Consider the following 125427-nt stretch of genomic DNA (forward strand, 5'->3'; position numbering starts at 1 on the left):
TATGATCTGAACAAGCCGTTGGTAGAATTTCCAGACGGAAAAGTTACTTATGTTCTTGGCATAGCTGGGCTACGTAAGCCATCGGGGCAGTACTCTAAATGGGCGGGGCATGTTACCAGGGCTCCTCCCGCCTTTGAGAGGCTTCTTCTTGTTTTCACTCAGGTGTTCCTCATCTCCTAATAACCTTTCTTTATTATTCAAAGGAGTTCTTGGACACAGAGTGGCAGAAGTATCATTATCAGGAGGATTCCCATTACCAAGTCAGTCTGTAAGTCAGGTAGTAGTACTTTCTTTCTTTGTTTCACCTTTTATGTTGGAGTATATTCTCAACTGAGCTTGTCCTTCTTCTCCCTCTGAATTTACATCACACATGACAAAATGAAAGGGTCACCAGGACTTGAACCCACAACCTATGAGTGATAAGACATAAATGAACTTGATTTAACCAAATGATCATACTTAAGTAAACGCATGCAAGCACTTACTGCCTAGATTGGACAGAGACCATGAAATTACACATTTATTTATTTCTGTTCTGTAATTTTACTTAAAAAAAAAAAGAAGAGTTTGAGAAAGTAATGGAAAACCAGTATCTTTATTGGAGTGTATTGGAAAGCAGGCTAACTATAGTTGTCTAAATTAAATACACTAAAAACACGAAGAAAATATCTGAATAAAATGATTTGGCTAATCATCACCATCATATCATTATTATTATTATTAGATAGATAGATCTTTTATTTTTCACTATTATTTCAAATATATATTGTGATCTACTATTATATTATTATTCATTAGGAGTGTGACAATATCTTGGTACGGCAATATATCACAATATTTTTTTCGCACGATCAATTATCGATATGCTCGCGCTAAGCATCTTTTTTTTTTTGATTTAAGATTTATTTTAATATTTTTAAAACTTTTTCTGCTTTTTCACTAAAATGTGCAGGAAGGTTTTCACAAAAATTTTGTCACTGTTTGTTGAAGGTGTTTACTGGAATATTGCACTATAATGGTGTCACTGGTAAGAAAGACCCTATTTTTTGTTTACAGAAAGCACTATTGGAGATACTTATTGTTTACATTGGTATGTTGACACTTATTTACAGAGATGTTGAACTACAATAGTGTCACTGTTCATAGGACACTTTTTCAACGTATTTTCTTTCAGAGATATAAAATAAAAATTGTATTTTTTCACTTAATCTTTTTTTTTCTTGTTATGTCATAGATTATCGTAGATTGATTTCTGACCAATATAATCACAGTATTGTCACATTTTTATAATCGTTATCATAAGCTTTGTATTGCGTATCGTATCGTATCGTGAGGTACCCAGAGGTTCCCACCCCTATTATTCATATTGCTAACCTTGTTGGATTAAGTTAATCAGACCCAGCGAAAAATGTTTTGTTGCCTCTTAGGATTTTATTTGGCTCAAACAATCTCAAGGAATTATTTGCTTAAAGCTCTTTGTTGTTGTTGATTTGTTGCTGGTATTTTTTGACGCTGCAAAAAAGGTTTTTAATTAATGTGGACGTTTCTCAGTCAAATCTTAGTTCATTCAAATTTTCCATTTATTTGTTGTATCAGCACTGCACACTATTGAAAGCCTAATCATATACTATGAGAGCATGCAAAATGAAATGAGCTATAGAGAAGATTGTGTAGTTTGTCACAAAGAAATGCCAAAGTTTCACCTTAGAAACAACTCTTCAGAATGTGCTTTTTATCCTAAAACTTGAGATGTTTTAAAATACAGTATATAGTGTAATGAATCAGATATGTATTTTAATGTATGTTCATTTACAAGTTGTTTTTTTGGTAGCTTGCATGTTGCTAAGGATTGAGTTAAAAAGGTGAAAAACAAAGCTAAACACACCTCCCCCAACGACCTCAAAAACAGAGAAAGAATCTGACCTGAATAAACCGATTAAAATCCTTGCTCAGGTTATCCTATGAGAAAAAGAGCCTTCATTACAGGAAAACATCTATTACGCTGAAAACAACTTCAATTTAATCACCAACCCATTGTTTTTTTTAGATACAAAGTGGTTATAGAAACCTTTAGGCAGTTTCTTGATATTGTTGTAAGAGTGGCTCACAGTCCTGCTGTCAGGTGATCATCACAAGACCTCAGACTTAATCCTTCCCTACAAAAGCCACAACAGAAATGAGAGGCTGTCTTAATGTGCATGAAGCTAAGTGGAACACAACATGATTTGGCTTTAAGTTGTTGTTTCCACCACTATCACTGAATCCAATTGGAAGATACACAGAAGGGGCCGTGACAGAGTTGGATTCCACACTTTTCTGCTGGAACTAATAGCGCTGGTTACAGCTGAGTGTTGATCTGTAAACTGATTTAAGCACCACTGACTGGAGGAGAGAAACAGGTGAAAGATGCTGACTCCTGTCTGTCTTAGTCTTCTTTGCCTATTCCTGTCTTATCCGGAGCCAGCCGATTCTCAGTTTCCACGAGTGTGCTGCACAGTGGAGGGGATCCTGTCCAAGCAGTGCTGTCCTGCTCTGGGACCGGACCCCTCCAATGTGTGTGGGTCTCAGTCAGGGAGAGGGGTCTGCACTCCGGTGAGAGTCGACACCAAACCGTGGGGAGGACCGTACCGGCTGAGAAATGTTGACGATAGAGAGCGTTGGCCCACCAAGTTCTTCAATCAGACCTGCAGATGTACTGGTGAGTGAGTGGTTCTAGTTGCTATATGCTTTTTTTCTAATTCTTCTTCTTCTTGTTCTTGTTCTTGTTCTTCTTCTTGTTCTTCTTCTTATTCTTATTCTTCTTCTTCTTCTTCTTCTTCTTCTTCTTCTTCTTCTTCTTCTTCTTCTTCTTCTTCTTCTTCTTCTTCTTCTTCTTCTTCTTCTTCTTCTTCTTCTTCTTCTTCTTCTTCTTCTTCTTCTTCTTCTTTTTTCTCTAATTCTGATTCAATTTTAAAACAAATGTCAACTTCTATGTCAACTTACATGTTTGCGTCATACATTACAGGGAATTTTGCAGGTTATAACTGTGGTCAGTGTAAGTTTGGTTGGACTGGGCCAAACTGTGACCAAAGAAAAGCCCCTGTGATACGGAGGGATATTCATTCCTTGAGCCCAACGGAGCTGCTGGACTTCCTGGATGCTCTGGAACTGGCAAAGACCACCATCCACCCGGATTATGTCATCGCTACCCAGCACTGGCTTGGACTTCTGGGACCAAATGGAACGGAGCCACAAGTTGCCAACATCTCCATCTATGACTTCTTTGTCTGGCAGCATTACTACTCAGTCAGAGACACCCTTCTTGGTAAATCATCTTCTTTGTCATCTTGGGGAAAATGTTTTTTTTGGAACGGCAAAAAAAAAAAAAGAAAGTAGAAAAATGACTTTTTATTCTCAGAATCTCTCTCAATTTACAAGGCTTAATTGATCTCTATATTTAAAACACAGTTGATGAAGCATTTACCTTTCCCACAGGTCCCGGTCGGCCATTTAAAGCTATTGACTTCTCACATAAAGGTCCAGCATTCATTACCTGGCACAGATACCATCTAATGAGCTTGGAAAGAGAGCTCCAGGTCAGTGCAGCTTCCTAATCACATGCCTTGTCTTATTAGTGTGTGTGTGTTTATGAACTGGAGGGTCAATGGGGGTAAAAGCTGTGACCATTATCTCTCAAATTAAAACAGAAGCTCTTTACATTGCAATACATTTCTTTTCAAACCCAGCATTTGTGTATTGTTTTCTTGGAACACTTTAGCCGTCATAAAATACAACACCTAAAAATAATACAACACTGATGGCTTCAGATGCTGATGAAAAAAAAGATAATATCATATGTAGCCTCAACTACCAAAATGATGTTATGTTTTATCTCAATCTAGTTATTTTGCAAAAGAATGTGATTATTTTTTAAGAGTGAAATTCAACACTTGATGAGGATCTGGTGATAAATGATGAGAAGAGAATCATGGTAAAAAAAACAAGGTAGTAAAGAAAATAAGGTTGTAAAGTGATTATCCAAAACAGACCGGAAGGAGTTTCATCTTAAAAATAGCATTTTTTTGTAAGCCTCAATAATTTGATTAACCAAAAAAACTTCTTGTGATAAATTAAAAACATGAAAGACAACAATAGACTGAATCAGATACAAACACCACACATTTTCATAAGTAATTGGTCATTTTTGTTTTGTTTCTGCAGCGACTGACCGGCAATGAGAATTTTGCTATTCCATACTGGAACTTTGCTACAGGTCAGAGTGAGTGTGATGTGTGTACCGACTCTATGCTGGGAGGCAGAAACCCAAACAACCCCTCCCTCATCAGTGACCAATCCAGGTTCTCCAGATGGGGAGTGGTGTGTAACAGGTCAGCAGACAACACTGATATAAATACATCAACTCTCCAAAAGCATAGAAAATATTTTTAGTAAAGCCGTTTCTTTCCGTTCTCTTTAATTTCAGCCTGGACGACTACAATCGCCTGGTGACTCTGTGTAACGGCACAAGTGAGGGTTTGATTCAGAGAGGTCAGATGGAGAGAGGAAACATGTCCCTGCCCACCATGACTGATGTCAGAAGCTGTCTGGGAATCAGGGAATTTGACAGTCCTCCCTTTTTCACCAACTCCTCCTTTAGCTTCAGGTAAAAAGTGAACAATTATTGTTTTTTTACACCTAATCTGATAACCTGCAGTTGTGTACTTTTGCTTGTAAGCCTCTGCTTTGCTGAATGTTGTGTTTTTTAACCACAGAAATGCCCTTGAAGGGTACGATAAGCCAGACGGAGAGTTGGATGAAACCGTTGATAACCTTCACAACCTTGTTCACTCCATGCTCAATGGGACCAGCTCTTTGTCTCACTCTGCAGCCAATGACCCAATTTTTGTGGTCAGAGTAATATCATACCCTCCTCTCACATGACACTGCACATGCTCACATTTGGTAAAATTTTCTGAGGCAACTGTATAACAAGCAATTTTACCATTAAGATATTCTGGATATTGATGTCTGTAATTTAGCTCTGCTTATTCAACCATGCAGATACTCTTTATAGGCAACATTACTGTATATCACTTTTCCCATTCATGTGTATTTTGGCTAGAACAGAAGGAATGTTAAAGATATCTAGAACAACGTCATTTTCCTTAGTTGAAGTTCTAATTAATCAAGTTTCTAAATCCATTTTGATTTTGCAAAACTTTAAACAGAGTAGAAGATATCTTGAACTTAAGTTTTGACAATGCAAAAGGATACTTTGAATACCTTTAACCTTCTCTTTTGCCTTGTCAAAAGGATGTTTGAGATATCTGGAATGATTTACCCCATAGACAAGAATGGGAAAAGTGATCAAATTTGGCCTATAGAGGGTTTTCACGGCACGTCATCCATCACGTCATCAACCCGGAAGTCACCATTTTGAAGATAAAGCAGCATGTCTACAAACAGCACGCAGACAAGAAAATCCCAAATTTCGAGACAAAATGGTGAACAATTGCCGTGTTTTTGGTTGTACCAATCGGTCAAATGGTGAGACACATTTGGAATTTTATAGATTACCAAAAATCATAACAAATCAGGGAGAACAATATCATAATTTATCAGAGGAAAGGAGGCGCTTGTGGCTATCAATGCTAAACCAGGATCTACAAGGCAACATCTGAATTTGTTCAGCCCATTTCTTGTCAGGTAAGTAAATTGATGTTTGCAGCAGCTCTTAACTAATTTTCTAGTGTGATGATAATATAATTCATATCAACGGCAAAACAACCCGTCATAAGAACACTTTCTTGCACAGGCTGTCACTCTAATGAACGCTAAACAGTCAAAAAGTGTCAGACCTGTTGCTGTGAAATAACCCTGGAACTAAATTGTAACTGTGAATGTACATACACGTATATTATTTAATTTAAATGTACATCTACGCTCACTCATTAATTTAAATACTGGAAAAGATAATCACATGTTTACTTCATCATTCTTTTGCACGACTCACCACTGCAGGTTACTTTTTACCCTACTGATGATGTGTTGTTGCAATATTCGGATGTTGTTCAGATTTTTGCCTTGTAGGACCTGGTTTAGCTTTGCTCGCCACAAGCGCCTCCTTTCCTCTGATAACTTGTGTGATTGTTCTCCCTGATTTGTTATGATTTTTGGCAATCTACAAAACTCCAAATGCGTCTCACTGTTTGACCGATTGGTACAGCCAAAAACATGGCAATAGTTCACCATTTCGTCTCGAATTTCTGGATTTTCATGCTGCGTAGACCTGCTGCTTTATCTCCAAAATGGCGACTTCCGGGTTGATGACGCGCCGTGGAAACCCTCTATTGGCAGAACGACGTAGTCAAAATCTGCAATGTTCATTTTCACTTGGCCGAAGTGTGTTGCATATATTTCTAACTAATGTTCAGGATAGCTATTTCATTTTAAACGTTTACCTTCCAGGTGCTGCACGCCTTCACTGATGCTATTTTCGACGAGTGGATGAGGAGGTTTGTTCCGACCAACGCCACCTTCCCTGATGAGATGGCACCTATTGGCCACAACAGAGACTACAACATGGTTCCTTTCTTCCCTCCAATTACTAACGAAGACATTTATGTCACTTCGGAGCAGCTGGGATATTCCTACGCAATTGCCCTTGATAGTGAGTGATTACAGAACATAATAGTAAAAAAAGTCAATGAACTGGCAAATTTAATTTATTATAATAATGCATCAATTTTATATACCGCTTTCTCATAGACACTCAAAGTCACTTCACAGAATGAAGGCATTATTCTTTCACTCCACACTTAGTGGTGGTAAACTACGACTGTAGCCGCAGCTGGCCTGGGGCAGACTGACGGAAGCGAGGCTGCCAGAGTGCGCCATCGGCCCCTCCGACCACCACCAATATTCACTCGCACACTGCATTCATACTAGGCAAAGTGGGTGAAGTGCCTTGCCCAAGGACACAATGACAGATACCACTGGCGTGACTGCCACCCCACTGTTTTCAAAGATTTGAGATTAAACCCTTTTAACACAGAACAGCTAATCATTTTTTAAATGGCACCATGCTTCCTGATACAGTGGCTGAATATCCCATATGCAATCAAATATTTAATAAACAGTCAGCATTTCACATCTATTGATAAGAAACAAGAGATATATACAACACCATGTATCAAAAATGAATTTTCTGTCCTTTATTTTCTTTTGAACAAATTTTTCTTATGTGTTGCCTTTAGCTGTGGATGGTGGTCCAACAGTCTTCGTGCTGGGCTCTACTCTGGGGGGAGTCTTCATCGGTCTCCTGGTGCTTCTCCTTATCTTTGTGCTCTACCTGCGTCAGCGGAGGAACAGAGGCTTTGAACCTCTGATAAAAGCAGATTTTACAAACAGAAAGTACACAGAGGACGCCTAGATATCACCTACGACGTGCTAGAGCGTGATTGAGCAGCGAGTCTACAAAGTGCTGGTCTCAACAGGGAAGCAAGAAGAAGATTTGAATCTTGTACCTGTGGAAAAAAAAACATGTCTATGCATGTTTATTAAATCATAACAAAAGAAAAGCCACATGAAAATGTAAAGTGATTAAATTGCACAAATAAAATTAACCACTTAATCAAGGTAATGTATAATTCAATTGTCTATTAGCATCATTCTATCTTTCTATTATAAGGCAATAGTAGGCTCTACAACTATTCTGATTTAATTCTCAAAAAACAATAACAATGTCCTAATTTTCTAGTTTGTCTCATTTGAATATTTTCAGAAAACTCCAAATGTTTCCAGCTTATATTTACACAGTATTTCAGATAATCACCAGACCACTTTTTTTTTTAAATGTTTTATTGAAAAAATATTAAAAGTTTAATGATACAAAAAATAAAAAGGGCATCCTGTGATAGTTGCAGTCGTGATAAAGAATCCATTTCAATGACTTATCTGACACACTCTGATTTGTATTTTAAATGTGTTGATGTGAAAGCAAATCCTGACTTCAATGAAAAAAGCTGAGGAAACATTGTTCGTTACAAGGTGATTTCAGTTGGTTGTAAAAGTGCAGGTTTAGCTCAGCTGCTGGTTATGGACCTGCTGGGCTCTCAGAGGACAGTGGATGTACCTAAATACTAGTTCTGTGTGTGTCCCCCTCACCCTTGCCAGGCCTCTCATATTCTTTATAAGTACGCTCTACTGAGAAGCTCCAGCGATGCATTCAGGCCTGTCCGACCTCCACAGATTCTCATTTCACAGGTGACTGTGGTTGGCTTCAAGCCTGTCTGTGCTGCAGACACATCCATTCAAGCTTTCCAGATAAATTTAAGGGACCTTTTCTTTGCATTTCCAGTGAGTAAGCAACTGGGTAGTAGGCGATGCTTCCATTCCTAATTATTCCTTTACATTTACATCTATGGTGTTTTGATGTGATGACTCCAACTTGTCTCTTTAACATAATGGTAATACTGCATTTTACTTTTGTGTTCAGTAAAGTGTTAGTTTGAGTGTATATGACATCCAAACAGTTAAGCTAGGCTTTGGCTATACAGTCACATGCAAAGGTTTGAAAGGCAGTTCCTTGTCCTGAAACATATATTTTTTAGACACAGTAGGAAAACATGAAAGGATCCAATTGTTTTGCAATTCATTATAGTGACAAAAAGACTTCCTTAAGCAAATATACAGTACATCCCTCTTGAGAAAATGCATAATCAGGTAAACATGATACATGAGGCACAGTTTCCAGCTACTTTGCAAGACTCCAGTATTTGATTTGTGTGAAGCCATATTCTCTGTGCTTTGTGTGTAGCTGTTTATTTAAAATAAACTTGCTGCAGGAAACAGAAGTCCTTCTTAACATGTTGTGATGAGTTTTCGCTTTTAATTTCAGTCATTTAAATGAATAGCTACACACTGCGTAGATTACAACCGAACCCTTCACCCAGGGCACATGCATTTAGCAAAACAACAGACTTTGAACTGATTACTAACATAAAGATAGGGATGTCCGATATTTGCTTTTTTTTCACCCCAACACTTAATTTTAAAATTTTGATATTAACCGATACTTACATATGTAGAATGTATTACTGTATTTGCCCCAAATTGACCCACAATCTAGGAATTATTTAATGTGATATTCCTTATGGGCAGAAATCACATTATTAAAATTTACCAAATCCGACATTGAATTGGTATGCAAATATAGAGCCAAATAGCCCTAATCCATTTTGATACAGAACATGAGAATAATGCTATCCCAGTCTTAAATCTGTAGTATCGCATATTGCCTTCATCTAAAATTCCTCATAAAATATTATTTTTTTATTGGATTCATTGAAGTTATTTTTCAGGTTTATTTCTCATTTATATTAAATCTATTTCATTCAATTGTAGAATAATTTCTATTTAAGATGACTATTTATGTAACCCTTTGGTTAACAATAAATGGGTCAGTTTTTCCTCATACCTATGGTTGCCAACTATTGTTCTCTGTTTGAGTAATATCACCTGATCAAACCATTTCAGACTACAAAATAAGTAATAAACCCAGGTATAATTTCTTTATAATATCGGATTGATATCAGCCAATACTAGAGGCTGCAATATCGGCATCGAATCGGAAGTGAAAAAGTTAAATCCGGACACCCCTACATGAAAAAATTGTTTTTTTTTTAATTTTTTTAAAAGTGATGTGATGAAAATTAGGTAAGCTAAAACTTGGCACATGAGGTAATGACAAGCATTCAAAAATGTTTAAGATGTTGTAATTTACTGCCATTTAAACAATTACTGTATTTCTTCCATTCTGCTCTATTCAAGAGCATCTAGTTATCACATTCTCAACATTTGAAAAACACATTTTGCATTAAAAAATAAAACAAAACAAAAAAAAAAAAATCAAAGTGCATGTTTACTCTCCTCACATGAAAACTTACAATATTAACCTGCCATATGTGCAAGATATATATTTGTTTAATCTCTGCAGCAGAGTCTGTTAGATCAGCCTCACTGTTAGGAGGTGAAGTAATGTTGTAAACTATCAAGTCTAAAGATGGCACTGCACAATCTTTGGAAAAGTTGGAAATCAAGACGCATTGCTGCTGTTTCTCTGAGCAGATTCCTTCAACCTCTCGGCTGCCTGCTGGACTGTAGCTTCAATCTGCCAGAATATAAAAACTGTGAAAAAGTAAATAAGTGACAAAGAAAACCCTCTGTTGTCCATGCTATGTGTAGCCTCTTCTTTCAGCATTATCTCCATACTAGATGAAGTGCCAGGACTGACAGGGACAGCAAGGTGGGCAGAACCGCTGTGTGGCCACAGGGCGGGGCTGAATTGTCCATAGGCCCGCTCCGATCGGCTTTCACCACGGGAGTCTCAGGAGTAGTGGTGCTCATGGATGTGGGACAGACATCTGTGCAGCCGCTGCCGCTGCCTGAACCGCTGCCTTCATCACCTGCAAAACCAGAACCGTTGTAATGACCAAAAGGTAATGAGCAAACCAGGGTGACGCTGGAAAACAACACAACCTGACCTCACATTTCCTTCTCCTGTTATAAAGTTGAAGGTTTCAGTCAAATGAAGACGAAACCTGCAATAACTAAACCATAAAACTACTTTTTTTCTGCTGAAAACAAATTGAGCGTTGCGTTAGTTCAAGCAGGTATGGAAGTCAGGTTAGTCCAGCTCCTTCATGTGTTAGTAGCTGTTAACTGACATTATTGATCCCCTAATTCAGTTAATCATCCAGCTGATCATGTTCCATGCTTCCCATTGGTTAAAGTTAGTGTCAGCGCTGCATTTAAACCACTGCAACGCACCTACTTTGGCACACTTCGTCCACTAACGCCTTGCAACCCACCACCACCCCAGCTCCTCCTTTTCTGTTTAATTAAACAGTGCATCTAATGTCTGTGATTCTGTTCCAGGGGGTCATGCTGACCGCTCTCTCTGCTTATGCCTCTCCATGCAGCTCAGGGAAGAGCGAGGGGTAGCTCCCTTCGCTTCAGGCTTTCCACGCAGCTGCTGGAAGGGCAGATAGGTCCCAGAACAGAGCCTTACCGCCAAATCTAAACTGCAAGCTAAATAAAACAATTTGACTAAAGTGATCCTGACTGAAATGTATTTGTGTATAGAGTATTGCTGTTGATTGATTCTTGTCCATTCTTGACATTTCAGTCAAAGTATTTATTATTGGTGTACTGTATTGTATTGTAAAAAAAAAAAAAAGTAAGAGTGACTGCCCTCTATGGGTTGAAACCCTGCTATTACAATACAATTATACTATTGGCTAAGAATGGAGACCAATAACTTTTTGGAGGCCTGCTTTCATCATGAACCACTACTGTTGGCTCCGCCCCTCCTGTTAAAACTAGCACCTGTCGAGTCTGCAATCTGTAGCAAGTAGGTTGGATTGTGAGAATTGCAAATAGAGTGGTATAGTAGGAATGGAGTAAGTAGTTAGCTAGTAGGCTACAGTTAGAAAGTGAGTGGGTGTGTCTTACCTGCTCCAGGAGCCCCGCCCATAAATGCGTCATTTTGTTAATGTAAATCTTCTGCCTAGACGCACGTCAGTCAAGAACTTCTGGGTTTAGCTACTCTTTACTTTTTTCCCATTAATACTGTACTTTTTCAAAGTGATACAATTTTCTTTCTTTTTTTTTTTTTTAAGTGATACAATTTTTAATTATACTCATACTTACAGAACAAACCAGTATCACTTCTTTTTTTTTTAAATGAAAATAAATAAAACAAATATAAAAAGAAAAAGCAATTATGATGACCTGAAAATACACCCCCCCCCCACAAAAAAAGAAAGAAAGAACAAAAAAAAAAAAACACAAAAAAAGAAGACACACAGGGCCTTTCAAAAACATACTGTAGCTTCTCTTAGAATTTAAGAGGTAGATATATCTATCTATCTATTGTACAAAACTGCAAGACATTTAAAAATTAGTTAGAAACATCAGAAACATGAATAATTACTGGCTAAATTGCTTCGTAATCTCACTAAAAATACAAATTTTGCCTTTTTCAAAAAAAAAAAATTCTTTTTACCTTTATGTATGAAACGAATGTTTTTTTTTATTTGAGTGGTTGGCCTCACTATTACAAATTATTTCTGGCAAAGTAAACAGCTTATCAAATGATGGACAAGCAGCTTAATTACGAGCCAGGCTAAACGACAGGCTCAGTATGAAGCAGCCTTCTATCACATACAGTGTGTGTTAGCACCAACTCACTTGTGTCTTGAAAGTAGATGTCATTGCCATTGTAAGCATTCTTCAACTTGTTGGTCATCACCCTCAAAGCCATGATCTGCTGGCGGATGAGGGTGTCTGGGCGAGTGATGTCGACGGACACTTCAGGGTTATTCACCTGGTTGGTCAGGCCGTCCTTTTGGACTTCAGGGAAATACCTTTAGGGGCATAACAAACATAAAATAAATAGTGTTTTTCAGCTATTTTCTTTAGCTGAAAGAACAAAGTGAAGACAGTTTTGTTTAAAATGTTATTTGTAATGAAGTGTGGGAATGGATATGGCTAAAGGATTGATTTAAAAAGTATTTAAAGTCTGTCAATTGCTACTATATTTCTCCTAGAGACTGTAATGACAGATAATTTATCCATGTTGGTTAAACGTATCTATAACTAGAGCTCTCAGAGAGCACAAATCTTTGCCAAGCGACAATTCTCTTCTTTGCAAGATAATGGCTATTATCTTGATCAGTGATCCTGATCAATGTACCATGATTATTCACACTTTAAAGGCTTGGAAAAAATGTATATCCCCATTAATAATGATACAGTAGGTTTATGTATGAGAAACCCTTTTTTTTTCTTATGAGCAAGATGTAAATTTTTTTTTAATTTTGCCAATGATAAGAGATGGGGATTTTTACACTTAATATCCTGATAAACATGTGAGGTATTTATTCAGTGAAAAAACGTTAGCTGAGGCTATACTTTCCTTTATAAAAACAAGCAGTAGCTTGTCATGTGAGAACATACCAGACATCATGTGACGCAACAGAGCTTTTTTCCTTGGGTCCTTTGTGATTTAAAAAATGTGGTGTCCTTATTTTACTATTCATCATATCATAATATTAATCTTAGCCACGACAAGTCGGAAACTGCATCAAGCACAAATTTATTGTTTGAAAACATTTTAATAGATCTATTAATGAAAAGTACAAAAAACTTCCAGTTTGACGATAGTACCAAAACAACAACAGTTATTACCTACTAATAAATTAGATTAACCCAGAAAAGAATGAATGACACAAATGCATCAAACAAAATAATAATAATATTTAGATGTCTGAAGGATGAACTGACAGCACATTTATCAGGTCACACCCACCAAAGTAAACGGATTCTGCTTTATGACTCACTAAAGTATACCAAGCTCTTGTAAAACAGAGTGAGTCAGTGAGTAATCCGATTCTTCATCCCTGGATTAAACTGCTTAACATCAGTCCAGAACAGACTTTAGAATTTGTAAGTAAGCTTTTGTGTTTGCTGCATTACCTGCAGGCTCTAGTGGCCTTACCTGCCCTTTGTGTGCCCGTTCCAGCACTCGTCATCACTGGCATTATTTGCAATCACTCTGTCCTCCACACACATCGCCTCAGGCAGGGTGGACCAAAATTTCTTGAACAGCTTCAGTTTTTCTTTTATGTCAATCACCTTTTAAAAAGAAAGAAGAGACAAATGTGTCACATGGGAGAACAAATAGAAAATGAACCAGATCTGTGCTGAACTCTGGCATTAATAATGCATGATCTGAATGCTACAATACAACATTGACTGGTTATTTAGTGATGTCGGTGGGTTCAGTAACACAGCCTTACACCATGCTCAAGGATTATATTCAGATTATATTCCGATAAGCAGTAGACCATGTGAAAAGTGAAAAGTAATGTAGAAAAGTGTATCCGTACATCAATTGTTGAACCCCCCCCCCCCCCCCCAAAAAAAGTTATATAGAGCAAATGTAATTCTATAATTTAGAAAAAAAAACATTACCTATGAAAACATTTTACGTGTGGTGTATTGAATTTACAAATTAAAACACTGGTAAAACACAGCTTTTTTTTTCTTTCAAAAAACTCGTTTTCTTCTGAAACTACATCTTACCATTCTTTCAAAGAATAAAATTGAATTTTCCCCCTTTATTTTATTTTTTCCAACTCATTTTCTAACTCAGCAGAAGTGAAATGTGTTAAATACAGTATATTATAAATATAATTTCAGTGACCATTTTGTCAGCTTATTTTGGAGTACGTAGTGTTTTTTTCTTCTTCCAGTTTTACATATTAAAAATAAAATAGTATTATTATAAATATGAATCATAATAATAATAAAAAATCTTACATAAAAAGCACCATTATAAAGAGATCATGTGGCAGTCAAACATTCAAGTCTATACATTGTTAAAATCATTATTCTGTACCTTAAAAAATACAATAATACTTATAATATAATAATTATTTCATTTCTGCATAAGCATCTGTTGCAATAAAAAGACAACAGTTCCTGTCAGTGTATGTGGCCTTTTTTTTTTAATTGTTTTGATGTCAATTTAACCACATGCTAACTTTCATATTTTTTTTTTTTTTTTTTTATTTACACAGGGTGCATCTCATTTTAATAATGATAAACATTTCATCAAAGGGATTAGCAATTAATAGGTTTGAAACCCTGGGAGCTTCTAATTAACTCCCGACTTCCCAGTAAACACAGTTTTGGTTGATTTTCCCTGTGTTTCCTATTAAAGTTTGCATCATAAAAACTATAAAGACGATGGAGGCTTGCAGCAATAATTTCATCTCTGAATGTCAGACAAAAAAAAAATGCTCGTATGCACCGCGGCCATGCATGTGACAGAGTCAGATATCATTTCCTCACTTGAGACTGTAGCGCTCCAATCTTTCATCAAAAACACAGAATTTGACATATTTCACTGAAGCTGAAGGAAAGCCTGATAGCAGCAGGTCGGCCCCATTATCTGCTCCTTTCTGACTTGCTGTTGGCTTAAGTGAAATTGTAGTGAACCTGAGCAGAACATGAAAGGTGGTGTACTGACGGTGTGACGCTGCTGTAGGCCCCGACTCTGCTTTTGATGTGTTAATCCTGTCACACTGATGCCAAAGCACTTCAGCGGCTCTGATACTGCCCAGAGGGTCGAGGCTCAGCCCAGGAGACAGACTGGGAATGTTTGACTACTAAGCCGAGCACATACATTAGATTAACAAGTCAAAGATTCCCTCATGATATAAATATTTCATTAGGACTTCCATTAACCATCTTTCAGGCACTCTTACCTGTAAGTTTAAATAGACAGTTAACTTTCTATATGTACTGAGCAGGGTTGGGGTCAAAACTAATTGTAATTGGGGGGCCTGGGGACACTATAATGGGTGCAAACTCATTTTGGCCTTTAACTTTCACATTTTAAATCACATCTTCATAAACTTTATATCCGCGTGATCCCTAAATACAGTTGGATCTTCTGACATAGGCCACACCCAATCCCACGGCATATTGATCTTTGTAAGTCACTACACACATCAAAAACCTACTTTCTTGAACTCCTAGTTTCTAAGCTCTATATGCACTACACTTTGCACATACAATCTCCAGACTTGCCTGATCGTCCCAAGCCCGTCATCCTTCGTGACATACTTCCATGGGCTCCTCAAAACCTGGGGGCTGAGTCACATGATAAGGCTTGGTTCCCTTTCATAACTGCTTGCAGTTCTAGTTATTATTATTATTCTTACAAAAAAGTGATTGCATTTTTGAGGGCCTAAACACAATACATATTAGGACTGACGAAAAATGTGATATTTAGGGAGAATTGGACAAGTGAATGACTCAATGGCACCACCTTAAAAATTGTATTTGCCCCCAACTGGCACTGATGACATCACTTTGGAACTTCTGCAAAATTCTGACATCATCACTGACAGGCAGACATTCCTTACTTTTATAGAGATAAGTCTTGCATCCGACACTGCACTGTTAAACTACTTCACACATTGATATTTTTAGTTTAAACATACATGTTTATTTGGTTGTGTTATAAAACAATCTTGACAATAAAGTTGAATCTTTATAGACTGAAATATTTCTCTTAGCAGCCTGTTCACTTGGATGATGTTCTACGTTTATGGAACTTATTAAGAGTCTGTAAAGCTAAGTAGATGCTATATAATTATAGCAGCTTTCATTTGTATGCCAAAAAATTAGTTATGGTTTACCCCAACCCATCATTCATATTCATAGCGCCACCTATTGGTAAAAGTGAATCATAGGCATCATATTTGGACAGACGATTGCAGGAAAGTTTGTGATATAATCCTTACAAATGGTCGGCTACGTCTCAACACTAAAATTTCTGCCACACCCCGACACGCAACACACCTCAACGTGCGCCACTTCCCGACATGCATGTGATTGCAAGGGCCCGTTCAGTATAATTGGAATATAAAAAAAAATTTGCTGTTGTAATTGAGTTCAAATAATTGACTTTGTAATTGTAATTGCATGAAAATTCTACAAAAATTGTAATAACAATTATTAATCAGTTTCATATCAAGCTTTCCCACATTTTACTAATTAAAAATAAACAAATCTTGGGGTATACAAAAACACAAAAAAGGCTCAGACACCCACACCAACTATGATAAAACCTATATTTTCATTGATTAAGAAACATAAGGAGGGAACCAATAAAGGGGAAAGAAATTAGATGATAGATATTTGCTTTAGTGTATTTTACAGCTGATTTAGGACCTGTTATCAAAAGAGGTACTAACAGGAAGCTAACACAAGAGGAAGATGAACTTTTATTAGGTTACGTATTAAAGGCTTTGTAATTGTGATTAATTGTAATTGTATTTTAGCAACGGAGAACGTAATTGTAAGTGACTTTTTGAGGATAAGAAACAATTGTAATTGGAAAAAATGCTGGTCACTGTAATCATAATTGAGTTGTAATTGAACACGGATAATTGAAAATTTAATTGTAACTGAAAAATGTAATTGACCCCAACCCTGGTGCTGAGTACAAGGTCCACATATTTATCTTTGGCAAAGCTTTGCTATTTCAGCCAATGCCCACAAGGAAATTAGCTAGAAATAATATAATAGTTTGAAGTAAATAACTTCTCATTGAGAGTAGTGTGACATTACGTGAGTCATTACATTAAAATTAAAAAAACAGAAATCCATCCATCCATTTTCAGACCCACTTGCTCCTTTTTAGGATAATATTTGATAATAAAATGATCAAATGTATGAATTAAATCCTCTCCAATACCTGTTCTGACCTGTGCTGGTGTTGAAGATTCAATGGAGTATTCATGTTTTTGTGCTGACAGAGGAAGCATGCAGAGAACATGCAAACTCCCTAAAGAAAAATCACCTGTAAAAATGAATATGTAAATAAATAAATAAACAACCTCACCAACCTATTGAAAAATTCGACTAAAACAAGAAAAGAAAGAAATAAAGTGTCCATGTAAAAATGAATATGTAAATACAAAAATGTAATTAAATTAAAACAAATAAATAAAAAAAAACAGCCTCACCAACCTATTGAAAAATTCATCTAAAACAAGAAATCAAACTCAACCTTTGGTTCAATATTACCATCATTATTTCTTATAACCATATTAAAATCAGCATTTGCTTCTAATGTGGCAAATTTGGGAACGACATGTTGATTTACTGCCTAATAAATGTCATCGATTGTAATGTAAGTTGTAATCTGATTACTTTACAAGTCAGTAGTGATAATATTTTGGCTAATTCACATTAAGGCACTCTTTTTCTCTACTGCATATGACTGAGAGGGAGATTTTTAATCATTTTATTGTTGATGTAATGTTTTTAGCGCTGATTTTAAATGTTTCTACTGCTGATTTTAATGTGCTTATTGATTTTTAAAGTGTCAAATGTTTTCTGTGGCACTTTTTAAATCATGTAATTGCCTTGTGTATGAAATGCATTATACAAATACATTTGCCTCGCCTTGCCTAAATAAAACAACAAAAATACTTGGGCTGTAACTGAGTATAAAAACCAGAAGATGGCAGTGTTACTACAGGAAATGAGACCAAAGGAAACATGGGTAAATTATACTGAATCTGGCACTAGCAGTGTTTGCTAAAGATGTTTCTTTAACGTCATAATTCATCTCCACGAGGTCTGAAACGTATCGAGTACATGACGGGGAAGCAGATGTAAGAAGGAAGCCTAATGAAGCCTATAACGCTCCACTATGATCAGAGCTGGTGAGGAAGGAGATTCTCTTTATAATCAGCTGCTGACAGCACTGACATTCTCATTAAACTCCCAACCAAGATCACAGACACCACCGCCTCCATCCTCTCCTCACACTAGACTATCACACACTGTATCTGTTTCCACTGACACTCCAACAAATGACTTCCATCATGTTTTGCAGGAGATACAGTTTTCCTGATCATATTCATGACTCCATTAGTGTTTACCTATGAAATACAGTATTAGATATCAGACAACTTGTCATCACACTTTTTATATCTCTTGTATGTCACTTTTTTTAAATCACTTTTTCATTATTATTTACATAATTTTTAAAGGTTGCTCTGGTTTAGACTCACTCATGGCATGTCCTCATTGCATCAATTCATATTATCATTTTGACAAATTTTCCAATGGTTTCTTCTTCCTTCAGGTAGGAACTGTATAGTGGCATTAAAATTCATGTAAAAACAAAAAAAAAACAAAACATCAGATTGATGGATTGAACAGGTCAGCCAAATATGAAAAGAATATAGATAGATTTAAAACTATACTCACGGTCCTGTTAGTTTGTTTGGGCTCAAATAATGCAGTTGTTTTTTTGAGGGTTTTTGCCCTACATAATAATAATAATAATAATAATAATAATAATAATAATAATAAAAAAAAAATAAAAAAAAATAAAATAATAATAATATAAAAATCCATTATTGTTTATAATAATAGTAATTATTATAAAAAATAATGTTTTTTTAATTTGTGTATATATACTTTTCTCTTTCTCACACACACTCAAACATACCGTGTATTGTAATATGTAAATGTTTAGTTGTCGTCAATCGGTGTATTGTTATTGTTTCTGTCTTTGTCTTGCATGTTGCAACAAAAAAAAAAACAAAAAAAGAAAAAAAAAAACAGAAAACTAAGATATTCCCATAGTAAAACAATGTTTTTAGATGCAACATTTTAGCAGAAGATTAGCTATCAAAATGAGGAAAAAGACACTTAAAGGACACTTTCCACCTATTAGACTTGTTGAAGAAAACTCTGGGTGACAATAAAACAAAATAAGGATGTTTTGGGGATAATTGCAAATCAACATAATCAATACATTTATAAATACACATTTGTTATTATGACTAAAACAATACATTTTGTAGTATTTTGTGAATGTGCCTGTACTTTCCTCTTGTCTGGGGTCGTGATGCAGCTACAACAGGTTTCAGCACCTCCTGCGACCCTGTACACTACACGAAAAAGAGTGTATAGAAACGCAATGTCACACTTGTGTGAATATTAAGATTTGTGCTGTCTTGCATGACGGGAGAAATTAAACATATCTCTTGTCTTTGAGAGGAAGGCTAATCCTGTCGTGCCGTATGTGGCCCTGCTCTCGTTCTGCTTAACGCATCATGTCATTTATATTCAGACACGATGTAAAACACAGCGTTTTTGTGATGTAGTCATAAAAAGAACTGTCAGGGAAGATTATGCATTACACTCAGGCTTGTGGAGGTTTTTAGTCACCTAGAATACCCTGCAACAGTCACTGTTGTTTTTAATCTGTTGTTTTTGACTCATTAAAAAAAAAAAAAGAAAGACAATATTTGTAACAAAAGGCTAAATTTAGGATTTGAGGTTCCTATTACTGGTGTTTATACAGCAATTGTCAATGAAAAAGCTAAATAATAGGCCTTGTACTGCCTTGGATATTTTTGATTTGTTTGTTTATTCCATCATAACCAAAAACCCTGACGGCTTTAGTCGCTGCGCTTGTAATATTTAGCTTTTATCACATGGTTTCTGAGAGCATAATAAATATCTTCTTATACATGATAATAAAATAAAGCTTGTAAATCTATACAAAAACAACAAAATCAAACACAGCAGCATGTGGGCAGGGTTTCTGGGTGAAGAGGGAAATTAATCCACATTTGGTGCATTAATGGTATTAGCAATAGCAGAATGAACTATGAGTGCATTTGCACTGAACACTGACCTTGTTTATCTTCATTAGTAAACATGTATAATGTGAATATGTGGCAGAACAGTGCAATTTCACCATTTTTTGATGAGAAGAACAGCATTTGGGAATCTGAAAGAGGGAGCTTGATAGGTTTTGGTGACACGTATTTTAGATTTTTCAACCGCAAGCCGTGTTTTATAACAGGAACAAAACCACGCCATTTCACTGCACTTTACTTTTAAAGGCTTCATTTGGAGGAGAATGAGGAGATACAATAACATATGCTCAGCAGCCACTCTCTACTTCACACACCTTTCCTCCTGTGCCATATTTCCTAGTCTGTACTCCAGCTTCCTGTCACAAGTCGTATATTTCTTCATTGTGTTTTTTTTTCTCTTTCTGCCGCCTTACAAATTTTTCTGCACGGTCTCTGTTCTCCCTCTTAGCCACTTCCTTGTTACTTTAGCCCAAAGCAGATGTGATGGTTTCACGGCTATAGCTGACCTCTAATCTCAGACAAGAACTCCCATTCTGGAGACTTTGGAGGTAAATCCTTTGGTATCTTTATGCTCAATCCACCTCTCTTTCACTCTTCCTGCATATACCACAGTATAAAGCTAGTGTAGGACATTACTGAAGGTTGCCCTTTGGTACAAAAAAACTCCAACTACAGTAAGTGTAACAAAATAATCCCATTTCCTTTTGATTTTGTCAGGTGACGGTATACCACACCATACTACGTAAATATGTATGTGTTTAGATCATTAAAAGCATACTCCCCAATAAGACAGTAAAACATAGTGTAGATCAGTATTTGAAGGTCTTGTTACAATTTATTTTTTGCAAATTTGACACGTAACCACATAAACTAGAGATGGGCAACTTTTATCACAGCGGGGCCCATAAAAATGTGATTGTCTGGTCCTCTGGCCACATAATCAACATTAATATTAGCATTTAATATGAATATTTTTTGGAGTCATTTCATGTATTTTCTAAGTCAATATGTCTGTTTTGGTTATTATTTGGGTTTTTTGTTGTAATTTTATGAGTTTTTGGAGTTATTTTGTGAATTATGTTGGGCTTCATAATCCTTTAAATTGGCGATTTGTTTTTGTGGGCCACACAAAATTAGTCTGATGGCCTCATGTGACCCCTGAGCCACCAGTTGCACATGCCTGGCATAGACTATAGTCAGTATGCAACACAAAATTGCATTTCAAATTTAATTTTTCCAAACCTGAAATTAAACTGGCTGCATAGGTCAGACATTGGTCACTATCTAGAAAACAGTAATGGGCTAGCATGAATAAACAGAAAAAAGAAACACAGTATTTACCTGTAGCTATAACTAATTAGCTTTAAAAAAAAAAAAAAAACCTTTGTATGAGGAGAAGATTTTTCAAACAATAATCACGTTTTTCTTGCATGCGGTGTGCACACTGACTGATATGGCCCGTTTCCCAATGTACGACAACGGTATGATTGTTCTTTGCCATCTCCGAGGTTACAGCAGGAATGTGAGTAGGTTGTACTCCTTGACCAGTGTTTTATTTTTTTCCTGCCCTGGCCACATTCAGATCAAAAGGTGATGAGTCATTGGCTTTGAAGTGGCTGTTAAACTCCTGGCAACGGCACAATGTCACGGCTCAGGTTCTTTATCTGATTGTGGCTTGATGCCGTTTCAATAAAAAAGAAATGTGTGGTCGATCTATCTTGTAATGACTACACACACACACACACACATGCACACACACACGCACGCACGGCTGAAGCTGACCACAGTGTTGAAAGATGCCCTTGCTGCTCTGTCAGCTCTGCCTGTCCCTCCTTCAGAGATGTAAAGAAAGGTTAACTCTGCTAAAATAACAATTCCTCTTCTTCAAGTTTACAACTGGCATTTCTGCTTGACATAGAACATGTCCCTCTGCACCACGTCTGAGCTAATTTTGTCCGTGTTCAGCTTAATCATAGACTCGGCAGCAGGTCCTACCGCTGAACCACAAGGGGCAGACAACTCCTCAACCAAATTGTTTTCCCAGACAACTGCTGCTGGGTTTAAATAGATTTCATTTGATACAAATGCTGTATTCTTTCCTACATCTCAATTACAGATGTCACAGAGTCAGTGCTGCCCATGCACCGTCTCTCCCTGTCCAAAGACCACTGCGAGGACAGACCGAATACACACCCTGGAAGGAACGTAGTAAGAATAACTCTGCTTTGCCATCACATTTCCAATCGAGGTATAACGTTGACCGAGTCCATTTGAAAATCTAGTGTATTCTCTTGAGGTAAAACTGCCAACAAATCAACTGCCTTGGTATCAGGTATCAGGGGAGTAAAGCCCCGTGGGTGTTTATCCTTGCACATGGTTATTAAAGCTGGTGTCCAGCATGTCATAACAGCTTCTTCATTCGAAAAAGTCGGAGCACAAACAGCAGGTTCACCCGACCAGGTCTCGCATTTTAAAAGACCTCCTCCCCTAATGAAAACTTAGACAGTTGAAATAACATTGTCTTAGATGTAGCACTAAACACAACGACCTCTAGGGTGATGTTTGGTGAAGCCGTTGTTTCTGCTCCGTCATGTCTCCTTTGCCCTTGTCTTGAAATAGTCACCTCTAAAGTGTGTGGCAGAGCAGCTTGGAGCAGGTAACAACCAGAGTGCATTTGAAAGAGGTTGTCTGTTTTTATCCAATCAATAACCATCAACAGAGGGCAAAAGGAAATATGTTTCCCCTGTTTGACTTCCTAACAGATGAGACCTGGAGATTCATCACAACAATGTGTACTTTGCACACAGATGGAAATAGTAATGCTTTTACTGAGAGTTCAAGAGTGGTTTCACTCCTCCAATAATAAACTACATCCTAAATTAGAGCGTAAAACCATTTTATCGATTACTTTCTTCCTTCCTTCCTCTTCCTGCTTCACTTAATTGTAACTCCTTGCCAGAGGTGAAAGTAACAGATTACAAGTACTGACGTTACTGTAATTGAGTTGCTTTTATGAATACTTATACTTTTTTTAAGTACATTTCTAAATCAGTAATTTTACTTGTTCGTAGGTACGTTTTAAAAGAAGTAAAGTAATTTGTTACATTTTTATTTTGAATTTAATTAATTGGTGTTATTTTATTCTAAAAAAAGAATTGTACATCATGACAAACCTTTTATTTTATACAGATGCCTTTGTGGAAAATCAATTATGTTCCCTTTGTGCAAGATTTAATTATTCCTTTTTAAGTTTATACATGAGAGGTTTACTGTACGCAATGGAACCGTGGCAATTTTTATTAACAAAAATAAACGTGGGGGGGTGAAAGTAACTAGTAACCTTTACTTTGAGTACTATTTAATTGAGTTACATTTTATTTGTAGTACTTACTTGTACTTGAGTATAATTTCAAGGTAACAGTACTTCTACTTGAGTAGGATATGTCAGTACTCTTTACACCTCTGCTCGTTGTGTCCCATGTCAAAGTTTCCCACCTACACAAGTGACACAGACAAGCTGTAACCAGAGCAGTGAATTTCTGTCACTTCGTGCCGTGGCAGAAATGTCGAATTAATCAGAATTAAATCCCAGTGGACAAACCATAACATGTTACGAGTCATTAAGGGTTTCCTCACTTTTGAAGGTTGCTAATTATTATGGTAAATCAGCGACTGTGAAATAAATGTAGCCCTAAAGATAAATGTACTTCGGGGTATGAACATAAACACGACTTAATATATTGGAATCACTGAAAAATAATGAGGCTTCAAGTTTTGTACTAATGTATACCAGCTGGGTTGTGATCAAGAAAAACAAACTAAGGGGGCAATTTATTAAAAATTATATTCAAAATCAGTGTAAAACGTAGGCATCGTCCACGGGGATGTATGTAAGAAAAAGAAAAACGTGTATATTTAATTTATTTGCTCATTTGAGCTTTGGGCTAAAAGTGCTTACTTTTTTAACATAATTCCTGAGACTCATTAGATTTTCTACTTTGAATATCCTTCATATCGCTTTTCAGCAAAACAACGAATCAAATCTTGAATCTGTGGTGAACGTGAAAACTGACGTACCTTGAAATCAGACATATTGGAAAGAAAAAAAACAAGCAAATATACAAAAACTGATCAATCTTATAAATCATCATTACTGTGGTTTTTACAATAATTTTTTAATAGTACTTTATATCTAATTTCATAAAGATCAGAGTTACTGGACTAACTATGAAGTGTGTTTTCATAAAACCTGATCTCATATGGGCCAATCAGATTTTAGCAAATGTTACAACTGGTGTCTCATATGTACAGCTAAAATGGTGTTGTGTCTGAAAAAACTGCAATACATTTGCATTTTGCTCAGTTCATTGCTTTCGATTTTTTATTTATTTTTTTAAAAATCCAGGGAAAAGTAAGGGTTAATAGATTTCAAACAACATTTTGGCTTTTTTTGTTGCACTTAAATTCGTCTTTCAAGTTGAAATATATTAATTAAATTAAAGCACTCATTTAGAATTCACTTTAAATCTTTATCATTTAAAGAGTTTTTCTCATGTTTTGTCAAAACAGCTGACAATTGATTTGTTGAAGAGTCACTAAAACACAGATCCTTCAAATCGTGAGTGTAGAATCAATAACACTTTCGTTTTATGTCAATATTTGTTATACAACGTTGTCCAACATAATTCAGTGAGAAATAGCACTCCATGACAAGTTAAGCCCCTGGAATTATTAGCTAATCATGTGATTAGGTAATCAATGATTGTATACTATCTGATGGGACATTAAATCGAAATACCTAGATCGGAGTAACATTACAAACTACATTACAAGAGCCTTATTTTGATGGAGCAAAACGTGATCGATTTTTCTTCTTTGGCGCCATGGACACTTAGATCATTTCTGTCTGAAGTTTGCATGTTCTCCCCATGCTTGATTGGGTTTTCCCCGGGTACCCTTTTTCGCTCCCACAATTCAAAAACATGTTTGTTAGGCATATGCTAGTTGGTGCTAATAACAAAAAACCAGATTCCGCCTTAAACACGATGCATTAACCTAATCTCTACCTTTGACCACAAACAAGTGCGCTCTTGGGCTTTCGGTGACATTACATAAAATCCATTCTTGTCAATAGAACTAGCCATGTTTCACAATAAAGGACAAGCATGTGTACTGGTGTGCCCTGTGATGTATCAATTTGCTGCAAATGAAAAGGAGCTTTAGTAGGTCACAGTTAGCGGCTCATTTTTTACATATTATTGCCTCAAACCATTTGCTAGTTCCCATGGTAACTCCGCAATTTGGCAAAATGGGGTATCGTGGTTAGCGAAATTTATCATACAGTGATCCAACAGAATATTGATGAAACGGTGGTGGGTTAGCGCATGTGATTTGCCCAAGGCTGCGACTGAAGTTTGAAAAAAGGTAGATGATTAAAGGGAAGCTATGCTGTGTGGAGAACAGAACAATCATTGGCAAGCCCGCTTTCCCCTGCTGCCCCGGTTCCCCTGAGAGGGGGGGAGCCCGGAGTGTAATAGGGCCAATGTGCCTCATTAATGTATTGACGCATATGAAAAGTATCAGAGCCATTACAGCATAGACATTAGTCCATGAGGAAGAGATGAATACACAAAGACTATATAAGAAATTACTTAAGTGGGCTGTTTTTTTTCCTGTGACTATACCTTGAAACAGAAAAAAACTGATTACTTGTATAACCCAAATTATACGCGTGTAAAACAACCCTCTACTCAGTCAAAAATGATTCCTGCAAGGTGTTTTAAATTTTACTGCTAGAAGCTTTGCTATAATTTGGTCATTTTGCTCAAATATTCCTTGCGACCCTGAAAAGGAACAAAACATTTTTGTTTAAAATATCCTTTTTTTTATTGATCTTAAGTAATTTTCTAATTTCCCGAGACACTGAATTTTGGGTTTTCATTATCTGTAAGCCAAAATCATCAAAATTTTAAGAAATAAAGGCTTGAAATATTTCCTATGTATCATGAGCCTATATCATTTATGGGTTTGACTTTCTGAAATGAGCGACAAAAAATATTGAACATTTTCATGATATTCTATTTTTTTTTTTTATTTGTACCTGTATGTATACATAATCTGACAGTTGAAGCCAATTGTCCATGAGCTTTATACATTTTGGAAGTCAAGGGCCTGTCAAGTTTTTTTTCTAACTTGCTTTTGAGTCATTTTGGCACACTTCATAGTTTTAAAATGTGATCCAAAATAAGTCAGATGTGTAAATCTGATGATTCATTTGGAGGAAATCTTAGTGAGTACCAAGAACAACCATTGGGAAGGTGGGAAGTACTTTCCTATTCATGGCATTAATCTGCTCTCCTTCTGCTATAATAATCTGTGAAGGTTTGCAGCCTCTCAAGTCGTAGTGAATGTGTTACACTTAGTCAAATGCAAGTGGACATACAGGGAAGTGCTCACAAGTTCCTCTGCTGTCCTCCTGACTTAGTTGAAGCCCCAAAGTACACTCAGCACAAGTCTTGTTTCTTTTGCTTAATGTCTAATGGTCATAAGCATTCTGTGTTAGTTGCCCCCCTTGACTGTCTTTCAGCAAGATCACAGGCACCTTCTTTGAGTTCTGTCAGCATAATTTTTTTTTTTTCCAACAGTTTGACATACGCCACTCTGGTGCATCTCCTTGCACAATGATCAGGAATGTAGAAACTGTTTAAAGAAAGGATTGCTTGATGGATATAGACTCCACTTCCATACTCATTTAACTCATTGAGTGCCATTCACGTGTATATACGAGAATTGGTTTAGTAACGTGAAGTGCCATTCCCGTATCTAAACGTGAATTGTGTTTTTCAGCTGGGGTTGCTAGGAGACATTGTGACGAAGCTCTCCGGTGAATATCTAACTTGTACTATGATGTAGTGACCAACTGGTGACATGTAGGTGGCAGCAGCGCACCTTTGGATAAGAGATCACCCATGATGAGCAGAGCTCAAACGGAGAGAAAAGGAGTTTACGAGACAGAAAATGGCGCTACGAGAGTTGATGCTGAAGTTCCCAGCAGCGCACACTCAACCAGAACATGCGTGGAACTAAGTGGACTATTGAGAGTGTGGTGATGGTGAAAGAAAACGTTCAAAAAAACGGGGCAAGCAGTGACACTCCGCATGTCCGGGAGGAGGAGACTGACGGGGGGAGAGACTTGGAGGAAGGCCAAAATACAGCAAACCATTCAACTTTGACATAGATAGCAAAATAATAATAATGTTGCCATCACACGCCCGGTCTCAGTGTTGTTTTTGTAGTTTTATAGTTGGAAGCCAATGTTAGGGTGTCCCTAAAGAAAAAAAATGCTTTAAAGTCACAAATAGGTTTTTTCAGAAAAAGCTGTTTTTCTCAGCTTTTTGTGACAAACTGGTGATTTGTGTGAAACTTGCCTCAATTCAACTGCTGATTACGGAAGAACAAAACAAGATAGAAACAAAATTATTTTTTCTGATGAAAGTAGAGTCAGATGTCAGATTGTCATAGTACAAAATATTCTGTGGGTTTAAAAATCTGTCAAAATGCTCTAAAACGGCTGGCATTAGAAATTTTTAAACTGGCTGGCACTGAATGAGTTAATGTACAACTCAATGTCATCCTGAAGGTAGTGATTTTTATCCAGGCAACCAGAGCTACACTCATTGACACCATGATAATCATGTTGAGCATTTTGACCTCGGTGAAAAACGTTATTTGCAGTTACCGTGACTACTGGTCACTTCAAGTGATTAACTGTACCTCTGTAAAAACATCTGGTTTGCTAGGAAGTGGGTAGTCTGATTCATACAACCACAATTAGCCTCAGAAAAACAATTATATTTCTTGAAAAATAATAACTGTTAAACAACAATTGTGCTGCACCATCGTCACACAGTAGGATGCATTCAGAGATGGTGTTATGCAAAAATAATTATAGCAAGCCAAGGCCACTGTGGGACGGCATGGTGATGCAGTGTTTAGCCCAGAAAACATTATTTGGACCTTTCTGTGTAGAGTTTCTATGTGCTTGCATTGGTTTTCTCCAAAACTCCAAAAGCAGGTATATCCAGTTAATTGGCGTAGCTAAAATTGCACATGGAGGAGTGAATGAGTAAACCACTGTGGTTATAGTTTATCCACATATTTCACTAAAAATAAATCTAACTAAATTAATCAAAACCTATTTTCTGTGATTTGATAATGTAAAGAAGTTATTTTTTTATTAAGCATGCTATAAGCAAGTGAGCGCCTCATAATAGAAATAACTTTGTGATGTTATGCAAAGAAAAAGTGTTTGTTTTGTAAATGCTATCACAGATGAAGGTTATTCACTTTTGAGAGTTTTATGTTACAGTATGTTAACATAGCATGTTATGCATTATGCACATAACATGCTAAACACTGGTGGTTCCTTCTCATAGCAATTATCAATAAAATACAAAAAAAACATCACCAGTTTTATTTAAAACGTACCACAAACATTTCCATGGTCAAAATGAAGTACCCGCCTTCAACCTTTTCCCACAGTATCTCCACCCAAGTTCATTGGTTTCCTGCCTGACAACAAGCACACAAAGCCCCAAGCTTAAAAATGCTGTTTTACAGACCTGTGGTCGTACCGTATAAGTAAATAATCCGTCTGCATGTGGGAAGTTTTGAATTACTCATCTAAAAGCCTGGAAAAGGAGCATATTGAGTAATGTCTCGGAGCACAGACATGCACGTACACCACTGGCTCTGGGTTGTTTAGCTTTTTTTTTTCATCGAGTTTTCATATTCGTAAGCACAACAAAAGATGATGCTCAAAAAAGAGACACACCAACAGTAAACACAGCTGGAAGATATAGATGGTGGTCTCTTGATTATGTCTACATTGGTAAGGACTTGTTTTGCTCTTTTGTTCTCGTCATAACAAAACACATACAACACTAAACACTTTTTTTTAAAAACCAACATTCCAAAAATGACAGGAAACTGATTTTATTTACTGGAAAAAATAATTCTGTTTGCAATGTACACAAAGTTGAAATAATTAATTTTTCTTTTCTAAAACTCTCTTGGAATACATTCCTATTTGCAACAGCTCATGTACAGGTGGTAAGTTTTAATGTTATTACTTTTATTTTTGCTTGTAACATGGGAACATTTCAATTTAAAGAAAACTATTTCCATGCCACATAAGCACAGTCCAATGGTTTCTTTTGTTTTTCTGTGTTGTCTTAGAAAATAGCATCAGCTATGCTAGAAATTGTGGAATCTCCATAATTGCACGGCTCGGTGAGTTAGAGGATGGTGCTGTGGATAGGCCCACTTGATTCCCATTAAACTACATCCAAAACTCTAAGGATTCAGTGGTTTTAACATGCTTTTGGACCGCTGAAATACTGTATAATCACAGAGGTCAAGACTGTTATTACCAAACTGAATATTGAAAATAGATAAGTTTTAACATATTCCAAAATACAAAAAGTACAAGCCATTTTCCATTTTTCACCATCTTCATTCACTTCTGATTAAGGCTGTCTTCATACAGTGCTTATTGGAGATATAGAGAGCCGGTGCCCACATATTGACAGGAAGATGAGACAGACCCTGAACACAACACTGATTTGCCACAAAGCAAACAAACAGACAATCACACAGCCAGTGCTAAGAGCTATTTATCGACCTCAGTGGTAAGAAAGTAGAGTTCCTGCAAACAAAACAAAAAAAATCACAAGTATGCAAGAAGACAAAAGTCAAGTGAAAGCCTTCCCTGCTGCTCGGCAAGGCTGCTAGAAGAATTGATCGTCCATGCTGCCATATTTTCTTTGTGAGAGAGAGCTCGCCGTGAGGACTACGCTGATTGCCTCTTTGTGACTTAACAGTCTCCCACCTATTGAACTCCACACGAGGACGATAAATAGCAATGCAGGAATGAGCTAAGAAAGTTCTGCCAGTATATACATATTTCTCAGAAGTCACAAGTCTGGCTTTTCTGGCAATAATCGACTGCAAATATTAACAGCCACCATTTGTTTTCACCTAAACTAAAGGGAGGTGAATGTATTTGTTAAAAAAGGTCTCAAAAATCTATAGTAGTGGCATTGTAATCACATTATTGATAGTTAATTACAATTATGGTGTAATTAAAATTGTAAAAAATCTGTTGCTGTTGTAATTGTAATGAAATTGTAATTGAGTTTAGATAATTGACTTTGTAGGTGCCATGAAAATTCTAACAAAACATGTCAATTATAATTTAAAGCAAAACTGGGGAACCATGTACAGTTCTACACAAGTTAACAATTATTCAATTACGTTTCATATCAAGCTTTCCTACATTTTACCATTTAAAAAAAATAAATTAATTGAAAACTAGGGGTATACTGACACAAAAAGGCTCAAAATAATAAAACCTATATTGTCATTGATTATGAAGCCTAACAAAGTATCCAAGAGATAGGACGAAACTTAGATGATAGATAATATTTTTAGTGTAAGCTAAAACAATAGGAATGTTAACTTTTATATTAGATTATTTATTTCAGGCTCAGTAATTGAACTTTAGTAATTGAGAACGCAATTGTAACTGGCTTTCTGAGGATAAAAAATAATTGTAATTTGAGAAAATGCTGCTCACTGTAATCGTAATCAAATTGTGATTGAACATGGGTCTTTGAAAACATAATTGTAACTGAAAAATGACTGGCTGACAATGCAGCTTATCCTCAGCTTTTAAGTTTAATGTGACAACAACTCAGGATGGAAATATGGAAACCATAACCTTGCTCTCTGCCATTGTGCTGACACAATGAGAACCAGTGCAACAACGTATTCAAATATGCTCGTAGTTTTATTATTGTTTATAACAGGCTTCCTTATCTACCGCTGACATCCTGAAGAACTCATTCTCTGTTTTACCACAATATATTTTCTTCTACAACTGACAGCTCTTGTGATAGTAGAACTGTCAGCTAAAAAAACACTGTCTGTCTAATAAATACAGGTCTCTGATGTGGGAAATCACCACATCCCAGATCCATGTAGCAATACTGAAGGTATGAGCTCTGTAAGGTTTCAGTGATCCTCCTGGGGACTTTGACAGGGTGTTAATCAAATACGTGAAAAAAAAAAATCCATGTAACATAAATCTGGCTTTGGAAAGAAAATCAATAAAAACTGTGAAACTTTTTCTTGACTCGGCAATGATTTATCAGATCTCCTCAACAAATTGATTTTTGTGGTGACTATCGCATTTTGGTGCAATATCCGACATAACTGAACCATAAACACAGTAATTTGCAATGATCAGCACTGTCTGTCTGCTTTGGCTGATGTTGAGTAGTGGAATACACAAAGAAAGTGACATAACTGAGAAAAACTTGGGTAAAAAATAACAACTACTGAATATAAGTGTTAACTGGTGTCTGACGTTTAAATGTTCTCATGTTTACTTGGAGGTTTAATATAACCCTACAAAAAAATATATTTTTAATGTCATAAAATAGTTTTTTGATAATCAATCAAATCATTTTAAACAAATTATTCCCTGCAGGGAAAGTCTGTGACCTTGATTTGCACCATTGTGCTATACAAATAAAAACGAAACCATGTCCTGCACAAGGAAGACACCAAGTAGCAATAAAACTACAGAAAATTGAACAGCACAAAACTTGTTACAAATGCCTGCTACCAATGCAAAATGAAAAGCCCCACTTCTTATCTTTAATGTGCCTAAGAGCCAGGCAGTCTGTTGTGCTTTTATTCCCTCTTTGGACTTTAAAATCTCCATTTCTCTCCAAGCATTGAGGGTGTGTGCTCTGACAGAATGTCAGGCAATTAAACAGTCATGCCTCATTGAGCTGGAGGTGGGCCTGCTCCTCCAGGCTGTTCGAAAGGCAACAGAAGAGAAGAACACACTCCCCCACATCACTTCTTGACTCTCAAGCAGTAAATTCATAACAAGAAGTTATCATCAATTGGCATTTCTCACTATTTTGACCAGGCTGACCAGGCTGACTGTTAGAGATAGTTTATCTGGCTATATTGCATGTAAGACTATTCCCGTTTGTCTTGGGTGTTGGCCAAACAAACATAAGCCGATTGGCTGACGTGCAAGGATCATCACTGAACTTGGCTCACCTGGTTTTAAAAGACGTGGAACATCTGTCGTTCTAGCCTAGCTCTTCACGCCATGTTTGAGGCTTGGATTGGGAATTTTAATAAATTGAGGGTAATGTTTTTTGGAAATTCTTGCGTGAGACATGGGGAATGGAAGAGCAAAATGTGTCTTCCAACACTAATCACAGTGCAGCAAGGGTTGGCAAGTTGGGAAATCCCTCAGTCAATTAGAAGGAAAGTACCTCCGCTAATAAGAGGACAAATACAAGTGGCCAGTCAAGTTTTGTGAATAAATGAACTGCTTTAAATAGCTACCTGACTTGAAACAAGATCTACTTGAAAAGATCTTTAGTTTTAGTGACATGTTAGATACCGCAGGATATAATACAGAAAAGTGTTAATTTCTCAAAAATGCATGAAACAGTGAATTGATACTTTGCCAAAGTATTTTAACTAACACCCAGAGAGCGCAAACCTCAGCCAAGCACCAAATATCCTCTTTGCCTCTATATGCAGTTATCTGGATTGTAAGCATTTGCTATCATCATTAATAACAATACAGTAGATCCAAATGTATGGGCACCCGCATCGGAAAATCACAATGAAATGCGTAATCCGGATCTGATCCGAATAAAACTCGGTGGGTTAATGGAAGAACCAACCTGACTTAACTGAGTCAAGAGTTGTGAATTTCTGAAATTTCACCAATGACATGATAGCAGTTTTTCAATTATTGAAACTGATCCAGAACTACTATATTGATCCAGATCCCCTCCAAGATTTAACAGAATCTTCAATGGCCAAAGCGGTTTATCTTTGGCTAAAATTCTGCCAAGCTCTGTTAAGCACTATTGATGTCATCCTGCCAACAGACAAACAAATACATAAATGTCGGTGAAAGAATGACCTCCGTAGCGGTGACTTTTTGGGATCAGACAGGGTTTAGCATGTTTAGCAGAGTTCTAGTCAATGGTTCAACAGTGACTGAAAACAAGAACAATGTGTGACGCTACCCTGGGTTGTATGAATGAGAGGTGTGCTCACAGTCTTGAAAATAAGACTGCAGAATACGACAACAGTAGCGATTCTTGACACGTACAAGAGTTGTTAGAAATTGAAAAAGTAAACACTTTAGCTTGGCCACGTACAGCCGCTGATGAGAATGGAACAGAACACCTACAGAGTATTTCAAAGAAAGGTAGAAGAACAAAAGCTCTCATGCAGAAAGTGGCTGTCAGTATGTCAAACTTTTCCACTCTTAAGGTTCTTACTAAATACCAGCATTAGTGATATTTTCAGAAGCAGAGTGGTTTATTTCAAGTCAAACCAACCCTTTCCTTCCTCGCAACATATAGCACCCAAATCCAGATGGAATAAAATACAGTGTAGCGGAGTATTTAGTAAATAAAATTCACTTCCAACACGTATGGAGACCAGCACAGAACTAAAATTGGGCTTGGGTCATAATTAAGTAACCACAAAGTTCCGCAGTTAAAACAAATGTTTAAAAAAGTGAATTTCACAACAGAAAATAAACATCTAAATCAGATGGTCAAGTCTCAGCTGACACTATGAGCTTGGGGCTCAACAAAGGTTAAATTTATGAGTTAAAAGAAAGAATTCTGGCAATACATAAATGTTGTCAAATGAGCAAACTCTCTTAGTGCCTGTGTGGGTGGCTTAAAAACGAGGTGGGCTCAGGCTTGTTAGTGCAGTGTTGCTTTGGCATTAGAGCAAGTGGTTAAAAAAAAGCAATTGAATCTGTGGTTTAAAACAGAGAATCAAGGCAAGCCAGTATGGGGGTACATTCAGCCTGCAGTCACAAACAGACATCTTCATACAAGTGTCGCTTTTGTTTTCCAATCTCAAAAAATAAAGTGTTAGCAGTAGCCAAACCTTTTCTCCACCCACTTCAGATAAAATGAGAATCTAGACTGGAAAAATTGGGGTGATTGTGGACAATTTGAGGAGAATGGTAATATGAAGGATATGCAGAAGTTTGAGGTAGTAACTAAGGCAATATGATAAAACAATCATTCATTTGATGATACGAGCATGCAAGTTGACAGAAATGAGGATGGAAGAGTGTATTTTCAGAATATGTGAATAATGTATAGTGTGTAGTGCAGTGTATAGTGTATAATCAAAACATTTTTGAAGCCAATCCACAGACAACAGTCAGAAATTCTAGTGTGTATATGTATATATTCTGTTTTATTGCTTTTTTTGTATATTCGTATATGTACATATTCTGTTTTATTGTTTCTGTTGTGCAATTTCCTTTCTTGCTATATGTCTTCCCTCTTTCCATCTGTACTGTGTACAGGCCCATATCTTCCTATTCATCTGCTGCTGATACTCTGCAAATTTCCCCTTTGTTGTTGAACAAATAAAGGTTAACTTTATCTTTAATAAAGTGCTAACCAACTGGAATTCAACATGCTGGTCATTTTCCCACATGGCGGCCATGCAACTTAAACTCAGAGCAGTTAGTATTGATTTCAAATTTTGTTTTTCTTTACCAAAGCATTCCTGAATTACATTTTATGAAGATTTCCAGGTTCCATGGTGGCCATTTTTTACAAGATGGCCACTGTCACGGAGGGAGCTGTGACTCTCACACTATGGGTAGTGAGCACAGTCAGCTAATGCTAGCAGCTAAACATCTGTTTACTTGTTGCTACTATCTGTCTGTTAAAGTTGCAAAAGGTGTGAAGACTGCCCTGTTAGAATTAGGGATTTAAGATTGGAAGCTCGAGTGGGAACGCAGGGTGGTCGAGAAAAGGAACATACACACAATATATACATTTTGGAGGCGTTAGTGGAAGAAGAGATTTGACATATTTGTAACCTGGAGGTATTTTAAATCCTATTATTGATTCAGAGTTTAGATTGTAGTTACTGGAAATATAATGTACAATACCTATCTTAGTTTCTATTCTAATAGGCCTAATGGTTAAAGGTAGGGTAGACGATTTTCGAAAGCTAGCATGATTTTGAATGTAGCCTCCCCCTTCCCCCTCCCCTCTGTGCTCCGTCTCACTCAGCGCCGCTGCTGTAGAAGCAGACCTCAGCTCGCCGCTGGTATTGTGTAGAAACTTTGTTGTCTCATGTCTCATTCAGCAGAAAGTAAACAATAAACTTTACCATTATATGTGTTAAAAAAACATGACCAAAAACTCTGTTTTAACTGTCAGCTGTGATGCGCTTTCAGTGTGAGCTTGTGCATGCGAGGGATCGAGAACGAGTAGGGAGACGTGATTGGTTTAAAAAAATGGTTCGTTTGTTTCCATTGGTCGAAGTTATTACAGGTTTACAGCCGTTACAGTTGATGGATTTTCTTCGTTCCTTTTTCAGAGCACATAAGATCTTGATTTCTATCAGGACATAAAGACAATTTCAAACAAAAACTTAAAAAGTACATCTGGACAAAATCACCTACCCTAGCTTTAATTATTCCCCCAACTGACCCAAAACAAAATTATGCAATGACAAGTAGATTAAATCAGACTGTGCAACAGAGAGAACATAGAAGCTGATGTTGAAATCTTTTTGCATGGTAATAAGATATCATCAGGTCAGATGCATGTATACCTTATTGGTTTCCAAGTAGAATAAATGATGGGCCACTGTGACTTTAGCTTCATCATTTTTATTCACTCCCTGACTCGGACCACACCCTTCACCGTACTTGCTCTGGCTGCCCTTTTGTCCATCATTGGTGCTCCATGTATTTAAGTGTGGTGTGGTGTGGTGTAGAAGGGATTGTTGGTCGGGTATGTTGTCGCATGACTGTCTAGCCTCTTGGGTTAGCCATAGAAGTCATAGTTTATGACTTAGTCACCGATATGTTTATAGGTTGTTTAGCCAGTCAGTTTGTTTTCTTGTGCCTGTATCTCTAAACCACATCTTGTTTCACCAAGAACAGCCTCGATAACCTCCTGTGCCCAGGAGCTTGGGATTCAAAGTTTTGCCTCTTTATTTAATATCCGTGTATGGTTCAGCAACTAAGTTAGTCTATCTGTTATGATGCTCTGTAACGGAGAGTAGGGAAAAAGGAGTCCGAATAATCAGTCAAATATGGTATGTCTTACAGATTTTGGAAAAAAAAAATCATACTTTACAGCTGTCTGAGGTAGGGTTGGGGTTCAATTATACAGTAATTGTAATTGTAAAATTGATAATTAAATAGTAATTCAATTGTAATTGACTTTAGATAACTTTGTAAAATTGTAATTGGCATGGATATTCTATACAAATATAATTTATAGCAAAACTGGGGAACCATGTTACAGTTCTATGTAAAGTTCTACGCATATGTAGTTAATTATTAAAAAATGTTTCATATCAAGCTTTCCCACATTTTACTATTTAAAAAAAAAAAAATCTAGGGCCATACAGACACCAAAAATATTAAACCTATATTTTCATTGATTAGGAAGCCAAATTGTAAATATTTGTAATTGAACTTCAGTAATTGAGAACCTAATTGTAATTGACTTTTTGAGGATAAAAAACAATGTATTCGTAATTGAACACTGATAATTTAAAAAGGTAATTGTATCTGAAAAATGTGGTCTGGGTAACACAATTTTCTATTTAAGCAAACTGGTTTAATCATATTCTGTAAAATATCTTTTTGTAACAAAAGGATTTTTTTTTTGTCAAGAAATGTCATTATTCCTGAGCTGTTTTAGTAAAAGCTATCGCTAACATTGGTCCACCAACACCTCCCAGCTTTCTCCTCTGTGAGCTCTGATGGGCTTGGGCTGATTGGCTTTGGTCCTTAAGGAGTTGACTCTATTAGCTACAGCAATGCGGGTCCTGGACTGAGATGTGTATCGAATAAATACGGTGTTTGACCAGATTTTATGTTGAATCTCGGGGAGGGATTCTGCCAAGCTGAGGACACAAAGGCACAGGTCTTGTTGAAAAGTGCAACTTGTGCACCATACAATCGAATAATTTCACTACATCAGTATTCTAGTGGGTTTCTATACAGAGTTTTAATGAGTGTGTCGGAGGTCAGAAATGATACCGTAACACCGAGCACCTCAGCAGCTATTTGTCTTGGATCGAGATGTCACAATGATGCTTCGAAAATAGTCCCACACAACATTAAAACACAATTTTCTCCCAGCCCTTGATGAACAACAAGTTGTGACAACACTTCCTGACAACAACAGGGGTGTAAAAAAAATTATTGAACCTTACACTGTGTTGCATTGCATTCCAAACAATCCTCTGGGTTGCAGCAGAAAGACAAGGAAACAGAAAATCTTCATTAATTCAGTGTTGGGGGAAGAAATAATTGGTGGACACAAAAAGCTAAGAAGCAACATGTTCTATACAACACATCAAAAATACATTAGGAATAAAATAGGATTTGCAATAGTGCAATTAGTATCAAATACAACAAATAGCCCACTTGTTGGTTGGGGATTTTAACAGCTATGAGGGAAGAATATAGCCTAATAATAACAAACATAAAGCATCATATTTTAAAACACAGTGGGGGAGGCTGTTTGTGTTTAACTCATCTTATCATTCCAACATTCAAGGAGTCAACAACATAAAAAAAAGGACATAAATAGTGATGAATAAAAAAAAAAGTACAGTTTCAAACTGAAAAGATTCACTAGTAAAAGAAGTGAAGAGAGAAGGGCAGAGTAGCTGCAAAGGTATAATCCATGATGAGAACTGTCTCTCAGCTGAATTGGACTGTCAGCCTCATGTTAACCTTTACCCCACTGCTGCATTTTAGGTTTCAAGGTTGTTTGAGATGGAAATCCATGTGTCAAGATCGTATTGAGCAAACATACAGATAATCAGACAGAAAATAAAGGTGTGCTTTAGAGCAACAATTGATATGGTGAGCCGCACAAAATCCATCCACCCCCTTTCATCCTTCTCTTTTCTGTTTGCCAAATACACAGAGAAGAGAAGGGCAGTGCACACACCTTACTTTGGCCTCATGGGCTAAAGCCGTTTGATTCGTTAACAAACACAAATCGATAGAGGGGCCTGAACGGTGGACAAGTACAAAGAATTAATTTCCGGCTCCAGGGGCTTACGATGGCAAATCACCAGCTTTAATCAACAGTGTCAAGTCAGAAAGACAAATGATGTTTACACTGAAGCACGGTGTCTTGCCTGAAAACAGCAGCATTGGCTTTTGTCCTCTTACCAGTCTGTCGAGGCTCGTGCCAGCTGCTGTGGTTGGCCGCTCCTCTGGGCTGTACGGCCTGAAGCGGGCGTTGAACACATCCGAAACCCCACGAGCAGACCTTATGATTTCTGCGGGTTTCGGCTGGCCGCAACCTTGGAAAACCTGCAATTAGAAAAACATGGACACCCCACCGTCAGTGATTTAAAAGATTTTAGATGCAGAAAATAGGAAAAAAAACAACAACACAGTTTTAAAAGGTCCTGTGAATCATTCTTCGTACAGTTATGCAGTGACAGCGCCTTACTGAAAGTGGAGGTCACCACGTTGATGGGTGATTCAACTAGGAGCTGTTGACCAAAGTTATTTAGGATGGCAGTGTTAAGATTTTACGGGCTTGGGGGAAACAAAACATACATTTAAACCTTCAACACAACTGCATCTGTTGCCTTTGAAAGCCAACTGAGCATTTTGCTTGGAATAGAACCTGGCATCCAAATCCACGTAGGCTGAGAGAAATTCTTTAGCACCGCCACCAATATTTTTGTTGCCGAGTGCAATTTTGTGGGCAAAGAAAAATGCCAAAACAGAACGGAAATACGTCAAAAATACTGTTAGCTAAACATTCACATGTCCCAAAGTGGGATATAATTACAAAATGTCATTCTACACACGTATGCCACAGATCTATCTGATCTCCATCAAGCTCTCGTTGTTGACTTGTGAAAACGACAGATTGTTCAGCATAATTGACGTACCCTATAGGAGACCTGGACACTGTTATCTTGCATATTCATGATAGCCTCTGATATCTTGACATCAATGGGCTCCATGACAGATTCAATGTTGAAAGGACCTTCCAGCCTTTGTGCTACCAGCAGCAGGGCATCTGTCAAAACCGTATAGGGGAGAAAAGGAAGATAAAAGTCACAAACACAAACAAAAACAACAACAACAAAAAAAAAACAGCCGTCATTTTGGAAGTGAATACAACCAGGAAATCATACAGAAACATTCTGAGAGGAAACTGATCAATATGACATCTCACAAGAAATCATGTGATATTTGTAGTTAGCTTGTACTCTTAGAGAGTACAAGAGTAAAATCACTCTGCTGCAACTATGAGCATGAATAATAAATAGTTAATGAGTTTAAAGGTTGATTACAAAGGTAGAAATTCACATAAACATTTACACCAGAAAGAACTCCATAAATAAGATGTGGTATATGATGCTTTTTTGACCTACAAGAGGCTAATTCAAGGAAAAAGGTGGTGTACATCCTGGACAGGAGATCTATCTACAGTATGTCACATATAGATATTTTAACTTGCCATCTTATTGCTGTAAAGCAGCAACTTCATGCTTTCTATTTTGTGCATACGTATATAAGATTTCAGTGCATTGCATGCATGCGTTTTAATATGCTGTGTTTAGTATACAGCAAATACTGCTGCTACCTAACTGCACTGTCAGCTTGCACAAAAAAGTAGCGAGAGCAAGATGGTATACAGTACACTTGCATATTTGTATTTATTTAACAACTACTGCAGCTAGAAAGACTTTTTTTTACTATTATTAATACATTTTATTTTTTTAATTATTTATTATCATAATACTGTCATTAATTATTTTGAATAATTTCTAATATTTTAAACACATTTACACATTCAATGAATTTAACAAAAACAATAATGTAAAAAAATGATGATATAATAGTTTTTGTTGCAAATGTAACTGTTTATCAAGCTCAGATTTCGCGCCACATGTTCCTCCTTGTCATCATATTCCACAGACATTCATGAATTCTCCTCGCGTGACGCGTCAAATCCAATTTTTAATGTAGATCGACGCATCCAAGCCCGCAGAATTTTGTTATGCCGCGTGCAGCCAAGCCAACTACTGATGAGTCATTGATTAGATATAACTTTTGAAAGCCAAGCACTTCTTTACATTCACTGCAGGAAAGGTCAATAGCTCATTAATACTGTGTGGACACAAGCCAGAGGGCTTTGTTGAACATCACAAACTTTACGTCTCCACCTTGACTTGATTTGTGTACAAACGGCGGTAAAATAAAACCCTTATTGAAGCTCCAAATAATTATTATGTACCACCGGGAGGCGTATAAATCTGCAGTAAACTAATTAGGCTACCAAAACTGCTGTTGTCACATTTCCATAAGACAGTGGTAAACTGCTATTAGGCCCACAGGGTTTTCATATTCATGTGCTGACATTTCTATCACAGATGGTCTGATTTTGAGTGCCATGCTAGAGGAAACTGGACATTACAAAATAGGATGAGTCAGTCCCAGGGCCAGAGACAGAACTTAATACTTTTTCAGATGTACCCTGATGTAGTTTAATGATGTTTGTCTCCTTCCATATTAATATACTGTATATATATATATATATATATATATATATTTTTTTTTTTTTTTGTAAATATGGAGTTGAAAAGGTCACTATTTAACAGTAAAATATACGTGGTTGGTGAGTGTGTGTTTACACCTGGGCTTTATATGATTGTCATACTGCCATTGGGACACAACACAGGTACAGGAAGGATGATCTCTATGCACATTGGGTAACAGATACATCAAAATTGTCCAATTCTAGGCCCGGGGGCCAAATCCAGCCCTTTAAAGTATAAAATTCGGCCTGTGGGAGACTGCAGGCATTTTTAATCTCAAATTTCTCAGAAAATTGCCAAAAATTACACAACATTTTATGAATTTGGAAGTGAAGATCCTGCAGGGACTGATATATGTTGTTGTTGTTGAAATGCTTCTTTTCTCTACCAAAAATCTGTGGCCCACGTGAGATAAAATTGATCCTATAGTTAGCCCCTGAACTAAAATGAGTTTGACACCTCTGATCTATGACCCCCAATGAATAAATACACTTCTTTTTTTTAGATCGTCAAATAATTAGCAATATAGTCAAAATACTTAAAAATAATACATACAAATAACCAACTGAAATTGAAGGAAGAAAGAAAAGAAGAATAAAGGTAGTGGACAAAGTTAGAGAAATGGTTGCTATCATCCCAAACAAATGAACAGTGCAAATTACTATAATTAATTCAGCAACAGATCAAGAAAGCAAAAGGGCATGAACTCAGCTTCATTAGTTTTCCATTGATGGCACACTCTCCTTGTATTGGTTGCCAAGTTCCTATATTTAGATCATGACAGTAACACAAACGTTCATCAGCAACAATTAAATTGGTGCAACTGTCAAGTCTATAAAAGTGGTTGAAACTTAAAGCAGATTCTGCCGTTTATCTAACCTATTGGTTCATATCCAATTGGTTATTCTGTATATACTGTACATTCAGCTGCTTTGGTTATGTCTGCAAACAAAATCTAAGTCCAAACATGAGCTCAACCGCTGTCAAATTGTCAGAAGTTAATTTGGGTCAAACGATCCAACTGGGAAAGACGTTTATTAAAAGAAAATAAAAAGGCTTGTTTCTACCATCAGACACAAAGATAATATTTCCTAACTGTATATAGACTTATCAGGGCTCAGCAAACCAAACAAGACTGGGATTTTTTTTCCCCTTTATATTGAAAAGAACAACAGAGAGGAAGATGATAGCAGGTGGAGTGCTGCTGATTGAGTTGAGTGAGGCCAAGGTTTGGCTTTGTCCCAGAGGAAGAGAGGCTCCAGCACTGCATGTGGAAACCTCTACCTACATGGAGAATTAATGACTCTCATTTATGAGAGGTGCATGGTGTCTCGTCCGCTGTGGTACCGCTGCAACACTGAGATATATATTTCTTCTTCTTCTTCCTGTAACACTTTTGTATGACTAAGATAAGCCAGTGGGCAGCCAGAGAAAATCTTGTTATCATCATGCCACAGCGATGGAAATAGAGGCTTCTTATTCTGAGCAGTGGTTTCCAAAAAAAAAAAAAAAAAAAAAAAAAAAAAAACCAACTGATTTATTCTAGATACAGACATGGAAAAGACAAAAAAAAGATGTGCAGTAAGAATACAGATTTAACTAATTACCCAAAATATTATACTGCACACACAGGGCAGTGTTACTCTAAGCTTTGCCTCTTTATCAAGATTGATGTCCAATTTAAAATCAGGCGATGTCAGCCAGCGGCAACCTCTAGCAGACAAGGACAAATAAGAATAGTGAACAGGCCCATCTATTGCTGTTTGCCTGTGAAGATTTCCACCAGATGAAAAATGGCTCTGTTGTAATTTAGATTCAGTAAAGCATAGCTCATCTATGGTTCAGTCAACCAACTAATAGGGCAATGAAATGGTATAAATATAGAAAGGCGGGTGGTGGGGGGGGGGGGTTGTCATGTTGTCCAATGGATGTATTTTGTCCTGATCAAAACAGAAGTCCTTGAACATACACATAAGTGCACAATTGCACTTTATTCAAAAACATCACATTTTTTTGACAAAGCATAAACTAATTTGATCTTATTTTATTTTTTGTCAAAATTCTAACTAAAATAAAACTAAAATTACAATGCTTTTTTCTTTTTTTTTTTAATGAATTACAAGTTAAACATACAAAAATATCTAAGCAGCATATTAGCAGTCTGTGTTTTTGCGAAATCATTAAATATAAGATAACAATTATGAGATTGTGATAAGCCAAAAAGTAACCATGGGTTGCTCAGTCTCAGTCACATGCATCCAAGTCATTTACCTGTAATTCATTTCCTAAAACATTTCAAATAACATTTGTATTTAATTAACCCACATTGTGCTTTTTAATGCTACATCCTGGGCACTAATCTGGATGTTGTCCCCTTATTAACGGCAGCTTTTCTTCTTTATGGAATCTGTGCTGTTTCTCTTCTCATAAAACACATGAACGAGCACCAGCAGACAACACCCACCTGCTGGAAACAGACTGTATGGTTAAAACTTGAAGAGGATTTTTATCTTACCTTTTTTTCTTCTTTGCCTTACACACATTGTTTTATTACCAGAAGTGACAAGTAACAAAGTACAAATACTTCGTTACTGTACTTAAGTAGTTTTTTCTGGTATCTGTACTTAACTTGGGTATTTATTTTTTTGGCATCTTTTTACTTTTACTCCTTACATTTTAAAAATTAGCTCGTTACTTTTATAACCTTCGAACATGACGCCGCGACGTAAAAACACATTTTGGTAGTTTGAGAATTTTTCTGTTAGACAGGTCCCTTAGTTTTATGGTTAACATTTTAAAGTTTTTTTTAAATGTTAAACTCAAAGCTGCTCTGCAGTTTTATTGAACATTTGCACAAATTTTATTCATTATGAAGGCTAAATTCTTCATGTGTTCATGGAAACAGATTTATTTTATTTCCACTAGTGCAATGCCCGTAGGAAGTATGTATTACTATTGAAAAGTGGGAGGTTAAGTAGCTTTTTCATGGATAGCCAAATGAGGTTGTGTTTGAAGGTGGTACGTAAGGTACACTTGGGTTTGTTGGGAAATGTGTAGAGTGATAACTATTGTGTTTTCATATATTTTAATGAATAAATTGGGAAAATGCAACGCACCAGCATGAAGTTATGCCTGGAGAAACACTTTGAGACACTCACATTTACATGGCAACTTTAATTCCTCTTTAATTCAGAATAAAAGTTAAATCATCTTTAAACTGACCTTGTAAACACTTAATTCCTAATGCAATTACACACACACGCGGTTCACCCAAAGCAAGCAAAAAGTGAACCGGAGTGTTGTCGCCACAGGGTGGCCTGCCACACGGTAACGGTATTATTGCAGTTCAAACAAATCCGACGTTGCACACCTTTGAACTAAGCAGCAGCCATGTTGAAAGTCTCAGGTCAATCTGAGCCTGATCCGCAGAGATATTTGAGCCACAGACAGACAGACACACAGACAGACAGAAATCCCTTGCTTTATAGATAGATGTATCAATTTTCTACAAGTTCTAAAAAAAAAATAATACAAGAAATGGAATTTGCTGGTTTAAAAACTTTGTCTTATTATTGAAGGGACATTTGTTTTATTTTTTCTTAAGTACATTTAGTAACATTTACTTTTTTACTTTTACTCACGTAAGGGAACAAGTTCAATACTTTGACTTTTATCAGAGTCATTTTTATTTCAAGTATCTATACTTTTACTTGAGTACTGAAGACTAGTACTTATGTTTATTACACAAATGTGCCTCCAAGACTGCAAAAAACCCAAACATCTTTACTCATGACAATATGTTTCTGTTAGCATAGCACAAAGAGGTGCTAGCCGAGGATGGTCAAAGGTTAAAAAGTTGTATTGTGTATTAGTTAGCTTACATATTGTGTAAAGTTTATATTACCAAAAATCTGATAAATATGGCCATTATCTTAAAGCTAGTTAGCATTGTTATTGTAAACTAAACATACAGTACTACTGCTGGTATTTAGGTCAATCTACAGCTGGGGCTACACTTAATACAGATATTGTGGGATTATTAGATAAAGCTGACATGCACGTCCTTGATCGTTTTCTTATCAAACAGGAAAGACCATGTAGCTTAAGGGTGGGCAGACACTGTGTGGTTTTTTTTCAATCGTTGTACTCGGCTCCAGCTCAAACTGTGCGACTCAATTGAAGAGCCTGAATGTGCACAGCTCACGATTCATGTTCTCACACTATACGGACAGACACTCTGACACGATCGGACTGCTCAAACTGCACGTCCATACATGACACGTCTGGGTCTTGTTTCCTGAAATGCAACGTACAAATTAGAAGAAGAAGAATACAAAAGCTTATTATTGTAACGTTACATTAGGTGAACTGTTATTGCAATGTATATTATAATCATGTAATTTGGAAAATAAATTACCATTCACCATGAAGAAGATTGACCTGTCTGTCCTTTCTTTGTGGCATTGGAACCTCTCCTGTCTCGTACATTGAGCAGTTGTACATTTTTCCCCAAGAAAAGGAGCCATTCAGCACTCGTCAAATAACATTAGCTTTGAAATTGAATTTTCAATCTCAGCACGGCGGAAGTAGCAAAACTCACAGCGGAACTAGGAAAAATTCATTTTCCGGCAGTGCGCATGCTCATTATCGGTCTCAGTACGAGGTAAACTCAGACCGTGACACCGGAAGTGGCGAGAGACTCGCAAATCTCAGCAAAAAGAGCTCCATAAAATCTCAAAAAGATGACAAAAATACAAAAATTTGGCTCACAACACACAAAACAACAAACGAAATGAAAGGAAAATATGATAAATGTCTTCAAAACACACATAAAACAACAAGAAAGTCAAGAGTGCAAAATGAGAAAAACATTACACAAAAAACAAAACAATAAATTACACAAATTACACTAAAAACATGTGAAATAATGTTGTTCATTATTCTAAATGTTGACATAAATGTTGATTAAAAAAAAATAAAAAAATGTTGATAATGTGGCCCTCCAGAAAATCACTTTTTTGTGAAAGTTGCCTATCTCTGGGTTAAGCTACTGTATGTTGTTGTTGTCAAGGCACTTAAAACCCGTTTTTACTCAAATATGTTTGAAAAACTTTGTTTGTATCCTTGTTTGCACTTTGTTAAAGTCTTATAGGAACACATCACAACCACAAAGCCCAGAAGCGATCTGGACGGACTCACTAGCCAAGCAGCTTTGAGCCAAGACAATGATAAGCTTCGCTGCTTATAAGCACACCAGAGAATATTTTCTTCTTCTTCTTCTTCTTCTCTCTTTACAAAAGTCCTGCTTGCTGCAGATTCATAAATACACAGGTGGAAAGAGAATATCTAATTAGCTCCACTCAACCACATCTTTGTGTAACTGTGAGTGATTACGCGGGAAAATAACTATAAAAAACAGAATGGAAATTAGTGTTTGTCGCGACAGATGCCATCGCACAAACCCTCAGATGTTCACCTACTGCTGCCATGAGTGGAGCACAGTATGTTCTACAATATTTGTCTGAGTTCTGCAGACAGAAAATGAAAAAGATAGGTTCACATTGTGTCAATATACTGTCTGTGCAAACTCAGGAGAGTCAATGATGTTTTTATAACATTTATAGTTTAGTTTGAAAGTTTAAATCCAAACTTCTTCAAGAACATTTCTGAAGGATTGCTATTGCTGTTAAAAAAAAAAAAGCACATCTATGTTTACAGAAATAATAACAGTTATTAATAATATGATTCATTTACATTTTCTGCAAATAATTTGTTTAAATTCTGCATGATAAAAAGCAGCAACACTCTCTTGCAATAGTGATCGTGAAAAACTTCCTTTGGCAATAAACAACCAATTAATTATTACATATGTAGCTTGATAGCAATACAGATAAAAGTTAGGAAAATGTACATTTTATAGCAATTTCACAGTTTGAATTTCTAAGCACATTACCTAAAGCTATTTATATATTATATTGATATAATAAAAGCAACATTGTGTTTTGCTATAAACTGGGAGAATATAAGGACATGAACCATCATTCTTTCTGTCTATCGTATACATCAGCTTAATACTGCAGGTTTACTTTACAGGATGCTGAAGCCCATCTAGGCTGACATTGGGAGAGACCTGTACTGGTCACCAGTCCATCACAGCCCTCACACACAGACTGACAACGTCTACTCACACATTCACACCTACAGCCAACTTGGAGACAGCAGCAGATCAACACATGGGAGGAAGTCAAAGTAAAAAGAAGTCAGAATATTATCTTGCTATATTTGAAATCTATATTTTGTTGCTTTGAGGTACCAGTTTAAACACTTCACTGGGAAAAAAACAACAACAAAGACTCGCAAACCAAGGTCATAATGAATAAATAACTAGCTAATAGGCAAAATATTTTCCCCCTAATAGTGTAATCATTTTATTATATTATAGAGTACGTCAATGATTTATGGTTTAAAGTGCTTATTGCTTCAATGTAGAGAGTAGTATACACAAATGCGTATATGTGTGAATATGTGTGTGTGTAGTGTTATTGTTATTATTATTATTATTATTATTATTATTATTATTATTAATAATAAAGTATTTTGGAGAACCTTAACATTTTTGGCTAAAAAAAAAAAGATTCATACCTTCATATATATAATGCAAAATGTTTTGGCATTTTGGTCTCAGTATCTTGTTACAATTTTGACCAGTTGTAACATTTTGGGTTTTATGAAAACATTTTTTAAAACATTTCGGGTTTTATTACTTTTTTTTAAAAAATTTTTTATTGCGTTTCGGTTCGTTGTTACATATTAGCCTGTTTGCTAAAACATTAAAAGTTATAATCTCCGGAGACACATCATGTTGTGTTCAGTGATATATATATTTATATATATATATATATATATATATATATATATATATGAAGAAAACCCTCGCCTGCATACTGCACACACTAATCTGCTCTTTGACGCTGCCTTTCTCAGAACGATACGCTGGTTTGGACAACATGTGCTCAGAAAGCAACACGCTAAAAATGAATTCCCCTGAGTGAAGGAAAACATCTGCTCTCTACAAAGAGGAACATCTGAACGATAAGCCCTTGGTCTTAAGTGTGGCCACCAAAGACGACTGAATAGTTCTGGTAATTCATAACAATTTGAGTGCTTTATTAGTGTTCTGAACATTTGCAGGTGAAAGCATCTTTTTTTTTTTTTTTAAACCAAAGACATTTTAAGGACACAAACCTTTTTTAGATTACTGGATTTTAAACAAAGCACCTGGTCCATTCACGGTATATTACATTTTTTAGGTCAATATTTTATTTATGATAAAAAAAAATCTCCCAAATAAAGTATTATTATCTTGGATGGCATATTGGGAAAAAAAAAAATCTGTGCTGGCTTAGCTAACCAAGTGAAACAAATCACATAATTAAACAGAAATGAGCACATAGAATTGATGCAGATCATTTCCAGTGCGGCACAATGTCTCTACAGAGAGAAGAATATCATCTTTAAACAATAAAGAAACAAAAATGCAAAACAACAACGACAAAAATCTGGCACAGTTCACTTGAGAACGACTAGTTTGATGGAAACGGTTTATGACTATTGGGAAGGGGAACAATGAAATACGCTTATGAGCTTTTTAACACACGCACACACACACACACACTAGACTGATTAGAATGAGCAATATGCCTGCTTAAAAGCAGCACTGTTAAGATCATTATTTGTAATAAAAAAAACAAAAAAAACAAAACAAAACAAATTCAAACAAACTAAATGACAAGCAGACTGACAACATGATTGTCCAAAACTGGCTTTTTCAAAAAACACAATAACCCATGTATCCCAGGGGACTATGCTAACAGATTATTGTCAGCCTTTCTCTCAGGTGAAGTAAACAGACAGACAGCTGTTCATCAGTGTCTCCATGCTTCAGCTAATTCATGTAATTAAATCTAATTCCATTGTTGATCTCATTAAATACCACACAGGCTTTATTTTTTCAAACACATGTTTACACAGCACGGTGTAAGAAGGTTGAAACATCTGCCACCAAATTATTCCTGATCAAGCTTTGTAATAAATTTGTAGCAAGAATTTACATTACAAATTGTCATTACTGGAAGGATGCACATTTGTTTTTTTTAGTGGAAAAATAAAAGGTTACCAAGGATTGATATCAATTCATTTTAGAACTGGCAACTTAGCAGAATGGAGTTAATATAAAATACTGTAAGACCTGGTGGGAATTTATAGAACAAAAATTATCTTATATTTTATTTAAGGCTAGTTGACCAAACATTTGTTTCTGTAAGGTGTGTAAGACCTGACTGAGGACATCCATGATGGACAGCAGGAAAACAAAGACATCAAGCATTTCTCCACCATTGAGCCACATGCATTTACTTATATTTTCTTCTATCGTCTCACTCTCCTTTTCTTTCTATCCTTAACTCCAGGTGTGCTTTAGAGCCAACACTTCCTGGACTGGAATTCTCAGTCCGACCAGTGATGTTCTGACTGATGTTATATTGGCTCAAGTACCCTCTTTCTCTTGCTTTTGAATGCAAGTACCCCCCTTAATGAACTGTATGTCCGACTACTACATTTCGCTCAGAAATCTGTAAAAAAACAACTACAGAACATAAGGATGGAATGATTGAGTGAAAACACACATTTTAAAGAATCTCAATTTGTAAATAAGTTAAATGAAACAGTATTTAGTAATAGATTTATTTCTATATTTTTTTTAATAATTTACAGTCATCTCCCTCCTGATGTGGGACCAAGACTGATCCTTATATTTTCAGTTCATGTTCTAATCAAAATCATTTCTTTCAGAAGATCATTTTGTGTGTTTTTTGAGTCAATTTCTGTATTTTGACGTGTGCTATTATTATTCAGTATACTTTTAAATTATTCTACCACAGTGTGTGTGTTTTTAGTGTCGTTATTTTTGTGTATTTTGTTGTGATCTTGTGTATTTTTCTCTCATTTAGTGCGTCTGTTGTCGTTTTTTTTGCTCAGTGTGTGTGTTTTTGGTGTCATTTTGTGTATTTTGTTGTTGTTTGTTGTTTTTATTAATCAGGATATTTTCTCTTATTTTGCGTGTTTTTGTTGTTGTTTTGTAATTTGTTGGTAACATTTAGTGTGATTGTCATTTTTAACTAAAATAAACATTATAAAACCCCGTATTTTTAATCTCTCTCTCTCTCTCTCTCCTCTCTCTCTCTCTCTCTCTCTCTCTCTCTCTCTCTCTCTCTCTCTCTCTCTCTCTCTCTCTCTCTCTCTCTCTCTCTCTCTCTCTCTCTCTCTCTCTCTCTCTCTCTCTCTCTCTCTCTCTCTCTCTCTCTCTCTCTCTCTCTCTCTCTCTCTCTCTCACCCCTAAGGGTGGCATCACGTATACCCATTTGAGTAACCCAGTTTTAAATGACACACACATTGAATCTAGACAGCATGGAGATGTTAGTAACTTCTTTTAACACTAATTTATTGGCTTAATAAGTGAAAAACTGATATTCTTGCATCGACTCTAATTGTTCACATGAAAGTAAAATTCAAATTGCTGTGAATTTTTATTATTTTTTTAATTCTCATATTTTCCAAATATCATCCATGACTCCAACATTTTGTAATTTTCTAAAGAACATTTGGCCCAGGCCAAAAAGAAGAAGAGAGCGAGATGTCTCACCAGACAACCCTTCCTGCTGGGCCAGGTGCCGTCCGCCTCCGCTACTTACAGTATAGTAGGTGAGACTACCTGTGGCGGACGGCCACGTTTCACCAGCCAATCAGGATTGGCGTAATGAGATAGTGACTTCTGAGGTCTACAGCAAAGTGTGCATCCCATAGAGAGACATCTCACTCATATTACTCAAAGAACCGGGGTTATGTAAATAACCAAAAGTTTCTTGCCATCCTCAAAACTGTTCAGCTCTGATCATGAATTGCCAGAATCCAAACAGGAACACATGGATTTCATTGGATGTTACAAATCCTCAATCCAGCATTTTAGAATCTTCAAAATTCTAATAAACTTCTGTCATGCCTTATTCCCTCTAATAAAATCAGTGCTTTTGAGCTATAAAGTTCAGATTACCATACTGCTCACTCATCGTACTTTGCTATTAGACTAATTTTGCTGTCTGTGAAGATTTTCCTGACAATTTAAATCCATGAGCCAAGTCAATACGTTTTTTGTGGTTAGACTTCAAGCTAATTGAAAATCTTTCATTCTATAATGGGCATGAAATGTCAGAGGCAAAAGATATAGACCTGGCATTTAATTTGCACCAGGGAGCAATAATCCAATTGACAAGGGCTCAGATGAGGACAGCATGAACTGTGCTACTGGGATAAAAGAAGAACTGCGCAATTGTCTGCTTCTCATAGACAAGGTCCGCATTTAAAACTTTTTTTTTCCAGTGGAGTCTATAACTTTCCTCAATAGATTGGTGCTGTTGAAATGAATTTAGAACCAAGCCACTTTCCCTCTTTCTGAATTGTGCACTCCCTTGTTTTCCTTGTTTCTCCTCATCAGCATCACCATGATCATTCCAATCCCTATCATCATCCTAACGTTCGTCATTTTAATCACAATCGCCACGACTATTATCATGGTCTCCATAAACATCAACAAGATTTGTGTTATCAACCAACAGAAGCGTCATCATGAGCACAATCAACAACATTCCTCATCAGATATTCAATATCGTCATCAACATCATCATAATCATCACCATAGCCACAATTAATATATTACCAATCTTCGCAACTTTACGATCAGTTCCTTGATTTTCTGCCTCGTCGTCATTGTCATTAGAAATATCATCGGCTTAATGACAACAAACATCATCATCGTCATCATCATCATCATGATCTAGGGCTGGGCGATATATCGAGATTCAAGATTTATCAAGTTTTCTATTTTGGTGATATAGAAAATTACAATATTGCCTATATATATATATATATATATATATATATATATATATATATATATATATATAGTTAGATGGATTGCTGAGTGCGTCCTAACCCAGAACTTCATCTAAACAAGCCACACTGAAGAACTCACTCACACATGCTGTCCCTTATAAGAGAGAAAGCCAAAAGTGGCACATATTGTGCAAATATTTGTTAATAAATGAGCCTGTGTCGCATTTTGTATCAGTACATTTGACCCTGAATTGTCTTTCTGGTCAGACTTCATTTGAAATAAAATTATTGAGATATATATCGTATATGAGTTTTGGTCCATATCGCCTAGCCCGATATGATCATCATCATAATAATCAATGTTGTCGTCACCATCATTATCATCACATGAATACATGCTGCACTTTTAGGGCCTATGTTACAAAGCGCGATGGCCTCTTATCTGACTAACTTCCAGGATTTAATCAGTGTGGACTACAAAGCTGGCTAACGTCTTACGGAGCTAAATCACCATGGTAACTTATGCTGAACGACTCGTCTGGTGGGGAGTAGGTTTTGTTCTGGTTAGGATCTTAGCGAGTGCTAAAGTCCCGCCTCCTGACCAATCAGCTCTCTTAGAAAGCGAGCTGTCCAATAAAAGTTGATGTGTGAACATGTCACTGTGTGGATCTGATCTGATAGCTGATGGAAGAGAGAATATTTAGACATCAATGCAATCCTTTCATTTACCGATGACATCCCTTAGGAAAGATATAGATTTATATATAGATGAATTGATCTATAGTCAGCTGATAAAGCCTGTGTCTTCGTATGCGTGGATTGGTGAAGTCATTAATTAATTATTTCATTCATACGCTATAGTGAAGCTGACCACATCAGCAGGAACATACTACAGACTGTGAAACAATGTGCTCTCATCCCAGTGTGTGTGATAAATAGGTCTACTTGAATTGAAAAACATGTGTGCTGTAATAAAGTAAAACTGAGCACTGTCTGTTTATCAATCAATGGATTAAAATCATAAATAATCTCACACTTTTAAGTATTAACAGTGTCAACAGCTTCCTTTCTGGGTTCTTTTATTACAGCCTTTTCTGTAACAACGGTGTTGTTTTTGGTCTGAAATATGGATTTTAATTATTCATAATTTTAAATTTAAGCAACACCTAACCAGGTCGGGACCAATTTACGAAGTGGATCAGATCTTGGCAAATATAAAAGCTCCGCCTCCTGGTGCGTGCTGCACAAACAGTGTTGCTCTTTGCTGTCATCATGGATTTATATTCATGATATTTGTTGAAGATCATAAGCAGTTCCTCCATTGTAAAGACGCTCGCTCTGCCAGTTTTCTGGTCAGACACTGCAATTTCATCCCCTTTCATGTGAACGCGCACGTACCGACACGTAATTAGCGTGTTGTGATCGACCGTCGTAAGACAGCTTCTCTCTGACAGGGAATGTTTGGTTAGTTGAAGCCCACTAATGGAGATTAATCTAGGAAATAATTATCTAGATTTGTAGCATAGGCCCTTAAGAGTATAGTGATACTTGCTTAAATCAGATATATTGTGAAACAGCTCTGTTTAGCAAAATAGTTTGTAGCTCATGTTAAATAATTTTTTATTGATAAAAAAGGGGAGTCACTGAGTAATAAATAATTATCAAAAAGATGAAAAGAAAACATCTAGTCGTCAGTAATAATTAATGATGTAACGATTAATCGTAAGGCAGTTAAAAATCGATTCATAGGTATCACGGTTCACATGGATACTCACATGGGTACTTTTTTTTAAACAGCAGAGGACTATATATTTATCCTTCTCGTCCAAAAGTGTAGGCGGCGGGCGGAATCTGCTACTACTTTCTTTCTGGCCGCCTTCTACTCTTAAACATGTTCATAAATGATTCCTTACCCCTTTAGCACCGAAAGAATATCTGTAATATTACGTGAATATCCGTAAAAGTCACATTTTTCTATTAGCTCTGTCTGCTATGCATAGCATCTCTTCTTCACTGCAAGAATATCTGCATGCCAACTGGGTTACCAGCGCCCTTTGCTGGTCCAAACAAATATCTGACGAAAATACAGTGCCATGACTGTTTTTTTTAAACGTCCAATTGTTAAGGCACAAAATAAATTTTCAGTTGCACTTTTAAGAAGAAAAATAACTATTATGCAGTTTTGCATTGTTTACTATAGAACCAGAATTTAACTTAAAAGGCTTCTTCTATATTTGTATTATTCCTTTATTTATTTCATTTAAGATTTATTTTTAGTTAAATTGCATTGTTTTGAATAGTTTATCAAGGGATTCTTTTGACAATGAAAAATGAAAGGAAAATAGTGCAGTATTTTCTACATAACTACTGTTATGTTCCCAGAGAATAATGATTCGATACCAAATGTGTAGTGATAACATATGAGGCAGGTGAAGAAGACAGAAATATAAGGTGTTAATTAAGTGCGAAGACGAGAAATTTGATGAACATATGATGGCACGTCACACGTCACAACACTATCGTAAAACAAGAAAAAAAAAGTTTGTCATGTAACATTATTTATTGTATCATTGTCATGTATAATAATTAATTATTGTTGTTTTATCAACACCTATGAGTGCATAAGTGTTGGATTTTCACTGTCAAAACATTTGCAGAATTTTGGTTAATATCAAATTTTATATCTAATTTTTGGTGAAGCATTACAAGTTCATGAGATATGAAATCACTGACATCAAATCAGATGGTTTCCACATTATAAGACCAGTTTGTATTGCACAAACAAGGTCCTGCCTTGGTAAATGTACTGTAGATATACTTTAAAGTGTAACTAAACCCCAACTGAAACAAAATGTCTTTGGTATGAAGTAGTGTTGATAATTGATTCTTGTCCAACTCTCAACATTTTTCTCAAAGTATTTAATTTTGGAATATTTTGTTGTAAAAATCTAATAGTGACTGCCTTCAGTGTTGAATTACAATTTGATTTCGCTATTGGCTGAGAATGGTAGTTTGTGATGTTTTGTTGGCTTTTTACGTGACAAAAACCAATGTTGCTCCGCCCCTTCTATAAAAAGCACTTGTGGGCTCTGCAATTAGTGAAGAGTAGGTTGGATTGAGAGGAATTTGATTAGATAGTGAGAATTGAGTAGCTAGTTAGCATAGCATAAATTGTTCTTTGGAGATTTTAGGGCGTGTCTTAACTGATCCAGAAGTCTCCCAGAGCAGCTGTGGCTACAATAGTAGCTTACCACCACTAAGTGTGGAGTGAAAGAATAATGGCATGTAAAGCGCTTTGAGTCACCAAAATAAGGCGCTCTATAAATTAAATGCATTTTTATAATCAAGGATTATTTTTTTTTAATTTCCAGCCTTAGAGGACGAATAATATTAGACTAAACTTTAGGAACAAATCTTCTGTTTGTACTTTCAATATTTAGTGATAAACTTTTTCTGTCTCCTGTTGTTTGAGAAGTTTAGACTTCCACCCAGCAGTATACTGCCAACAAGAGATCCTCTCTAACCTCAAACATACAAAGTTTGTGTTTGAGTAAACAACTTTTTTCACTCCAGCGACTTCTGCAGCAGATACTACGGCACACAGTCCGGATTTCAACATCACCAAGTCTAGTATTACATAATGAAACAGAAACTACTGAGACAACTTGATCTTTATCTACAAAACAACAAAAGAAGCTCTCCAAAAATTTGAGACAACTAACACATCCAGTGGTCCGATGCTTCAAAAACAGACTGTTTACTGAACTACATAACAATGCATTTCGCAGGAAACAATTATTCCTCCCACCCCTTTGAAAAGACATCTCACTTTTTCTGTAGGTGTTAAACTGGCTCTATATTTCTAATGGGATTTGTCCTAGTTATTTGAAAGGATTTGGTCAAATATTGCTGTTTAAATGCATGGGTTTTTTTTTTTTTTTAAAGGCAAGCTGATTTCCTTTCCGTGCTCTATTTACTTTCATAAGACTGGGAGTTTACATTTGCACTGAAGGCTGTGGCCACTTGACAACAAGTCAAAGAATGTTTGTGTTTGCCAAAAAGCGATCAATAAATATTTAAAGTTCAAGCAAACAAACCCGAGTCTAAACATATCCTCATGGACAAAGTATGGAGTTGATTATTAAAGAAGTTTTATAAACAAAAAAAATCAATAAATGAATTAAAGTTGGTATAGGCACAGTAATATTTGATTGTTTGTGGGGTTTTTAAGTATATAGGTCTTTTCAGGTCATTAGCAACATTTTTTTTGTTAAAAGGATTTTTCAAGTAAATTAAACACATTGCCACACACTGGTTTTATACTTCGGTTAATTTATTGCTGTCTACAATCATCAAAATGAGTCTTTTATGAAAAAACCTTCTCGATCCGAGCTGATAAAACATCACAGTTGGCATTGATATTGCTCTATGAATCCACTAGGGGCACTCCGAGTTGCCATGGCAACCAATTCAAGGACCTAATGGTCCGAGAATGAAAATGTGGTGACTGTAGATGAGATAGTAATAAATGTACCACAAATAACAGTGTTACATTTTTTCCAGAAATACCTGAAATTGTAAAGTTAGAGCAACTACTGTATTCGTGCAGAAATAGGAAATAGAATAAGACAGTGTAAAAAGGGGAGGATCTGTCAGTATTCATATTTAACATTGAGCATAAATAAGCCTTAAGTCTGATATATGGTTCTGCGTAAAATCAACGCCGTAGACGCACGTAGCGTGCTACGTAGGCGTAGACCCCCTCCCAAAAATCCTGACTACACTACCTTTTCCAGTCAACATCGCCATGTTTCAACTTTTCGTGGAGCGATACGAGAGATTTTTCTAGAATGGATTGAGTCAAAGAGAGAACCGAGATGGACTAAGAGTGCCAGAGTTTTATTATTTCTATTCATGGTTGTAGAGGGTCCCCTCACCCCCAACGTGACTGTTGACTGGAGCAGTCGACAGTGCGCTCAATACACTTTTATACTTTGTTTACGTGTTGCATATGTTTATAATGAACAATAAAGCACACGTTTTGAAACCATTGTTTTCATGTTTGTGTCCAACAATAATACACACATGTTTAGGTACAGTAGGTAAGTAATAATCCAGAAATAAATCACATTTTAAGATGCTAAAAAAACAGTAAAACATTGTTTTCTGTGACATAGACTGCAAAAAGAATGGACAAGACAAGCTGACCGCTGGAGTGAAGCTTTTATTTTTAGAGCTCCCCCTGCTGACTGGCTGCAGTATAGGTAATAAACCCCGCCTCCTCAATGATAATAGATGGGATGTGGGTCAAACTGTAAAAGTTAAAATACTCGTCACACAATTTTTCCCCAATTATCAGCCTAGATTGTGTTGAAGTGCTCATTTTTCAGTGAAGTTTGTTTTAAATTAGTGATCGACCGATACAACGGCCGGTTTTTGCGTTTTGAGAGCAGAAATATTTTTTTCTTTTTCTTGTCCTACATCACCTGTTTCTTATATTTGTTAAATATTTTTTACTTGTTGTCGTTCTACCTCACCTTTGTTCATTTCAATAAATGTTGCTTTTAAAAAAAAGAGACTCGTACCATTTGTTATCATTGTGTAATTTTTATAATGTAAATTGAGGGAGCAAAATTAGTGTCGCACCAAATATCGTTTCAAGAAAATCGGCAGTCCGTATAGGTTGATGGGAAAAAAAATCGGTATCAGCATCAGCCCTAAAAAATCTATATCGGTCTATCCCTATTTCAAATACGTTATGATGATGATTGACAGCCGTGGATCTTGCGTAGCTCTCTTTGTGAATAGCAGTTACATTGTGAAGGAAAGCCGAGACGCCAATAAACTAGATATTTGAGTTGAAATATATCGTGGTTTTGTACTAACCTCTATGATCTGAACAAGCCGTTGGTAGAATTTCCAGACAGGAAAGATGCGCAGGTCATCAGGGCAGTATGCTAAATGGGTGGGGCGTGTTACAAAGGCTCCTTCCACTGGACCCTACTGCACAGACTTTAGCTCCAAATGACATCAAATTTGCAAGATGGAAGCGCCCCTAAGCGCCGTATTTTGGCTTCAAGAACGTTGAGTTCTGTGACCGGAAGATAAACAAGGGCTTTTTAATGCTCCTCTGTAACCACACACACACACACACACACAACCCCCTAGCGATATGGTGGCCAATCGCATAGTGATGCGTTCCCTCAACGCAGAACTACAGTTGGCCAACCTCTGCGTCACGTTGGCGGCGTAAGTTCTGGCGTAGAAGTATATACCAGGCTTTAATCTAAAAGTGTAGGAAACGAGTGCGAGGAAAAGGTACTGCTTACTATTAACTTCAACGATCACTGTGAATAAAGTAAAAAAATCAGGAAGCCTTTGAAATTAGCGAGCAAAATCCTTCTTAGTGAAATTTTAAAATGATGTGACTTTATATACTTTAATTTAAGTAACCAAAGCTGGTTTGTAATTAAAAGTTTTTTTCGTTTAAATGACCACAAATTACTCTTAAAATAAGAAAAGTCATAATATGTACTGACATGAACTGAAACCGATGATCCAGGTGTTCAATTACACTTTGGTAAAAATTTAAAAATGTGTTTGATCAAGAAAGCTAGCAGACACCAATCATAGTTTTCCTAACTTTATTTTGATCCAGTTTTTATCATCAGCTGGAATCTGTTTTTGTAGTGACAGATAAACAATCTGTAGATTCCTTTCATGTTTCTGTGCATTCTGGCGTAACTGAACAACTTTTTAACTCAACTCGTCCCTTCAAAACACAAAGCTCCCTGTGGTGCACTTCTGCTAGAAAAATGAGTCAGTGTTTAGCCCAGCAGGAAAGCAGAATCATCCAGTAAAAAAAAAAGGAGTTCTTAAAATGAAATGATGATAGAAAAAAAAATGAAAAATGGCACCTTCTTATCTAGTCTGTCAATAAAATTGATGTTGTTGAAATATGAAAACAACACAGAACAAGTGGCAACCTCTCCTGAAGAGGCAAATGATATTTTTTAACAAAATTCTCTGCAATGTGCCAATTTCTTGCACATTATTTTCATTTGTTATGCAACTCAATATTAAGGAAACAGTGTCAGCATTTGTCAATGTGTTCAAATGCATAATATAACCATGACAAAGTACTAACTTCATTTTTATATTCTTAATATAAAATCCAATGTAATCTAAGAATTTGTTCTGCAAGAAACCTAACTTACAGAATCAAAGAGTGACTTTCATTTAAAAGGAAGACAATTTTTTTGAACCCATTATTGTTACTTTGTTGTTTTTGGAACAAGTACAGTAATGTTCTGGTTTTTCAACTGAGTTCAACAATGTAAAGTGCCAAAATATTTGCATTGATGGTGCATCCTGCATCTAAATCCTGCACGTTTTAGATGCATCTCTGCTTCAACACACCACATTCTAAAGTGAAGATTATCACGAGGCATTCTGCAGCATTACATGATGACACCATTAGATTTTGGTGTATTAGGGCTGGGAAAAATATCAAACTCACAGGATTGGACAGTAAAATAATTAAATTATGCACATTGTATGAATAATTATAGCCCACATCCCTACATTTACATTATAATTTAATTAATGAACATCTAAAACACGACATGTGATCCCCCATCTCTACAAAATCTGACTCTCTTATTGGAATAGCCTCTCAGCTAAAGACTGGGTTTCATTTTACAACAGCTAAAGTTACTGTAAAACCAGTTGAAATGTAAGGTACTCCTATAAGCTGGAATTTTCTACAGATATTCCTGTTTGGCTGTGCAGTTCAAGAGTATAAATGTGTTCGCCCTGATGAACTATATGGTAACCACAATAGAAAACGGTCCTTTGTGATGTAGGATTGTTAAATGCCACTCATACATAAAACATTATTTGCAAAATGATGTCTACATTCAAGCATCATGCAAAAAATTTACATATCTCCATCATGCCCTTTTCATTGCATTGTTGTAGAATCGACACAAATTGAGAGCACTGTGTATATTTAGTAAAACAAGGACTCACCAATGTACTGGTTCCACTCTGAATCCAGATCAGCTTGATTGGCCAGGCAGCCCTTCATAACATTAAGGCAGTAATTCTTACAGGGTTTCACTGATGGTATGGCCTGACAGAAGGGGCAGTACAGCATCTTCGTCAGCGCTCGAATACATGACGGGGTGCTGCTTATCTGCAGGGGCACCAAATGACAGCAGTCAGTATGTGGACAACATCGGAAGTTTTCCTAATATAAGTGAGTTTCTTAGTTTTTAGAATATGAGAAATATCTGTAGATGTTAGTTTAACCCATTTTGCAGTGACCTTGTTCGTTAATTAAAACATAGCTGTCCAGTGTCCAAAGCCATACATACGGAAGCCCTAAAGGGCCATGCTTTCATACATTTTTTTCCCTCCGTTTTTTCCCGTGATCACGAATTAATTTTCTCGAGACCTCGAGATAACGAGACTTTGTTTTTCCGTGATAATGGGATAATTATCTTGAAATCTCGAGATAACGAAACAATAGTATAGTATGATAAATCATTGCAGGAAACATCATTCAGTGTAACAATGTCAGCGGAGCAGGAACATATAGATCACCACATCTGGACTTCAGTAAAGTTAGAAAGACCCAAATAACGTCTCATTCTAACTGTTATGAAATAGCCAATGAGCTACAAGCTACAACGAGCTGATCGTCAATACAATTATTGGACATTTCAGCAGAAAATATCCCATTGTTTCCTATGAGCAGCTGACGTTGTGCAGGGACCGTCAACAAAGTGCAACCACCGACACAATAAATATTGAATATTCAATATGTCTGTGATCATGCATAGTAACGTGACCAAATTTACAGCGGGCATTGATGGTCTTTCTTTGGCCATACTACAACTCTTATTTTGCTAAAATATTAAAACGATATGAAAGCATGGCCCTTTAGGGCTTTCGTATATACTAGAGACCAGTGGGTGCTACAGTTCTTTTGAAAACATGCTCATTATCAGGTGTGAAATGTATGGATCTGCAGTGTTTGGTCACTATTTCGAGAAAGAAAAAAACAAAGAACAAAACACAAATTAGGCTATACATGGCCTAATCAGACAGTGTGCTAAATAAAAATAAGTACTAATTAAAAGTTGGTAGTTTCAGCGTGCACTTGTTCATAGTCGACTTCCAAGCAAACTCAATAAAAGCTGTGATTGGTGCACTGGAGCAGTGGGTAATAGTGTTCTATTGACTTATACAACCAAAGATGTTGGCTTTGTCTGCCATTCTTGTCGAGGGGAGAAAAGCAGCTGATTCCTAAAAAACACAGCAAGAGTCAAGGCAGGGGAAAGCCTCTCAATCCTGAACGATGCACATTTGGTTATGAATAATACTGAAATACTAGAAACAATTTATTTATTTTATATTTACCTTTATTGCTAGTTAATTTCACAGGTATCACCCCTGTTTTTTTTTCTTTATTATTTTACATCAAATCTCGTGTTAAGTTGACTCTTAAGTTAAAGTTTAATGTCTGTAAAAACAACAACAACCTGAATGGCCTTGCACCACAGTGTTTATTGTGCACATCCATTTTCAGACCCGCTTGTTCCTGTTTTTTCAGGGTCGTGGAGGTCTGCAGGGTTATTTAGAGACTCCAATCAACCAAACAGTCATGTTTTTGGATTGTGGGAGGAAGCCGGAGTACCTGGAGGAAACCCATGTAGCACGGGGAGAACATGTAAACTCCACACAGAAGGGACCCAGGGCTTGAACCCAGGACCTTCATGCTGTGAGGCGGACGTGCTAACCACTAAACCACTGTGCTTTATTGTGCACATTTATGCAGGAGCTGATATATTTATGTAGTTCTATTGAACTTGTAATTTACAAATGTGTTGAAATAGAGGTCATTCTGCTTCCCCGCATAACATTACTATTTATAAATGCAATTATAGGCCTACTAGTAATTATTATAGACTAAATTATTATAATATCAAATCAAGATCACCCACACACTAATAGCCACCACTGGTGGTAATAAAAGATATCATCAGTGGTCCTAATGTTATGGCTGATTGGTGTATTACCTATTATATAGAAACTAAAGTGAGCGAGCTACTGAATATGATTTCTGAAGAGTGTGCCTTGCACAACAATAGGTCTCTTAACATGCAAATGGGCTCTGGAGCCTTGTTGGTCCGCTGAGATGAATGATCCCTCACTTCGTAGCTAATGGACTATTTCCTCTGCTCCATAAGACACCAACAAGTGCCTTGTTAGGCACTATTCAGTCTGGAAACTGGCCTTTTTGTGCTACACTCTGATATGTCACACAACCATTTATTAGCATCTAATTTCCCTCACAACTCAAGTGCAACACTGGCTTTTGTTGCTATTTTTCCACAATAAATCTTTTGAAGTGCTTCAATGCCGTTTAGCTATTTTTCTGCACAAGATGATTTGGCAAATACATTTGAACTCTCCCAAATTAATTGAATTGTAAAACAGGGACATTTAGGATTTAATTTGTTTTATTGTGAGCAAGAAGTGGAAATACTGAAAGAATCTAAAGGTTAAATGACTGTAATATATATTAGGTGAAAATCAGCAGAGGTGAAAGTAACTGATTACAAGTAGTCACGTTACTGTAACTGAGTTGCTTTTATGGGTACTGTAAGGTACTTAAGTATGTTCTAAAATAAGTAAAGTAATTCATTATGTTTCTACACCCAACAGTTACTTAGTAAAATATATATTTTTTGTTTTAAAATGATCAACAGACATTGTGAAACTACAAAAAATGAAATGACCAGACAACAATCAAATGTATCACATCATAGCCGACCAATCAGATTAAACATAATGCACAGCGCCAAAACAGCATTGAATGAAGGTTATTTTCTCAGTTTTAGAGTCTGAGATTTTTTATTTTTATTTTGAATTGAATTCATCAATGTTATTTTATTTAAAAAATAATTGTACATTTTATACAGATATCTGTGTGGAAAAGAAATTAAGTTCCAATTGTGGAAGATCTTGTCTGCTCCTACTTACTGTATGCAAGGGAAGATTTATGACCAAAAATAAAAGTATGGAGGTAGATTTGTGTTTGTATTATTCAATAAAAAAAAAAAAAAAATTAAAAAAAAAAAACATTTTCAATCAAAAAAAAGTTTACTTCAATCAAAATTTTATATTTTAAAAGAGCAAAAAAAAGTAATCTCTTTTTGTATTTTAGCCATATTATGGGTAGTACATTTGTGTCTTCATTATTCAATAAAAAATTCACAATTTAAAAAAAAAAATTTCAAACGCAATTATTTGGGTCGCAAATGTTGGTTTTTTTTGCATTTGAACACTTTTTTTTTCTTTGACTTAAGATATTTATTTTTGATTGAAAATGTTTTTTTGATTGAATAATAAAGACACAGATCTTCCTCAATATAAAAGTAACTAATAACTTTAACTTTGAGTACTATTTAATTGAGCTACTTTTTACTTGAGTTTGTTTCATGTATGACTTACTTGTACTTGTACTGGACTACAATTACAATCATGTAACAGTACTTCTACTTGAATAGGCTATATCAGTACTCTTTACACCTCTGAAATCCAGCTTAAGTTCATTAATTCAATTTAATTATGCGTTAAAAACATTTCTATACGTTGCCAGGTACTAAAATGATAGGCTTAGTTCCTAAAGAGTCAGAGGGGTTAGCGGCATCAGCACTGAGACTATACTGCACTAGCTGAGTGAGTTATAGCAGTCCAGAATTCAGGTGACAGAAAGATGAGTGACCTTCACTTAGTCTGCAAATTTGAGAGATGACCTGATATCGGTAGTAAGTGTTAATGTTTGACGGGATTTGACCTTACTTCTATTTCCATTCAGTGGCAAGGATCTCAAAGTGATAGGAGTAGATGGATTCGTGCAGCTCCCCCCAAACGTAGCGGGGAGTGAGTGACTACATCTGACATCATGCCAGCACCGGCAGACTGAAACACTTTGCTGTAATTTTGAGGTCATGCCATGATATGATCAGAGTTTCCTTCTATGCAGGTTTTTAACTGTCACTGAAATTGTACCACTATTGTTTTGTAAAAAGAATGTCTTTTTTAATATTACACAAAAAAACTACAACCTCCAATAATCATTTCTAAACATATATTTAAAAAATACACTAAGATGTTATTTAGTGACATACACCAAAAATAATTATCTGTTATTATTATTATTATTATTATTACTTTACATTTTCAATTCAGTTATCTTGCTTTTAACTCTTTTTCTTTAACTTTTGTGTGGAATAACAACTTAAAAATTAATTTAATAAAAGTGTAAAATTGTTTAATTTGCTATTTAATGCAATGGCTCATAATTCGCGTAGCCATAGGATGCAGTTGATTAAAATAATGTTTAAAAACACACAACTTAAATCAAGTAAAACATAACTATATAAAGATGAAGTCATTACAACGTGAGATCATTCAGGGTATTGTATGGAATTATTGAATCAGAATGATATTCATAATCCAAAATATCCTGCAGGTGGTGATAAATATTCCCTTTTTTTTTTTTAAATCACATCAAAAGATAATACAGAGAAAATAATTCAGAAAGAAGATTTCATCTACAATAATCAAAAGCATATATAAATAACTAATACGTCTAATGCTGTTTTTGAGCTGATAAACATTTTTTTAAAAATGTGTTGACGCCTATTTACTGTTACAGCTTTAAAATGACTGCAGCTTGCAATATACGTCTCAACTTTTTTTGCCTGTTCCCCACTGAAAACCACAATCAGTTATTATACAGGACCATGAGCTGGAAACTTCCCATTATGAACACCTTTCAGAATAAGATGATTTTGCGCATTATGCAAATAATTCATTACGTGTGTATTTAAAATATAAAAAACAACTTTACCTCATGGGTTATGTTGTAATTCCATTTGTATAAACAATAAATAAACATATTGACGCCAACTGATTTATATTTTACATTGCTGTGCTTTGAGACTGTACTAAAATGTACTCATGTACTAAACACTGTATCATCTTATTTATTTCAATAAACTGTATACTCCAGCAGCAATAGGCAAAGATGCCACATCTTTGAGACCCTTCGAAAGTGAAACATCTAGGTGGGTGTCTATTTTCATACGTCTCACACCCAATCACCAGTTCATACCAGGAGGATCAAAGGGCTGTGGTCCCAGACACATGACCTGGATTTCAGATCCCACTCAAATGTCAAGAGGTGAGGACGGGGCATGCTGGCTGGCTGGCTTGTAAGACGCGTCGGGTGTAATCCAGTAAACACACAGTAACTACACATCCTCTGTGGTCTGCGTCTAAATGGGCTTCACTACTCTTGGGGGGTGGAGAGACTGGGGGGGGGGGGGGGGGGGGGGGAGGGTAAAGGGGGAATAGCACAAAGTTCAATGAGTGCACTGAGGTTGCAGCCGTGGTCTCTCCTTCTACTTCTGTCGCTCATACTTTAGGCCTCTGCTTATTTTCAATAGCTTCGACTATACACTGCACAGTGGCTTTATAAATATTTATTATGGCATTAAAAGTCAAATCTTATACATATAGAGGCAGTGCAGGGAAAGCCAATGGTTTCTAAGGCTTTGTATTATACAGAATCAAAGCTTTACTGTAAAACCACATAAAGCAGATACTAGAAACAATCACGGTGTAATTTTTCCTCGTTGTGACAGCCTGATTCCAAGCTTTAGCCTTTTTGCTTTTCCTTTATTCTCACTTTGAACATGACCAAATACAATCCCTCCCAGGGCAGAATGATATTCAGCAGAAGCTGCATTAGGATTACACTGCATCAAACAGAATTCTGAGGCAGTGGCATGAGTAATGGCTTTGATATATTTGGTGACCAAATATTAAGCAAGAGAGCAATAAATAGTGAAGACAGGAAATTCTTCTGTCCCATTTTTCCCTGTCTGGGCATTTCCGTTGAGGAATCCACAAACCCTTAGACATTATTTTCTAGACAAGCTGCCTTAAGCTCTGAATTTCCCAAAGACATGAACCAAGAGAGGCCACATGAGTCACAAAGGCTAACGGCATGAGAAGCACTCGGGTGTGAAGACAGGGAAAGTTAGATGTCTAGTGCAGAAACATCTCAAGAAAATCCTTGGACAGAGTCAAACTTACGTGATGAAACTATTCCAATTTACAGAATTACAAAATAGAAATTAATTAACACTGAATTTGATAGAGAGAGATTGGAGGCAAAGGGGAGTGGGAGTGAGAAAAGCAAGCTGATGATTATTCTTTAAATAGGAGTTTTACATGTAGACTAGTGTAAGAGTTTTTACCTTGGACACTCTCTGGGCCACTTCTCGGCCAACGGAGAGACCTTGGACAAATGTACGGGCAGCGATGAATGCACGGGTAACCTGAGCTTTCAGCTTCCTGGGCACGTCTCCAAATGGTTTAAGCTGGTCCGTGTACTTGCTGATACACTCCAGATAGTCCTCAGTGATGACATACTGAGAGTTGAGCAGCATGAACATACGTTCCAGCAGCCTGGACCAAAAGTCGTTTAGCATTTCCTCCAGGTTTACATTCCCGCCGGTGTAATAGCGCTTCAGCTCAGCGAAAAGATTCTCAAAGACTTCCGAGTTTTGCATGTAAGGCTTTCCATAAGTTCTCACAAACATATCGTTCAGGGACCTCTCGGTGTTCTCCAGTAGCTCCAGGAAGAACTCTGGATAAAGAAGAGGAGAAAATTTATTATTTACAGTAGACAGTAATAACTATAGACTTTTTTCCAACTTTTAAAAAGTAACTAAACCCCTGCTTTCTCCTGACCTGCCATACGTAGTGCCCCTCATTGGCCGGTTTAGGTGACGTGATAGTTGCACCACGTGACTTAAATTTCTATCAGTTTTATTTTAGCTCATATTTATTTTTAGCTACCCTGCTAACCCTTTTATTTTATTTTATTTACCCTAACCCTAACCCAGGAAATACACTAAAATGTTTATTTTTTTTTCATACATGTATTTTTAAAGGAGGAATTTGCCATGTTAAATATGTTAAAATGAAAATGTTTATATATATGACAAAGGTGGGTTTCGAACCCACAACAGCGGAAGGAAGAGTTCTTCCGCTTCCGCTTATGTAGAAAAGGTCCGGAAAACGTACTCATAGTCCCCGGGGCTATAGATACGTTACCGCATCACTAGACACTTCCTTATAAAAATGCCTTGAATATGGGCGGGGATCCTGGAGCAGTTAAGACACGCCCAGTCTATACTATAAAATCTCCAATGAACAATCTATGCTATGTTAACTAGCTACTCATTACTCAATTTACCTCTATTCACTCTTTTCTCTATTCAACCTACTCACCACAGATTGTAGAGCCCACAGGTGCTAGTTTTTTTTTTATAAAAGGGGCGGGGCTAACAGTGCTTGTTTGTGACGCAAGAAGGTCCCAAAACGTCACATGGTCTTCTTCTCAGCCAATAGAAAAAAAATCAATTGTATTAGATGGGTTTCAACCCATAGAGGGCAGTCACTCTGACAATTTACAATAAAATATGAAATACTTTGACTAAAATGTTGAGAGTTGAACCAGGATCAATATGAATATACATATTTAGCAGAAAAAAAAGTGGTTTTGAGGTTTAGTTACTCTTTAAAGCTGAAAACAAGTCATTTACAAACAACGTTAAGCATTAACAATTGGTGACAACTGAGATTTTGTTAAAGGGGCCACACTTATAAACTCAGCATATCATGAAATCTGTTTCATGTTAGAAAAAGTTTCTCCATGTGCAAGTAGAGATAATGGAGCCCCAACGTTAATTATTTGTGCCACATCAAACTTAATCATTATTAAGGATTGATACTGTAGCAATATACAATGATTAAAAACAGATTTAGTCCTAATTCAATTTCAAAAAAATTGCTTTTAAGTCAAAGAAAGATGATGCCATCATGTTCTGCTGTGATTAGTTTAATCACCCTTATTAAAGCACATTACATTTGATGCACTTCAGTGCTCTGTCTTGGAGTGATTACGCTTAATCATTATATTAAGGATGGCATCAGAATAACTAAACGAAGCATGAATTGGAAAAAGACATCTAAATCCGTTTAATGAAATTCATCTGGGGGAAAAGTATTCCGCAATAAAAAATCATTTGACACACAAGAAAGCTCAGCAGAAAACATAGACATTAAGAAGTGTATCCAAATAATTGAGGGCAGTACTTGGCTTTAAATGAAAAACATGCAGAAGTTTAAAATAACAGCGCTTCTAACAGTTTCAAATATCCCAATATGTCACCGATAAAACATAGATTTTTTTTTTTTTTCAAACTTTACCTGGAGTACAGATCTGTGCCATGGCAGCCTAGATTCTTTCTATCAGTGCTATATATAAGAGAATCCTGTTCTTGAGCTCCTGCAGAGCCTAAATGATGGATGATATCCTAGATATCAGAATGTCAAAAGTCTATTTGTGCCATCTTAAAAAAAAGTCCATAAACGAAAAGAAAATTCAATTGGCTGATAAAAACAGACTTTTACACAGGAAAGTCTTGCTTTGGTCTTAAATCATAAGCAAATTGAACTGCTGTGCATATAAAAATGGTTTACTTAAACAAAAAAGCTATTTGTCAGTGTGAGCTGGACTCTCTAATTCAGTTAAGGCAAGCATAGGCAACTAGCGGCCCGGGGGCCACATGCAGCCCTCGGTCTAGTTTTGTGAAGCCCCCAAAACAAAATAATAATTCTTGAAGTTGGAAGTTATATGAAGCCCAACATAACACACAAAACTCCAGAAACATAGAAAACGACAGCAAAATGCAGAAAATGTCAACAAAAGTTCACAAAATGTCAAAAAAAACACACTAAACAACCACTTAAATGCAAAAATGACTACAGAAACAGCAACATACTGCATACAAAAGGATGCCAGAGACACAAAAAATGCCAAAGAAATTGCACAAAATGACAACAATACCACAAAAACATAACACAGACACACAAAAAGGCAAGAAAAATACACCTTGACATTGACAAGAAAATAGACTAAATGAAATAAAAAACCCACAAAAAGCCTAAAAACTAAAAAAAAACACAAAGAAAACCCACAGAAAAAGACTATAAAGATGAAACTTTTAGTTTTTGTCCTGTGTAAGTCAGCAATCTATATTTATTGAGCGCTTTTCACAGGTAAAAACCACAAAGTGCTGTACAAACATTTCAGTATCATCTCATCTAAAGAGAACATGGAAGAACTGTCACAAACAACATGGGAGACAAGAACTGTTAATGACCAGATGGGTATTTATTCTAAATACTAACATGAATGTTGATATTATGGCCCTTGGATCAGATAATCACATTTATGTGGCCCCACTCTGACAAAAGTTGCTTATCTCTTAAAGCAGCATCACCAACGTTCTGGGAATGGAGGTGATGCAGTATTGCTGCATCTGTGGCATAAAGCAGTGCCTGACACAAGCATCTCAACCGCATGTTCCTACTGCTATTCTTCAGTCAGTTACATTACCTAGAGGTTAATTAGCTTTTTATTACAAATAATTGTTGTTCCATGGCTTTGTGAGCTCTTCTGCTTTAGGTTTACGTTGTCAATTATGTGCAAACTGCTGATAGGCCTTTCATTGTTTTCTATTGGGGTGATCGACTTGCAATGCTATTTATGAAAGCAATATACTGTGAGTTTGAGCTTAGGAAGAGAACAAGAAAAGCAATAAAAGTATTGATTTGCCTTCCTGATTTTTTCTTTTTAAGCTGTGATGTTTGCTTTTATACAGAAGCCCTAAAGGGCCATGCTTTCATTCATTTTTTTTTTTCCGTTCTCCCGTGATCACGACTTAATTTTCTCGAGATAACAAGACTGTTTTCCCGCGATAACAGGATAATTATCTCGAGATGTCAAGATAACAAAACAATAAATCATTGCAGGAAACATCATTCAGTGTAACAATGTCAGCGGAGCAGGAACATATAGATCACCACATCAGGACCCAAATAACGTCTCATTCTAACTGTTGTGAAATAGCCAATGAGCTACAAGCTGCAACGAGCTGATCTTCAATACAATTACTGATCATTTCAGCAGAAAATATCCCATTGTTTCCTATGAGAAGCTGATGCTGAGACGTTGCCCAGGGAACGTCAACAAAGTGCAACCACCGACACAATAAATATTGAATATTCAATATGTCTGTGATCATGCATAGTAACGTGACCAAATTTACTGCGGGCGTTGATGGTCTTTATTTGCTCATACTACAACTCTTATTTAGCTAAAGTACCCTTTTGTATATTTTTGATTATATGTATATCATATTGATTATTTTTTATTTTTATATTTGAACAACTTTTTCAAAAACACATTTACAAAATGAGAGGAAAAACACTTTGATGATTTTATTTTGTAAATGTATTTTTTAAAAAGTGTTTGAAAACTAATAAAAAAAGATTAAAATAAAAATAAATTGATACAAATTTAAAAAAAATATTTTACCACAACATTACTAAAAACAGTAGTTTATAAATAGATAAAAGTCTTACATAAAGTGTTGTTTCTTAGTTACTTTACTGCCATGCATCAACTTTTGTTTACTATAGTGTTTTAACACAGGCTGGTATTAAACAATTGAAATATATTAAGTGAGTTTAGAAAATAATGTATACTTTAATATCCCCTTATATATTGCAATTTTGAAATAATGCAGTCTGGAACTCCTGCAGCATCCTGAGATAATGTGAGAATTCTTATTGAATTCCAACCAGCATCCTGTTTTCAGGCTGGATGGTCCAGTTAGACATGGTTTGGGATTTTGCTGACCAAGCAGAACTTTTCTGGCATCACTGAACTTAACATTCATTTGGTCACACGCATTTGCATCTGGTCGCTGCCAATGTCAACCACCGTAGGGTCCTGAATCTCTGGCAGCGTTTAAGGAGTCATTTCATATCAAGCAGCTTTCCAACAATGTGACTGAAACCATCGGATGCCAGGGCTAAATGTCAGCGTGAAACTGATAGGAATAGATCTAGCTGGTGAAAAGCGCAGCTCAGTTGGTAATTGTGGTAAGGATGGTGAACCATTTAACACGTATTATTCAGTTTGCAATGAGATAATGGAATTCTCTGGCCATTTATATGTTTGTCCAACTCATTCCAGCCATTTTTTTGGGTTTGTTTTATGATCCCATGCCTCCATTCATTTCACACCCACTTATCCAGCCAGAAAACACAATTGTGCAGTGAACATATATCAGAGCACAAGGGACGGTAAACTCTAGTCAGCTCTAAAATTTATTACATACAGTAGGGCCGTTGGGCACCACTATGGTTCTAGTTTGCAAATTGCAAAACAACACATTGCTTTTTCACACAAATACAAGCATAAATAGAGGTGGGATGATATTTCTAGCTGCAAAATTCATACAATTAACACTTTTTTTTTTTTTGCCTGCTTTTTACAGAAGTGACTTTTCCTACTAAAAGACACCAAAAAGTAAAGACCATGTCATTTTAATGGGATAAAAACAAATATAATTGCCAAAAGTGCCTTTATAGCTAATGGCCATTACAACTTTTCTTATTAGCATAGACTATTAGGGTCAGTACAACACCAGAAGACATGACACATTTTGACACATGGTCTTTGTTGTCTAATGGCAAACTTGTGTTTGTGATAAGTATGAGAGTGTGGGCGCATATTGTAGATGAGATCGGTTATGGATAATATGGAGCCCCAGACATGACAGTGTAAAAAAAAAAAAAAAAAAGGCAGCACCTCATCGTCATGTTATTATTAAAATCGTAAAACCAGTAAATAGGCACAGATTCATGTATTTTACCTTTATCGAACCAGCAGAGAAAGGCTGGACTTTCCTCCAGCTAGGTATAATTGTACCTGCATGATTGATAATTAATTACAATCATGGCGTAATTATAATTGTAATTGTAATTTAAAAAATCTGTTGCTGTCGTTTTCGCAATTAAATTGTAATTGAGTTGAGATAGTTGACTTTGTAATTGTAATTACCATAAAAATTCTACACAAATTATCAATCATAATTTAACATACAACTGGGGAACCATGTTACAGTTCTATGTACAGTTCTACACATATATAGTTAACACTTAATAAAAATATGTTCCATATCAAGCTCCATTTTTAAAAAAATTCAATCTAGGGGTATACTGACAAAAAAAACTGTCAGACGCCCCCAGTAAAAACAATAACGCCATTATTTTTATTGATTAGGAAGCCTAACAAGGTAACCAGTATATAAGAAATAAATATGTTTATATATATAAATTAGTTTTTAGTGTATTCTACAGCTGATTTAGGACCCGTTGATGCTAACAGAAAGCTAACACAAGAGGAAGGCTCACTTTTATTAGGTTATTTATTTCAAGGTCAGTAATTGTGATTAATTGTAATTGAACTTTAGCAATTGAGAACGTAATTGTAACCAACTTCCTGAGGATAAAAAATAATTGTAGTTTAATTGTAATTGGAAAAAATGCTGGTCACTATAATCGTAATGGAACATGGGTAATTGAAAATGTAATTGACCCCAAGTCTGGTACCAACCATCTTAACACCCAATGATGGGTTATGGCTCACTGGTAAGCAGTGTTGGGAACTTTACTTTAAAAAAGTAATTAGTTATAGTTACTCACTACTTCATCCAAAAAGTAACTGAGTTAGTAACTGAATTACTCTATAATAATAGTAACTCATTACCAAGGAAAGTAACTATTTGCGTTACTGTTAAAAACAAATTCAGATGTTTTAGATGCGTGTGTCGTTATGAGGTGCTTCATTAAATTTGAGTTGCTTACAACGGATGTCGACAAAGTCTTTGCTCCTGGATATAATGAACACTTCACGTGCACGTTCTTGTCTTTGACCACAATTCATTTAAAGTAGTGTTTGTATCGCCACCTTAAAAAAAGACAACTTTTCATCGGACTGCTCAACACTCGCCATCTCTGCTGATTCATCAAATCTCTAGTGATTGTGTGTGTGGTGCGTGTGCTGGCACACGTGTAAAAACACTGGCTCTGATTGGCTATCATGAAACATGACGCCGCCTTAGCCATTCATAATCGATCACCTTGTTTTTAACCCACCTCCTCAAACCAGGGGTGCTTTCGGATAACAGTTTATTCAATCAATGCATGTAACGCACCGCATTTAACGTTCAGTAACGTTAACGACGTTGTAACGGCAAAAAAAGTAGATAGTTAGATTACCCCGTTACTAAAAAAAAAAAGAAAAACACCGTTATTTTAAACACTGCTGGTAAGGGACCAAACTTTTTTGATAAGCATGAAATATATCAAAATTATTAGCCAATATAGTATAGCAGCATCATATTTTACACAAACACATTCGGTCCCTAGCTTGTAATAGACTCTCTCTGTGGATGTTTCTCTGCATCCTCCAGACTGTGCCCTCTCACTGTGACACTGACACGCATGGGCTGAGGTGTCAGGAATGCGTGGGCTGCCCGACTACCAGCTTCAGTAACACTCATCACAGTCTGCATAAGGTGTAGAAAATATATACACAAACAACTGTTGTTGTGTCACTGGAACTCCGGTTGTGTGCTGAAAAAGAAGATGAAGCACTTAGAGCTGTAAATTATAACTTCTGTCATTTTTGGACCTTTAATTATACACTTTTACATCAGACAAAAAAACAACTACTTTGGTGATATTTTCATGTCAAAAATGCACTTGAGATACAATACAATTACAGAATATTCAGTTTTTACAGTACATGCAATTTTATGGCGACTATTTAACGATTCTCTTTTGCTCAAATATTAGCAAAGATTTAGAACAATCAACAGACAGGGTGAAATTTCCCCTCTGCAGTCAACCTTTCATATCTCACAGGGTATCCATAGAGACCCTTCACCGTCACCGTCTCCTGTAATAAACCTTTGCATGCCATCTGTTCCGGCTTTAATGAAATTATAGGAACAGGCGAAGCACCCTGGGAGCACAAAAGGTGCTTGGCTTTGTGCATCTAAATGCTGATGAAAAAAAAAACAAAAAAAAAAAACACTCATCCTCATTTGAGTTTCCATTTTAATGTTTATCATCATGACAGCTGGTGACCAAAAATAGCACTTCTTTATTGTCATTATTTTATTTATACATGGTTTAAGGAATCACATTTGAACATATTCATGTGCCAAAAAAAAAATATAATATTATATGATGATGAGTTTGAAATCAATGGGAATAAAGGGACAAGCCATTTACTGCTGAACATCAGTGTTGGGGTAGTCATGAGATTACTTTACTAAGTACTGCATTTGAAAAGTAACTTTATTTTCCTGTTTCTTAATTTCTCGTGTAGATACATGGCCAAACATCATAGGCTTATCACTTAACACTTAACATGTTTGTATAGTATTTATTGATTGATTATTGGAGATATTTAGTTTTCACAGCAGCCAACAGATGGAAAGCAAAATAAACAATAAATACCAACTAAATATACATTTATTCCATATGTTCATATTCAAAGTTATTCTTTTTCAGATACATAGTCGGCATCTGTTCTTTACTTATTTTTTATTTCTGAGGGCCAGTGTCTAGAATCTCCATCTGCTCATGCATTGTAATCTTTTTCTGGTGCTCGGTGTTTAGCTCCAGTTTGTGTCTAATGGTTTTAGGGTTCAGTTTTATTTTAAAGTGGTGTTTTACAAACGTAAAGGGGTCATTGTTCTTTTTCCCTCCTTCTTTACGGTCTCTTAAAGTTTTCTTTAAATGTGCCAGTCAGCTTCTGATGTGTGAATAACCTCTGGATCTCCTGCCGTCTCCTGGACTTGTTTGGCTTTTTCTTTTCCATTCCCAGCTTTGGGCCACTTCATGCCACGTCTGCACCTTAGGTCTTTGTGGTTCCATGGTCTCTTCCCCTGGCATTTCACTTTTTTTATTGCAATTTTATTTCAGCAGCAGTGCCGATGCTCTGTAAACTTTCCTTTGTATCCCATTGCTGTGCTTCACTTCTCTGATGTGACTGGTTACTTCATAAAAACTACTGGTCAATGCAAGGCTTTTTCCAATATTTCCTTCCTTTGGGGAGCTTGAAGCTTTTTACTGATGTTATACATTCCTTAAAACACAGGTGCACACATGAGGTTTGTGTCCCACGGCTGTTGTATGTGAGTCCTGTCCGTGTCTATTGTTAATTGTGTTTTCCTGTTATTGTATTGACTTTCTCTTGCAGGTGTAAAACCACCTGAATCTACAGCACAGACTGCCACCATCGACAGACCCAAGTTTATTTAAACATAAATTTATAATAATAATAATAATAATAATGCATTGGATTTTATATAGCGTTTTATCATAGACACTCAGGGGCAGATTCACAAAAGGTTTTGTGATAATAAAATGTGTGTAAACGTCATTCCACGTGCTAATAAGGAGTACAAAGCCCAGGGAATCAGGAATCTTCAGCGCGTCAGAATGTGCCCTCATTCCATTTAGCGCGTTTCCCTCTAATTAATATGCATAGTAGGTGAATCTCCCAGGAGGAGCAAAAACATGGGAGGAGGAAATGCAAATAAATTAATCCAGGGGACGCAATGTGATTCATGAAATCTGGAATTGTTTTCCGTGATTGTTTTAGTACGGAAAAATAGAACACAGTGTGTGTTGGCTGTGCACAGAGATGGATTTATGGACATGACCATGGATCAATATTGCTTCGGGCTCACTCCTCCACTGATCTCCTTTCAGTCCAGGTTTTGTCAAAGTCTGGTGTTGTGTCAGGCCAGAATCAGCAGATCAGATGCGCAATTTATGCATGATCACTGATGGCACAACGGTGACGATGAGAGTGTACGTGAAACAGCGCTGCAGAGACCTGCGCTGGATGATGGTCAGTAGTTCATCATCAAAGAATGAAGACTGACTGAAAGACTGTGTTGCTGTATTAACTCAGATCAATAGGATGGTTTCTGTCCAAATCTGCCTATTTTGCATGCACTGATCAGAGCAAAGTTACAGGACCGGACGGAGCACCCACATTAAATGAGGGGGAAAAAAATATAATTAGGTTTTAAAGTTGTTTAAAAAAAATAATAAAAAAATAAAAATATATAAACATATATATTTGTTTATTTAGTTTTTAACATTATTTAATGTTCGTGCAGCAGACAGAGAAGTCCATCTGCCTCAAATTTAACTTCCTCAAATGTCAGTATGCTTGTGCTTGTCCACATTAAACGAGCAAAACCCTCAATTAAATAAGGGTGGTCTGCACCAGTTCTGCTCGTGCACTAATCATTGCTGCAATCTTAGTGAATTCTGCACAGCAGATGTGGAAACTGAGTCACTAAAGGATTTAGGAAAGTAACTGAATTACCACCCTTTATTTCAGATCTTAGTGAATCCTCCCCTCAAAGCGCTTTAGAGAATTTAGGCATTATTATTTCACTCTATACTTAGCGGTGGTAAGCTACTATAGTAGCCACAGCTGCCCTGGGACAGACTGTCATAGTGCGCCATTGGTCCCTCTGACCACCACCAACACTCACTCACACACTAGGCAATGTGGGTGAAGTGTCTTGCCCAAGGGCACAATGACAGATACCTCTGGAGCGACTGCCCCCCACTGTGGCACCTGGAATTCTCAGTGGTCTCCCATATGCTGAAAAAATATTTGCCACTCAGTAACAATTTGTTGTTACATGAATTAGTAGACGGTGTTTGATTGAATTTTGTGCTTTTCACATTTGGCTTTCTTTCACTAGTTACTGACACTTATCTACAATGTTTTACATAGAGCTAATACAGATTAAATAAATACACTCTAATAAACCTTTGTATTTCAAAGTGGAGATGGAACATAACAAACAGCTACAGTGTAATTACATTAGCTCTCAAAGCATTAACCATTTCACTTAGAGATTGAACAAACTTACAGTATCTACAAGATAAACCATATATACTTACTAAGTAATATAATATACCAGTCTATCAGTTAAAACACAGTTATTAGAGCATATTTTGAAAGTAGAACCATGTGATCTTTAACTGGTTGATAAGAAAAGAGTTTAATCAGATAAAATGTATAATGAAATACAATATCATCTCAGCCCTGCAAAAATAGACCATAATGGTTAGACCCATTATCTTATTTAGCAAATAAATGTATCGTCATCTTACATTAATCTGAAGGATCAAACTCCATGGGGAAGATGCCAACAAGGACCCCATGGAAAAGATAATAATTGTTTAGTTCAAACAACAAACTTTTCAAAAAGTCACTGAATGTGCACGACAGTGTCGGTGAATTGAGGACAAATTTCAGCTAAACACAAGGCCGACCAGAGTTTGACTTTGTGCTGCTGTTTGAATTGTCAATTCATGAAATAACTTGTGTTTGTCCAAAAAAAAAAACCCAGAAAAATGAATGCATGTCTCATACACATTAATGAGATTTTTCACATTTCCGTTCTTCCTAAAAGATGACATCTAGGCTACTGAAATGAAACCATTCAAATGACCACACATTAAGTACAAGGCAGAATAACAACATAAGCATGGAACAAACTTACCATCAAATCTTTTATGTCTAGAAACAAAGGTGCTTCTCAATAGATGACTCATTTCATCCGCAAGGTTATCAAAGTCCTGTTTACTCTGTTGTCCAAATTTATCTTCCATTTCCGGGGTGCAGCATGTGTTTCCCTGAGGACAAACGCGTAGGTGATCACCTGCGAACAAAAAGACAAACACGTTGGTTTAGTGACCATGAGTCACTGGTTTTAATAAGTGGAAGAGGAATATGAAGTTTTCTTCTTTCCACAACAACAAAAAGCTGAATTTAGATTAAAGGTTACAGCTTCCTTAAATTGTACTATTGAACTAAAAACTATTAAAGCATATGTAAACCACATTGCTTTATGCAAATGAAACGTTCAATAAATTTGCTTTGCTTTCCCCCCTAACTTACCTATTTGGAAATAATTGACATTTACTTTTGTGTGTTTTGTTTGTAAGAATACAAATAATTTATTTATAAATCTATGTGGTAATGCAACATTCTGAACAACTTCTAATAGGGACATTTGAATAAATTCATTAAATCTAGCCTATCAACATAAAATGTTCATCATGAAGTTGGAAAACAAAGATACAAGCTACTCTTACAAATCTACATATTAAATTATGCCTGTTTTCACACTATTGCACCTAAACAGAGGGTACCATATGTCAGAAGGAAATCACACTTTGTTGTGTTAGAAAAACGTGTGAAATTAGTGTATTAAAAACACAATTTAGTGCTACATTGAGAAGCCGCCACTTGTGTTTTCTTTTTACTGAAATGAAGAGAGAGTTTTGTGAATAAAAAGCTCATTAGAATGACAAAATTCCCTTCAGATGTGTAGAAGAGTTGAAGTCTGGTGGAGGCGATAAACTCAAAAGCAGAATCTTGACAGCAGCAATGGTATGGCACAAATATTGAATCAAATAAACTAAACTAAACGCAGGTATTAAAACAGACAAACTCAAACTCTGGATAAAACCACAGTGGACCAAATGACTGAAAAACTAAAGACTATTGACACACAAAATTTACACTGTGGTGGAGGTGAGAACACACTTTAAAACAGCAATTTTGACTCTTTCTTCTTTCTTTTTTGGTTCATTGATGTTCATTGTTTTATCTAATGCATCATTTTCGGGCGTAGCAACTTTAATTTAACAGATACCCACAATCCTCCAGGTCTGGACAGTGGTGATACCACTAGTCTTGACAGTTAGTTAAAAGTCTGTCATGTTTAAGAAAAAAACACATTTATCCAAAAAAATTTATCCTAGAGCATTTTACAAACTAATAAAATGCTGATCAGATGGTTAATGTGGAAAAGTGTGTATGTGACTTTTTCCTTCCCTATGTAGGGTTTTTTTTTTCTGGGGGAATGATTGTGTTTGAGTCTAGTTTCTGTTGACTGCATTACTTAATCTGTAGATGGAAGATCTATCAACTGTTATCTATGAACTGCAAATATCTTCATGAATTCAACCACCTACAAAGAGCTTGCTTCACATTTACTTATTCAACATGACCTCGTTCACACTTTCCTGCTCCTTTCTTTCTCAAAAAGCGCCTTTAATGGATTTACTGTAGTTTTTCAGAACACTTTCATCTGCTCTTTATTAGTTTATACGGGTTTTAATGGATTTTGTTATAGTTTGACACCCGCCTGTGTTTACCTTTAGTCTTGGTTTTGTAAACAGATTTCATTTAGTCGGAAAATCAAGTTTGCAAAACATGATTCTTTCCTGATATCAGACACACACTGTAGGGGACACGTTACGAGTAAGTGCCCTGGGCTACAATATCCAAGTGCAGTCTTTTCATCGAATACATCAAATAGAGAGAGAGAAAAAATCCATCTTGACACAACAACCTCAATGTGTGCTCCAACAGTCTCAACAGAGAAAAACATCATTTGAAAGTAAGCCTGCCGCACATCAGCAGCATATAGGAAGGAGCTTTCAAACCTCTCCAGCATTCAGCAAAGTACCATGAGTCCATGACCTTCCAAGTCAAGGTTAAAACAGAACCATATCTTCACAGGTAATCTATCTACTGGGGCAAAGACCACACACTAGCAACAGTCAAGATGGGCTATGGGCCAGACAGTTCTTTTACTGCAGAGGAAAACAGTTGTTGAAAGCACTTTCAATTAAAGGTGGTGCATGCTATCGATTAAGGCTTGGCATGTCAACGTGGTCTATTTATCTCTTAATTTTACCTATGAGATTTATCACTGTACTGCTGCACATTGGCACAGAACACCAGACAGGTGGTACTCCAATGTTTTCACGTAGAACCTACAGTCACTTCTCCGTTCATCATGAGCAAAGGTAGCTAGCTAACAGTTGTGTGGTGTCACAGCTTTATCGTTGCTCGGACAACTCAGATGATCAATGTTAAGCAGGTGAGTAGGGCTGGGCAATATATCGTGATTCAAGATATATCGAATTTTCTGTTTTTGGCAAAAAAGAAAATGACAATATTGCCTATATCAGGATATATCTATATTTTTTACTTGTTTTTATTTATACAATCACACAGTGAAAATCACATCAGAAAATAATTTATTTTTTCATAGAGTACAGTCAAACAGTGTCTTTTTACATTTTTGCCATTATTCAGAGATATATATTTATAGCTTATTTTGTATTAAAAAAATAGTTTGATGATCACTGACTGCATCCTGACCCAGACCTTCGCCTAAACAAGCCACACTCCAGAACTCACTCACACGTGCTGTCCCTTAGAAGAGAAAAAGCCAAGAAAGGCACATATTGTGCAGCTGTTTGCTAATAAATGAGCCTGTGAGACATTTTTCATCAGTAAATTTAACCCAGAATTGTCTTTCTGGTCAGACTTTATTGAGGTAAAAAGATCAATATCGTATATTGTCATTTTGAGAAAAAATATTGAGATATGAGTTGGAGTCCATATTGTCCAGCCTACAGGTGAGTGGGGAAAATAACTTTAAATCTAAACAAAAACTTCCAATTCATCAGTCTTATTGCTAGTCAGTAATTTAAAAACTGTTCATGTGGTTCTTGTTGGGTTCTTTCTTTCTTATTTTGCGCTATATAAATAAAGTTGAATTGAATTTATTTGAAATAAAATCACTAAATACAAAGATAATCGGGTTGTGTTTGTCCCAATTTTTCCCTTCCAAAGCAAAGATGGCAAAATCCAGATTATTTTACGCCTTAAAATATTATCCAATCAGATTATCCTATGGTCTGAGGTGTGAACAAGAGTGAATTTGTCTTGATAATTGGCTCAGAAACGGGTCGGGACCGACAATCATAAGCCAATGACTCCCGACTCATGAGCCTGTGGTTTGTGAAGTAGAACGAGAAGTAGCCAAGGAACACGTAATGATGCGTTCCAGGCTACTCGGCATTTCAGAGTTCAAAAGTCTGATCTCTGAGTTCAACCGAGTTGAGCAAAAGATCTCAAATATGGCTGACTGCAATAACATCAGACTTTTTTCCCCCAGCTTTACCAATTAGGAGCTACGACTTCAGGTGGCTTTTCAAGTCACTTTTTCAAGTAGGAGGTTGGGAAATCCAGAATCGCAAGTTGCGTGGAACGTAGATCACGTTGTTAGATCTGGTTTGATCAAACCAGTTTTCTGGCTTGGAGGAAGATCGGTGGTGGAACAGAATGGTTTGGTGTGTGTTCAGATTATCAGCACGCATCACACTCAATACGATCAAAACAGTTCTTTTATCTTCATGTGTGTGGTCTGTAACAGATTAAAAAATCTCTTCCGATTTAGAAAATCCTTGTGTGTATCTCGCTTTAGGAAAATGTCATTATTGACTCTTGTTATTTCCTATCTTTGTGATAAAAGAAGGAACAGTTTACCTGCTGAAATAATATTTAAAATTACTACTTCACTCTTGCCCGATTGTCTCATAAGAATAACATAATAATAAAGCTAGGGCTGAGGAAACACAATAAAGGGGATCATATTTGCACAAATAAGTGTAATGCTCTGTACTGATCACAAAATAAAGCAATACTTTATACATGTTTTCTGTGATTTATTGCAAACAGTTATACAGTAACTGTTTCAAAAAGGCACAAATTATCCTTACATTTGGAAACAGTTTTGAATGTATTAGAACAGCTTTGAGTAGATTATTCTTTTTTAACTTTGGCTGGTGTTGAGGCACGCATTGGCTTCCAAATAAATCTCTTTGTGATTTTTAGCAAGCCATACTTGAACAGTGGAGAGGGATTATTTCCCACTAATAGTCTTGAATCACTGCTCGCTTTTGGCAAGTGGCTTAAGCACTGGGAGCTGAGGGAGGGTAAAACAAAGAGGCTTGTCCCAGCTTCACCTGACTGTAACAATCAGGCATCCGTTCCCTCTTTGTCCAGCGCTAACAGGACGACGCATAGCATCACTTTGCATCAAGCTGTGATACCAAACTGTTTAACATGCACACAAAGAGACACGTCCCTCTGCATTTACATATTAATAACAAAACAACCAGTGATTCTATACATACTAATTTTATTCAGTTGCATTAAACAACTATGGAAAATGTGTAATACTAAGTCCAATGAGTGAAGCTCATCCATGCACTTGGAGGCAGATTTATTAACACCTGTCATCATAAGTTGGAATTGCATTGTCTCATTCTGGTGTGTAATCACAGTAAATCCATTCATCTGGGATTTTACCACTGTGAGCCCCTCAAAGCATATTTAGATGCAACACATGCTTTTCTCAGACGGTTTCCGTTATTAGACAGCATACCTGCTTATCCCTAATGTGTTCAGCTACGGATTACATCTTCTTATAAATACAATGCACATTATTAGACAGAGAATTTCTTTATTAGCATTCCTTCATCAGAATTAAGCTGTTTTTCTTCAGCTGCTGAGAAGAATTACATGTACGATATTCCTAAAATGCAGCTTTCAAAATGCTTGAAAGTTAGAAGATGCATTTTACAAAACACCTCAATAAACTTTTATCGAATTAAGGGAGTAATCATCGATGAACCACTGACCATATTCATATCACTTAGTAGAGCCTGACTGTTTAATCATAACTATCACTCATTAATCGACATCGGTCAGTCTGACTAATTTATAACTGATGTATTAACTTTTTTTGTTGCATGTAAATTCTGTGTTTCTGTGCTTCCTGTATTACAAGCTGTCACTTTTTAAAATGACAAATGCACTAGTTCATTGTTCACAGTTACATTTAGTCTTATTTTTGTAATTTATTTATCCATGTTTACTGTTTGAGATATTAGCAACTTTGTTTTTGAATCATTTTCTTACATTGCATTCCAGAAATACAGTTTGAAAAGTTTGCCTTTTCTTTTCATCACAGTCCTTATGTTGACAGAATTACTAAAAAGTTCATTAATTCATTTTCTAACCCGCTTGCTTCTTCTTTTAGGGTCGTGGTGTACTAATTAAAGTTCCTTATTTTACTTTAGTAGTATTTTGTTTCTTTGTCTTGAATCATATTTTGGTATTATAATCATTTGTGTTCATGTACAGTACGCATCCTGCTTAAATCAATGTTTTTATTCCATATATTGGCCGATATATTGGTTATCAACAGACACATCGAATATTAACTTTTTAAAACCCCAATATCACATCGGCATCAGCCAACTTCCTAATGATTCAAGATGGAAACACACACAGCAGCAACAAAACAGAAAATCATTGATGATTTTCACTTATTTTAGTCAATAATAGTCAAATGCATTGATGAGGAAAATACATACAAGTTAAATGGTATGGAAAAACCCAATATATTAAAGCAGATATCCGGAGTTTCTGAGAAATCTATGTTTATGTATCATTCTTTTGAATTGCAAAAAAATACCTAACTAATCTTTTACTATGGTTTACTGCTGTGGTCATTCATATACATTAATGTATATACAGTAAGTCCCTCCTTTGTCCTATAGACCCCTATACAAATGGAAACGATCGCCGTGTGTGCCCAGCCAATAGGCTTCGACTTCCTGTTTTTGACACTGTCAATCACAGTGAATGCGGATCTGTACACGGAAACATGGCCACGTGTCACAACAGCAAACAGGTAAATATGATTTTGGCTCTTACCGGACCCATAGATATACTGTATATCAATGCGACCCGATGCGACCTTGTTATGTTCCGCCATGCACGTGCAGAAAAGTAGAGGCGTGGCTTCAGGTGATTGCAGAGGCAGTGGGAGGAAGTAAGGCTGTTTAGGGCGGGACAGAAACTCCCGATAGCAGTTTTAACATTTTACAGCTGTAGCATTTTACAAAAAATAGAATTGAATGAGTGACACACTGATCTACTGCAGCCTCAACCAGCACTGACGCCTCACAGTAGGATTTTAGGTTTATTTGAGCCAAATGTCAAACTGAGCACGTGCTAGCATATTGTCTTATGCTTCCCCCCCGAACAGACCTTGCATGGGTTCACACTAGAAGCTGCTGTCGATCCAATTCAATCAACACCTTGACACTGGCTTTTCTGGCCCTTTCCTCCTGTTTTCACCCAAAGTGTTCTAAATTTAAATGAGAAAAACACAATGCAGTGACAATGCTATATGTGTGCCACTGTTTTACACAAGAACAGCCTGACTTTCACTGGTGTGAAGGCTCACATGACTGACGTCTAACTCACGTACATGCGGCAGTTGAACTATTGTCACATGGAACCAACAAAGCAAAAAACTAAACAAAAAACAAAGAATCGATTAAAAACATGTTGTTTATCAGAATGAAATATATTGAGAACATTTTGGGTTCATGAATTTACGATTCTAATTACTAGCACCACAAAAAACAGAACAATTTATTAATGTTTCATTATGTTCAGATAGAAAAAAGTATTATGATAGATTAAAAACACACCCATAGGTAAAACATTTCAAAAGCAAAAGCATATCTAACAAATACAGTGGGCGATCATTATTATCAACCAACAACATATCCCAAAATTAAAATGTTACAAATTAAGATATATCATCAAGGGTGGGAGTGGGAATAGTATCATGAGAGGTGGGGGTCAGATAAAACAAAACTACACAATCTACATCAGATTATTATGGTTTGTTTTTATTTTATATTCCTTTTTAAACCAAAAATGACATTCTAAGAGTAAGTACAGTATGTACAGAGTTAAAGTCAAATAAAAGCATGATTACCGTATTTTTCCAACTGCAATTTATTTTGTCTTTTTTTTCCTTTCCAAAATTATTGTTTGGTTTTCACAAGCTCATTATTCGCTATCATATCGTATCACATTTTATATCCTCTATCAATTGGTAAATATTCAAGCAGGCACTCTTGGTGAGACTGTAAGTGCAGTATATTTACAGTAAACCTTTAAAACTCCTAAAAGCTGTACATAATAATCTACGATGGATGGTTTTTCTGCTACATTACATTACCAAAAGCAAATGAATAAATGACAATACATACATGCACAGGAAATTAACAAGCAAGTGAACAGAACTGGCTGCAGTGTCTCAAGTTGTTTGCATCGTCAGACAAAGTAGGAATAAATGTGCAGATGCAACGTAATAAGAAGCAATAAATTCATATAACTGCAAGCAAGTGGGTGGATACAGTGTGTGATAATGACTTTTTTATGGCTTCATGAACATCACGTGAAAAAGAGAAAAGATATGACCATAAGTTCAGATTGCTCTTTTCTTTTAGCTCCTCATCAATAATAAATCAATAGGTTAGATATCGAGACTGGTGTGAGCCACAGCTTTTCTAAAACTGGCACTGGCTTGCCTTTTTACATTTCAATATGTAAATAAGTTGGACTGAACGGTTGACATAAGATAAATATTGACTAATGTTGGCTGTTCCAAAGCTTAATGCATATTCAGTATTTATGTTCATTTCTCAACCACCACACTGAAAAACATGGCATCTAACTGAATAATAATACTGAAAAAACAAAACCTCACATAAACATCATCATATCCTCAGGTATGGAGCGCTGATTGTAAAGTTGTGCGTGCTAATATAAATTGGGGTGTCCCGATCCGATATCGGTCCGATACCAGCCTGAAAACAAATAGGCAATTCATTTTTTATTTATTTTATTCAATTGTAGAATACTGTAGATTTCATGTTGAAGGTTAACATTTATGTAACCTGTTGATTAATAATAAATGGGTCAGTTTTTCTCATACCTACTGTTGCTGTTCTCTGTTTGAGTAACATCACTTGATCAAGCCTTTTCTAACATTCCACACTACAAAATAATAATTATTTTTTCATTAAAAAAAAAAAAAAAAAAAGTAATAAATGTTTGTATGATTTATGCCGATATCGTATCGGATCAATATCGTTATCGGCTGATACGAAAGGCTGCAATATCGGTATCATATTGGAAATGAAAAAGTTGTATCGGGACATCCCTAAATATAAACAGCAACTTTTTGCAACATTTAGCAACAAACCAAATTTAAAAAAATGTATGTTACTTTTGAACGGATTTACAGCAATACTTTTTTTCTTATTAAAATATGTTAATGTTAAATCTAAATGTTAACTATTGAATCTAAATGCTATATATTAAATCTAAATGTTAAATTTTAAACCTAAATGCTAAATGTAATTGTTAAATCTAAATAATAACTGTTAACATTTAGATATAACATGTACATCTACATGTTAACATTTAGATATAACTTAACATTTATATATAACATTTAAAAATTAACATTTAGATTTAGATTCAACATTTAACATTTGGAGTTAACATTAATATTTACATTTAACATTTAGATTTACATTGACATTATATTTCACAAATATTGCTGTAAATCTGGTCACAAAGTAACGTGAAAAAATACGTTATTTTTAAATGTAGTTTGTTGCTAAATTTTGCAAAAAAAAGTTGCTGTTTATTTTAGCCTTACTTTACAATTGTCGCCCCGTACTCAGGTCCCAGCATAGTACACGTTTGTTGACATCAACATGAATCTATAAATCTATTTTAAACAGATGAAAGTGAAGCCGTGACCTAAAAAGCATGAGCTACTCACACAACTTTAAACTTTCCTCTACAAAAACTAAATGACTGCGGTATTCGGATCACATTCTGGCTCATGTCAGGAGTGATAATGAAAGCAGCCATGTTCATGTTTCAACACGGTGATGCTGATGCTGAATCGTATATGTCCTTGGGTGGGTGAGGACAGGTTCAAGAGAGAGGGAACTCTCCCCAACATTAAACAGAGAACAACAAAAGCTATGCAGTACAATGCTATGATGGTATTCTTCATTCTCAGGAGAGTCGGTGTGAAGGAAAAAAGGACAGGAATAAAGACACTCGAACAGTTTTATATTCCACGCAAAATTGTGATTTTTTTTTTTTTTTTTTAAATGTGAGCCTTGTGTGTGCATAGAAAAACAGCTTTGTGTATACTTAAAAAGAAGATGTTTTATATGTAAATGGGTTATTTAAAAAAAGAAATTGTCTCATGAGCAAAAGCAGAAAAAAATGCATACCAGAAGTTTTTTTAGACACTTTTCAAGATGTGTTGAAGATCAGCACAGAGCAAATAGGTGTTGTTTTTTATTTATTTTATTTTTTTTTAGCAGACCAATTATAATAGTGTGAAAGATAGCATAGTTCATCAATTATCAACTATCTTTCACACTATTACAATAAATCTTGCTGAAAATGTAACTATCAAAGTTCAAGTTTATTAATTAAACAAAAAAATAACTCAAGAGATAAAGTAAAACGTGGTTTGTGAAATAATGGGACCTATTCATTCTCAAATGAGAGTTGTGAATTCACAAAAATAAATGTTTTGCATTTGCTCATCTTTGTTGCATCCAGAATTGAAATTTAAAAAATTCAATTACAGCCACCCAAGAAAATATCAGTTACATGAATTAAAGAGTTGAAGACATTCAAAATTGAAAGATTTTATAGTGAAATCACATTTAATTGGAAATTATTTTTCGATAAACATTTTCTGCTTGATGACTTCATAGAATAATTAAGGATTTGAAAAGTTGTTTCACTGACATCATTTATTTATTTTTATTTTTAAATCCTCCTGATAAAATAAACAGCAGTGTTGCCACTCTTAAAATATGCAGGAGAAAAGGTTTCAGCTGTGAATTACTTGTTGTCAAGATGCAAAAAAAAAATGAAAAAGTTTAAGTTTGACCTTGACTGTAAAAAGCTATGAAATATTTATTTCCCATTCGCTCTGCAGGAAGCTGTGCCAATGTTATTAAAACAAGATTAGTGTATGTGTTCATGAAGCTCCATGCAGCACATTTTGGAATGACAAGTGTAGAATATCTAGCATATGTTATGCCTGGCTTGGATACTGCTTATGAAAGCGTGTGGTATAAAAAGTCTAGCGGAAACTTGAGGAGTCCAGACTTGACTAAGGATTGCACTGCAGGTGGAGGTTTTCAGGCTCCACAAAACCCTTGCCAGCCTTAAAACGTACACTGACCATTAGCTTTCACTTAGCTTTTATAGGTTTAGTGTGCAGATGCCAGCCGTAACACCTGTTTATGTAGTACTTTAGAATTTCCATTTCAAAATTTCAAGAAAAATCTGTTTCAGTCGTTTACCCATGTTCACTATGGGGCGCCAATTGTAAAGTTGCACATGCTAAAATAAACAGCAACATTTAGCAACAAACCACATTTGCAAAAATATATGTGAATTTTTTTTTTTTTATGTTACTTTTGAGATGGCTTGTGATGGCTTTTTTTTCTAGTAAACATATAATGTCAAAGTTAAATTTAAATGTTAAATCTAAATATACATTTTAAATCTAAATGTCACATTTAAATCTAAACGCTAAAAGTAAAATCTAAATTTTCAATGGTGAATCTAAATGTTCAATGGTGAATCTAAATTTTCAACATTAAATCTAAATCTAAAATGCTAAATCTAAACAGTGAATTTGCACATCAGCTAAATATTAAACACTTAATTTTAACATTTAGATTTAGATTTAACACTTAGACTTAACATTTAGATTTAATATTTAACATTGACATATTTTTATGAGAAAAAAATATAAATTTCACAAACATTGCTGTAAATCTGGTAACAAAAAAAATCACAAGTTTTTTAAGCGTGGTTTGTTGCTAAATGTTGCAGAAAGTTGCTGTTTATTGTAGCATGTGCAACTTTACAATCGGCACCCCATAGTACGTGTCACGTTACGCTTTTCTGATCCTTTCCGTTTCATCATCTTGTATTTAACGAGCAGCTGGCTGGAGGTTTGGCGTGTGTGTTTCTCTCCCTCTCTCTGCTTCTCACTCTGCACTGAGGAGAGTTATTAAAACTTTGAGAAGCAGTTTACTACTTGTTTGAATATTCATTCCTGTTAATGTTGATGCAATTTAGAACAGGAGTTGAACAGTTTGTTGCTTAATGCGCATCTGACATCACGTTATTTTCCTCTGTTAATTTATGTTCTGGGGTTGTGTTGGAATGGACTATTATTCATGGTTTCTTTTTGTGTTTAATACTATAATTATATATCTTTATACTCAATAATCCTGTTGATAAGTTAATACTATCGTCAAAGCTATTTTCAGGACAAGGACGAACAGTTGTCTTTCATAATATTTCATGAGATGTCTCACTATATTTTTACTACATCACCCGTTTTTATTCTTTGTTAAATATTTTTTACTTGGTGTCGTTCTACCTCACCTTTGTTAATTTCAATAAATGTTCCTTTTTTAAAAAAAATTGAGACTCGTACCATTTGTTATCATCATTGTGTAATTTTTATAATGTAAATTGAGGGCGCAAAAGTAGCATCGGCTCAAGAAAATTGGCAGTCCGTATCGGTCATCGGCTAAGGCTGATGGAAAAAAAATCGGTATCGGCCCTAAAAAACCCATATCGGTCGATCCCTAGTCACTATTTGATCCATTACACATGGCAAGAGATTTTTAATGGGATTTTTGGTGGAATTGGACATATTTGTCTGTCTGTTACATTTTTTTGACATTCAATAACCAGTTTTCTGGTGAAAAACAGCACGTAAATGTGTGACGCTCCAAAACACTTATGTGATGCATTTCTGTGCCATGTTGGGGCACAATTTTAAATAAAGAGAAAGAGAGAGAAAAAATACATCAGGATGCATTATCTGTGTGAGATTGATTTTTCCATTTCAGAATGTGAAATATGTTTTTTCCGTCTGTTTTCGGCTCACCCGGACAATCAAAGACCCATGTCATGATGGTACGAGTGTCCAGTCTGAATGAAAAGAGGTCTTACAGTGGGAAACTAAGCCCACCGAACCATCTTCAAGAGGAGAATAAAGGCAAACATCCTCAGTTTCACATCCAGTTCTTTAGATGTCAAACAAGACAGGAGTGGCATTCGTGCAGCTAAAGATAGAAGCAATGACAGCAGTGGAGAAAGTGATGTGGTCTTTGTTTTAAACTGGTATGGTTTGACAAGTAGACGAGACAGGGAAGAAGTAACAGATACGCGTCAAAGGAGGAAAAATAAAATTGATCGGAATGTCAATAAACGAATACACACATGCGCGCACACACACACACACACACACACACGCATACTGGCACTGAGGATTGTTTTTCTGCAGAAGGCTTAAAAATATTTTAACTTTTTATCACCTCTTCCAAACTTTGTAAACAGTGCTCAAAAATAAAAACCCACGGCAAAGCAGGCATAAATCTAATGTGAAATGGATGTCAAAAAATGGCATACCAATAAATAAATGTCTCCTGAAATCTCTCTCATGCACACAAATTTACACAAATGCACACAAGATACTCCTTCCGCACATATTTGGAATAATTGAGTCCCAATTGTCAGGTGTAATATAAGATATGACAGCTGATTATGGCAGCGTAGCTCACATTAAAACCAACCTATCAGCTACTTTACACTTCAATTTGAAGACATGAATAAGTCATTTCAAGCTTGGTAGAATAATTGCACTTTGAAAGGGATTATAATGATAATCAGTAACCTACTGAAATGTCTCTTATTTTTGTATTACATCAGAGTATTCAGTAAAAACACTGTTTAAAAACACCGGATAGGGGATGACTGATAATATATTTATGCTTGCCTCTTGTGAAAAATGAAAACGTTCACTCTGAGTGTCTTTAGGTTTTAATTTAAATGAATAGTAGTTGACTGAAACTAATATATTTAATGGTATCCATTCAACTATTTTTAACCACAAAAGCACCTATTTTTTTTAAAACTACTTCTTTTGATAACCGCTTTAATATTTTTTTTCCTCATCCATATACAGTAAGTTTGCATATTTTAGGCATTAATCTTGCAAACCTCAAAGAGTCTGCAGTTAAAAGGGCCCACCAAACCCAATGCTTTGATAAACCACTGCCTACTTCACACATCTTAATCTATTTATTCACTTACTGTATGTAAGGATCAGACTAATTTTACACAAACCACTTTGCGTATTCAATTCCACTATCATTTTAGACACATTATTAGACATCCACATTCCACAATAAAGCCATTTTTTACATGAGCACTGCCAAAAATTTGCGACAAACAAATAGATAAATAAACTCCGGCAATAATGTATTAAGATGAGAGACACAATAGAAGTATGAGTCGTGAAAATTTGTTATTTTCTTTTTGAAACAAATAGTATACATTTTAGTCACATTTTGCAGCAGAAGTAAATCGAATGAAATCGAATGAAAAAGCAGGTTAATTTCTGACATGGATAATAGAAAAGTGAACGGCATTTACAATGGTACCTTTACAGAAAACAGAAAAACTAAATATGTTGCATTTGTAAAATTTGTCACTACGTTGGGATGGACAACAAAAAGCATTTTCCCACCGAATGTTATGTTGCAAAGATCTGTTTTTCCTTTTTTTTTTTTTTGACCAACAGAACATTGTAGTAGGGCTGCACAATTATGGTCAAAATGATAATCACGATTATTTTGATCAATATTTTAATCACGATTATAATCACAATTATTTGTCATGTTAGAGAAAACAAGAAGACAGTCATCAACATCCCCTGCCAGATTGGTTCTCATTAAAACTCACAACCTTTTCCTAAATGTCCTAAATCTAACTTAGATGTATACATAAGAAAATATTATCACATCAGAATAATAAATTATTAACTATCTTAAACAGTTTCTAAGATAAGCTGTACCATTAGAAGATACCTCGAACAGAGTGAAAAAAACGATACCAGGGCAATAACTCCGGAAGAAATAATTGCTCACTTCTTATTTTCGAACTTCATCAAGGTATTGATACCCTAAAGCCACACACCAAATTTGGTTATCCTATCTTAAACGGTTTTAAAGAAAAGCTGCCCCCTTTGAAGATACCACGAACAGAGTAAAAAAAAAACGGAACAAGGGCAATAACTCTGAAAAAAAATATTGCGCGCTTCTCATTTTTGAACTCCATCAAGGTATTGATACCCTGAAGCCACACACCAAATGTGGTTATCCTATCTTCAACAATTCTGAGAAAAACTGTCGCCTTTAACTCGGACAGATGGACGCACAGACGGACGGAGCTCAAACCTATATCCCCCGTTCCACATTTTGTGGCGGGGGATAAAAATCTGTTTTTTATGACACTACTTTTAAACAAACAATATGTGTACAGTTTACAGTGCAAAAGGAAGCTTTAATAAGAATTATTCAAAAACAATACTTAAAAAAAAATTAACCCAAGAATTTAAAATGTACTAAAGGCTAACAAAATAAATACATTATTACAGAGTCCCATATTTTAAATGTAAATATTGCAGACAAAATTTGATTAAATGTTCAGCTCTACATTTGGTTGCTATGAGCTCAATGTGGCCCAATGTGGCCACACTGATGTACCTGTATTTACATACTCACACGGGAAATGTAAACTAATGCATAAAGGTCTAATCTGCTTTATTTGTGTCCTAGGCTGCATTAAAACTATTGCTCACGGGGTTATGAAAAAAAGTAAGTTGTACATAAATGCTGCTGGAAGCTGTGAAAACAATAAACTGGAAGTTTGGGTCACACATGGCACAAACTCTACGAAATATGAAAACAGACTAAAAAAAAAATAAAAAACTCTAAACCACACCACTGCTGTCATGAGGGGAACAGAAATACATGTCTGTTTCATCACGAGTTACTGCATTTAATTATGGGGCCTACTGTACTGTACATGCAGCTGACAGAAAACTGTGGGATAGGCTGAAAATAGAAATGGAGGAAAACCCCACACATGATATGTGCGAAAAAAAATCACACACATTGACACAAAGCAAAACAGATTCATACATATTTGAAATAAAAAACCTAATACAGTGATTAGTTAATGGGCTTCTGCTCAATGTTAGATAGTATAGGCTTTAGTACCTTGAGGACTTGTCTGACAAATATAGAAGATGAATAAATGCTTTAAGAATTGAATTTATCATGTGTGACTGTAGTGTTTCCCCAATGTTAGAATTTTGAAAGCACAAACTAATAAGTAATAATAACATAATTTAAGGCTATAAAATAACATAAAATAATACTTAAATACAGTAATGTTCCTGAATAATCAAATGTAGCACACCAAGTTAAATCAAATACATAAATTACATGAAATTAAGGTCCTGCAATAAACTGGCATCCTGTCTCAGTTTGTGCCTGGGCACCAGCAGACCCTTGAGATCCTCTCCACAAAGTAAGTGGCTATAGAAAATGACAAATTAATTAAACCTCAAAACAGCCATTAACCAATGCAGAGAATTAATTTAAATCAAACCTGTCAAATAAAGAGCTAATACAATGGTAATGCTATTCTATATGATTGTTGACAACTTGGACAAAGACGTAAAACCAAAGCACCAAAAATTCAAGAAACCACCAATTGCTTAAAGGCTAAGAATAACCAAGGACCGGCAGTTCTCCATGAACTCACTCCTATTGCCAGTATAGAAATAGAAATAAGAAAACAGGATTACGATCATGGGGGAATCCCACTATATTTGCAAGCTGGATAACAGGCAGTAAAGATAACCACTGCAGGTGCGAGTTGACACTTTAATGTGTAGCAGCGAGGCGCACTATGTCATTGGAGACAGTGTGCGTCCATGCAGGTGCCAATGCCTCCATAAAACTATGTGTAGTTTGATTCAAACATGTTGGTCAAAGCAGCTTGTCTGTGCAGGGCATTGCACTTGATCACAAATAGGCCAGCGCAGGGAGCCACTTCTGTGTATTGAGAGACAAAAGCTGAGACAACTGCTGGCTTGTCTTTGTTGTGTCACAAGCGCATGACTGCAAGATACTTTCTCTTGATCAGTGTGTGCAGCGGGCGAGCGGAGCAGTGCAGAGTCAGGGAGAACGATGGGAAGGTGGCTCAAAGCAGGAGGGGATGTAAAGTCAGATCTAATAAATGGATACAGGTGGAGTAAAGTAATATGTGCACTAAGCCTCTGCAGTATTAAACCAAATTATTAAACAAATACAATGCTAGAGTACAAAGCCAAGTCCTGCTTTGTGCGGACAAGAAAAGGGAAAACAAGCTATTGTCCACTTCAGCCCTGAGGATACAAGTACAGCTATGCAGAAGTCCACAAAAAACTGGGATTCAAACCAATGTAAGGCCTATGAATAGTCGGTACAATTATAACGAAGAAGAGGAAAGAGAAACTGCATCCTCCCACCCAGACTCAGACATCTGTTTCCCCTCAATGCCAACTAGCAGTACAGACTTTTATATGTTCCAATATCAATAGGAATTTGGTTCTTTAAAAAAATAAAGAATCTCTAAAGTTATTGATTTGTGTGCATTGGTTTTGTTAAAATTGTGTTTAAAGTTGATTAAAAATAAATATTATTTGTATTTTTAAATCAACTTTAAACACAATTTTAACAAAACCAATGCACATATGAGATATTATAGTCTCTATACCAGTAAACATGTATCATCAATTTAATTTAAATAAGCTCAAAAACAATAAATTAAATGGAATTTACCAAGAATTGAAAACAATTTGCTGATACATGTTTGCAATGGTAGATCTACTGGTATAGAGAATATAATATTTCATATGTAGATTGATAATAAGTTAGGCGGGATACACACAATAATAATAATTCAGCCATTTGTGTCCAGATTTCCCTCCTTCCATACCATAGACGGGAAACTCCAGATTATCTAATGTCTTATAAGATTATCCTGTGGTCTGTTATGTGTCAAGAGTAAAGGTGGCAAAAGCACTAGTCTTCAGTACTAAAGTAAGTAAGTTTACAGTAGATACTTGAATAAAAAATGACTCTGGTAAAAGTAAAGGTATTGAAATTGCGTCCTTACTTCAGTACTTAATGTATTTCAGTAAAAAAAAAAAAAAAGAATTGTCCCTTTAATAATAAGACAGGGTTATTCCAAATTCCAAAATAAGAACTTGTAGAATACTGGTTCAAGTTAAATCTTTTATCTTTGAACACCTGGAGAATTTCGCACTCACAATAAATACAATTTGTAAAATAAAATGTGTCAAGGAAAAAAAAAGAAGCTTTGAGTTTAACATTTTTAAGAGCTTGTAGAAAATTGATACATGGAAATAAATTAAATCTGTTACCCTTTAAGAACACCTGGTGAATGTAGCACTCATTATAGATAAAAACAGCTTTGGGTTTAACATTCTTAAAAACTTGAAAATGTTAACCATAAAACAGAAAAAAGCTCAAACTACCACAATGTAGCGTTTAAAGGTCTTAAAAGTATCAAGCTCATTTTTGAAATATAAGGAGTAGAAAGTAAAGAAATTTGTTTTAAAAAGTAAGGAGTAAAAGTAAAAAGTCCCCAACAAAATAAATACTCAAGTAAAATACAGAAACCAGAAAAAAACTACTTGAGTGCAGTAACAAATAGGGGTGTCCCGATACAACTTTGAAACCGATATTGCAGCCTTGAGTATTGGCCGATACCGATATTGATCCTACATACTTTTATTACGTATTTTGTAAGTGTGGAATGTTAGAAAAGGCTTGATCAAGTGACAATAGTCAACAATTCAAGCTCATTTCAGTTATTTTTTACCGTCAATATATGGTGGGAACAACCGAGGGAGGGGGCAAAAACAATATAAACTTATCGGAGAGCTTATATATCGGAGATTTTAGATGTAGTCCGATAAAATCTGATATTCGTTTTCTGGCTGATATCGGACCGATATCCGATATCAATGTCGAATCGGGACACCCGTAGTAACAAAGTATTTGTACTTCGTTACTTGTCATCTATGGTCAAGAGTGAATTAGTCACAATAATCAGCTCTGAAACAAGTAAGGGCCAACAATTAAAAATATAGAACTTATGGCGTTCAATATCTAAGACCCAAACTCTCTGAAACAGAACGTAGCAAATCAAGAAGCGAGCTGACAGACTTTATGTTTTTATTGCTTTTATTGTACTTAGAAATAACTCCCACTGTCAATTCTGATTGGCACACTAATAAAGTCAGTCCTATGGCGTTAGATATCTGATATGTGCCTTCAACCATTTCTAATGCTGAAAAAAAAGAGAATGATCATCTATTCATTACTGTGGACATATTCATCAAATTTACTTAGTTACTGTAAGCTCTAAAACACACGCAGAATGCAACATTTCCTCCAGCTTTTAGCACAAACCCCCACAGTGAAAACCCATCATGAGGCCATTTTGGCACACATGAGCATGATTGATGACACAAAGACGGAGACAGTGTTGGAGGAATCCCCTCTGTTGAGAGAAAACTGATGATTGCTTGGGTTTTTTTTCCCCCTGATAGCCCCCCCCCCACCGCTTCTCAGTTGTAAAATTCACATTACATTATACAGCTCAATATCGCCTCAAACAGATATGAAAGCTGACTTTCCCTAAAGCCCAATTTTCTGCAGTTCTAAACAAATATTTTGATATCTTTATGAACTCTAAACATGTAAACACCAGGTAAAACTAACTCAATGTGTGATGATCTCTCACAGGACTTCTCGCCCGGATCTATTTTCACATGCATGGCACAGACCGAGGTGGTAATAACTTCACAATACATCACAGCAACAGTGAAGCTGCTCTGCATGGACAAAAGGTGTCACCTGACCTATCCACTCTACACTTCCATTTAGTCCTCTTTAATCCTCTACATCCCATTACGTGACAGCTGAAAACCAGTGCCCATTACTCACTTGAGCAAAAAAAAAACAATTTTCTTTTCATTGTACAAGCAGCCAAAAGATCACATCTAACATCAGCGCCTTTATTTCTGTCCCAACTTCCTCACTTGACTGGCAGCAAACAGAGCTGGTAGTCAAATGATAGCTTAGAATTTGACATGGTAAGAAGTGCCACTGAGCCCAACAGTCTTCAGCATGCAGACGTTGAGTAATCCACTTGTGGAAACTGAGGCAGCGGAAAGTTGAGTGCTTTACATATCTTTAACAACGGTTCCAAACAAGTGGAATCATGAGGGAAGGATGAAAAATCCTTACAGTCATATTTAACTAATACAAACTAGGTGAAGTCTGTTATGGAGATGTATTTAAAACTCTTATAAGAAATCTGAAAGTGTATCCTTTCTTAGTTGAAAAGGTTTTCACTGTAAAGCTGATGAGAGATTGGGCTAATGTGAAGTATTTAAACATAGAGTTTGTGTATACAACTTTAAATTGTGAGTTATGTTTGAGTAATTGAGAGACACAAACAGGGGTGGACGAGGACAAAACTTTTCTGTCCAGACCAGCCCACTACATTATCAGCGACACCACGTAGAAGCCGTTGTTAAGTCAGTAATGCTCAACATATTCCCATATAAAACCTTAAAAGGGAGAAACTTTTTAACCCCTTTTTACCTATTTCCTTTGGCATCTTCATTTGTCCTATTTTTGCCCCTTTTCAAAAAGTTCTGACACTTTTTTCAGACTTCAGTTGCCTTATGCCAATAAATATCCCTTTTTTCCTAAATTTTGTCCTTTCGAGAATTTTTTTGGCCACTTTTCATCCAATTAAGCTAACTTTTGCCCAAAAAATACCACTTGTTTCCTTTTTTCCCTACATTTTGCCTCTTTTTTGTTCCCCGTTTTTGCCACATTTTGCTCATTAAAAACCACCTGGTTCCTCTTTATTTACCCATTTTTTTTTGGCCACTCTTGACTGCTTTTGGCCCATTTCAGTCACTTTACACTCTATTCTTGCAAGTTTTTTGCCACTTTTGGACAGCTTTTGGCCATCTGTCACATGTAGCGGATCGGACCGGCCCACTGGGACGATGCCCAGTATGCCAAAAGGCCTATCCACCCCTAGACACAAACACAACGTTTCTGATAATTTCATGTACAAATTGCTGCCAATTAAAACTCAGATGTGAAAATACAATGATACAGTGAAAATGTAAGGACCATATCGAATATTCAACCAACGCTACAACTCAAGATCCAGCTGAAATGACATAATTGCAATGAATCCAGATTTTAAAGATTTTTGCATGTTTTTAAAAAGAACCTGAGAGAGAATCAAACATCAATCTTTTACTTTTCCACATGTATTTTCTCGTCAAAGGTTTGCATGTGCAAGAGCCAGAGGCCTCAAGGGCATGTCCATTACTGTGTCAGCTTGCTGAGTTGTTGATTATGTCTCGCTTCTCCATGGGACATGTAAGGTTATGATTAATTCAAAGATCACATCAGATAATTATTTGGTGTGATGTCATACAGAGATGAGAAGTCATTATTCTTTCCATTTATGGGGATTAGCTGTGATGTCACAAACAAGGATTTAAAGGATTTATGCAGCTCCTCTATGAACAGGTGCTTTGACTAGTGCCAGATCTGCTTCAGTAAAACACATTTTGACCCATAGGGGGAACTTTGACAGAGGTTTTTTAATCTATTCTAATGTTTTGGAGAGACAAGTAGAAAAATTAAACAGATTTTTATGTAAAATAATAAATACAGTTTGTTTGATTAATAAATAATGTTCTGTTCCAGTATTGCTGAAAATCCAACATTATCTACTTGAATATGACAGGTATTAGATTCTGTGTTTGAACTGAATAAATATAACTACTTCTTATGTTAAAACAAAAATATATCTTTCCTTTTTGCAGTTCTGAATGGCTTTTTATAAAAGGCAGGAACTTCCAAATCTGGCAACACCATTTGGGACCGAACTCGCAACAATGCCTGATCGTACATTAGCTGAAGGTATAGCCAAGGGTGCTCCGACCCACTATTGATATGGGATATCGGTCCAAAATTAGCATAAAATAAAACAAACATAAAAAATGTGTCCTGCATCTAAAATCTCCAATATAAGCACATCATATGTTTTTATTGGATTTATTGAGAACAAGTTTCAACGTCTTAAGTATTTTTAGTTATTCTATTAAATTGTAGAATATTCTTTTGTTTAAGGTTAAAATTAATGTAAACCAATGGTTAATAATAATTGGTCTCGTAGCTTATTGCTGTCTATTGTTCTCTGTTTCAGTAATATTACTTGATTAAGCCTTTTCTAACATTCTACACTACAAAAAAAGTAATAAAAGTATTTATGATTAATGCTGATATTCTATTGGAATGATATCCACAAAGGCCAACATCCAATGCTGCAATATTGGGATCAGAAATGAAGTTGCAAAGGGACACCCAGTCTAGTTATAGCTCTATTTTTGTCATCAATCAAAACAAGTGATTTTACTTAGTAAGAGGCACTGAAAGCTAAGTTAAGGTACATTTTTTCCCCCTGTGTCAATGCAGGAATGCTTACAAAATCATGGAATGGACACATTTTCTTATGGTTTAGCCCAGTGTTTCTCAAATGAGGTTATGCAATGGCACCATAGGGGGTACTCGACAGAGAGTGTGGGAAACTATCAAATTAAAGCATAAGAAATATGGGGTTTTATGATGTTTAGTTTTAGTTAAAAATTATTATAATAATGTTGATGGAAATGAACTTAATTAATACATTAATTGAAAGTAAAATGCAGAATATGACTGTAAATGATAAAAACTTTCGAAAATCATCTATTCAGGAGCCACTATTCAACTTATTTACAAATTGAGATTCTTTAAAACGTGTGTTAACGCTCATTTATTCCTTCATGATGCTCTACAGTTGTTTTTTCACAGAATTCTGAGCAAAATGTTGTAGTCGGACAAAGGGGGTACTTGGGTTTAGGAAGGGAAAGAAAGGGGGTACATGAACCAAACAACTTTGAGAACCACTGGTGCACTCAACTAAAATTGACAAAAATGCATTTGTATTGATCAGCAAGCAAACTTGTTGTGGCCTTATATATGCTTGACCCTTCAAGGGAGAGGAAGGTCGGCTAAACTGTAATAAAACTGTAGTTTGAATGCAACAGAGCAGCAAATGTGCCCCATAGTGTGCAGAGTCACTGAGATAATTGCTCAGCAGGAATACAGGCTGGAAACTTGCAAAATGAGCTGCTCCTTTAGTTGTTAGAGAACTGCTGATACACCGGGAAATAAAAACAGCAGTTCCCCCCTTCTTCTTCTTCATTTACTTATTTGCACGATGGAAGTTAATGTGCAAAGCTGACCAGTGATTATGTGCTTAGCCAACACTGTCCACTGGGCACATGCAGATGGACAGTCTATGCATTGAGTGTGGAGCCTTGGCTCAGAGGTCCTTATTTATTTGCATAGATGTAAAATCAGCAAAGCAGCAGCAGCAGCAGCTTTATAAAAGTGTGAGTTGAGGCATTTCCCAGTGATGGGGGTCTTGGTTACAGCAGCCCTGTCAACCTCACTGCTGCAGAGGGCTGCTGCTCCTGGTATTGATTACTCTGGCTCTCAGCAGGTGCACACTTCTTTGACAACTGAGCCCATTTGTGGTTAAATATGTCAGCTTGACTCTGAGCTATTTGGTTGAGTGACAGGTGGTTGAGGGGCTGTCATCGATTAGTCTGATAGGTTTAATGTGCAGGGCAGGCAAAAACAAACAAACCCACGCAGCATCAGGAAAACAGCTTTTAAAACTAGTGTGGTGGTGACTTTTTTTTTTTTTTTTTTTGCATCAAAATATAGGTTTAAATGATGACGTGATCACTTTGTGTTTTCAATGTGATTAGTCTTACCTGTGATTTCCTGGCGAGGAGCATTAGAGAAGCTGAAGCCTTTTTCAATACAAGCCTCCCTCACTTCACTGCAATTCCGTGCTCGCACAGCAACAGACAGCACTGAAAAAGTGCACAGGATGGTTTCCAGCCTCAACATTGTTCACTGATTCACAAACCCTCACTGTTCAAAGAAGAAAGAAAGAAAAAAAAAAAAAACCCCAAAAAAACCAAAAAAAACTCTGCAGTATCCAGTTTGATTCTTCCTGCAGCAAATCCAAAGGAACAGCCTATACTTTAATGACAGCTCGTTAAATGGTTTCAACTCAAACCAAAGGATGCATGTCAACACATTTCCGAGTGAAGAGCAGAAGTTAGAAGTCTCCTGGTGCAACGATGTAACGTGAATCCCGAGCGGTGCGTTTTTTTTTTTTTTTTTTTTACTTCCCCGGCGCGTCGGCGCAACTTGGCACAGGCGCTGCGCTCACGGAGCCACTGGTCCCAGTGCTGGAGAGGAAATGGAAGAAGTGCTCTGAGTCTGAGGACGGGAGCGCACCGTGTTCACTTCAGATGCACTGGGCAGCAGAGAGACACACACAAAATACGGAGTGGAATCCAGCCTCTTCTACGTCAGTGCGCACAGCGGGTCCCGCAGAAATAGAAAAATAAGCTACGCATGGGTGGAAAAGGTGGTAGAAATCCCCCACATCAGTATTCTGTTGAGGGTGAAACCCTTTGAAAAATGTAGCTCTGCTTATTTTTGATAAGATACTTAAAAATAAAATAAAAAAAGCAAATCTAGGGAAACAGCAGCAGCTTTGAACAAGTGTGAGAATAAAGGAATAACCCATATTATCCTTGACCCCATTCAATGTTTATCATTCAAACAACAATAGTTGACGATTTATTTTTTGCTTCATATTTCATGACTTTTACTAGTTTGATGGGTACAAATCATAATCAAAGCATAAAATTATCATGATGTAGGGATGGGCGATATATATTTAAAAAAAAAAAAAAAAAAATCACGATTTTTTTTCTTTGTAAAATCACGATCACAATTTTATCTCAATTTTTTTTTTATTCAGATCATACAGGCTATTTTGAGGTTATTTACCAATAAAACAAACAAATTCACTTACTTAAAATCATTGCCTTAAATGGAAAAAAAATGTATAAAACATAATAAAAATCAAGGTAATTTTCAAACATTTTTCAAAATGTATGGAATCAATTTATCAAAGAAAAAGCCTGACAAGTCATTTCAGTCACACACATTATTTTTACTTTAACTGAAGTGGTGTAGCATTAGCAACACTTGCTAACAAGGCAGCAAATCAGTCTTGTGATTTCCATTTGTTTTTGAGGTAACACACTCATGTTAATAAAATCCTACTTTAAGCAGTGTTTGAACCCCTCAGTTTCCCACAGTTTGGACAATCATATCCTTTACAAGATGAAGCATTACCGCTTTTGTTACTTTAGGCCTCATGATATTTTTTCAATGGCATGTTGCAAGCATTGGTGTTCCTCAACATTTTCCAGATACACTAACTCTAAAACTGAAAGTTTGACCTATTGGTAGCGCTGCAGCAAAAGTCATAATCACCACAACCAACAGGGTTCAGACTCATTAATGTTGTCAGTAAATGTGAAAAGATCTGGATGAAAACTATTCAAGATTAATTCTAATTGAAAGGTTTGCCCTGATGGTGGCGCTATAGAACAGGTCAATGATTCATTATCATGGGATTATTTATGAACTCAACAAATAAACAAAGTGTCTGATACAAAAATTTGGTCAACAAATATAGTGCAAATCAATCACAGGTTTTTTTAAAAAAAATTTAATAACCCCCCATAAAAAAGTCAAGTGAAGCTCAAGATATCTTGGGGTTTCAGGTTTAGTTTGGTTAAAACCACTAAATACACAGACTTTTTATACATGTGTGAAGCGGCATCTGGCAAAAATGATCAGCTGTCTAGATTACGGAATATTTCTCAAGAGATTGAAGTCTATAATTGAAATGATCCAATTTCAACAGCTGATTTCATGCTTTTTGTCTCAATACAGTGCATTTTTACCACTTCTGGGTATTCTTCTTCCTAAAAAGCAGCAAACATTTAGCTGTTTTGTTAAGCTTGAGAAGCATAGTTGTGTATTCAAATGTGCACCTTGTTTATGGTGGAATAGGTCTATCGTTTATTTCAGTATATCTTCAAAGAATGATATATGTGTTAAGGATTGCACATTCTAATAGTAATGAAATACTATTGTAGTGTGTATATATAGGTATTGGCCCATTTTTTTTATCAGTCTTGTTAACACATAGTGATGCATCCCTAAATGTTAATTTAGTCATTCTAATTCAGTAAACGGCGGTGGTCACACTACCTGTTTCCATGAGTAGCTAACACAATATCCAAAAAAAGCAGCAGTGCAGCACTAATTTGGTATTATACACAGATGTAAAGGATGTGATGAGGACCAGAAGGCAAGCTTTCATGGCTTTATTGATTTTGGAACAAGCTTGATCCCCGGGTAGATCAACAGTGGATTAACATGGCTGCCATCCTTGGGTTAAAGGATTTCTGTTTGGTGTGTGTTATCGCATTTAGAGTGTGCTTTGAAGTGACATTGTCTTATTTCTGAATGCAACACAGTAGGGGATTTTGGATCAAATGTCTAAAAACCACAGGTGCAGAATAATAGGTGAAAGGCGGAGCGTGCCAACTTTCTCTTTCACTAAAATAATGCATCTATAAGAAGAAAGCAAGCATTATTAATTGATCATTTGTGTAATGTGTTTATTCACTTTCATGTGTAGAGAACTTTAAGTTTGAACACATCAAAATAAAAGTAAATTCAGGCTACAGCGGAAAACACAAGCCCATTATTTGCATATTACATCCCAATTAAACAGATGAACTGTTGTTTATTTTTAATGTTTCCAAAATTAAGAGTTAAAACCTTTTACCAAACTTACTCTCCAGTCAATGAGACGGAATACTGGGTCTTAAAAACAAACTTTTGCATAATTGGCAAAAACCACTTCCTGTAAACAGCAAACAATGCAGCAATCAAGTTGACAAAATAATGACTCTGACATGCTGTTAGGATAACAAAGTTTTAAGGTGAGAGAAATTCAGTAGAAATTAGACAGCGTGGTGACACAGACAGGAAACAATTTGTACATCAAAGCTCATCACTGCAGGAAAAACAGCAGACAAAGCGTCATTAACTGGTGGTATAACGTTCTGCAGAGTGCAGTGAGAAGTTACTTTCCCCTGAAAAAACCTTGCCTCGAACATCAGCTAACATGGGAACACAGGACGGGCCTCCAGTTCTTTGCAAATTATAATAAATATCCCTTTTTTAAAAAATAAAAAAATAAAAAAATAAATAAAACACAGGAAGACACAGAATTTGCAAACTCTAGGCTCTGTCCACAACTAAAACTGGACCTTCTCACTGTGAGGAAGTGTTATCAACATCCACCTTCACTGATCCATCCCCTGTTAACTTAAAAGTAAAGTTCAAAAACCGGTACTACAATGAACTTATCTGTCGCAGCCTGAGCACCATCTGCACACATCTTCCATGTGTTTGATGTCCAGCATGGGCTCAGATGATAGTCAATGTTGAAGTCTTAAGATGCAGTTCCAAGTAAATATAAACATATAAACAACGGTTTAGTGACTGTATTCATCTGTCTCTGCACAATATGATGCTGCTGTGTCTATACACTCAGATTATAGGCTGACATTCAGCTTTTCATTTGATATTTATTTATGATAAAGGTGACTCCCTTGGTTGTTGATAAGTTATTCTGGGAAATCTTGCCGTGCATTCATATCTTTATACATTAAATGTTAAATTGGTCTGTTTAATTCATGTGATGGTTTTATTTACCTTTGTGTTTTAAGTGGCTGCAAATAGGCCTTCATCATGTTTGTTAACACATATTTATTATTTCTATTTTTGATGATGTACTCATAGATATTCCTGGAAATATGGTAAAGCAGCTAACACGTGAATTCATTGTCACTGAGATAATTGCTGCACATGATTGACATAGTTACAAGATCATGAATGCCAATAATTTTTCAATGTGTGGCTTAGAAAAATCTTCATAACATGAGAAAAGCCAAGAAAATCTCAGTTATGGGAAGCACTTTGTTGAAAACCTAGTTTATGATAATATTATGCTACATTTTAGTCTTACTTTCCACATATAGAAGAATCATCAATTTGCAATTGGGTAGGTGAGTGATGGAAGGTGGCTTTTTCTGGCTTCTGAATTGTTATTAATACCAAATCTTATCTCCATAATATTGACAAGATTTGGTTATTTTTATTTCTTAAACAGTGCAAAAATACATTATATTGTGTAAAGAGAAAAGTCAATACTGACAATGTTGTTGAAATGATTTATAGTGGCTATAAGATGCATTTCGGGTTAAAAAAAAAGAGAAAAAAAAGTGAAATTGGTAGATTGGTACATTTTATTTTCTACTGTCAGTGATGTGATATATGGTAGATCAATAGATCTATATTATAAATCAAACCACTTTCGAAAAACTCTTTTACAATCCTTGTCTTATAAATGTCTTATGTCATATTTATTTTGTTTGTGGTACATTTTTTTTTTTTTTTGCCATTGAATTCATGTAGACGTTAGGGTGTAGTTAGGTTATACCGAATAAGTAGCACAAAAATGGAAAACATTTTAGAATGAAAAACAATCTGCATCAATTCCAATCAAGGCAACCAACACAGTCTACATCAAAATGTGTATATGCAGCATACAAAGTGCTTTTTTAGTAAACGATCAGAACTATAGGCTTTCTAAGTGAGTCTAATTGAAATCTCGATGTATTGATTGTCACTGGCATGACTTTCATTTACCACCTGGTTTAGTGTAAACATCGTTTTGTGTTGCCATGGCAATCCATTATCTAATAGGTAATATAAATAGGGACAGGAATTGCTCTCTTTTTTTCTCCCAGAAACAAGCCAGAAGCAGAACATACTGTTTTCCCTGAGAATCATTTATCATGTACAGCTTTGTTTTGTGGGTGGAACATCACCTTTGGCTCTAGCCAGCTTGGTCGGGGTTGAACCAAATCAAAATGACTATTATCATTATTATTTCAGTAGTCATGTTTCTGTTAGTTTTTTGTGTTTATGTGTGCACAATGTGGAAATAACAATAACATGGGGAAATAAATGCACAAAATACCCAAAGTGGAATATGATACAGTACTGCCAATTGTATCAGGGCAGGAACAGTCCAAAGGTGCAAATGTTGTCAGTCACTGTGTTTCCATTAGCCTTGAAAATGCGGAAAATCTAAATAGCGCAAAAAAACTGGTAATGGAAACAACTGAATTTCGAAAAAATACACAAATATCGCTAAAAAGTTTTTATGCTTTCATGAGGGGGAATTTCAGACGTTTCGATATTGAAATGCCTCACAAAAGCACTATGGAAACACTTTTTCCACAAGAAACGTGACATGATGTAACTGGAATACAGAGTGTTATAGGGAGGTTCTGAGGCTCCTGCCCAAAACAACCTTCAATGGAAACACGTTCAAAGCACAATTATACTTTGTCGACATTTAGAAATATCGCTTTTATTTTGCAAAAATCTGTACTGGAAACGCAGCTAATATGAAGTGTCCTTAGAATGCTACTAAGTACTTAGATTGTTTTGTTTTTTGTTTAAATGTTCCTGATGTTCCCATACCCAACATTCCCACTATCTCCACCAATGTTCCCCTGATGTGATCAAGGGTGTCGGTCATGAAAAAATTCCTAACCAAATCCTTGGTCTACATAATGTCAGCAGTGAGATTAATGTCCTTGTCCTAGCATCACCATGTCAAGTACTCATATATCTGTGCTACACTTAAGATTTCACATTTAAACACTGCTGTGTCATCTGCAAACTTGAGCATGTTGTTGTTGTTTTAGTAAGCTGAAGTTACAGGCTATTATTGTGAAGTTTCACTTTACCTGTTTCTTATTATAAACTACTTGCTGTTATATAAGTGGTTGACTGACAGAAAGTGTCATTATGATGCTTTTAGTTTTAGTTTCAAAGCTGACTATAAGAGTAAGTTAGTGAGTGTGTTTGTTATTCAATGATGAACAAGAACAAAGAACAACTCAAGTGTCAAATATCCTTTATGCCAGAAATCTGGATCAGTGATTCTGATCAAGTTGTCATGATCATTAATTTAAAGGCATGCAAGACATTTCTATCCCTATTAATAATGATACAGTAGGTCCAAATGTGTGGGCATGTCCATTTTTATTTATTTATTTTTCGAAAAATCGCCATGCAATGCACTATCTTGATCCGATCAGTGAGGTAAATGAGGAACCAACCCGACATAACTGAGTCAGATTTCCTAAAGATAACTCAATTATGAACCAAGACAATAATTTTTAAAATGTTGTCAGTGATGAGAGATGAATTTTTTATTTATTTTTTAAACTGATCCAGAATCAGAATATTGATCGGATCCTCTCCAAAGTTGAATAAAATCTTCCATGGCCTAAAGGTTTATCTTTGAGTAAAACTTTTCGAAATCTGTGAAGTACTTTTGACGAAATTCTTGAAACAGACAAACAAATGAATAAATAAATGCTGGTAAAATTATTACCTCCTTCAATAAGATTTGAATAAACAACACTGGCCCAAAATTAGAGAAGAGAGTAAAAGACAAATGGTATGGTATAATTCTCTTTTCTTTAACCAGTTTTCACACTTGAATTTAACAATAGTAACTTGATGAAAATACTACCTGTTGCTATTTTATTTCATTTTTTAAATGTTATGCTCCATAATTATATCCACAAAATTCCATTCCTTCTTTTTTCTCACTTTATTCTGTTAGTAGATGTTCTTTTGAAGTGTTTGATCTGTGGGGCTCTAAAATAACACCTTTAAAGTAGATTCCTTATACTAAAGTATTTTTCCTGTCTATGGTTGTGGGGTGCTGGTGGACTACCAAACAGATGATCAGTGGTAGCAGCAGACACACATTTATGGGAACCCACATCCATCTCGCTGTGAGGCAGCATTGCAAATTACTTTGACACCACTGAGGCTGCCCCTTGAAATGTTAACTGCCTATTTGATATCTGGCATTAGTATAACAAACAGTTGTTTCTGTCACTTAGTGCCTTAAGCATCTGAACACATCTACACAAACATTTCTTTTAGATGTGAATAAGGAAGTGCGCAAGAATGTTCCAGAGTTGTGGTAGATATAACGTCTCCTGCTGCACTGAACAGATGCTCAGTGGATCAGGATTTATAATCCAGTCCTAGAGAAGCAAGCTGCTGTGTTTCATCTGAACGGGGAGGTGGGAGCCCTGCTGAGAAGCATAAACAAACACTGTGTCCTTCAGTGTTAAATTAGCAATCAGAATAATTACAGAATTGTTTTCCGGTATCCAAACCCTAGGGCGCTTGTCCCCATCCAACATCAGGAGTGGGCAGTGTTCCAGGTGAGCCTAACTCTGCTTTATCAGACTCCATGTCGAGATCGCTCAATAAATTGCCTCTGCATTGACCTCCACCTGAGAGCAAAACACTCCTGGCTATCTTGATGAGGCATGATGGACCTCATTGTTGCAGAGATTTTCAGGCATCAACACTCACTGACTACAAAATACCATAATTTCTGTCAAAATAAGCAACATCCATAAAGCTATAGCAGAAGTGCTTCCATGGAAATTTCTCAATATAATATAATATAATAAAAACACATCATATTTCATCATTTGATAAATACTTTACAATTGTATTGTGTGCCGGCACGAGATAAGATATTCATCATCCATTTGGCTTTTATGTGAATTTTCACTGGGATTATGTTAACATGAACTAATCGCAATCAAATGTTGCAGTGAAGCTGATTACTGTATCCTGGAAATGCTCCTAATTAAATCAGTTTAAAATGGTAATTAACCCACAGTTCTCCCTCTGTAGCGTTAGCTTCCAAGCAAACTCAAGCAAGTGTGATAATCTGCTATTGTTTTTGTATCACCACCATGTTTGTGATCTGTGAAGAGCTCTAACAACAACAACACTTGAATTAAAGTCAGTGGGGACTTATAACTGAGTATCGGTACATGGTGGTGAAGAACAATTCCTCACTTGATTTCAAAAAGCATTTTGATAGCGCCTAAAAAACAGCACAGGAAGAACAACAAACACTATAGCGCAATAAGCTAGCAAAAATGCCCAGTCATGCTATAAATGAAAATACCAATAAAATAAGATTCCAAAATCTAAACCAAGAGTTAACTATAAACAACTGATAAAATTGTTTATTTCTTTTGGTGGGAAAAATATAGATTTACATATCGTGATGATATTGAAGATTCTTTTCTCCCCATAATTGACAACTGGTAATTAATATATATATAAATATATATATAAATATATATATATATATATATATATATATATATATATATATATATATATATATACATACATATATATATGTGGTCATAGGTTAATAATGTAGTGTAGTGCATTTTCATGTGCACTTACAATAAATGTCGGACCGACCTAGACTTGTGATATGCATTGTTTATGCAACCACGAGTCATATATTGTTTCTAGAAGTGTATGATTTAACTTTTGTTCCTGGATGGAGGGAAATAAGGGATTCTAAATCACAATAACTTCTGCTTAAGTGCAACTAAAATATACGTCAGACTTATGCTGCGTTCACACTAAATGCGTCTTCTGCGGTACAGGGCACGTCTGCCGCACAAAACGTTCCGCAAGTTTTGCAGGATCAAAAAATGTCCCAATTCGCTTCAAATGACTGCTTGAAGCAAAGCCCCGCCCACCAGCAACACATCCAACTTGGTGAGTTTCACCTCCTGCTGAAGCAAGGAGCATAAACCACCAGTGAAAAAAGCCTGTGTGATTATTCGTTTATTTGATATGGACATAACAACTGCATTGGACAAACCAGATACATCGTTTTCAGTGTTATAGCAAAACTGTCATAGGAGGCAACACATTTCACAATACACAATGCAATACAATACACATTACACTATTTAAAAGGTAAACAATACACATCAGGATACATTTCATAAAGCGTTACCATGTGAGCAGCTTTGACTTGACTTCAGCCATTGTTTCAGACCTCTGTAAAACCTGTTCATGTCAGTCTGCAGTTTTAAATCAGTGGGCAGAGAGTTCCACAGGCTGGATCCATTAAAAGAGAAACTGGACTGTCCAAAAGATTTTGTAAATTTTGGGAGAACACAGTCCCCACTGACCGAGGCTCTGGTGTTGGGTCTACGGGAGTCCTGACGCCGAACAATGAGAGCTGAGAACAGCGGCGACACATGACTGTTCAAACATTTAAAGACCAATTTCAGAGTACTAAAATTTATAAAGTTTTCGAAAGTAAAAAGATTATGTCTATGAATGATGTCACAGTGATGCCATCTCATAGGTTTTCTATCAAATACCTTGACTGCCTGTTTGTACAATGAAACAACTGACTTGAGTGTGGACCGGGAGGTTTGTGACCAGGATGTGATGCAGTAGGACAGATGTGAAAAAATCATTGCATGCATGTATAGCAGGGCGGCCTGATGGGACAGATCCCTCCTGATGAAGCGAAAACAGTTCAAGTTGGATTTGACCTTTTTACACACATTTTTGACTTGACTTTGAAATTTAAGGTTGTTATCAATAATAATTCCAAGATATTTGGTCTCTTTTACTACTTGTATGATTTCATTGTTTATGCTGACTTCAAAGGTGCTGTTAGTGGGTCTTGTTGTAATTGAGAAACAGACAGCAACGGTTTTCTTCACATTAGCGGCTAATGTCATCCTTGCTCAGTGCTGACTTTCAAAGATGAAAACTACAGAGAGATTTTTTACCTGCTACTACCACCTACCACTGATTCTCCTCCACGGTGAATCCTTCTAAGTCTGGTCCCGGTTATAAAGTCATGTCATACAGCTCCAGGTGGTCACACACAACTTCTATTCCATGGTTGAATGGGTGAACAGACCGGTGTTTGTGTTGACGGCCTGACGTCATCATACGAAACAGTCGCGGGAGTTTAATATTTTCAACCCTTTTTCAACCAATCTGACACAAAATTGGGAGCACGCTCTCACGGCCAAAGCTCTTTACGCACCGATCGGACCGCACCACAGCACAGGAAAGGTTTGGCTTCAGGGACCCGTCTATCCATTGACTTTGTATGTAATCTGGTTGCACGAACATTTCGTGACGCATCTGGTGTGGACGTATCATGAGCATTTTTTAAAGAAGTGTATGATTTAACTTTTGAATAAAGATCATCGTTAGCATCAAATTGTCTATTTTTGCTGCTGTGTTTATTTTAGCTGTAACTTGCATTTATCTTTATACTGTATTTGTATATTGTATGTTAGTTTAATCTATTGTTTAGATCAGGGGTTCTCAACTGGTCTCACCCTGGGACCCACATTTTGCCACGGTCTTTAAACTGCGACCAGAATTCAACCAACCAAATTTAGTTTTTCCAAAAATAGCTGTTGAAAACAATTCGTGTACCCTTCGTTCTTTGGTTATTTTGTTTCAAAACCAAATGAAAACCAAAAGTAAAAATAAAAAAAAAACACGGTGTATTTCTGATTGGTTTTAAAAACAAAATAATCAAAATAACAATAGCAACATACTATAATGTTTTGTTTGTTTGTCTTTTTTTTTTAAAAAGTGCAGTTGATTCTAAATCTATACAATCTCTATGTGTAAGACATATTCTACATAATGTTCAAGTGTGTTTGTCATTTCACTTTTATTCATATTTAACACCGACACATTCAGGCTGATGTACAAACAATGAAATTCCATCTCATAATCATGTGTAGTCAGATGTACAAGTTATTCACTCTACAGTGACAGTAGATAGGCTTGTTTTTTTATTCTTGTCTACACACTACCTGTGACTAGATGTAACCTGTGGTATGTTGCAACTGTCGGAAATAGGCCGCCAGTTGATCTGAAACAAAGTCATAGTTCTGGACTGTGAAGGCACCGCGCTGAAGTATGTCTCCATAGATTGTTTGAAAAAGGTTCTTAGAGTCATTTGTGAACAAAAAGAATCATGGAAATAGCTTCTCCGTGCGTAAATTCAGGTAAACATGGTCACAAGTTGACATGGAAACACTATATTTCCTCTGTTACCTCCAGTATATACTGTATGTAGAGATTAGAATAGTGAGCTGACAGTTGATCAGTGGCTGAGCGGTTAATGCAACTAAAGTATGGATTTAGTTTTTCTCATTGACGCAGGGTCGATTCCCAGGGGAAGTGACTCAAGTGTTTATTTATTTTTATGAGACAGATCATATACGTGTTCATTGTTTTAGTATTTCATCACATTACACAGACTGTAGATTTTGTAAAAATACAATAAGAACACGTAGGGTTGAAGAAGTGCGAGACACGTAACTTCCTGTGTACAATTGCCGCGGTGAGTCCACTTTGCACCGACAAGTTCGGTGTTTTACATGTGATGCGTCCGCACACAGAGCTGCAAACACAATCACATATCAACACTTTAAACAGTATTACAACGTAAATAAAAGCTTCCCGGCATCGACGAGGACAGCTTAGCACCCTGGTACTCTTTGACCACATCTACCGTTGCTGCAGCAACTAGCCACGCTAACGGAAGTTGGTCGCCAGTTAAAATGGTTGCCACTTAAAATATAACACCGGTATAGATATAGAATCAACTGCCCTTTTTTAAAAAGACAAACAAACAAAACAATGTTTTATGTTGCCATTGCTATTTTGATTTTAACACAAATCAGAAATACACCGTTTTTTTGGTATTTGGTTTTTCCGTTTTCCTGTTTCTGGTTTTGAATTAATACAACAAAAAAAACAATTTGTTTTTTCTATTTTTTATTTGGTTTTGAAACAAACCAAAGAACGAAAGGTACACTGATTGAAATCAATTCAACTTTATTTATGTAGCGCAAATTACAACAAAGTTCATCTTAAAGGGGACACATCATGGTTTTAAATCCTTCCTTTTTACATATAAATCATACAGTTGTGGTCTATATAAAGCGGAACTGCAATGCTTGGGTCTGAATTCCTCATTATTATAGCTCCACAGACCCCTTTTCTACCCCTTTTCTGATGTACTTCTGAGAGCAACTCGTTTTGGTGCGGTCTCTTTAAATGCAAATGAGACACTTCATACCCCGCCCCCTCTTCAGATGACACTCGGTTCAACTCCACCCTGCTCGGCCATTTTTGTAGTTTGATAGAAGAGATACGGCTATGTAGCGGCACATAAACTTTTTATTCAGAGGTTATTTACAAAATGTCAACAACGGAAGACTTGTCCATCCAGCTTTACATGTTTGAGCCAGAGTCGGACCCAGCGGAGCGAGATGAAAATGAAGATGATGAACCTGCAGAACCCAAACAAGTGAGCTAACACAAGCACCGAGCGAACGCTAGCGCCAAGCTAACGTCACGAAATGCATTTTAATACAGTCTTTTCAAAGACAAAAATGGCAAAATGAAATGACTAATGAAAACTTTAGACTTAAATTAAATCACGTAGGCCATATCATCAAGGATCTAAAACGAGCACACAGCGCTAACATATGAAGTCTGAAGACGGTGCAACTGCTAATGCTAACAAAACAATGACAGGGACGTCTTATCATCACACTTTTTAACGTTATTTACAGCTTACCGAAGTGCTCTGTTCGTCGTCTCCAAAGATAGAAGGAATTGAACCCTCAATCAGACAAAGTCTTTCGGCAAATCCTTCTTTATACTGGCGGAAGTTGCTGAAGCAGTCATCCTTGAAGTGCTTCACACACACAAAAATGACCTTACCCACAGATGTGGGTACATTTCCGTGAAAAATAAAACTCAACCAGGCACTTCGGAAAGGTTCTGATGCTGGGAGACGGTGTAATGAAGCGTGTGGGTTACTACATCCAACAACCAAACATTTTGACTTATCCTCTCGTAACTTCAGCATCCTTGAGCTTGGACTACAAAATAAAAGCGAGAAACAAAAATGGCGGATTGCTCGAAGTGTTGGACCTGGAGTTGATGTACTAATTTGGCAGTTCCGCTGCAAATACTGTGATGTAATAGTTCAAAAAACGTAATAGAGAATAGAAAAATTGAAACAGATTGAAAAATATGATCAATACAGAATATAAAGATATCTACGGAGCACCTGAAGAGACTAATTTGATTTTTTCTGTACTTCTAAGTACTGTAAATATACATCAAAATGCATTTAAGGGCTAAAAAAGTGGATTTAGCATGATATGTCCCCTTTAAAGTGCTATAAAAATTGTAATAAAAAAGGAAAAAACCCAACAAATCCACATGAACAAGCATCAGCGACAGTGGGAAGAAAAAACTCCAGAACCAGGTTCAGAGGTCGCAGCCATCTGCTTCGACTGGCCGAGGTTAGTGGACAGGAAGAGGAACGTAGCAGAATAGAGAGATAGAACATCGGAGTGTCCCAGACTAGTTGAGCAGTGAACCATTGATCAGGAACTGTCAACTCCAGCTACAAGACACAGAAACAGAAAAGAGAGAGAAGGGCAAGGAGAAGACAGCATTAGCAGGTCTGCCTGCATGGTTTTGGGCTTTGTTCCTAGTGGTTAGGTTAACGCTTGTTAAAAAGGCGACAAATCTCTTCCTGTAGATTGGCAAGCTAGCGGCGACTCCATGGTCTGTAAATGCGACTGTTACAGATGAGCACATGTCCGCTCTAGTGGTTAGGTTAACTCTATTATATGGTATATGCTTTAGGAAATAGGTAGGTTTTGAGTTTAGCCTTAAAGGTGGAGAGAGTAGCAGCCTCTCGTACTAAGACTCGGAGCTGGTTCCAAAGGCGAGGAGCCTGGTAGCTGAACGTTCTGCCTCTGTTCTACTTCTAGACACTTTAGGAACTTAAAGAAGACCAGCAAACTGAGAATGGAGTGTTCTGCCCGGACGATAGGGCACTAACAGGTCTTTAAGATATACAGGAGCTTGATCATGTAAACAGGATGATTTTAAACTCTATTCTAGATTTTGCAGGAAGCCGATACTGGATAAATATGCTCTCTCCTGTTGTACCTGTTAGTATTCTGGCTGCAGCAAATACACATATACAAGCATTTTAAAAACTTAAATCTATATATTTTCCTGTGCAACATGCATTTCACAGCATGCCTGTCAAAAGAAAAGTTTCTTTCAAAAGAAAAGACTAGTCCAACATGAGAGACCTTAAGTATTTATTTATTTTTGACCAGATGTCCTCAACCCACCCAGTAGAGGTCCGCGACCCACTTTTAGGTCCCAACCCAACAGTTGAGAAACACCGGTTTAGATTATCTTATTTGTTTAATTTAAATTTTGTTTTGCTCTTTCAGTCCCTTTCTCCATTTTCTTCAAAAGAATCCATCCATCCATCCATCCATCTTCTCCCGCTTAGCCGTTTCCGGGTCGCGGGGGCAGCATCCTCAGTAGGGAGGCCCAGACTTCCCTCTCCCCGGCCACTTCCTCCAGCTCTTCCGGGGGGACCCCGAGACGTTCCCAGGCCAGCCGAGAGACATAGTCTCTCCAGCGTGTCCTGGGTCTTCCCCGGTGCCTCCTTCCGGAGGGACGAGCACAGAAGTCCAACAACAAAACACCGCTCGGGTTCCGATCAGGGGGGCCGTTCCTCCCAATCACGCCCCTCCAGGTCTCACTGTCGCTGCCAACGTGAGCGTTGAAGTCCCCCAGCAGAACGAGGGAATCCCCAGAAGGAGCACTCTCCAGTACTCCCTCTAAGGAATCCAAGAAGGGTGGATTCTCCGAGCTGCTGTTTGGCCCATAGGCACAAACAACAGTCATGATCCGTCCCCCCACCCGAAGGCGGAGGGAGGCTACCCTCTCGTCTACTGGGGTAAACTCCGAACGTACAGGCACTAAGTCGGGGGGCAAGAAGTATAGCCACCCCGGCCCGGAGCCTCTCACCATTGGCGACTCCAAAGTAGAAGAGAGTCCAACCCCTGTCGAGAAGGCTGGTTCCAGAGCCCTTGTTATGTGTCGAGGTGAGACCGACTACATATAGTCCGAACTTCTCCACCTCGCACACAAGCTCAGGCTCCTTCCCCGCCAGAGAGGTGACATTCCACGTCCCTAACGCTAGCTTCTGTAGCCGGGGATCAGATCGCCAAGGCCCCCGCCCTGGACGACTGCCCGATCCACATTGTACCGGCCTCATATGATCCCTCCTGCGGGTGGTGGGCCTACGGGAGGGCGGGCCCACGTCGTCCTTTCGGGCTCTGCCCGGCCGGGGCCCGTGGGCAAAGCCCCGGCCACCAGGCGCTTGCACTCGAGCCCCAACCCCCGGGCCTGGCTCCAAGGTGGGGCCCCGGTAGCGCCAATCCAGGTGACGTGAACTGCCTTTGTTGTTTAATGTACATATATGGCTATTGAGTCGGACCCGTCACCTGGGACCTGTTTGCCTGGGACATTAAGCCCCCGACAACATAGCTCCCAGGATCATTTGGGTACTCAAACCCCTCCACCACGTTAAGGTGGCGGTTCATGGAGGAGCTTCAAAAGAATGACAAATTAAATTAATATCAGAATCACAATATCCATCGAATCGTCACCTAAGTATTGTGATTAAAATTGAATTGGGACAAAAGCAGACCAATATCCCCCCAGCCCTATTTTTATTGGTTACTTTGTGAAGGCTGGACCTTTGTTGATATTAAATTGTTAATGGTTTTAATGGTCAAACAAGAGAAAGGCAAAGCTTGATGTTCTCAACTGCATCAACAACTTTCTTGGACTGTCTTTTGTTCTCCAACTGTTTGTCTATTAATCAACATAACATATTTAGAGCATTAGATAAGGCTGTGCCAAAGGGAGGAACACTGGGATTTTTCTTCACCTGTCATGAGAGCGAGGCGAGATCTGGCCCCTTCTTTAATAATTAAAAGTCTGTCTGTGCCCTCTGTTGACAAAAAATTGCCCCGGGTGTCTTAAATTAGACATTTTAATGTGAATTTCACAGCAATGATGAAGATGCAAGTTAAAAATACTTCTTTCCTCCACTGTGGTGTGAAGAGTTTAATTATGTCCTACAGTAGATCAGTCTTTTTCCTTTGACATCAAATAAAACTTCTGTTTGCATTAATAACCGCTCACTGGGAGAAAGAAAATGTGTGAAAACTGTCTCCTCATGAGGTTCAGTCAAAAAGCAGAAAATATCCCTTGTTTTCTTTACAAGCCTATAGGCAAAGAGACTTTTCTATTGCAATCTTAATCACCTTTGTAAATTTACTATATATTCTATTAAATTCTGCTCTAATATTACTGCCATAATTCTATTCTATTAAAAACACACGTCTACAGGCCATCCCCTCAACTAACAATGATAAATAACCTAATTTTGCCTCGACTCTCTGTAGTACAACCATGTGCACTTTTAACCAGACATTTAAATTGTTTCTATATTTTTTCAACAATAGATAACAGGATACAAAACTTCAAATCATTATCCTCATTTAAACTTGTACAAGTAAAGACCAAAATCCCCCGACCGCTACACACCTCCTGGCCTGCTGACTTAGAAAATTAATTAGCATCCCCATAATATTGGATTGCATTCTAATCTTTATGCAGACTGCAAGGACATACAGAACAGACAGCTCAAGCAAAGCAATAAAGCTAGGTAGTTGAACTCATAAACATAGTGTGGAGTCATTAGACACGGCCATTTCTATGATTCATTTTCAATCGTGATTGTCTTGTCGGCTTCAGTCAAGTCTATTATTGTCACAGTGCTTAAGAACCGTAGTTTCACTCAGGTTTATAACCCTGCATGATTGGTGTCAATCTATCGAAATTAGAAACCATCTCACAACTAAAGATAATGATGGGTAAAGGTCATAAATAAGCTGTAAACATGCAGAATGTAACTTTTAAAATTTGCTGTGATACATAAAATCTTTTAGTAGAGCTGTTCTCTTATGTTAACATGTATTTTTAGTGTCTTTCTAACCAGTGATGACTCCTATATCTAGATTTAGTACTTGGACTTTTTTCTATTCTGCAGATGTTTAGTGAGACAAATTTAATATGCAGTGCAATCCTTCAAGCTCTGGCCCTTCCCTCCTCTAAGGGCGTCTGATGCAGCTTAATGAATCAGTGGCAGATACTCTTAAAGGAGGCCTGTGTCAACGTCAGCAGTATGGATGTACGAGACTTTCAGAGATAAGTCAAACATGCTGTGCATTTGTGTGATGCAGGTTGCATGCTCAATTTGTCCGACGGCTAACTGAAACATCGTGAGTGTGAAACGGGTCAACGATAACTTTTGCTTCCTCTAAGATTCTTTCTGTTTTGCCTCCAGGCACCGACTGTTGCCTTGCAATGAGATTTTGTATCTTATTTTGGGTTTTATCATTCTAGGCGTAGATTGGTGCAGAACATGTGAAAATATATTGATTGTGTTCATATCTACAGGTTACAATACATTTAGTTATAGGGATTTTGTTTGTAGCTAAGCTTAATTTAACCAATCTTTAAAGATATCTGTTTGATTGATTTTGCAACTTTTTTCCCCAAGTTTAATCATGATTTAGTTAAAACATTATCCCAACACAAAATTGCTTTTAGACTAATTTATAAATATATTTATACAATCTCATTATCATTTACACACAACAAACTGGCCTCATCTACAGACGGTGGAGACACTGCTCCTCAGTTGTTGTCAAATACTGTACATTTTACTACTAAACGCCAACAAAGGCAATGCTATGGAATCACACGAGTGCCAAAATTAAAAGGAAACAAATGTGGAATAATAAAGAGAATCAATAATAATAAAAAAAAAACGTATTATTTTGTCATTGCTTTTTCTGTATTGTCTTTGTTTTTTTCCATTTGCGTTTTGACATTGCTTTTACTTGATGGCTCAAGCTGTCAAGTAAAATCAATGTCAAAGAATTCTTCCTTTTGTTTCCAAAATTCTTGAAAAAAATCATTGCAGGTCAACGATGTGATCACCTACAAAGGAGCAATTTATACGAGAGCTTTCAGTCTGGCTTTAGAGCCTATCACAGCACAGATCTACTGCCTTAGTAAAAGTAACCAATGATCTCCTTTTAGCCTCAGACAGAGAGTTGGCCTCAGGTCTGGTACTCTTAGATCTCAGTGCAGCCTTCGATACAGTGGATCATAATTTATTGCTGCAGAGAATGGAAAGTGCTTTTGGGATTAAAAAAACGTTGGTTTCTTTAATCCTACTTATCAGATATAACCCACTTTGTTCATGTTAATAATCTCTCCTCAGCGCACGCCAGAGTTAATCATGGAGTTCCACAAGGTTCAGTTTTAGGACAATTACTCTTTGCATTATACATGCTTCTACTAGGAAACATTATCAAAAGAACATAATATAAATTTCCATTGCAATGCAAATGATACACAGCTCTATTTGTCAATGAAATCAGACAAAACCCATCAGTTATTAAAACTCCATGCTCGTCTGAAAGACATCACATCCTGGATAAGCTGTGACTTTCTTCTTCTTAACCAAGATAAAACCGAAGTGATTTTATTTTGTCCAAAACACCTCAAGAGATAAATTATCAGAGCAAATAGTGTCTCTGGATGGTGTTACTCTGTCACCCAGCACCACAGTGAAAAACGTAGGCGTTATCTTTGATACTGACTTATCCTCTTACTCTCACATTAAGCAAACCTCAAGGACAGCCTTTTTCCACCTCTGTAATATCTCTAAAATCAGGAATATCTTGGCCCAGAGTAATGCTGAAAATACATGCATTTGTTACATCTAGACTAGATTATTGTAACTTTCTACTGTCAGAATGTCCCAGTAACTCACTAAAAATTATTCAGTTAATTCAGAATGCTGCAGGCAGAATACTAACAGCTCAAAATAGGAGAGAGCATATTTCTCTAGTATTGGCTTCCCTTCATTGGCTTCCTGTAAAATCTAGAATATTGTTTAAAATCCTCCTGTTAGCCTACAAAGCTCTACCTGATCAAGCTCCTGTATATCTTAAAGACCAGTTAGTGCTCTATCACCCAGGCAGAACTTTCCGCTCTCAGTTTGCTGGTCTACTGAAAGTTCCCAAAGTGTCTAGAAGTAGAACAGGAGGCAGAGCGTTCAGCTACCAGGCTCCTCGCCTTTTGAACCAACTCCCAGTCTTAGTACGGGAGGCTGCTACCTCTTCACCTTTAAGGCTAAACTCAAACCCACTTATTTGCTCAAGCGTATACCATATAATAGTGTTAACCTAACCACTAGGAACAAAGCCTTAAACATAAAAAATTAGGAATGAAAAACTAAGATTATATAGTAGAACACCAACACTAAATTTAAACACAATCCACCATTTACAATTGGTTGCAATGGGTGAAGTCCAGTCAGATAAAGTTGTGCCGGGTTGCAGCCAACCCCCCACTTCTGAACCTCGTTGTATACCCATCACACTGCTCATACTGCTTACACACCACTTACACTGACGTCCACCCCACAGTCATTCTCATTCCACCATGCAGTCTGTCTATCACCCGGCGTTACGGACCATGAGCGAGTTTAACCTTCTTTTTATATCCCATCATACTGCTCACACTGCTTACACACCATGATGTCCACCCCATACTAATTCTCATTTCACTGTATTCTTGTATCATGTTTTTCTGCAGTCTGTGCCTTCTCCTCACCCTTCTCTCTCTTTTCTGTTTCAGATGTCTTATTAGTTCCTGATCAATGGTTCACAGCTCAACTAGTCTTGGACACTCTGATGTTCTATCTCTCTATCCTGTTCTGTTCCTCCTCCTGTCCACTAACCCCAACCAGTGGAGGCAGATGGCTGCCACCTCTGAACCTGGTTCTGCTGGAGATGTATTCCTGTTAAAAGAAAAACTGTTAGAAGGGAGTTTTTTCTTCCCACTGTCGCTTATGCTCTTATGTGGATTTGTTGGGTTTTTTCCTTTCTGCTTTTCATTACAAATTTTATATTTTGATTTTTTGTAATTAGCGCCATATAAATAAAGTTGAATTGAATTGAATTGTTTCGTTTTGAATGACTTCTGTTACTAGTTGATTCAGCCCAGAGATGGGCAACTTTAATCACATCGGGGAGACAAAAATAATTGTATCTGATCCGAGGACCACAGTATCAACATTCACGTCAGCATTTAGAATGTGGACAGATCGGAACATTAATAAAGGAAAGAACAAAGGGTTTGTGTGTTTTTAGTGTCATTTTGAGTACAGTATTTGTATTAAAGTGTAGTGTGTTACTGGGGCCATTTTTTTATTGTCATTATGATTGTCATCAAGTGTTTTTTTCTGAAATTTTGTGTCTTTTTGGAGTCATTGTGTGCTTTTGTTGCGAGTTTGTGAGTTTTCTTTGGGAGCCGCACAAAATTAGACCGAAGACCGCATGTGGCCCTCATGCCACCAGTTTCCCATGTCTGATTTAGCCATTAGAATAAAATTACTTGTATACACACTTATTGTTTAGTAGGGGTCAACATAAGCTGCAATCTTTGCAACTAACACTAAAATGGCCAGAAATGAACAAGATACAACTATTAAATATTATAGAGTACCTATGTGTTGACATTGCACCTATGTGAGTACGACGGTGTCAGAGTTGTTTTGCTTCAAGATCACATCTCCTGGAAGAACTGTATCTGACAATTAATGGTCAAGACATTGCCCAGGTCAAAGAAGTTAAATATCTGGGCCTATTGTTGGACTCCCATTTATCGTTTGATAGTCATAAAAAAAAAAAAAATCACAAGAACAGCCAAAGCAAACTTGTACAGGTTTAGAATCATAAAACGGGACTGTTTAACATTTCATGTAGTTGTGCATGCAATGATTTTCTCTCATCTCTGTTACTGCTTAACCTCCTGGTCACAGGCAACTACCACAACAATCAGGCCTTTAAGACTGATTTACAACACAGCATTAAAAACACTAGATAAAACATCTGTCAGAATGCACCATTGTGGAGTATAGCATAGGTTAAACTTTCTTAACTTAAACTTACATTTTATAAAATTAATGTATACATGTTTGTACAACCAAGCCCCTGATGTTCTCAGACAACTCATAGTCCCACTTCGATCCATGGGCTCCATCACACAAGGAGCTGCTAATGGAAATGTGAAAGTGCCCCTTAGAAAAAAGACCTTTGGATAGTCAGCCTTTACTGTCCAGGCCGCTAAACTCTGGAACTCATTGTCTCCTGAGCTGAAACAGGACTTAAATCTGGGGGCTTTCAAAAATGAACTAAAGCATGTTCTAAAAAGAGAGAGACCAAGTGTGTAATCATTTTTACATTGCACTCAAATGCAGTTCCTTTGTGTAATGTCAGAAATAATGTTACTGTAAATGTATTTTCTGTATTCTGTATGTTCTATGTGCATTTTAAAAGCCCTTCTAGGTACAAACATTGCAAATTAGCCTTGGCTATAAATGTTGTAGTGTGGTACATGTTGATTGTTCACACTTGTCCCTATCAAATAAATGTACTGTATTGTAATAAAAAATATGTATATAAAAATAACGTGTAATGCATCACAATATCAGTGATTAATGATGAAGTCATTTTTGTTAAAACATATGTACTCAGTTTTTTCTTACAATTTTGGAAAGTTTTTGAAGTCCTGTAATACAGTATATGCAGTGCACTGAGGTAATCATTGTGAGGTAATGAATGGGATAAGAGGCTATCTTGTTGCATTCATTCTATGGAAGATTATAAGAGATAAAAATGTCTAACTTGTCCTTGTTTTTGGGGAACTTTGGCTGAGCAATCACCAGATGACGTTTGCCACAGGCACATAGTACGTGTGTATCTGTGAATGTAGGTGCTTGTTTGAGAAGTTGCAGAACATTGAGTGCCAAATAATGGGGGAGGATTTCATCTTTGTTCTTGGGGATTCTGGAGCCTATGACAGCTAACACGAAGCACAAAGATGTGCACATCCAGGACACGGTGTCTGTTCATTACAGGGCTAACAGAAAGGCTGTTAGGAATTTTTTCAGACTTTTTTGTAGCTAGTGTTAAATTACGATAGCACTGGAAACTTCTTATTTAAATCCTGGCTTAGCTCCAAAGTTTACAAAATGCTTGTTATCCTACCCAGTTGGGTCTAAAACCTTGCACCAAGGTTGAATAAAATCCTTCCAGCTGACTGTTAATGATGCCTTTTCAACATTTACCTCTCCTATTACCATCAGCTCACATTTCTCAGGCAGAAAGGTAGAATTTGAGGCAGCAGTTGGCAAGTTTTTCAAGCTTTTTATTCAGCAGAACAGACTGACATTTATCACATCTGTACTATCATGAACAGGCGACCAAACGATCAATACAACCCAATTAGAAACTGGGTATCGCTCAGATCAAAGGCTTACACTGGTGTGAGAAATCTGACTACTGGACAGTTCGATATTTTACAACCCCTGTTGTTCTAGTGACAGCAGCATCCCATCCATTGACACTCTTTCACTACTGCCACTCGAATGTCAACAGCTTTTCATTGTTGTAGCCCTTACGCAATCAATTTCAATCTAAGTAAAGAAGCAAACACTCTCCCCAAAGGGGGACATACGGAGCATACAGATGAGTTTGAAGGAGGTACACTAAGCAAAAGCACAAGAGTCCGGTGATTCTGTCCTCTCTTTTGGGCTCTCTCATGTGCAGTTATTTGGCACTGCGTTTTATTCCCTCGCTAGCACTCAAAGTGCAAGAAACCGTAAAGGTTCCGGACTATTCTGGGTAACAGAAAAGAAATTGAAGGTACCAATGGGAATATGTAAAAACAACAAACAAGACCCTTCACAGGTCATAAAGCAGACACGACAGAATAACTCAAGCTAAAGAAGTCGGGCAGAAGTTGTTCTGTTACTAAAATGTCCAGTTGTCATACTGTTAACATGTCTGGAATTCACACAGAGAGTTTTACTTAACAAAGTCAAACAAAACTCAAGGAATAGCTTTCTTTTGCCTGTAAATAGGAACCTAAACAATATCTTTTCACATCTACACCTACAAAGCATGCTTACTGTTTTTTTGTCAGTGGTCAGTTTAGTCAAATGTATTGGCAGCAGGCTCTTGTATTACTTTTCAATATCATGACAAATTAAGTTTACCAGTCAGAGTCGAATAATTCACAGTTGTACACAAAGCCCATTGTACGACAGATTTGTTTTTCGAGATGTGCATTGAACAAAGCATTGTAATATTGGAAAACATTAGGTCCTGGAGCAGAAGCAACAACATTCGTGCATTGATCGCGCATGCCACTGCATGGGCTTAAAGACTGTAACATTGTTTATTTTATTAACCATGCAAGGACAGATTAAGAACGCAAGTGTGAAAAATCCAAACAGAGAAGAGATAAATAGTATCTAGTGGTATGCATCAGGAGGTCAGCAATATCATTGTCTATAGGGTTAGGATATATAAGAACAATTTAACATGAGCCGGGATGTTAAACTGTCCTTTGTGGGGCGCATCATCAGTAGTGTACCTTTGACAAACAATGAGGGGGTGTTTCGGCCTTTTAAACACTCGACACCCTCATCAAAGGTGGCCAGCTACAGGGTGATTAAGCCTGAGCTTGCGTCCTATTCCCAATCATGAGAAGCCTGGTTGTTTCATTGGTGCAGCCTATGGGACTATGCGAGGCAGGAAGTGTCCTCTTCCTTGAGTCAAGCAGACTGCATACCTTGACCTCGGAGCATGTCGTGATGGTCATTCAGCCCAGTCAGGGTCCTTCTGCTTGATCCATGTCCACTGGCTGCTTCTTTCGGCCACTTCAGAGGCCGATTTAATTGTCTGTCATAGAACCTGATCATGTATCCCAATGTCTTTCAGCAGCCTAATGGTATTGGTAGAGAGAGCCACAAAACCTCTGCATCCCACTTCATCTGGATAGACTTCTGCCTTCCATCCTTGTTGTTGAGCATCTGCTGCCAGTTGTGTGTAGCTCAAATTTTTGTTTCATAGGCCTCTTCAGCTTAATTCTCCCATGGGAGAATGTGAGGGGGACTAGAGTACTAAGTCTGGCCTGAGGGTATTGGTCGCCATCTCAGGTGGAAAAATTAGTTGCTGGCCAACATCGAGCAGCATCTTCCAATCCCGGGCTATAGCTAGCTGTCCATCTTCTGGGTTAATAGGCAGATGGCTGAACTTTTTCTGTCTCTCTCGGATGAATGATGTTGCTGTAAATGACTTGTTTGCTTTCAGGGGCAAAGAGTTATTACTCTCAAATGCTGCTGCCAGACTCTCCTTGTTGTGGCTCCAGGTGCCATGACCTTGTGTGAGGCGTGCCTTACAACCGGTCAAGATGTGTTTGAGAGATCCTGGGGTTGGGCTGAGAGGACAGGTTGGGTCTTAGTCATACCATTGGTAGAGGTTATTTGGAGATGGGAGCACAACATACAGTTTGAATGCAAAACTACAAGTTCTGCTGAGTGCAGAGTTATTTTAGTTTTTGTATTTATGAAGTACACCGTGTTAAAGTTTGAGCTTCAGGATAAAAAAATAATCCAGCTGCTAAGGTTTATTTACATTGTCATCTCCTTCTCACCAGGAATATATTCAGTGCATTTCCTCTGAAGAGTTTCTCCCTGTCTTTGCATGAAATGTCAGAAAAAAATCTCATTCTATCTTTTTGTGCCAGAACAAAGACCAGCAGAGAAAGCGTGATCGCATATTTCACAGAAGTAATAGCAGAAAATTTTCACTCTACCCAAAGC

At 36.5% G+C, this 125427-nt stretch overlaps 2 protein-coding genes across 4 annotated transcripts; one reads left to right on the forward strand and one right to left on the reverse strand.

Annotated features, from left to right (window-relative positions):
- Positions 1-2206: 2206 nt before the first annotated feature.
- On the forward strand, positions 2207-7556 carry dct (dopachrome tautomerase). The gene is made up of 8 exons (XM_028436168.1): positions 2207-2698; positions 3005-3304; positions 3475-3575; positions 4201-4367; positions 4463-4642; positions 4752-4887; positions 6448-6649; positions 7236-7556. The coding sequence occupies exons 1-8, from the start codon at positions 2407-2409 to the stop codon at positions 7409-7411; spliced, it is 1554 nt and encodes a 517-aa protein (XP_028291969.1). The 5' UTR covers positions 2207-2406; the 3' UTR covers positions 7412-7556.
- A 273-nt stretch (positions 7557-7829) lies between these two features.
- On the reverse strand, positions 7830-100758 carry gpc6b (glypican 6b). 3 transcript variants are annotated; one of them, XM_028436917.1, is made up of 10 exons: positions 100607-100758; positions 77510-77668; positions 66233-66624; positions 59922-60087; positions 39288-39418; positions 38551-38694; positions 37578-37607; positions 13541-13677; positions 12232-12407; positions 7830-10445 (listed from the first exon to the last, which is right to left on the reverse strand). In XM_028436917.1, the coding sequence occupies exons 1-10, from the start codon at positions 100743-100745 to the stop codon at positions 10240-10242; spliced, it is 1680 nt and encodes a 559-aa protein (XP_028292718.1). In that variant the 5' UTR covers positions 100746-100758; the 3' UTR covers positions 7830-10239. The 3 variants fall into 3 exon arrangements, with proteins under 3 accessions (XP_028292718.1, XP_028292719.1, XP_028292720.1); XM_028436918.1 differs by lacking the exon at positions 37578-37607; XM_028436919.1 differs by lacking the exons at positions 77510-77668; positions 100607-100758 and adding an exon at positions 66729-66758.
- Positions 100759-125427: the final 24669 nt, after the last annotated feature.

This window comes from Gouania willdenowi, chromosome 21, assembly GCF_900634775.1.
Source record: "Gouania willdenowi chromosome 21, fGouWil2.1, whole genome shotgun sequence".
NCBI lineage: Eukaryota > Metazoa > Chordata > Actinopteri > Blenniiformes > Gobiesocidae > Gouania > Gouania willdenowi.

What these genes read in the sequence shown, in the direction of transcription:
- dct (XM_028436168.1), top strand. Translation starts at nt 2,407, where the DNA reads ATGCTGACTCCTGTCTGTCTTAGTCTTCTTTGCCTATTCCTGTCTTAT. An exon ending in TCAGACCTGCAGATGTACTG is followed by an intron (nt 2,699 to 3,004) that starts GTGAGTGAGTGG and finishes CATACATTACAG; the next exon opens with GGAATTTTGCAGGTTATAAC. An exon ending in AGTCAGAGACACCCTTCTTG is followed by an intron (nt 3,305 to 3,474) that starts GTAAATCATCTT and finishes CCTTTCCCACAG; the next exon opens with GTCCCGGTCGGCCATTTAAA.
- gpc6b (XM_028436917.1), bottom strand. Translation starts at nt 100,745, where the DNA reads ATGTTGAGGCTGGAAACCATCCTGTGCACTTTTTCAGTGCTGTCTGTT. An exon ending in TCCTCGCCAGGAAATCACAG is followed by an intron (nt 77,669 to 100,606) that starts GTAAGACTAATC and finishes TTTTGTTCGCAG; the next exon opens with GTGATCACCTACGCGTTTGT. An exon ending in GGAATGCAATGCAACACAGT is followed by an intron (nt 13,678 to 37,577) that starts GTAAGGTTCAAT and finishes TCTTTTTAAAAG; the next exon opens with GTGATTGACATAAAAGAAAA.